Raw genomic sequence first — 141,218 nt, 5'->3', positions numbered from 1 at the left:
TGGGGCCACTGCAGGTCACCTGGGACCCTGGGGTTAGAGAGGTCAGAGTAGGGCTGAGGGTGGAGACGGGACCCAGGATATGTCCCCGTAGTCACCTGTACAACCTGGCTCCCTGTGGCCTCGGGCCTGCTTGGGGTTACCCAGGTGGGAGGATTTTACTGGGACAAAGGGTGGAGAGGAGGGAATCCACCTGGCCCCGAGTTACCTTCCAACTCATGGTGTGACCCTGGCTAAGCCCTTTCCCTCTCCTGGCCTCTGTTTCTCTCTGTGTGTCACACGAGGGTATGGAAAGTCCTGATGAATCCTCACACGCAGCCCTGGTAGGTGGGAGCTCTTGTGCCCCTATTCCACAGGTATGGAAAATCCCGATGAATCCTCACACGCAGCCCTGGTAGGTGGGAGCTCTTGTGCCCCTATTCCACAGAAGGGAAAGCAGGCTCCGCCAGGCTAACTGGGCCACTGCTATTCAGCAACAGGGGAGCAAGGCTGGATCTAAACTTGGGGTTGTCTGACTTCAGGGTCTGTGCTCTGAATGGGAGGATGGCTAAGGCTCCTCTTGGTGGTAATAGTCAACCACTCACGTGCGTCATACAGAAAGGGATTCTGGGCCCTGGCCGGTTGGCTCAGCGGTAGAGCGTCGGCCTGGCGTGCGGGGGACCTGGGTTTGATTCCTGGCCAGGGCACATAGGAGAAGCGCCCATTTGCTTCTCCACCCCCTCCCTCCTTCCTCTCTGTCTCTCTCTTCCCCTCCCACAGCCAAGGCTCCATTGGAGCAAGGATGGCCTGGGTGCTGGGGATGGCTCCTTGGCCTCTGCCCCAGGCGCTAGAGTGGCTCTGGTCGAGGCAGAGCGACCCCCCGGAGGGGCAGAGCATCGCCCCCTGGAGGGCAGAGCGTCGCCCCTGGTGGGCGTGCCGGGTGGATCCCGGTCGGGCGCATGCGGGAGTCTGTCTGACTGTCTTTCCCCGTTTCCAGCTTCAGAAAAGAAAAAGAAAAAAGAAAAAAAAAATAGAAGAAAAAAAAAAAAGAAAGGGATTCTGCGTAGCTGCTCCCTGGAAGACCAGGGAGGCCCCAGTGCCCAAGGACCAGCCCAGAGGACACTGTTCCATTAAAGCAATGGAGGCAGAGTTTCTAAGACATTCATCTCGGTGTCCCCAGCACCCCACAGAGGGCCTGGTGCAGACTCAGGGCTCAGGAAAGGGGAGTTGTGTAATCACTGACTAAATGAACCTCAGTAGTTGCATCTGTGCGATGGGCACAGCCTCCTAACTCCCGGGCACATTCTGAGGAGTAAACAAAACAATGGGTGAGAAATCCCTGACTTGCCACCTTTCCAGTGGCATTATCTTTCTGTTCACATGTCTCTTCTCCCCTTCAAGTGCCTGCCTGTGTCTCATTCCCAGGCCACTGTCTCCTGAGCTGACCAGTCCCTGCTCAGCTCAGCTGCGGGACCGAGATGAAAGTGGTTCTGCTCAGAGCCCGGGCTCCAGCTGCAGTGACCGTGGGAGAGGCTGCAGCGGGGGAGGGTGGGAATAGAGGGGGGCGGGTTGCTGGGAACAGCTCAGAAATGAGCCTCGCCTAAGCACTAACATCCTGTGTGCTCTTGAGCGAGCCCTGGAACCTCCCCCAGCCCATCCATCATTGTGGCATCCTTTCGGACCCTGGCCCTCTTCCTGAGGCCTGGGGGCGGGTCAAGGGGCTGAGGGCTGGCTGTCAGTGTGGCCGAGACACCGCAGCTGGCAGCTCTGCAGGCCTGCTCAGTGTCTGAGCGGGACAGTCGCGGGAGGAGGTGCCTGGAGCCCTCATAATCTGATTTGTTTAGACCCAGTCTCTGAGGCTCATCGCTCGCGAGAGAGAGTCAGGCGTGTGCGCTGTGCTGGGGTGCACGTTTGCACACACGAGCGAGGCGTGCAGAGGTAAACAGGTGTGCTGCATTATGTAAGCCAAGCCTGGGTCTTGTCACATGTCCCCAGAGTGTCAGCTGCTGGCCTTCTCCGCTCACCTCCAAGTCTTCCTCCACTTTTTCCATTCTTATGAGATCTGGTGCCAGAGTTCCCCCTCTGCAACTGGTTGTCCGTGCCATTGTGAGCGAGTTCCTTCCCCTCGCTGGGCCTCGGTTTCTCCACCTGTCAAATGGAGCCGGTACGTCGCCCTGCCCGCGCCGTGTGTGGGTACTAGAAACTGGCAAGCATGAGAAGAGCCAGGCGAACAGTAGAAACATTGCTTCAGTTTCTGGATGTTCACACGTGCCCAGCTCTGCGCCCCTGCACACACCTGACCTCCTGGACCCTGTCGAAGCCCCGTGTGCTGGTCCGTCACCACCAGGCTCCCTACCCCAGGTCCACCTGTTTCCAGAGTCCAACCCTGTTTACTCCTCTCCCGGGAAGACTGCGATCACTCTCCACGTCCCCCCGAGCCTGGGTCTCTCTGCCGCACGCCAACTTTGCATTGCCGGTTGGTAGGGAGCATGGAGCGGTGGCTATGGAGCCCCTGCCTGCTTCTTCCTCCTTCAGTCCTCCTTGTTTTCACCTACAACCCAGACCCAACAGCCCCAAGCTGCTTGTACATCAGCAATTAGCAGGGGCCTTTCGTCAACTCTTCCCATTCTGAGGTGTTTCTTGGTCATTCTGAGGGTTGGGATGGGGAGAGCATCCCACAGGTCCGGGGTCACCACAGGTGCTGCCATCAAGGTGGGGTGAACTGTGGCGTGGGGTGGGTGCTGGGGGAATGGAAGTGGGAAGCACTCACAGTTCTGTTTCCAGGGCCCCTGCTGTCTCTGGGGCACCCTCTCTGGGGTGCTTGCTCCTCCAACATCAGGGTTGTAGGGGTGGCTCCTGCCAGCCAGTGCCCTTTCCTGAAAGGAACAAAGATACCCTGTTAGAAGATTCTAGGTAGAGCATCGGCCCAGCATGTGGAAGTCCCGGGTTCAATTCCCGGCCAAGGCACATAGGAGAAGCGCCCATCTGCTTCTCCACCCCTCCCCCTCTCCTTCCTCTCTGTCTCTCTCTTCCCCTCCTGCAGCCAAGGCTCCATTGGAGCAAAGTTAGCCCAGGTGCTGAGGACACCTCCATGGCCTCTGCCTTAGGCGCTAGAATGGCTCCGGCCACTATGGAGCAACGCCCCAGATGGGCAGAGCATTGCCCCCTGGTGGGCATGCTGGGCAGATCCCAGTTGAGTGCATGCAGAAGTCTGTCTGACTGCCTCCCCACTTCTAACTTAGGAACAATACAAAAAAAAAAAGGGGGGGGACCCTGGGGCCTTTGCAGGCTGTGACCAGGCTGCCACTGCCCGAGGAGTTGAGGACGGATCTGGGTTGTTGCTGGGTCCTCGGAAGCCTCAGGTTGACCCTGCTGAGGTTTTCCAGACCTCCATGGGCCTGTATCTCAGGCCCTAAGCAGCCATTATTCCTGCTTTGCCTGCTTGGCTTTCAAAGGAGTTTTCTGAGCAGCTCCAAGCTCCATGAGATGAAGGGGTCTCCCAACTTCGAGTGCACTCAGGCCCATTAGTAAAAGAAAGGGTCTGGAAGGAAGTTCCCCACAGGCCTCTCGGACCTCCCTCCAGCCTCACACATTGGGAAAGAGCCATTTAGGGGTAGATCAAAACCTGAGGTTAACACAGTGGCCAAGACCGAAGGGACAGCCCTGAGGCCACCTGTGACCACTTCCAGTTGCACAAGGTTTCCCACTCATGACTCAAGAGACACTCACAACCACTACCGGAGGTAGGAATGCATTCCCGGCTTCCTGAGCTTCAAAGAGGCCCTGCTCCGTGCCCAGGGCCACCCGCTGGCAAGTGTCAGAGGCCAGCTTGAACCCAGCGCTGCTCATGCTCAGTCCAGCTGTCTCCTGAACTTAAGCGGCCGTCTAGATGACCACCAAGCAAAGCTTACGTCATTATGGTCATTACAAAAGCCCCTGTACCCTCTCTTGGCCTTGCTCATTTCCAGGAAACACGAGGGGCTGAGACTGGGCCACATCTGCCAGCCAGATGGCACCACAGTGGGAGAGAGCTGACGCTGAGGCTCCGCGCAGGCGCACGAGCCCACGCCCACACTGGTTCCTTCTGGAGGGGCTGCCTTGGCCCAGTGTCCCTTCCTGGGCTCCTGGGTGCGTGTGCATGTAGGACAGCTGGTGCTCTCCTTGGGCTCCAGAGGCCTAGAGCTTTCATCATGTTTGGAAAGAGTAGAGAAGACCCAGGCCTTGGAGCTGGGCAGACCCGCACTGGAATCTTGCTCTAATGCTTTCTAGCTGTGTGATCTAGAGCTGCTGGCTTCACCTCTCTGAACCTTGGCTTCCACCTTCAGAGTTGCTTGTGAAGGTGGAACGTCAAGTGCAAGCACGGCGGCTGGAACGTAGTAAGCCCACAGTGAATGGTTGTCAGTTTCGCTCTGAGCACGAGGGTGGGCCCATAGTGAGGGCCAGGCACGGGAGCAGGAGAAGCACGGACAGGGCAAAGGCCCAAAGTGGCTTCCGGAGAAAACATGGCAGCTCGGGTGGGAGCCACCGTGTAGGGCCCTTTCCACGTCCCCTCTGTGGGTGACTCTATGGATTTATGTCCCTGGAGTGCCCGCCTGTCCCGTGACACCCCAGCGAAGTTCACCAACCTCACACGCTCCCCACACCCTCCCCAGGGAAGGTCGCTGCCTGGGGACTTCACGGCAAGCCCTGGGAGCACAGTTTGAGGCGGAAACGAGAGAGAGAGAGAGAGAGAGAGAGAGAGAGAGAGAGAGAGAGAGACAGGGAAAAGGGAAGAGAGGGAAAGAAAGAAAGGGGCCCAGACCTGTCTGGCCTAGAATCCCAAAGCCTGCTTGGAGTAGAGGGGGTAGAGACCAGCATCCCCATGACCCTGACCTTCCAGTTAGAACCAAACTGACCGGAAAAACAGACAAGCGTAACAGCTATCCCCATTAGGCTTGCACTGGCACATGCTGGAATCAAGCAAGAGCTAGCAGATTGGGTGTTACAGCTAACCCACTGGGTGCTTTTAATGTGCTCCACACTTGCTAAGTTCTTTATTTTACATCGGTTTTCTCACCTGCTCCTTACAATCACTTATGAGTGAGGTGCCATGTTTATCCTCACTTTACAGATGAGTGAACTGAGGATCCCAGAGACGATAGCACTCCCTCACGGTCTCACAGCTAGTAAGTGTCAAGATCAGGACTGGCTCTGGGCAGCCCACCACGCATGTTCATGGCTCACCTGTTAGACCAGACAATCCATGACATTATTCTGACAGAGCGACAACCTGAATCAGTATCACATGGCATTTTGGCAGGTGTGGGTGAGTCTGTATGGAAAGGGGGTTGTGAACAGGGAAGGTGTTTCCATTATCAGTGGAGGCCATGCAGGCCCTGGTAAGGGTCACGTGTATCCAGAAGCAAAGGACCTTCTCATTATAATTGTTGTTATGCCTCTTTCCTGCAGTATTTCACCCTTGCATGTCGTTTGTTTGCTTAAAAAACAAAACAAAACAAAAAACACCATGATCAAGGAGTTAGCTCTCCTATCTGTCCTGTCCACTTTGCAGCAACTGGGAGCTCCAGGGTTCCAGTTTGCTGGGACCGAGTGATACCTTCTGGATAACACAAATGTTGGTTTCTTTTGGAATGTGTTGGATGGGAGAAGCAGCAGGTTAGGTGCCAGGTCTCCTGGAGATGTGCTGTGTGATTGCAAACAAGTGTCTTCCCCTCCCTGGGCCTCATCATGATAGTGGGGAGAGAACTGGACTCCACTGGGTCTGGAGTTGTCCCAGGGTCAGATAAGGGGGAGATAATTGGATTCCACCCCCCACCCCCGGTGTTAGTGTCAATGTGAAGGAAGGTGAATGGCCTACATAGAGCTGTATGGAGAGAGAAAGAGAGAGAGAGAGAGAGAGAGAGAGAGAGAGAGTCACGTGGTAACATGTGTTGAGCCTGGAGCTCCCCCAGCTGCTTCTTGCTCCCTTTGCCTCCATGCCACCCCTACATATTGCTCAGCCCAAAGCAGCCCCAGGGACCTGGACCAGGTGGATTTTTTTTAAGATTCTATTTATTGATTTTACAGAAAGAGAGAGAGAGAGAGAGAGATGGGACGCACGAAGCATCAACTCATAGTTGCTTCACTTTAGCTGTTCATTGATTGCTTGTCATATGTGCCTTGACTGGACTAGCCCAGGGTTTCGAACTGACGACCTCAGCATGCTCTCTATCCACTGCACCACCACAGGCCAGGTGACTTAGTGGATTTTCTATAGCAGGATTCAAAGTCTCAGTGCTGGTTTCATACCCATTGTTCAGATGAGGAGACTGAAGCATGGAAAGGAGAAGCAAGGAGCTCAAAGTGATGCAATCAGTTGAGCCCAGCTGGGACTGACCCCTTCCACCCACTGAGGGATCCTGATGGCTCAGATCCTAACAAAGGGGCCCTGCAGGAAGGAGGGAGAGAGGAAAGCCTTTAAGTTCTTTTGGCTTTGAACATGGAATAATCATGACTTCCTTTTCCAAATATCTTTTGGCCCTTCCTAGAACCAGATGGCGGATGTTTGGAATTTATGTTGTAAATAGTGTTTAAGAAGGGAGTGGGGGTGAAACTATGTTAGTTTCTCCAACCACCAAAAGCAAGGTCCAGGGGAGGGAGTCGGGGAGGGGAACTGACTCTGAGAAGATGTGGGAGAAAGGACTAGTGGGGGGGGGGAGAGAGGAGAGGAGAGGGAGAGAGATTGATGGAGTGAAGGTGAGCACAAGATGGAGAGGCTGAGAGAGCAAGAGAAAGGGAAGGAAGAGAGGGTGATGGGTGAAGAGGGAGGAAGAGAGAGAGAAGGTGGGCGAGGGAGATGGGGAGGGGGCTCCATCTTGAGTTTAGGAGCAAACCCTTGAGTTTTCTAAAAATAGCTCAGCCTTTCCCCCAGCAGGGCTGGCAGCAGGGGTGAGAGGCACGCTTGCCCATTTATGGTAAGAAAATTCCAGATCCTCAAGGGGATCTGGGCCTGAGACTGTAGTTCTGGATGAAGCCCAGTCCTGGGGGTCTGGGGTGGAACAGAACTGGGTGAAGGTTGTGAGTTGGTGGGATTTCCTGGCCGAGGTGGTTTCACCCTTTGTAAAGAGAGGGCTGGCCTGACCTGTGGTGGCGCAGTGGATAAAACGTTGACCTGGAATGCTGAGGTTGCCGGTTCAAAACCCTGGCCTTGCCCGGTCAAGGCACATATGGGAGTTGAAGCTTCCTGCTCCCCCCCTCCTCTCTCTCTCTCTCTCTCTCTCTCTCTCTCTTTCTCTCCCCCCTCTAAAATAAATAAATAAATAAATAAATAAATAAATAAATAAATAAATAAAAATAATAATAAAAAAAAGAAAGGGCTGAATTAGAAATGCTGGAGCCCCAGTGTTGGTGGTGGAAGGGCTCCTATGGACATCTGGTCTACCCTATCTTTCTGTTTGATGGGAGAAGAAACCGAGTCCTGGAGAGCAGAAAAGAGTGTAGGCTTCCCGTGTCGGGGTTTGAGGCACAAAGGTAAATCAATGCCTAGGGCCACACGAGGATGGCTTACGTGCCCATTAGTCTAGAGGGCAGTGTGGTCAGTGGCGAGAGCTTGGTCTGGGCTTCAGGAGACCCAAGGCTCAGCCCCGGTTTGCACATGGTTTGCTGTGTGAACTTGAGTAATATGCCAAACCTCTCTGGTCTCAAATTCTCTCACTGCGGTGATCTTAAGGGCCTTCCCAGCTTTTTGCCTCTCCAAGAGAATGGGGAATTCCAAGGCTGAAAAACAAAGCTTGGGCATAGAGGATGCTGCTTCCGGGCGGTGGGTGGGGGAAGGGCACCCTTAGGCTGCTGTTTTCTTTCAGCACCTGGCCGACTTCCTGTGCAGAGGGGAAAGCTAAGATGGATCAAGATAGGACACGGGGTAGATCATGGGTGGAATCTCCCGCTGTCCAAGCTGGTTGGGTCCAGCCCCTCAATGGACACACTGAAGTCAGAGAGGACCTTATGTTCAAGGTCATGCTCAAGATCATGTGGAGAGTTGGGGCAGAGTCAGGAATACAACCAAGGGCTTTCCATCCAGACTTGAGCTCTTTCCTCCACAGGAAGCCTCCCATCTGCAGTAGCTGGCAACTTCAGGGACCATCTCTGGCCAGAAATAGGGCCTGGGCAGAACAGCCAGGAGTCATGATACACCTTCATCTTCTGACTACCTCTTAAAGACAGTTATGCCTTGGTAGGTCACCCACCTCTCCTCTGTCCCCAACACTTGGCTGCAAGAATCATACCATGGTCTCAGCTCTGGCTAGAAGGCAGGAAAGAGGCAAAGAAGGACACCCAGGGCTGGGCAGCTACTCTGGCAGTGTGGTCTTGGGCAAGTCTGCCCCTGTTGTTGGCCTTGAGTTCTGCCTCTATAACACAAGGAGATGGCCTTGAAGATGCTCTTCTAGCTTTAACAGGATTGTGACACTATGAGTTTAGGGCTCGACATCAGGAAAGTTTATTAAGCATGTACCAGGTTCATCAGGATGAATGAGATGGATTTAGCTGTACTCTGTTGCTTTTATAGTCTGTGGAGACGAGGACCCAGTGGCCAGGGTTCCTGGTAGCCCCAATTCTGAGACCTTCTGTCAATGTGCTGGGAACCTGGGCTGACTCTCTGAATCCAGCTTGAACCCAGAGCACAGGCAGCTCTAGTCGTGAGTGTCCAGGGATGCCTGTTGGCCTGATCGATGGTCATGCCCACTCCCCAGGACCCTCAGGCCTGGCTGTCCCCTTGACTTTGCCCTTCCCTCCACCCTTCCCACATAGCTGCCTGGTCCCCGCCCCCATCTGCCCTGCACCGCCATTTCTCCACACTGAGTCTTTTCGTGATGCAGCCCAAAGATGAGGCTTGCTTTCCTCTTCTAGCCTCCTGTGACACCCCCACACACTGCTGGGGGAAAGGAGGGACAGGAAAGAAAAGAGGACAAAAATAAAGCGTCTTGTTCTAAACTTCCCTGTGACCCTCCTGGAATTTCCATGTAGACTCTCTGGGGCGTGTGAACAGGGCTCTCGGGGACCTTGGTCCCCTCTGTCTCATTCCTGCTGGGTGGAAGGCCATCAGTTCAATGTTCCCCTGGGACCCAGTCTCACAACCAGGCTCCGGGTCTCCCTAGTGTTCCCTGGGAAGGGCAGAGGCAGCAGTGGGGAGAGGAAGTGGGAGGGACGGGGTCCCTAGAGGCCTCGTGTGCAGTCAGGGCAGAATTGATGTCATGCCTAGCTGGGAATTGGACATCCAGGCAGCAGGGGGGCTCAGCCTCATAAGATTGTCCCAAGGCAGCTGGGGCTGCGATGTGAACTTCTAATCTGGTGGTGGGAAAAGCCTGAAGCCCAACCTCCTCTAATGTTTGACTTCTCTCTGCAGTCGTACTGCTAAGCTTGCATACCTCTGGTGATGGGGAGCTCACTGCTTCACAATCACCTATCTCTTTTTGGATAGACTATTGGAGCCTTTTTCCTAATGTCTTGCTGGCATCTGCCCCTCTGGGATGGCACGCCCTGTCCTTTGGGGGTACAAAGAACAAGTTCCTGTTGCCCAGAAAGCTCTTCAGATGGTGACTGCAGCCCTTGGGCTTCCTCCCCCTCTGATCCTACCCTAAGGCCTCCTGTTCCATTACTTGACATCTCAGAGTCACCAAAGCCCAAAGCCCTGGGTCTCGCTTCTACACTGGGGCTCTTGGCCTGATGGTGCTTTGGGGAAGGGGACAAACAGGCTAAAGAAAAGGACTCCCTCCCAGAGACAGATGATAAGAAGCATCTCTCCCCCCCTTCTGGGGCTTTGGTTTCCGGCTATTCAAGCCACTTCATGACCAGGCCTTCCTCAAACCTCACGGAGTTTCTAGACTGATCCTCGGTTCTCACCAAACGAGCGTGTTTGCTGTCTCCTGAAAATGTCTTTCCAGCCCAGCCTCCATCCCTCCGAACACTTGGAACGGAGCTCCATCCCAGGTGTGCCCCTGCTACTCTGAACACTGCTACCCCGGGCTTCTCCTCCCCGAGTCTGAGCATCCACCGTCATACAGTAGGTGACCTGAGCTGTCCCCTTTTTACTCCAAATCATGCAGCAGCATAGCCTGAGGAGCCAGCCCAGAAGGACGGAGAAACTTACCCGAGGGGTCGGCTGCAGAGCCAGGGACAGTCTTGGCCTGTTTCTTTCTCTTTCTCCCCATTTTGTCCAGCTAATCTCAGCATATGCCCTCAGACGCCGTGGGGTTGTGGGGTCACATGCCTGAGGTCTGGCAGGCTCCAGGCAGGCTGACCAGTGGCCTCTGAGCTTGGCAGTCCAGCCAGGGGTGGTGTCGCGGCCACAATGGGTGCCATCCGAGGTGGCAGCCTCCCTCTGGACACTCCCCACCCCTGTTTTCCTGAAGGAGGAGGGGGAGGAGGGCGGTCTGGGGCAGAAGCTAGTGGCAGCGGAGCAGTGTCTCTGTGATGCTTGGAGGAGCCGGTGCGCTTTCCAGTTTGGGGCTCTTCCGCCTCCTTCAGACCATGGCCTGGGTCAGAAGAGGGTCTCTGGGGAGGGGCCTAGGCTTGTGGCCGGCATGGGCTCTTAGGGAGGAGCCAGCGCGAGGCCATCTCTTCCAGCCTTGGACTAGCTGACCACCCCTTCCTCGAACACCCCATGGGCTGTGCGGGGCAAGGGGCAACCGTGGATGAGGCCCCAGGGTGCCCAGCCACACCAAGGCCTGCTCCTTGGCAAGAAGGATCGTTCTGCCAGGGTGCATTTTTGCCCCTGAGCAGGCATGGGGTGGGGGTAGGAGGCTCTGTCTATCCCTCTATCACAATAGTGCCTAACCCAGAAGGAAACAGCAGGCTTCAAGGGTCTCTCCCAGATGCCAAAGGTTGGTCTTACTCGGCAGGGTAGGACCAGAGCCAGCTCTTGCTCACACACTCATTTGGGTGGTGCTAGAGTGTAAGCACATGGTTTCTGGAGTCAGCCAGACCTGGGTTTGAGTCCCAGCTTGGCCTCTTACAAGCTGTGTGACTTTGAGCAAATGACTAACCCTCTCTGAGCCTCTGGGTCCCCCGAAGGTTAATGATTCTTACCTCAGAGAGTGTTAGGCAAAGGGCCGGGCATGTGGGCAGAGTTGATATGTGGCAGTTGTTACTTTTGAAGAACAGTTTATTCCCTCCCCAGGTGGAAAGAAGAATTGGAGCCCAGTACAGCCCTTGTCCCCCAACCTCCAGGAAGCTGCCTTTAGGATTCACATTTTTGCAATTACTTTTTATTAAGAACTTACTATGTGCCCATCACTGTTCTGAGGGCTGTATGAATTTTAACTCATTTAATCAGACAGCTCAATAACTTAATGGGACAACTATTCTTATCGTGTCCAAGGTCACACAGTTGCTACAAGGCAGATCAGCGATTCAAATCCAGGCAGCCTGACCTCCCCCTGGCACCTTTAACAGCCAGCCTGCCACACCTCGGCCTGACTCTAGCAGTCACCTCATGACCTGGGCACAGGGATTCTCCCCACATCTGAAGCCCCTTGGCTCTAGAGTCGGCCCCCATCTCCTCACCGGAACAAAAACAGGCCTGAATGAGCTGGTCTCCATGGGCCATGAGAGGGGGTGGTTCACACTGCCCATTAGGCTTGTTTTGAATTGGAGAAAAGGTTTCTGGTGGGGGAGATTGCCACCAACAAGCCTCTTTTGCAAGAGAGAAGGGGGCTGGCTCTCGAAACGTGTGGTGAAGCCCCGTGGGGCCTGTCTAGACAGGCCCTTAGGAGGTGGCAGCCACTGTGGGCTCTTTCCCCTGAATTCCTGCAGATCATCCCGCAGGCGACCTCTGATTGGACCATGGCCACTGCATACTGCTGGGCTGGGGGCGGGCCCACGGGCAGTGCCTAGTGCCACCCCAGGGTTTTCAGGGTACTCTGCAACTTGGTACAAATGTAGGACAATTTCTAGATACCCATGTGGATGGGAGCGTTGCATTTTGTTTCTTCCTTAAATTCTTTTGTGTGTGTGTGTGTGTGTGTGTGTGTGTGTGACAGAGACAGAGAGAGGGACAGATAGGGGCAAACAGACAGGAAGGGAGAGAGATGAGAAGCATCAATTCTTCATTGCGGAATCTTAGTTGTTCATTGATTGCTTTCTCCTATGTGCCTTGACCGGGGGGCTATAGCAGACCGAGTAACCCCTTGCTCAAGCCAGCGACCTTGGGTCCAAGCTGGTGAGCTTTGCTCAAACCAGATGAGCCCATGCTCAAGCTGGTGACCTCGGGGTTTTGAACTTGGGTCCTTTGCATCCCAGTCCACCGCTCTATCCACTGCGCTACCGCCTGGTCAGGATCTTCCTTCAATTTTTTATTACACAAATTTGATAGCTACAAAATAGTGTGCAACATACATTCTTCAAGAAATCTGATAATTTCAAGTGGCGTGCAACTTGGTTTAGCCACGTTGGGAAATAATATAGTGCTCCCCTGTAAAGTTGACAGGCATGCACCCCAGAACCCAGTAACCCCTCTCTAGGTGTAAACTCTGGGGAAACTCTGGCTCATGCACCCTAGGAGATACGAACAAAAATGGTCATAATAACAATAATTGGAAAAAACTTTATCACAGTTCTGTGCACAACTCCATGGCCCTGAACCCAGGGGAATGTTTAGTTGGAAAATTGCAGTTGAGGCGGCCCAGGCACAGCCCAGGATTGAAGAGCGAGGGGCCATCTCCCCGGCTCCTTGAGCCTCACAGTGAGGCGGCCCAGGCACAGCCCAGGGTTGAGGAGTGAGGGGCCATCTCCCCGGGCTCCTTGAGCCTCACAGTGAGGCGGTCCAGGCACAGCCCAGGGTTGGGGAGCGAGGGACCATCTCCCCGGGCTCCTTGAGCCTCACAGAGAGGTGGGCCCAGGCACAGCCCAGGGTTGGGGAGTGAGGGGCCATCTCCCCAGGCTCCTTGAGCCTCACAGTGAGGCGGTCCAGGCACAGCCCAGGGTTGGGGAGCGAGGGACCATCTCCCCGGGCTCCTTGAGCCTCACAGAGAGGCGGGCCCAGGCACAGCCCAGGGTTGGGGAGCGAGGGGCCATCTCCCTGGGCTCCTAGAGCCTCACAGAGAGGCGGGCCCAGGCACAGCCCAGGGTTGGGGAGCGAGGGGCCATCTCCCCGGGCTCCTAGAGCCTCACAGAGAGAGTCAGACATAGCCCTGGGGTTTGTGGTGACACTGGGCCTGGAACTTTCCACTCTTCAGGGCTCTGTGTGTCAGCTCTTCCCCAGAACTGACCAGGCTGGGAAAGGGCTGACTTTGCCCAAAGAACTACAGTGAAGCTTAGGGGCCAGTGACAAGCAGCCTCCCCAGGTCCTGGGGCAGCAGCAGGGCAGAGGGGCAGCCGTGTCTTTGAAACTAGAAGACTCGGGCTTAAGCTGCAGCGTGGCCACTCTCTGTGGGATTCCCCCTCACTGCAATCAGATGGGCCCTCAGGGGCCGGCTGAGACTGTGTGTTTTGAAGTTGCAGACTGGGTTCGAATTCCCTCTGCTATTTTCTAGTTGTGTGACCCGAGGTAAGCTCTGGGGAGTTCTTGTTCTATAAATTGGGGATGATGGAATGATGCTGACTCCCGCCTCGTGGTAATCCTGGGAGGATTGAATGGTAATGCAAGAGACTCAGCCCAGTACCTGGCCCCAGGAATATCTCCCATGCATGTTATGTTCATGAGGTGCATTGGGTTACCAGGATGTTCCAGGGTGGGATGGTCAAGGGGCAGAGCAGGAGGTGGGAGACCCCTGGGGAGAGAGCACTGGGGCAGCTGAAACACATAACTGTATGTGTACGAGTTGTGTAACCTTAGGCAAGTTGCTTAACTTCTCTGTGTCTCAGTTTCCTCATCTGTACAATAAGCATAAGGATACTAATTGTACCTACTGCACAGGGTTGTTGTGAGGATTAGAAGAATTAATTCATGTAAAGGCCTTAGGTAGGGCCTGGACTATCATAATTGCAATCTGCCTTTCCTATCTCTATCACCTTCGGGAGCCCCGGGTTGGGCAGGGAGACTGGTTCTGCTCCAGCTCTGCCATCAGCTCTCTGAGGGACTAGGGCAGGGTTCTCTTTCTGTGGATTCAGCTGCCTTGCTCTGTTTGTGCGGGTCCCAGGCTGCTTGACAACACAGTGTTCTCAAAACTCCATGTGCATGGGAATTCCCTAGGGGGCCCACAGTGCAGATTCCGGGCTCCTCCCAGAGTCCCTGTCAGTAGGTGAGTGTGCCATGGTTTAGACACTTGGTTTGAATCCCATTCTTTGGGACACATGGCCCATGCAGGGCCCTACTGATGCTCAGAGATGGTAAATGACTTGCCCAGGGTCAACTTGTCCAGTAAGTAAACATGCCAGAACTGGACCCAGGCAGTTGGATTCCAGAGTCTCCTTTTGGACCATGATGGCCTTGGGTCTTGTTAGACCGGAAGTGGGGAGCTGAGGGTGCTGGGCAGGCCAAGCTGGAGGACTGTGTCCGTTCTGTGCCCCAGATGTGGCCAGAGCTTGTTCAGAAGAGCAATGGGGCCCGCTCGTCTCCCAGTCCTGACGTCAGACCTCTGTGCCCTCCCAGCCCTGCCTCCCACGATGCCCATCTTGAGTCTCCTGTCTTCCTCTCTGTCCCCACACCCACTATTTTACTCCCCTGAAGTTCTCTGCTGTCTCTTCCTGCTGTCCCGTCCAGAGAGCAGCCCCTTGCCCATCAGAGGCTGCCTGGGGGCTAAGCTCATCCTGGGCCTCAGGGCTGAGGGCAGGCTCTCTCAACTCCTTTCTATCACTTGAGGCTCAACCTCCAAAATCTCCCCTAGGCTCCGGACAACTGCTTGGACTTTAAGCCGGTGGCCAGAGGGCAGACTCGCAGGTACTCCTGGGGAAATTCCCACACTGGCTGCCCTTTAGGTTTGAATGGGGCTCAGCAGCCACATCCTGTGTGGAGACTATGTTGTTCAACAGTTTCACCGTGCAGATAAGAAACTGCAGAACAGAAAGAATGGGGTGCCTGCCCGAGGCCACGGGGCCAACCAGTGAGAGGCAGGGCTGGGGCTGGAGCCCAGGCCCCTTCCCTCGGCCAGTAGGCCCAGCCAGTCGCCCAGCCGCCCCACCAGTCAGCCTTTCTGCCCAAGCCTGAGCTGACAGGGCTGCTTCTCCAGCTTTGCTTCTTGAAACCATTATTTGAAAGCAGTTTTCCTTGCCAGGAGCCCCAGGCTCTTGGAGCTGTGAACTCAAACCTCACAGAACACAGAAGGAAGCACTGTCTATGGAGAAGCCAGGGAGACGGGCCCAGACTTGGTCACGGCGGCGAAGCTCAGACCGGCCAGACATTGGCACTGTCCACTCCCTCTGTTCTCATCCCCCATTTAATTTCAGCCACGAGAAGTCCTCAAAGCCAACAGGACCACCGATTCTGCGCATCTGGTCAGGGCAGGGAGGGTGCTTAGAGATCATCAAGTCCAGCCCCTGGACGGATGGGGAAACCGAGGCCCAGGAAGGCAGAAAGCACAGAGCGAGTCAGCAGGAAAACAAGGACCAGACCCTCGACACAGTGCCCTCCTGGGGAGAATGCCACGAGGACCCCCCATTTGCACAACCCACACCTGCCATTGGCTCTTACCTCTCCTGTGTCTGGTCCAGGTGTGTCTCCTTGAGGCCCAGAGATGGGGGCCAGCCCATTTGGGGGGACCTCTGGGGATGTCATCACTTCTCAACTAACTTGACTGGGAGTCTGGCAGCCCTCCCTGCCACAGGGGCATTTTTAAACAGCTGGCACTGGGACCCCCTCCCCTCAGCCCCTTACTCACTGCTCCCTGGACACGGAGGCCCCTCTGCCTTTTACCTTATATGAGCTGAAGAGGCAAGCCCAATGTTGGGGTGAGGCGGGTGCTAAGTCCTCCCAGGGCCCCCCATTGGCCCAGGCGCCCACCACGTGACTGCCTCGCCTTGACCTGCCCCTGGTGCTGAATGTTGCTTTTACCCCCTAAGGAAGGAGTGGTTGACAATTTTCATATTTCTTCTAAATTTGGAGATTTCAGACAATGCTGGGAGGCTTGGCTCCAGCTGCCAGAGGCCCATGTGGAAGTCATTAAGCCCAAGAAGGGGGGCCGGGGGAGAGAGGGAGGCAGGGAAAGGAGGAGGAGGAGGAGGAGGAGGAGGAGGAAGGGGGTGGGGGACCAAGGGCTGAGGGTTGCCAGTTGTCAGCCTGGGAACATGAGCGAATCCCTGGGAGTAAGCTGTGTGTGAGAATTTCCTTCCTCTTCTCGGGCCCCGTGTCCCAGGACTGGAGTGGGAGCTCTGAGATTTCCTGGGAACCTTTAGTCGAGACGACACCAGAGTCTCGGCTCCTGGAGCTTAGGGGTGGGGATAATGGCAAGGGACAGGAGACCACGAGGGAGCAAATCTTCTCTCCAGAAAGTGGGGACCCTGGAGGACCAGTCCCACTGTTGTGCAAAGGAGGCCAGGGGACCCAGAAGGGACAGACCTGCCCGGGCGCAGAGGAAGCTGCCACAAGACAGGAGCTTGAGTCCAGAGACACCCCCTGGTACTTTGCCCTGCAGTCCTAGTGTAAGAGGTGCCCGTCTCTTGCCCAACTCCCCCTTGCTCATGCTTCAACCCCATTGGCCTCCTTCCTACAGATACCTTAGCATTTTTCATGCCTCAAGGCCTTTGCATGCGTAGTTCTTACTGCCAAAAGTGCCTTTTCCCCAGAACTTCTCGTACCTGGCTCCTCCTGCTTCTGGTCTCAGCTCAAAAGTCACCTCTGGGTGAGGCCAGGCCACTGTATTATTCCCTCCCACTGCCTGTGCTTGTTGCCCTGCAGGACCGCCACACGCTGTCTTATTTGACGTATCTACTGGTTTAGTTGCTCACTGTCTAGCTCTTTCAGGAAAGTGTGACTCTCCTGAACAGGGTCGGTGTCCCCAGGCCTCCCACCATGCTGATGGAGAATGGCCAGAAAGACGGTGTTTGTCCAGGGGCAGCCACCAGCCCTGGAGCAGCCGCGCTGAGGCTGGAGCAGGGCTCCTCCCTGTGGCCAGCTGTGCCCTGAGCCAGGGCTGCTGCCCTATCCCTGCCCTTGGCTGCTCAGAGCTCCCTTTCTGTGGCCAGGCTGGTTGGAACTTAGCTACCTACCTCCATTCACAGTCTAATTTGCAGTCCCCTGACTCCTGGCTGCCCCGTCCCACTCTTCCCCGGGCCAAGATTCCCTACGGCCTTGTGCCACCCTGTGTGGGGCCCGTGGCTGGCCCCGAGGGGTGTGGGATGCCCAACCAGACACAGTTCTTGACCTCACAAAGCTCCGCATTCAGCAGGAACCTCTTTACCTCCTCTTCGTTACCCCCGAGGAAATGACTCTCTTGACATGGGAGGCCTGTGCACTTGTTACTGCTCCTCCTGCTTCCCAGCTCTGAGGTCTGGCCCAGGTATTTAACTGTTGCTCTGAGCCTCATCTTCCTCTTCTGTGACATGGGCTAATAAGGTGTGCCTTGCCGTGTTGCCATGAAGGTCAAGGGGGGTGGCCCCTGCTGTCCTGGGGATGGGTCAGGCATGGGCTCTGCGACTGCCCACGGGGTGGAGGGGGCCTTGGGAAGGTTACCTACTGTCTGGGAACTTCACTTTCCCCTTCTGTAGAATGGGTTGAGAAATACCACCCACCTGCCAGGGTTGCCACGAAAAGGAAGTGAGCCCATGCTTACGAAGGGGCTAGCCCTGGGCCAGCTTCAGAGCAAGTGCTCGGTGAGTGTTGGATGTTATTAAGTGTTATGACGCCGAAGTTGACACACAGCAGACTCGCTGTGTGTGTCATCCCCTTCCTTCCTGAACCAAGAAGACAGATTTCGTTCATGACCCTCCTGGAACTGTAGGTAGCTAAGTTCCAACCAGCCTGGCCACAGAAAGGGAGCTCTGAGCAGCCAAGGGCAGAACGAGGATGTAGGATGATGGGCAGGGAAGACCTGTAATGCCCACTGCCCACCCGCGCTCAGGGTTCCAGGTTAATGCTCCGAGCACCACCAACAGATCCCAGGGTAGAGATAAAGCCAGCCCAAAAGAACCATCAAAATTATGGAACGTTCACTCATTCACTCTGGAGAATGTGAAACTTAATTTATGCTCCTGCTACATCTGCTACTGTATAAGCAACAGAGATTTTTCATCGAGACAGAAAAGAAAAACAGAAAACAACCAGTCTAAGTCGTGTTGAGAGCTACCATGCCAAGGCCCCAGACTCTGCCTAAGCACCAACAGGCTCAGTTATTGGAAAGTTCATTATCATAGGTCAGGACAGGCAACTAAAGCGACCCAGAGACAGTTCCTAGGACATCCTAGGAGAGGAGGGGTCCCCACACCAAAAAAAGCTCAAAAGGCTAACTAGATGGCAGCCCTTTGTGACTCAGTCTCCATAAATCTGTCTCAAACATTCTGAAGCCGTTTTTATTTCCTCCCATACCCTCTCTTGGGAGTTATGAGTGCTTTAGGCTTATTAATCACTGTGTGAAGTGGCTTTTCTTTTCAGACTATGGCAAACAGCCTTGAAATCCCTTCACTCCCAGAGGAAACAGGTCATTGATACTCTTGGTACGTGTGGGTGAGGCGTCTTGGGAGGCAAAGGGGCGGCTCTTATTAGGAGTTGGGTATGAGGGCACGTTTGGCGAATTCTCCGTCTTCAGAGGGTTTGCGCAGTTAGGGGCAAGGGGAACCCCAATCAGGAGGGTGAGGGGCCTGAGGAACAGGGGACTCATAGGGCCTGGGACAGATGCCCCACTTCTACAGGTGATCAAGGAAGAAGTTGAGCTGGAACAATTGAAACCTTTAAGAAAATGGAGTGCAGATCTACGTGAGAACTTGGAGGGTGGTGAGCACATGATGCGATACACCAGGGGTCGGGAACCTTCTTGGCTGAGAGAGCCACGAACACCACATATTTTAAAATGTAATTCCATGAGAGCCATACAACAACCCGTGTACGTTAAGCATTATCCAATAAAAATTTGGTGTTGTCCCAGAGGACAGCTGTGATTGGCTCCAGCCACCCGCAACCATGAACATGAGGAAACGAATGGATTGTAATACATGAGAATGTTTTATATTTTTAACGTTATTATTATTTTTTTAATTAAAGATTTGTCTGCGAGCCAGATGCAGCCATCAAAAGAGCCACATCTGGCTCGTGAGCCATAGGTTCCTGACCTCTGCGATATACTGATGCTATATTATAGAATTATACACCTGAAATTTATGTAATGTTATTAACCAGTTACCCCAATATATTTTATTGTTAAATTAAAAAAAAAATTTGCAGCTCTTAAAAATAAACGACTTTGGGCCCTGGCCGGTTGGCTCAGTGGTAGAGCATCGGCCTGGCGTGTGGAAGTCCCAGGTTCGATTCCCGACCAGGGCACACAGGAGAAGCGCCTATCTGCTTCTCCACCCCTCCCCCTCTCCTTCCTCTCTGTCGCTCTCTTCCCCTCCCGCAGCCAAGGCTCCATTGGAGCAAGGATGGCCCAGGCGCTGGGGATGGCTCCATGGCCTCTGCCTCAGGCACTAGAGTGGCTCTGGTTACAACAGAGCGATGCCCCGGATGGGCAGAGCATCGCCCCCTGGTGGGCGTGCCAGGTGGATCCGGGTCGGGCACATGCAGGAGTCTGACTGCCTCCCCATTTCCAGCTTCAGAAAAATAAATAAATAAAGGATTTTGTAAGTCAGTGGAGCTACTTAACGATGAAACTGGCTAAAGGGTTGTCTTTCTTTCTTTCTTTTTTTAAAAAATATTGATTTTTAGAAAGAGAATAAGGGGCCCTGGCCGGTTGGCTCAGTGGTAGAATGTCAGCCTGACATGCAGGAGTCCCGGGTTTGATTCCCGGTCAGGGCACACAGGAGAAGCGCCCATCTGCTTCTCCACCCCTCCCTCTCTCCTACCTTTCTGTCTCTCTCTTCCCCTTCTGCAGCCAAGACTCCACTGGGCGCTGAGGATGGCTCCATGGCCCCTGCCTCAGGCGCTAGAATGGCTCTGGTTGCAACAGAGCAATGCCCCAGATGGGCAGAGCATCACCCCCTGGTGGGCATGCCGGGTGGATCCCGGTCGGGCGCATGCGGGAGTCTGTCTGACTGCCTCTCCGTTTCCAACTTCAGAAAAATACAAATAATAATAATAATAATAATAATTAGAAAGAGAATAGGGAGAGAGAGAAAGAGACTGAAACATTGATCTGTTTCTATATGTGCCCTGACTGGGGATCAAACCGGCAACCTTCATGTATAGGGGAGATGCTCTAACCGACAGAGCTGTCCAGCCAGGGCTAATGGGCTGTCTTGATAAAGTTGTGAGCTCTCTGTTACTAGAAGAATGCAGACAGAGGCTGAATGACAACTGGCAAGTCCCTTCTAGTTCTGAGATCCTATGAACTTTATCTCACACCTCATGGGCTCACCCACAACCTCTCCCTAACCCCCAGCCCTCCTTTCACTTTGATTTGACCCAAAAGGTATAGCTCAGAGGTGAAGTATCTAGGATAGACAAAAACATAGGACAAAAAAGTAGAATGATGGTATCAGGAGCTGGGGGAGGGGTATGGGGAGTTATTCTTTAATGGGAATAAAGTTCCTATTTGGGATGATGAAAAAGTTCTGGAAATGGATAGTGATGATGGTTACGCAACACTGAATGTACTTAATACCACTTACTTGTACACTTAAAAATGGTTAAAATGGTCAATTTTGTGTTAGGTGTCTTTTATCATGATTTTAAGAACCTGATGTGTCTGTGTGTGGGGAAAGTGTGGATGTAGCCCGGTGCCCTGCTGGAAGTTGACTCTGACCCTCAGTCTACAGCACAAACAGACCAGGAGGGACGGCACCAGGAGGAGTATCTCTGGGAAAGGCAGGGAGGGCGGTGTCCATGGGACAAGAACAAAACAAACCCCTGCTGATCACTGGGGAAGACCGGCTGTTGGGGAGGTCACAGTGGTGTGCACAGACAGTCCAAACCTCTGATCCCCTTGCGTTCAACCGCTGATAGGGAGTGGGGCAGCTTGCCTTAAAGGGCCTTGGGTGGTTGCTTTGGAGCCCTTCCCTGGGCAAGGGAGACCCTTAGCTGCCATCTCTGTGGCTGCTCTGGGAATCGTGGACTTGACCCACAACTTAGGATATGACTCACCAAAACTAGCTTTTGCTCGGACACTCCTGTCCTCCCACAGTCAGCACATTGACACAACACCGGGGTGCTAGATAGGACTGGACCACAGTCAGCGCACTGACACGACACCGGGGTGCTAGATAGGACTGGACCACAGTCAGCACACTGACACAACACCGGGGTGCTAGATAGGACTGGACCACAGTCAGCGCACTGACACAACACAGGGGTGCTAGATAGGACTGGACCACAGTCAGCGCACTGACACGACACCGGGGTGCTAGATAGGACTGGACCACAGTCAGCGCACTGACACAACACCGGGGTGCTAGATAGGACTGGACCACAGTCAGCACACTGACACGACACCGGGGTGCTAGATAGGACTGGACCACAGTCAGCGCACTGACACGACACCGGGGTGCTAGATAGGACTGGACCACAGTCAGCACACTGACACGACACCGGGGTGCTAGATAGGACTGGATCACAGTCAGCGCACTGACACGACACCGGGGTGCTAGATAGGACTGGACCACAGTCAGCGCACTGACACAACACCGGGGTGCTAGATAGGACTGGACCACAGTCAGCACACTGACACAACACCGGGGTGCTAGATAGGACTGGACCACAGTCAGCACACTGACACAACACCGGGGTGCTAGATAGGACTGGACCACAGTCAGCACACTGACACAACACCGGGGTGCTAGATAGGACTGGACCACAGTCAGCGCACTGACACAACACCGGGGTGCTAGATAGGACTGGACCACAGTCAGCGCACTGACACGACACCGGGGTGCTAGATAGGACTGGACCACAGTCAGCGCACTGACACGACACCGGGGTGCTAGATAGGACTGGACCACAGTCAGCGCACTGACACAACACCGGGGTGCTAGATAGGACTGGACCACAGTCAGCACAGTGACACGACACCGGGGTGCTAGATAGGACTGGACCACAGTCAGCACACTGACACGACACCGGGGTGCTAGATAGGACTGGACCACAGTCAGCACACTGACACGACACCGGGGTGCTAGATAGGACTGGACCACAGTCAGCACACTGACACAACACCGGGGTGCTAGATAGGACTGGACCACAGTCAGCACACTGACACAACACCGGGGTGCTAGATAGGACTGGACCACAGTCAGCACACTGACACAACACCGGGGTGCTAGATAGGACTGGACCACAGTCAGCGCACTGACACAACACCGGGGTGCTAGATAGGACTGGACCACAGTCAGCGCACTGACACGACACCGGGGTGCTAGATAGGACTGGACCACAGTCAGCGCACTGACACGACACCGGGGTGCTAGATAGGACTGGACCACAGTCAGCGCACTGACACAACACCGGGGTGCTAGATAGGACTGGACCACAGTCAGCGCACTGACACGACACCGGGGTGCTAGATAGGACTGGACCACAGTCAGCGCACTGACACGACACCGGGGTGCTAGATAGGACTGGACCACAGTCAGCGCACTGACACAACACCGGGGTGCTAGATAGGACTGGACCACAGTCAGCACAGTGACACGACACCGGGGTGCTAGATAGGACTGGACCACAGTCAGCACAGTGACACGACACCGGGGTGCTAGATAGGACTGGACCACAGTCAGCACACTGACACGACACCGGGGTGCTAGATAGGACTGGACCACAGTCAGCACACTGACACGACACCGGGGTGCTAGATAGGACTGGATCACAGTCAGTGTATTGACACAGCAGGCACCAGATGGGAGTGGACACTGCCCCCACCCAAGACCCTGGCATGCGTGAGAAGGTGACCAGAGCCTTGGAGAAAGCGGCCACGCTGCCGTGTCTGACTTCCTGCTGTTACCAGAGTCTGGGTTTTGAACATCTGAACTCTTGGGACCAACTGGGCCACATTAATGGAACCCTGAACAGTGCAAAGAAACACCTGAGTAACAGGTGTGTGTGCGTGTGATGGCTCATGTGTGTGAAATGCAGTTAGATATTTGAAAGAAGGTGGGAATTTATGATTCTGGCTTACTTCATTACTGTTTTCTGCATTTGATATTTTCCTATTTCATATTTGAGCAGTTGTTGGTTTCACTATCAGAGAAGAAAAGATTATCACATTTAAAAAAGGTGTATGCCTGACCTGTGGTGGTGCAGTGGATAAAGCGTCAACCTGGAAACGCTGAGGTTGCTGGTTCAAAACCCTGGGCTTGCCTGGTCAAGGCACATATGGGAGTTGATGCTTCCTGCTCCTCCCCCCTTCTCTCTCTCTCTCTCTCTCTCTCTCTCTCTCTCTCTTCCCTCTCTATAATGAATAAATAAAATCTTTTTTTAAAAAAGGAGTATAACCGGCCTTTGACAATGACTTAACTTTGTGGTAGAACCTGTGTATACCAAGCATGCAAAACTGAAAATTTAATGCAGTGCTAAATAAATGTTTGACAAAGTGGGATTAGTCGAGGTTCAGTTCTAGGAAATCATTCTTGTTATTTTATGCAGAGAGGGATTTACGACAGGGAATCAGGTGCTTACACAATTGTTGGGAGGGCTGGAGACGCTCCAGGCAAGGCCTTGGATGTGACTGGGTTGACCACACCACTGAGTTGTCACTTTAGGGCTGTTGCCACCTTTGCTGCCCTCAGAAGTCCTGGAATCAGAAAGGGCTGCTTCATTGTTGACTTTGAGAACACACGCTGTGCTGAGCGCAGGGGTCAGGAGGCCACCCTCGCCTCTGCCACACTGCCCTTCGACACCCGCAAAGCCAGCGATGGCTCTATATTTGTTTCTTAGGGCTGCCGTGCCAAAGTACCACAGACTTCGTGACTTAAACAACAGCAATGTATTGTCTGCTGGCTCTGGAAGCTAGAAGTCCAAGATCAAGGTGTGGCAGGATTGGTTTCTTCTGAGGGCTAGAAGGGGGAACCTGTTTCAAGACTTTCTAGAAGATTCTGGGGGTGGGGGGTTTGCTGGCAGTCTTTGGCATTCCTTGGTTTGTAGACACGTCAGTTGGCTGCCTGCCTTTACTTTCACATGGCGTTCTCCCTGTGTGTGTGTCTGTCTCCAAATTTCCCCTTTTATAGGGACACCAGTCATATTGGATTAAGGTTCACCCTACCTTCAGTATGACTTCATCTTAACTAATCACAGCTGCCACAGCCCTATATCCAAATAAGGTCAAATTCTGACATGTTGGGGGTTATAACTGCAGCATATGAATTTGGGGGGATACAATTCATCCCCTACATGAGTAAGGAAACACGGCCATAAAGAAACCCACGCGGTGGTGTTTGATGTCAGCTACCATGAAAACGCAGAGGTAGGACCTTCAACCTGAACCCTAGGAATTCTGGGAAGTGTTCTAGCTCATTGGACTCTGCAGTAATACAGGCATTCTAAGAGTGGGTTGTGCTAATAGTGACTGCTATTGCAGGGGCCTCAATTTGACTGAGTACCCAAGAACAACGTGATTGCCGTTTCACCTGCTTGCCGTACAACAAATTCATAGTCACTGCTGATGAATGAAGGGTTGTGGTAACAGAGGGGAGTTCTCGGAGACAATTGGGAAAATGACTTTAACATCCCCTTTAGGCCTTGGCTTAAGTTCTGCTTGTCTGTCTTTCCCTCTGCTGCTGAGGCCCCCACTCTACCTCCTAGTCCCCACCCCACTCACGTCTTCCCATCTGACACTGTTCAGACAGCCCTTCGGACAGCAGGCTGACTCCAAGCCTTCATAAACCACCCAGGACTGTTAAACAAATCCTATAATTAGAAGCCAGGTTTCCTAAACGAAGTGAAAAATGTAACGCTAGCCTCTGTTTGTTCACTGGATGCTCAACGCATGTCCCGTGACCCAGAGGAGCTGTGACTTTGGGTTTCCAAGAAGCCTTAATATGGAAATGTTTATAAAGTTCTTAATTTTACAACTCCGCTGGAATACACCCTGTGAAACAAGGACAGGCCATACTTCCAAAGAGAGACCCCTAGCCCGTCCCTGCCCCACCCTGTGCCAATGGTGAAGAATGTTGTCCCCTTGGCCCTCGCCAGTTAGCTCAGTAGGTTAGAGCGTCATCCCAAAACGCCAAAGTTGCAGGTTCGATCCCCAGTCAATGCACATATAGGAGGCCACCCATGAGTGCACAACTAAGTGGAACAACATATAAATGCTTCTCTCTCTTCCTCTCTCTGTCTCTCTAAAAGTCAATCAAAAAAAAAAAAAAAAAAAAGAAGGAAAGAAATCTTGTCCCCTTATGGGGAGTGTGGAAAGCCCCATGACTGGGATGAAAAGAAGTAATTTCTAACCCCAAATCTGACTCTGAATCACTGTGGGACATTGTATCAGTCTCTTTCCCTCTCTGGACTTTCTTTTTACAATTCTGTAAAGTCCTATTCCAGTTTTCCTGCCTGGAAAAGAGAAGCGATGATGAGACTTGCTTGTTCTAAAAGTCCCTTCAAACTCTGACGTCCTGCAGTGAGTCTGAGTCTCCCTGCCTTTGGGTTTGTCTGTAGCAAGGATCTTTCTCCAAATTTGATCTCCTAAAACAGGGCTTGGTAATGAAACTCGAACTGGGTCAATCTAGTTTGGGGTTGGCAAAACATGCAGATATACCTTTTCCTCCCTTGGCTTTGAACTCCTAAGGGCCTCTGTCATGAGATAAAATGCATAAGAAATAAAAATGACTTGGGAGGAGGGGAACAAACCCTTTCATTCTTCAAAGGAATTCAAACTGTTCGACATGAGGAACAAGGAAAAGAACCAGGGTTGTGCTGTCTGGAGATGGTAGCCACTGTTAAGTTAACTTCGTATTTTAACATTATGTTAACATCATAATCGCTGACATTTATGGAGTTCTTTCTATGAACCAGACTCCATGGAAGGCTCACATTTGTCCCCTCAGTTAACCTCCTAATAAATCTGGGAGGTAAGTATCTTCTCATCATCTGCACTATACAGATAAGAAAATGACAGTTAAAAGAGAGGAAAGAACTTGCCCAAAGGAAATGAGTGATTGGAACAGAGACTCTGGAACTCATTCTTGATGTCTATAAATCTGTTGCCGGCAAACCTTTGATCTACTTTGTGACAGTGAATGTCATAATGAAGCTCCCATCACTCTGTGTCCCTGAGTGATTCTGATGAACAAAGCATGTCCTGGTAGCCAGCTTGTGAGAATGACACCTTCCCTGTGCTAAGCCTCCAAGATCTGGGGGCTGTTTGTTACTGCAGCACCATATGGCCCCTCCTGACTGATAAACCTTATCATAGATCAGAGGGAACAGCTTTGTTCTGTGTATTCTCAAAGAGAAAATTTGTCATCAGCAGATGGAAGAAGCAAGGAAGTAGACCTTTTAAAATAAGTAGAGACTAATAAAGGTCTCAGGAACATTGAGTAGGAATATCATTGAGAAGCCAGCCAAATGACCGGTAAGCTCTCACTGAGCCTGAAACTCTAAGACATGGCGTTAAAAATGAGAAGATTTGGAAGTGATTCTGGAAGGAGGAGGTCAGAGCTAGCTCTGTAATTGAGATAATGGGATAGAATGCAAGGGAATCTCGATGTGGAAGACAAAAATTATAGACATGACTATGTGATCACCAGATTGAAGAGCCAAACCACCCCAGCTTTTCCAAGCACACACAACTGGAGAGGGGGACATGGGGTCATCCCGACTCTTGCATTCTCTCTGGAGCTGACTCAGAAAACAGTCTCCCCCACCCCACCCCACCCTGGCCCCGGCACCAAGCCCTCTTGCCAGACACATTTCCCTTCAATGTAGATTTGTCCTTAGAACATAGCTAGGCCATGTCGGAAATTGTCTGAATGACCTTTGGCACTTTGTGTACTCTGCCTAGTGACAGGCAGAGATGCCCACCTGTAGTCACTACCTAGCTCCAATGCTCACTTCCTAAGCTGGGGCGAAGGTTAGGGTGGGTGGTGGTCAGGCGTGGCCTCAGGAGCCCAGGCTTTAATCCTAAGCTCTGACCCTTTTTTTGTGCTATATGACCATGGACAGTTTATTTCCTTCCCTGGGCCTCAATGTCCTCTTTTGTAAAAATCTTTATATTCACATGGTGTTGATACAAGGGGCAAAGTCACAGATATGAAAGTGCTTTGTAGACTGCACAGTGCTATCCACACGCCAAAGGTATCACTGTTGCCACCAGGGCAGTGATTGGCAGCATCAGCCTGAGTCTTCGGGTTGGACCAGCTCTGTCTCCCAGGGCCAGAAACCTTGAAACTCTACTCTAATATTAGAACAGTTATGGAGGCTTCTTTCCTGGGAACCAGACTTTGGAAATGGTCAGATTCCACTTGAGCCATTTCTTCCGCTTTCCTCACAAATACAATATTTATGAGAACCGACCTTCCAATGGGAATTTGGCAAGATTTCACATTCTGGAGACATTGTACCTTCCTCCACATGCCCTGAGGGCGGAGGTCATGGGCTTCCCAGGAGATCCGGCAGTTCTCAGGGATGCAGGAGGTATAGGAGACTGAGAGGAGAAGGCCCCAGCAAGAGCCCCTATACCGTAGGCTGGTCCTAAAGTATCAATATTGTGATATCTGCCATTCTCTATAGGAGCACCAGCTCAGGGACTGTTTTAGCTGTTCCCTGCTATATGCCCACAGTAGATGCTCAATATATATCTGTCAGATGAAGTGAACGAACCCTGCCTCAAGAACTTTCAATGGTCCTCATTGGCCACACCTTGAAATTTACAGTTTCCTAGGCAACATACTTAAATCACCACCTAAGACAGCTTCTTAAGATCATCTCTCAGTAGGTTCAAGCACAGGTTCTGGGATGCACTGTAGCTCTAAGAGCCTGTACGTTTGTGAGGCTATTTTCTGGGGGGCATGAGGCAGGATGGGGATGGAGGCCTTGCCAATGGCCATCAAGGCTCCTTGCTGAAGTGTGATGTGATGTATCTGGAATCGCTGCCTGTCCCCGAAGTGGTGGTTAGTGAGTAGTTCTCAGAGTTTCCCTGGTCCCTCAGGAAATCCTGCCCTGGTCACTGGTCCCCGAGGTTGCCTGCAGGACTCTTCAAAACCATAACAAAACGAAGCACACACAGACGAGACCCCGTCCACAAATTTGCACTCACACAGATACGCACCGAGACAAGTGCAATAAAAGCAGCTGGATCCGAGGCCGTGGCAGAGACCAATATGCGAGGCAGACTTTGATAAGTACCGTCCATTTTTAGCTTTGTTCTGGAGAACAGGCCTTTGAACCCAAGCTGCAGAGGAAGTCCCCTCTTCCCCTCCCAGGACTCCTCTCCTATAAACAGCCAGAAGACATCACCCCCTTCTCCTCCTATCCCCCACGGCCCAGGCTTCTTCCTCCACCAGGGTCTACACTCTGGGGGGCTGAAGGGAACTTTTCTCATGCTGTACCCAATTCCTGCTTCCGCTGGAGAGCGGAGCCTCCCACCTAAAATAGACACAGACCTACCCTGAAAGAGGAGGGGCTGACAGTTCTGGGGGGAAAGCCAGAACTCTGGATCTTGTAAGTCCAGACGTCCTATAAACTCCGACCAGAGTATAAACATCCCCTGGGACCAAGGGGAGGATGTGCCGGTGGGCAGGGGGCCTGGCGCCTCTGTCTGCCCTGGGGACAGGCTGTCTGTTCCCTGTCCCTCATGGGCCCCCTTGGACTCCTTGCCGCAGGTCTGGGCAAGTCAAGGCAGGTAGGACAGCCCTCTATGGGGTGTCTGAAGTCTTGGACATAGGACTTTAACCTCTCAGGGCTGGAAGGGAACTATTTATTAAAGCTCAACAGGCCCAACCCTTTCCTCTTCTTGAAGTTCTCTCACAGCATCCCCAGCTGGTGTCCTCTGCTGCAGCACCTGGGCTGATGGGAGCTCACTCTTCCCGGAACAATGCATTCTATTATTGGGAGTTGGCAGTTACAAAGTTCTAGGAAAGTGCCAATTAGAATTGTTCTGTGCAACCTGAATGAGCAGAGGTAAAAACAATGAAATAACAGCACGGCCGTTCAGTGAGCAACTCTCTGGGACAGGCACTCGTCTCGTAAACTCCTCCTTCCTTTTGAGGAGTACACATGGGCTCAGAGAGGTTTGGTTGCTTTCCCAGGGTAACCCAGCTTCAAAATTTGTGCTTTAAATCTTAACTCATACTGGGTCTCCGCAATCAGAAAAAAAACTAGCACACACCCGCAAAACACCATACGATAAACAGGCATACACAAAACCAACCAAGTTACGATAAAAACAGCCCAAACTTGCCAAATACTAAATACCAGCTGCGTGCCGGACAAATGATAATTTTTATAGTAATTTCATTTTAACAAGCCTATGAGGAAACTGAGGCTGGCCGAGGTTAGAAAAAGTGGACATGGTCGCATAAGAAGGGGCAGAACAGTGTCTAGCCACCGTTTCTGAAGTCTGCAGTCTCCCACTGCACCAGGTTGCATCACGGGACAGGGAAGAAAGGCAGTGAGCTTTAGCATCACGGGGAAAACTTATATAATTATAATGATCATCTTCAACAACGAGAGCTTTAAAACGTGGGGTGTGCGTCCTCCAAGAGAAATGACCTCTTTATACTGGACGTGCGGCAAAGGTGCTTTAGAAAGGGTTCCCACTCTGGTTCCTATGCTGGGCAGAAGCGAGGCCTGGGCTGCCCAGTCCCGGAGCACAAGCCCACTGCACAGAATCCTACCCCCAACTCACACTTCCTTGGTTTCCCCGGTGGGGGAGGAGGCATTGGCCCCGGGCCTGGGCAGAGGGGTACGGGGATGTGGCGGCCCCTCTGCCCATCCCAGGGGCCGCCCATTCACCAAAGCCTTTCCCTTTTTTGAGAACTGGGAGCTTGCTGGCTGGGTCTGTTCCCACCAACAGTGTTCCCGTCCAGGGAGCTTAAAATAGTGCCTCTTGGCTGGGGCTCTGGAGTGAGCAGTGAGGCAGGCATTTGTGCAAATATGGGCCTGGGAGAAAGACTCCTACCCGGGAGGGTGGAGGGTGGGGTGGGCAGCATTGCAGGAGAGCCAAGACCTCCTGCGGAGGATGTGCCCTCCTGGCCACAGTCCCCCTCCATCTTGCAGCAGAGGCGCCGGCCAGTCTCTTCCTGCCTCCCCAGCCTTACTGGGGCCACTTGGATGGGTCTTTAGACTGAATCCCACAGGTCCTCCCGACCTGGCCGAGGTTCCATGGTGGGCTCACTGGGAAGAGGGGCCTCTACATTCTTCTGCTGGTTCTAGCCTCGTCCCCACCTAACAGTGCCCTTCCTACCTAGGAACACTCCAGAAATATTGTTGAAGGCCCAACTCAAAACTTGTTTTAACAATCACAGTGACAGGCCTGACCTGTGGTGGCGGAGTGGATAAAGCATTGACCTGGAAATGCTGAGGTCGCCGGTTCGAAACCCTGGGCTTGCCTGGTCAAGGCACGTATGGGAGTTGATGCTTCCTGCTCCTCCACCCTTCTCTCTCTCTCTCTCTCCTCTCTCTCTTCTTTCTAAAATGAATAAAAAAAAAACAAAAAACCAAAAAACAAAACAAAACAATCACAGTGACAATTGCAACACGCAGTATTCCAATTGATGCTCACATCAACCCATCGAGAGCCAAGTTATTATCATCTCCACTGTGCAGAGGAAACTAAGGCTCAGAGAAGTCAAGTATCTTCCTCAAGGTCACACAGTTGTAAACTGGTAGAGGCTCCGGGGTCTGAACCTGTAGCCCTTGGGCTGCACCTCTTCCCCCCCAGGGTCCCTGCAGCTCTGGCCTCCCATTCTCCACCCCGGCATTGTCATCCTGGTATGATAGCCTGCCGGTTTGATTTGATGTGTGAAATCATGAATGGCTACAATGTGTCAGGAACATTGCTGTGTGCCATGCCTACATCCCAGGAGTTCTCAGATCGCCTTAAGGACTCTTGTTTGGGCGTGAGCCCAGGGTCGTCCTCAGCATTCAAGGTGCAGTTTGTTTGAGAATCTCAGGGTAAGGCTGAGACAAGCATAGACTCTCCCTCGATGGCTAGGTGATCAGCCGAACATTCTCACTCCTGTCCTGGTTGCAATGTTCCTCTCCTTGTTCCACTGCAGGGAACAGCACGTGCATGAACCAGGCGAACGTGCTTTGAATCCTCTTTGACATTGGCTCCCTGAGCCTCAGTTACCCCATTCTATTGTGGGATAAAATTAGGACCTAACCGCGGGGGGGGGGGGGGCACAGTGAAACATTGCTCATGGAGGACTCAGTGCAATGTCTGCCAGTCAGTAAGTAGATATTAAGCAACAGCTATTATTGTTATTACTTGTTATTTTCTGGAAATTATGGTGTCCAAGTGTCCAATGCTGAGGTCCTAGCATAGAGAAAGTGCGCCAAGTGAAGGGAATCGATCACACAGCGGAGGCCCCCCCCCCCCATGCCTGATCCACTGTGTACCATTCCCACTCTGATAAGGAAGGTGTCTCGGGCACTGGTCCTTGTTAACAATAGGGTCATTCAGGCAGTTAGGGGCGGGCACGGGGCCTGGACTCCTCATTTTCAGCCCCAGGGCCCATTCCAGAGGAAAAAAGTGGCCACTGTGGAAGTTCATCAGGGTTTGCCTGACTCTTCAGGGATGTCGGGGTGGCGCCACCTGGTGGTGAGAGCAGCCCTGCTCCTGGTCAGGCCTGAGAACAGGGTTCTGGTGGCTCAAAGAACCGTCACCCTCTGCTCCTGGCTCTCCAGTCCATCCACGCCTTCCCTCATTCACATGTCCCAACCACCTCTTGTGCATAAAAACTTAAGGACCCCAACTTTGCTGTGGGACAGAAACCCCTGAAGTCCAAGTCACTATGCCTCCCTTCCAAGCCTGGTTCTGACCTGTGCGGTTGGGTGCCATGTGGTCCGCCAGAATTCACACTCAGCATATTCTTAAGGCAGATAGTGGTTTCTAGAAACCAAGACTAGAGAAGGTGCCTCCTTCCTGGCCTCAGCCAAGGATCGGAGACCCAATGGTGGTCACTGGGCCCACCCTTGACTCTCTGCAGCACCTGCCTGGGTACCCTACAGATCCCTCTCTCCATTGGGAGAGGTCTGCGGACCCCAAAAGAACTGGCCAAGCTTCTGAGCTCCCTCCTGACCAGCACAGAGGCCCCACTGGGCCCAGAGCTGTATGAAATTTTGGGGAGAGTAGTTAAGAATTAGGGGACTGAGATGTGCCCCACGCAGCCTCACTCAGCCTGGCACTAACACGCTGTGTGAGCTTGGGTGAGGCCTGACCCGCCCTGGGCCTTGGCCTCCTTGTGGTAAAGTGGGGTGGGGGAGGAGCAAGAGGATGGGTGACAACCCCTGTGGCTCCCATAGTTGTGCGCTCATTGGTTGTTTCTCGTATGTGCCCTGATCAGAGATTGAACCTGCGACCTCGGTGCATGGGGATGACGCTTTATCCACTAAGCCACCAGCCAGGGCCCAGACTTGCTATTGTTAAAGTGCAGATTCCAGGGCCTGCTGCATCAGAACTGCGGGGCCAGGGCTGTGCATCTATGTTGATACGCACTGAGGCTGGAAGCTGAGGGAGCTGACCATTGCTGTCTGGGAGACAGAAATGATGAGAAGAGTGTGGTGGTTTCAGGGGTCCTGAGAAGCCAAGGAAACCATTGCAATCTAGTCTTTCTTTAGTTTCCCCATCTTTCTGTGGAGGTAGGGACAGGTCACCCAGCTGCTTGTCTCTCGGACCCCAGTGCCGCAACAGCAGAGGGGGGCTGCACCAAACACAGCTAGGCTGCCCCCATCCTCCGCCTATCACTCTGGCCATTTCACTGGTTCCGAGGACAGTAGCAGTGGAGCTGGGACAGCATGGGTGGGAGAGGGGGCCCTTGTTGCCTGAGGAGGTATTTTCAGAGTCCCCCTCCCTCTGGAGTTTCCAGCGATAGAATGGAGCCCTGTCTAGTATTTGACCAAATATGGTGGTATCTCTCGATGAGCTCAAGCCTCAGCCAACTTCTCAGTTATGCTGTGGAAGCCTGCCCCGGACAGATTAATCTTGTGACATTCAGGAGCGCCTCGCACCCTGCGTGCTTGCCCTCGACCATTCCTGTAAATGGCCAAGAGTGGCCCCTCAGCAAGATGCTGCAACCCTGGACGTCTGTTCGCAGAGCCCTCCCCCTTGCCCGCCTCGCAGTCCCTTCTGCCACCACCCTTGCCTCCCCGGGTGGACACGCTCGCTCACAATTGGCTGGGCTGTTCATTGAATGAGACACCTCGACCAGTGACCAGTGGGGCTGGTTAGTTCAGCGTGTGAATCCAGGACACGTAAACCCTGGGGTCACCTCAGCTCACAAAATTGTCGCCAGAGCCCATGAAACCCAGAGCTCTCTCAGCCAGGAGGGTGGGCCCAAGGTGACAAAGGAGGCCTGGCTGAGTGATGGGAACTGTGTTAGCTCAGTGTGGCTAATTAGAACAGCTGATGTTTACAAAAACAATTATAAAATTATTTTATAATACTTTTCATAATAAATAGTTAAGTGTTTATTGAGCAGTTACTACATGCCAGGCACTGTGCCAGCTGTTTAACATGGGCTATTTCTTTTACTCCTTATAACAGCCCCAAAAGGTGGATACTGTAATGGTCTCCATTCTAGAGATGTGGGAACTGGGCCTCAGAAAGATTTCAGGGAAAAATGGGCCAGACCGCTGTTGATTCCTGGGCACAACACCCACTTTATAGAGAAGGAAACTGAGGCTGAGAAAGAACCACAGTCACAGACAGTCAGATGGGGCCAGGTCCCTGGATCAGAGACCTTCTCTATGCAAGGGGGCATTCTACAGCAGGAAGGCCAGAACTTGCCAGGAAGCCCTCATGAATCTGAGACTTGGCCAGTGTGAGAACAGAGATCCAGAAACACGTTCCCAGCAGGCCGGAATTGCACAGAAAATATCCCAAGAAAAACATCCTGGGCTGGTGGATAGAGGCCCGCACAGGACCAGGTCTGAGCCCCAGCTCTGTCGTCTGTAACGCACTGTATAATCCTGGACAAGTCCCTCCTTGCTCCAGCCTCAGTTTCCCTGCCTGTAAACTAAGGAGTTGGAACTCTGGTCATCAAGGGCTGCTGGGCTCACCTGACACTGGATGAGGCCAGAGTGCCCGAGTCTGCTCCCCTGGGAGATGGGGCCTGTGTCCTGCTCCTGGCCAGCACACTCTGGGAACATTTGCTCTCCTGACCAACGGACAGCCTGTCCCTCCTCTGCCCTCAGCCCCTTGCCATCCCCAAAGCAAACGAAGCTGATTGTCTTAGCTGGCCCTGTGGGTGCTGGCCGGCCGGCCGGCCGCAGGCCACAGGCGGAGGTGCCACCCGCCAGAGCCCCGCCAGACACACAGGGCATTGTCCCTCAGTCAACAGCCCCTGGGCACCTCGGCCGGTTCCTGGCCTGCCCCCACGCCCCTCACCGCCTGCCCCTGCGCCAGGTCCAACCAGCTGGGGGCCCAAGGCTCCCAGCCGATGACGAGCCCACCCACCCCCAGCAGCCCCCTGATGAGCTATAATTGCTTCGCTCCATCCTGTTGCTGCCATTCTCTTGGTGGAGGCATCTGGGGTTCCGGGCGGGCGGCAGCTGCAGGCCGACCTCCTGGCTCGTCGGGATGGACTGGCTGTACAACCTGGTACGTGGCGCTTCCCCACCCTGCCCTCACCCCTTCTTAGGGCCTTGGCTGTTTCGGTACTTCTTTCCTATTGATTAATGTCTGCCTCTGTTTGGCTTGGACTCTGCAGAGTCCTCTCCCCCAGGACTAGAGAGGAACAGACTGGTCTCACAGCCTGCAGCCATGGCCAGTGGCTCAGGCTCCTGAACTGGGCCCTGCCCATCCACACTGAAGCTGAGAGAGAACCTTTCAGGTCAAAGGCATCTGGGGAGATCCTGGCAAACTCAGTTATCAGGGTTTTTTCCCTTAGAGTCCTGGATCCTGAGAGCCAGGCTGTGTGACCTTGGACGAGTCGTTCTGTCTCTGTTTCCCATCTGCAACGTGAGGGACGGGGGACTTCTATTCTATTCTGGGTCTCTCCAAATGAAGAACCAGAGTTTCAGTACACCAAGTGAGAGGCTCAGATGAGATGAGACAGCCTATTGTTAGGGAGACATTTTTCTGCACCGGAATCTAGGACTAAACAGGAAGAATTTAGTGGCTCGAATCTCTGTCAGGGATTTTGCTCCAGGAAATGACTCTGCCAACAGGGACCATGCTGAAACTTGTTTCCAAAGGTCAAGACTTGCTGGGTAGCCTGGAGAAGTCAGGCACGGGCCATGCAGACCGTGGGGTGAGGGACACAGGCAGGTAGGAGCCTGCGTAGGTTCAGTGAGAGGAAACTCCCCCTGGAGGCCCCTCCCACCTGGCCAGCCCTGGCCCTTCTCTCCCAGCTCTCTGAGAGGTCTGGGTTCCGCTGGCCACCTGGGGCCTCTCCTACGTGAGCCGGAGGCTTTGCCGACCCTCCTGGTTCTGAGGGCAGAAGTGGTGGCAGTGGGTGAGGGTGGACACGAGTGGGGGTGGGGAGAGGACGGGGGGTGGGGCAGTGGAGGGTTAGGGGGTGGACAAGGGGAGCACAGGTGTCATGGGGTCCAAGAGAGATCCTTGACCTCCACCTGCCCGTCACCCCAACTTCCTCTCACGCCCCTCTCCCCACAAACTCTACCTTCGCCTCCCTGTTTGACCAACTCAAACCTCCTCTCACAGTTTCGCAGCTGCCTCCCTCTGATCCTTCAAACATCATCTGCCATGCCTACACCCCAGAAAGGCTTTTCAGGACCCCTAAGTTCACATGGGTGGCCCTGCATAGTCCCACCATCATGCTTGTCTCTGGTGCGATGTAGGTGTTTGTTTTCCTGTTCACCATCTGTTCTGTCTCTCAGACTGAGAGCTACCAAAGGCAGGGGTGGAGACAGCCATTGATTCACTCAGACACGGGGGACAAGGCCACGTGTGGAAACTAACACAATGCCTGCCCTCACGGAGTCTGTGCTTAGTGGGGGACGGACATAGAAAAGAATCACACATCAGACTGTAAGACTGTAGTCGTACAAGAGGCCTGTGGTGTTGAGAGCCCAAGGTCCATCCCTAAGGAAGTGACTTTATTTACAAGGAATAGCATTTAGAAAAGATCCCTCTGTGGCCCCGAAACACCTTTCCATCAATCCAAACGGGTGGGGAGACTTTAAAAAGGTGCAACAGACAGGACTTAGGGATGAGTGTGGTACATAAAAGCATCGGCACACACGTGTGGTGGGCTGGCCGGACCAGGACAGGGCATGGCGGGTAAGAGTCACCCCCACAAGACCTTTCCTCTTCTCCCTCTCCTCTCTGGGGCCTTTTGGTCCAGAGATAGTCCTGGCTCTTTCACCTTTGACCTGTGGCTTTCCTCTTTAGCTGTTTCTTCTCTCCATCTCCATCTTCCTGGGGCTGGGCCAGCCCAGGAACGCCAAAAGCAAGAGGAAGGGGCAAGGGCGGCCTGGGACCATGATCCCTGGGCCTCATCAGGTGCCGCTGGACCTGGTGTCACGGGTGAAGCCATACGCTCGCATGGAGGAATATGAGAGAAACCTCGGGGAGATGGTGGCCCAGCTGAGGAACAGCTCCGAGCCAGTGAGGAGGAAGTGTGAGGTCAACCTGCAGCTGTGGCTGTCCAACAAAAGAAGCCTGTCGCCATGGGGCTACAGGTAGGCCAGGCTGGGCAGCTGTGGGCAAGCTGCACTGCGTGTTGAGGGTGCCAGGGGGAAGAGGGGAGACCTTGCCCACTGTCCCTGTCCTTGTAACAGTTAAGACCTTAGATGCAGAAACCTGAATGCCGGGGATGGGATCCTGGCTCTGCTTCTTACTTGCGGTTTGGCTTTGGGTAAGTTGCTTAGCCTCTCTGAGCCTCAGTTTCCTCAAGTGTAAATGGAGGCGATAGTAGTACCCACTTCATAGATTTATTATTAAATGAGATATCCATGCAGAGTACTGCCATTATTGTTCTCCAAGTCCCTGCTGAAGTGCCTGTAAGACCTTCCCTGCATGTCATTTCCTCTAGTTCCGGTGTCTTGTATACACCTCTCAGTTACAGCGTTTCCAGGTGGTCTTGAGTCAACTGTCCATATCTGTCTCACGCTAGACTAGGACCTTCCCAACGCCTGTGCGAGAATCACCTATGGATTCTCCTGCTCCATCCAAACAGAACTTCCAGGGCCGAGGCCCAGAAAGTGGGATTTTACACATCTGCACAGAATTAGGATGCACAGCTGGTTTGGGAATCACGACCAGCTGCCTCAGATGACAGGGGTGGTGTCTCACCTCAGTTGTAACTCCACTTCTTAGCACAGCACCTGGTACACAGAAGGGGTCTCATGTATATGTGTTGAATGAATAATGAATAAATAGACAAACCCTGAAGGGTCCTCACTTACAAACACAGGCCACACAACTGATGTCCTGAGACTCCAGAACCTCATGTCCAATAGAACTTCCTGTGATGATGTAAAATAAAGGCCAGCTACCTTCATGCGGCTGTTGAGTACCTGAAGCGTGGCTAGTGTGACTGGGGAGCTAACTTTGATTAAATAGCCACATGTGGCTAGTGGCTACCACATCTGGAATATGACAATTGGAAGGGTCCATAAAGATCTTCCAGAGTGGGCTTCTCACTTTACTGTGCCCTTCACTTTCTTGGGGATCTTATAGAAATGCAGGTTCTGATTCAAGAAGTCAGGGGGCAGGGAGGATGAGATTCCACATTTCTTTTACTTTAAAAAGATACATATATATTTAATTTTTTCCGTTGATTTTCAAGAAAGAGAGAGAGGAAGAGAGACAGAAAAAGAGAGAAAGAAGCATCACTCGTTGCTCCACTTAGTTGTTCCATTTAGTTGTGCACTAATCGATTGCTTTTCATATGTGCCCTGACCAGGGATCAACCCACAACCTCAGTGGACTGGGACAATGCTTTAACCACTGAGCGACCCAGCCAGGGCAAGAGATTCTGCATTTCTAACAAGTTGCTAGGTACAGGTCAAGTTCATGCTCCACAGTTAGCAGATGAGGAAACTGAGGCAAGGTTACAAATCAAGTTCCTATACCCTCAGCTGCAGGAGATAACTCCTTTGTGTTTTCCAACAGTGAACACCTAATGTCCAGGACAGGCTCACTCACGTTGTGGTGTGTGAGAAATATTTGTTGCATGAACAGAAACTAAGTCTGAGTAGACTTCAGGCTGCCTGACTCCTCTTCCAGTGAGAATAAGGAATAAATGTTCTCATGGATTACTTTCCGTGGATTGAGTTTCTCAAGACTATAAACAATGGGGAGGGGTGGGGGAGACAGAGGGTCCTTAGCCTCTTTGCGACCCCACAGCACCATATATATAGTATTAGGATAGGGATCTTGCTGGATGATAGAAGAAAAGTGGGTGACTGACTGGTGACCTTGAACCTGGATAACTTTGAGGCACCTGACTTAACTTCCAAGATTTCTTTTCCCACCTGGAACACTGAGTTGATGACTCCTTTTCCCATGGCATAGCACAGTCTTGCTGTGGGAATGAAAACCTGAGGTTAGGAAAAGCAGGGGCTGATTTGCTCCCAGCCCCGGACTCCTAACACCACCAGCAGCAGCCATGCGTTCTCTCCTGCCTTCCTGCAGCATCAACCACGACCCCAGCCGCATCCCTGCAGACCTGCCAGAGGCGCGGTGCCTGTGTCTGGGCTGTGTGAACCCCTTCACCATGCAGGAGGACCGCAGCATGGTGAGTGTGCCCGTGTTCAGCCAGGTGCCCGTGCGCCGCCGCCTCTGCCCGCTGCCGCCACGAACCGGACCCTGCCGCCAGCGCGCGGTCATGGAGACCATCGCTGTGGGCTGCACCTGCATCTTCTGAACCGCCCGGCCCAGAGCCCGCAGGCCGCCGGAGACCACCTTCCCTGCACTACTATGCCTGGCAAGGCCGATGAAAAGTAAAGGCTGTCTTTCTAGAGTAAGACGTTGGGTTTGCTCCTTTTGGCTCAGAAGCCAAAACCGCGGTGGGGGTAGGAGATTCCTGGGAAATAAATTTCAGATCAACATAAAGAAGGATTTTCCATCACTCAGAGTTCTACAACACTGAAAGAAGTTATTTTTTTTTTATTTATTCATTTTTAGAGAGGAGAGAGAGACAGAGAGGGAGAGAGAGTAGAGAGAGACAGAGAGAGAAGGGGGGAGGAGCAGGAAGCATCAACTCCCATATGTGCCTTGACCAGGCAAGCCCAGGGTTTCGAACCGGCGACCTCAGCATTTCCAGGTCGACGCTTTATCCACTGCGCCACCACAGGTCAGGCTATTTTTTTTTTAAATGCTGCATTTATTTCTACCATTTAGGACAGTCACAAACTTCCTTTAATTTGGGTTCATAACCCTTATTTCAGCCTTGTTATTGGAGCTTGGTTGGCATAAATTTGTGAAGGAGTGACAAGGCGTTAACTCTCCTCAATTAAATCCAGGACCATTGCAAACAATTTCTTTGGGAGTAGTGAGCTCATTGTCTCAGGAAGGGTCCAGCTAAGGCTGAGCCTCTCGAGAATATTGTGGAGCAGATTCCTGCTCTGGGTGGAATAAGGTCTCTTTCAACTCAGATTCTCTGCAGGTTAGCCTTCGGCCCAGAGAAGAGCCTCCAGTTGCCAAAGAGCAGGGTTGTTTTTTTTTAACCTGGGCCAGTGAGCCCCTGAAATTTTCACGTGGGAATGCAATTTTTTCAGGGATGGGGATATCTGGCTTTGAACAAACACTCAAGAGTTGAGAAGCATCAACATAGCTCATTCTTCATCCACAACATAGCTCATTCTTCATCCGGCCTTATCCACAAGGGGATCTGGTTAGACGGATTGCTGATATCAGTGGTTCTCAGACTTTAGCTAGCAGCAGAATCCAACCCCCTCCCTCCGAGAGCTTGTTAAAACACAGATTGCTGGTTCTGATTCAGTAGGTTCGAGGTAGGGGCTGAGACTCCCATTGCTAACGCAGTATTTCCTGCTGCTGCTGGTCTGGGGACCACACTGGCTTGTATCAAGACAGTTTGCTGAGCAAAAACGCAGTGTGAACTGACTTGTCTGAAAGCTCCTGCTGACTTCTGCCCCCTAAGATGCTAATCCCCCCCCCATCAGCCCCTTGCAATTCAATCCTCCTCTTGCCCTCCTAGCCCCTGCAACAAATCCTAAATCAGCTGCTCTTAGGTCTAAAAATACCTTCCCTTCCCCAGGACAGCTGAGGGGCTCAGGCTGTTTTCTGAGGGTAAGAATAGCTGGCACTCTAGAGTTAACTTCAATGAGGGGACCATCCGCCAGTATAGAAATACTTGGCTGCTCTCACCTCAGTGCTTAAAGCGGCTTTAGCTCTGAACGTATAAAGGCTCTATAATTCATGAGAGGGCACTGGTTAGGTATGTGTCTGTCTGGGGTGGTAAGTAACTTACCTTTTTTGGTATTGTTCTAGAGTGGATACTGGTTAAAATTACCACAGGACACTCGGCCTTGGCTCCAGACACATGGAAAATAGATTTTTTTGTGCCAGCCCAAGCTAGTGCCTTCAGCAGCCGCGCCTCCTCCCTGGGGGGTTGCTTGTCTCTGAGGCCCCCACAGCTTGCTTTTCAGGCCTTAAGACTCACAGCTGTACACAAGGGACCCATGACCTCCAAGGCTGTTTTGTGGGGTGAGGACTTGGGAAGATTGAAATAGCAGGAAGGTTGCTCTAACCTGGGAGGAGCCCTCGGGTGCCCTGGGGCAGAGGGACTGGGTGGGGGAACTCCTCACTCGGTGGTACTTCTATCAGAGCATCAGACACACAGAGATCCTTAACAAACACTCGTCAATTAGTTTTATATGGCTGTTGCCTTTTCCTCTTTCCGGGCTTCAGTTTTCTCACCTGTGAAATAAGCAGATGGGAGATTTAGGGCTCTCCGGGGTCACTTGCAGTTTTGTCATTCTAGGACTCAGGGGTTTGGTCTCCTGAGCCCTGGCTGGCAGCTGGCCCTTCCAAACCCTGGTTTAAAGGCAGCGGCAGGGGGCTCAGGACCTTTGAAGAATTGGGTCTGTCCTGTGCTCCTAATCTCCTTTGGTCTGAGTTGAAATGTTTCATGCTTTCCCCTCTCTGCTCTGTGAGGACAGGGGCCTCACCCGCCAGCCTCAGTGCAGCTTCCCCAGCACCAGGGCTTGGTGAACGAATGAGGACAGGCATTCACGCGCAGAGGCCTCAAGGGGAGCCCAAGGTCTGCCCCTAGCTCCCTCTGTTGCTCCTTCAAAGGTGGGTCAGGAGCAAGACTTTTCTCCCTCCCCACTCCCGACCCTGCCTTCCACAGCTCCCCCTCCCTCCAGGGAGCTGAAATCTTGCTTGAGTCACCTGCTCTAGGGGTGTAGTTCCTTAGAGGAGTTCTAAATGTGTACTACACTGCCCTCAGGACTACTGAGCATGTGTGGCCTCTTGGCTGTTTTGTTTGGCAGATGACAGGGCTCTCTGTCTTTGCAAATGCTCTCTCTCTCCCATAGGGCTATGGGTCCTTGGGGTCTTCTGTCCTGGCTTGAAGGCTAGGGTGGGCCTGGGGACAAAGCCTTCCTGCTGGTTCTCATGCTCCCTTCCACTGCCCTCAGGAATCTTGCCCTTCCCTTGTAGATGGGAGATGATGAGATCCAGCTCTTAGGTCTGGGCTTGGGGCAGCAGGAAGCGTGGGCATTTTGGCCCGGTTTGGTTCTGAACTGTTCAGGCCTGCTTACCCAGACAAAAGAAGTTTCTGAAGCAGCCAGCTCCAGGGCAGTCAGGCTGGGGCATGGAGCCAAAGTGACAGCTTCAGGGATTGAATTATAACTGCCCTGGTTTGCCTCTTCTGTGCCCATTCTTAGGGATGCAAGAGTGAGGTGGTTATAAGGGACAAGTTTGGTGTTGGTCTTGATCCTCCGGCCCAATATCAATGAACACCAGTTACACCACGATGGTCCAGGGCATCTTTTTTTTCCCCCCAGAAAGATGAGAAGCATCAATCATTAGTTTTTCATTGCACATTGTGACACCTTAGTTGTTCACTGATTGCTTTCTCATATGTGCCTTAACCACGGGCCTTCAGCAGACTGAGTAACACCTTGCTCGAGCCAGTGACCTTGGGTCCAAGCTGGTGAGCTTTTGCTCAAACCAGATGAGCCCGCGCTCAAGCTGGCGACCTCGGGGTCTCGAACCTGGGTCCTCCGCATCCCAGTCTGATGCTCTATCCACTGCGCCACCGCCTGGTCAGGCCAGGGCATCTTTATTTTAAATACAAACTATGAAAAGATGTCATTACACATTAATTTCACCAGACTTGCAAGGAGGAGAGGGCACAGCCCCATCCTACCTGCGGTTGACACCCTCTCTACTCCTTGTAGTTTGGATGAGACCACCTCAGGTCCAAGGGTGGGGCCTGACTCTTCTAAGCCAATTAGCATGTGACATTCACTTGGCCACCGGAATTGATTCAGCAGGGGCCCAACTGGCCCAGAGCCTAGACTTTGGCTCAGGGGTTGTGGGAGAACCCCTTGCCCTGGGAATCGTTGGCAGCCATCCTTGGCCATGAGAAGTGATGCGCTGGCACTGCACAGCGCCCTGAGCCTGGACTGCTAGGATAACCAATGAAACTCTTTTATGGCTTGAGCTAGTCTGAGTGTGGTTTTCTACTGAGTCACCAAAAGCATTCTTACCAATGTGTCCACTTCCTAATTCCCATAATAACCAAGGACATGTTTCTCACACTTTATTTTTAATTTGCTTAAAAAAATTTTTTTTTATTGATCTTGGGGAGAGGAGAAAGGGGCAGGGGAAGGAACGGGAAGCATTAACCCATAGCAGTTGCTTCTTATATGTGCCTTGACTGGGCAAGCCCGGGGTTTTGAACCAGCGACCCTGGTGTTCCAGGTTGATGCTGTATCTACTGCGTCACCACAGGTCAGGCTTTTTTTTTTTTTTTTTAACTTTTTCTTTCTTTACTCTGTTGCGGTCCATGTTTGGGTGTCCAGTATGACTGCCCTCCACCATCTGGGGACCTGTCTCCTTGTAAGACAGATCATTGTTACACTCAATCAACATAATGGCAGAACAGTCAGTTCCTCTAGGTGCCAAGGGAGCTTTCCTCTCCAATGACCTGGTGTGTCTCCTGTTTTCCATTGGCTGCCAGGAAGCTCAGAGCTATACTGACAGCCCGTCTCGGGTAACCATGCTTTCCTTGGGTCCCACCATTGTCATCTCCCCCAACATGGGGTGTTGCTGAGAGGTTTGGATGGTGTCTAATAAGTTCTTACATATCTCCCATATAACAAGCCCTCAGTAAAAAGGAACTATTATCATGTCTTCTGTTTTCTGATTTCCCCTTCTACTTTATTTGTAACCATCTGGTTACCTGTTTCATTGTTGGTGTCGCCACAGGAACGTTTTGGGAATAGTCAGTGGAAAAGAATAAAGAAACCAGACTCAGCTTCCTCTGTCTCTGACTCCCTTCCACCGTCATCCCTGTCTCCTAGCTAGAAAACCAAGTCAGAAGCAGCTGGAGAAGATGGATTTTAATTTCTTCTATTAAAAAAATAAATAAAATACACTGGTTTGAACTTCCCTCCCTTCTCCTACTCTCTCCCTGAAAAAGGAACAACCACTCCGAGAATCCCTAAGATAGAGAGGCAGAGAGCAGGCCACCGGGGCCCGCACTGGAGAGAGGACACTCGGGTGAAAACAGGTTTGGCGGGTGGGCATGCGCAGCCTTGGCCGCTGTGGGGGCGGTCCACCTTCGGCAGGGGATGGGTGTTCCCAGGCTCCCCCTGGAGCCCTCACAGTTCAGTCTTCACCTTGTGCATCAAGTCCTTCTGGTCAATTTTGTCCAGGTCCTGGTACCAGCGGTTATAAGCCAGCAGGGCCACGTTCTTGGCTGCGACAGCCATGACCTCCACGGAGCTGGCCGCCCACTCCAGGGCATTGAGGTGGAAGAGCTGGTCGTGGAGTGCAAACCGAGGGAGGGTGGCGTGGGAGCTGTGGACGGGGTGGGCCTGCCACTCGGCTGTCTGCACTGAGTAATAGGAGCGGAAGAGGGTCTTCAGTTGGGACCGATGGAGGGGCTTGGGCGACTGGACTCGCCAAACAGCTGCCTCCTGAGGCTGTTTCCGCCGGAAGCTGGTTGAAATGTTGACGGGACAGATATTGTCCAGGGCACAGAAGAAGGTGGGGAAATCGGTGGTCAGGATGTTGGCGAAGGGGAAAAGCTTCGGGTCAGGGAAACCGAAGTAGGAAGAATTGAGGTAGCCGTGGACCAGGGAGACAACGGTGGGCTGGAAAGAGTCCTGGATGACATCGATGGGTGGGTCGAAGCCTTCAAAGGCGATGGTGCTGCTGTTGTCCTGGTGCAGGGGGGTGGCAATAACCACTATGTCGTAGAAGTCAAAGCCAGTGCCCACCTCGTTCTCATACTCTACCAGGTACAAGGGTTTCCCTTCTGGAAGGAGAGAGAAGAGAGCACACAAGGTCAATTTATTTCTTGGCTTCTGTCCACTGATCTCTCATCCGGGCAGGGCCCAGCATGGAGGGCACGTGACCCAGGGTGCAGAGGTGGGTCCTTGTGTTTCTATGCCAGCATGGCTGCAGGGTGAGCACTGGACTGGGAGTCAGGAGACGCACGCTCTGGCTCTGCTTCTGTTGCGGACTGTGGCTCAAAGTACTTGGTGGTCAAATGAACAGAGCTAGATTAAAGCAAATCTGCTTTCTGGCTGACATTTGGATTGGGGCAACAGTGCCCTCTGGTGTCACTTGGCAGTGCTAGGGCTTCCCACTGGTTTTCTGGACTCCTCCCAGGCACATCACAGACTGGGGTTTGGGGACAGAGAGGTGTAAGTGTCCACTGTCTAGGAACAGAGTAGCCACACCCTCTGCTCTGTCCACTCACCTGTATGCTGCAGGGTCACAGAGGTCACTCTGGCATGGATCACATTGGCCTTGGTGAGTTTCAGCAGCCCAGAACAAACCAGCTTGTTGCCTCCCTCCACGGACCACAGGATGCCCTGGGCCCCGGCAAGCGCCATGGCTCCTGGGCAAAGGGGAAACGTGGTCTGTGGGTTCTCAGGCTCAGTGGGCAGTGGGGCTGAAGAATCCACCACCATCCTACCTGGGCCTCCCTCCCAGGCCAAGTTTCCTCCCAGCCATGGGCAAAAAGAGACAAGACACATTTAAATAAATACAACAGATTTACAAGGCTATGGAGTAAAAATACTATGTTCAATGCAAGAGCCGGCAACAAAAGAACACAGATTGCATGATTCTATTATACAGAATATCCAGAACAGGCAAATTCACAGAAACATGGAGCAGACTCGTGGTTGCCCAGGGCTGGAGAGCTGGGGGTACAAGGGAGGTGATGGCAAAGCTACAGCTCTGAGGTTTCTCTGGGGGCAATGGAAATGCTCTAAATTGTGGTGATGAATGCACAACTGTGAACATACTTGAAATCACTCAACTGCACACTTTAAATGGGTAAATTGTGGGTATGTGAATTATATCTTGAAGGATACACACAAAACACTAAGGCGTGAACAAGGAAGCCCCAAGAGTGGACACTTGGCAGCTGGGACGGAACCAGCCGGTTCTAATAGTCAGAGGAACAGTATCCTGGGCACATGGGAGGTGCTTGTTAATTATAAACCTTCGCATTCATTTGTACAACAAAAAGTGGACTGAGTGCCCACTATGGTCCAGGCACTGTTCTAAGTGTTAGGGATACATCAGTAAATAGGGAGACAGAAACTCCTGCCCTCAGAAAGCATCAATTCTAGCGGGTGATAAAATAAGTAAATTTAATAGTCCGCTAGAAGATGATGCCTGCAGGGTAGGGGAACTGGGACTGCCGAGAGCAAGAGCGGGGGCAGGGTGTAACTTAAAACTTAGAGGTAGGGGAGCTTCAGCGAAAAGGGACCACCTTCACAAAGACATGATGGGGAGAAAGAGTTTATCATGACTGTGTGTCAGGAAAGAATGTTCCAGGCAGAGGGAAGGTCACACAAAAGCCCTAAGGTAGGGACACACTTGGAATACTGGAGGTGGTGGAGCCTCGACCATGCAGGACCACTGAAAGTACTGGGTCTCACTTATGGAGTTTCAAATGCAGCCTGACCTGATCTGCCTTTTGTTTTAAAAGGATCATCCAGCAGATGTGCTGAGACAGCCTGCAGGGGCAGGGAGGGGCTGCAGCGGACCTGGTGGGAGACGCAGTGGTCCCGGTGAGGGGGGCCAGTGGCTTAGACCAGGGAGGCAGCAGTGGTGGGAAACTGTCGGACTGTGGATATATGTGGACGTAAAGCAGGTGAGATTTCTTGACATGCCATGTGAGGAAATGAGAGAAAGCAATGAGTCAAGGTTTTGGCCAGAGCAACTGTCGAGTTACTACCAACCAAGTAGGGAGGGGCAGGCTCGCGGGGACAGGTCAGCTCGGGTTTGGACGTGCTGAGTTCCAGGCGCCCATCCGGCCTCCCAGTGGAGACAGAGGGGTGGCAGCTGCCCCATGAGACTGCAGTACTGGAGACAGGTCTGGGCTGGAGGGCATGTTTAGGAGATAGGTGGGTGGATTTTAACACCTTGGGACAAGCTGAGCTCACCATGGGAGCCTGAGAAGAGGACTAAGGGGCCCAGGCCCTTCTGTGTTCTGGGGCTGGGAGGAGAAGCCAGCGAGGGCCCTTGCACTTCCTTGACCTTAATTGCCTCTATCTTCCCATCGCCCCAGCAAAATCCTGCCATTTTTCCAAGGCCCAGAATGGTCACTCAATGGATCTCCCAGGCAGATTTAGTTGTGACCCCTCTTGTGGCTTATGCTGGAGGACAGTAGGTTGTACACATGGCCACTGGCCCCGGTCATGAGCTGGGAAGATTAGGTGGGTCACCAGATGAATACCCTGGGCCCTGAGGCCCCCCAAGGGGCAGTTCTTGAAACTAACCTAGTCAGGAATAGTAGAAACACACTGGGCCTGAGATCTGAGCCTCACTCTTGCCATCTGTGCAGTGGGGTAAATACCATCTCCTGCCAGCTCGGAGGACTGAAGTCAGAATCAAACAGGGTCGGGGCAACGGAGTGCTCAGCAACTGTGCTGAGACAGGTCGAGGTGAGGTTATCAGGGGGAGCCCAGCCCACGCTGGGCACTGTGGGACCGGGAAGGGCAGGCGGGCAGGCTGAGGGCCACAGGCTCACCAGCAAAGGCAGGCATCGCTGCTGACTGGCCGTAGCTGGCCCGCAGGACGGCAGAGACGATGTCGTCGATAAAGCGCTGGGTGACGCCCACCTGGAGCAAGGACTCGGCCACAGAGCGCTGGGTCATGTTGATGAAGCTGGACTCCCCCAGCGAGTAGAGCAACTCCTCCACGCCCGAGAAGGCATAACCGTGGGCCTGGTACTTATAGATCCTGGGAGACAGGCCGAGCTGCAGCCCTTGTGCAGAAAGGCCTTTGGGCTGACCACCCGCCACCGGGTCACTGCACCTGGGAGGCCCAGCAGGGACCCGCTCTCCTCTCCACAAACGGGTCAAGAGGGGAGGCTGGCTACATTCCCCTTAGCCTGTTCACTGGCTGTGGTGGGCCTGTCCCATCTAGAGGGACAGTGCAGACAGAAGGCAAATACCCCAGAATCCTACGTGACCTGGCTTCATGTTGTGACTCTGCTGAATGACAGTTGCAAAAGCTCTCTGAGCCATCCCCAGCCTGCGGGCACAGTCCTCTTCTCACCCCACTAGGAGTGCCAGGCAGGAGGCTACAGCCTCACCAACACCTGTGCCCTAGCAGCTTCCAGGACCACACGAGGCCCAATGGCAGCTGCCCCATGCCAATGTTGTCACCCTCTCTGCCAGCCCAGCCTGTCCTCTGCTCTAGCTCGATTTAACAGGGCTCCCACCTACTCCCCGAGCTCACGTCTCATCCCTCCCTCCACCACTCCCCCAATCACAGGTAGCACGTGCTGATGGATTCCAGATGGGCCGGCCTTTGAAATGTTGCCTCTGCCTGGGCCTCTGTGCATACATGTTGAGTCTAGTAATCAACGGGACACCCAGATGGAGGTGTCCAGAAAGCAGTGAGAAACGTGGGTCTGGCACTTCAGGGAAAACGGGCTGACAGACGCATCTCCCATAAAAGGGAGAACTCAGCATTGTACGCGTGGATACAACTGACAAGGGAGAGAAAGAACGGGGTAAGGACGGAACCTGGAGAATATATGGAGGAAGGGCCACAAAAGCGCAGCCGTGGAAGTGGAAAGAGTGTGGACATGCCAGCGACCGGGAAGGGGGCGTGGGGCCGTGCCTGAGTGCCTGACACAGAGCCTCTGCCTCTGGGCCAGGAAGCAGGGAGAACCTGCAGGGGCTCTAAAGGAGAGCTGGAGCACCCGCTTGCCAAGCGAGTGCATCGTGAGAAGTGGACAGTGACCACCTGTCCTCGTTATCTGGGAGTGATGGCGACGGGGCTGGGACCCAAGGGGGAGAGAGGCAGAGAAAGGTGTTTGTTCTAGATGGGAAAACTGGGGGACAGCAGGGTGTGTCAGGGGTCAGCCCACAGGCTGCATACGGCCGACAGATGCATTGCATTTGGCTAGTAAGATGAATGGGTGGCATACACGGAAGAACTGGGAGATTTCACATGTCGCTCGAGATTTCCAGCTCCTTCTGAAGAAAGTGGAAGATCCAGCCACGTGAGGCTGGCATTCCCACACAGCCACAGTTGGCTCTGGCAGGGCGCTGGCTGCCCCTTCTGATGGGGCCTTGCTCTTTAGGGCTCCCCACTCCCTACCCTTTCTCCCACCGGCCGCGGCGTATCCCAGGTCAGCCGTTTCAGGTGCCCGAGGCTACACCCCAGGCTTAGTTTAGCAGAGACGCTACCACGACAGTACCACTGACCATGTCTGTACCAGCTCAGTCCGTTCCTCATGCTGGGGGCTTGCCCAGGACCCGGACTGATGGGTGCTGGGTTCTCACACCCAGCAAGCCCCTTCTTCTTTTTGACAATCTGCAGTCCGGCCAGCCCCACCCCTGGCCCCTGTTCCTCTCTCCCACTGGAAGCTCCGCAGCCCCGCCCAGCCCTACCTCATGAACTTCTCCATGACCTCCTCCACCCACATCTGCAGCCGCAGGAAGCTGATGCCGTAGTGCCACCAGAGGCGGAAGAGGTTCAGCAGGTACCAGTCAGTTTCCTCCAGCACGAAGCTCTCCCCGCCAAAGATAGCGCTCCTGCCCGCCACCTCTCGCCGGTGCTTCAGCCCTGAGGAGACAAGCAGGAGCCCCTCAGGTCCCCTTCAGAGCTCCCCCCATCCCCCAGGAGAGCCAGCAGTGCCTGATGCTGAAATCTGGGGCCCTACTGAGGGCTGCAAATGGACCGGCTCCTTTCAAGGGAATACAAACATTGCGGCTGGCTCGTCTGTGCAGCTTGTTTAGAACAGCAAACGAGCAAATGCACCGGGGGAGTGTTGGTCCCGGCTAGTCAATAAAGAGATGGAAATTAAAATAATGTACCATTTTACTTTTTTTTTTTTTCTTCTCTCAAAAGGGATCCACTCAGACAGGAGTGAAATTCAGATGTCATCCCAGAATGTCAGGGGCGGACAGCTCTGGGATGGTGAGCCTGGGCATCAAGACTACATAGGAAGAATCACAGCTCCTTGTGACCACCCACACCTACAGCTTACAGAGCACAAGGGCTTGTGTAGCCACTCCGTCCTCTCATGGGCTTGGAGGAGGCAGGACAGGTGTCAAAGATATGGAAACTGAGGCTTAGAGGTATAGGACCTGCTCCAAGCCACAGGTGTTTCTTTCCTTCCCGTTCCTGTCCGAGTCACCAGGACATGTATGCAACTACTCATACATGTACCTCCGAGTTATCCTCCTCCCATACTATCAGTGTTCTGCACTTTACTGACAGGCTGTGTCTTGGAGACTGTTCTATATATATATATATATATTTTTTTTTTTTTTTTGTATTTTTGTATTTTTCTGAAGCTGGAAACGGGGACAGTCAGACAGACTCCCGCATGCGCCTGACCGGGATCCACCTGGCATGCCCACCAGGGGCGACGCTCTGCCCACCAGGGGGCGATGCTCTGCCCCTCCGGGGCATCGCTGTGCCGCGACCAGAGCCACTCCAGCGCCTGGGGCAGAGGCCAAGGAGCCATCCCCAGCGCCCGGGCCATCCTTGCTCCAATGGAGCCTCGGCTGCGGGAGGGGAATAGAGAGACAGAGAGGAAGGGGGGGGGGGCGGGGGTGGAGAAGCAAATAGGAGCTTCTCCTATGTGCCCTGGCCGGGAATCGAACCCGGGTCCCCCGCACGCCAGGCCGACGCTCTACCGCTGAGCCAACCGGCCAGGGCCTGTTCTATATATCTTGATGTAGGGATATCATCTGGCTGACCAGTCAGTGAGTGTACTTAAACAACAATTTATTTACTTTCAGATCCCAGTGGGTGGGCAGGTAGGATATTTTCAACCCTTTGAGATTATAAACAATGCTAGGATGAATGACCTTGTGTGTATGCCTCTTAGCACATGTGCAAGTATCATTCTTGAGAAGTGGAATTTCTGTGTCAAACAGTATACGTATGTATATTTTGTTTGTTTGTTTGTTTTTTCGTATATGTGGTTTTGATAGATGCTGCTGGGGTCAAATCCCAACTCCTTCACTTATTAGCTGCATGGCCTTCGCTAAAATGTATACCTTTTCTGAGCCTCAATTTCCTCAGGAGGGGCTATAACCCCATCTTGAGGGCTGGTAGGGAGGATTAGAGGTAACGTCGACATACCACTTACAAGGATGCCAGGTACCTGGCAAGCACACAGCATGTGCAAGTCACCACAATTACAATTATGAAGAGGCAGCAAATTGCAAGGGAAAGAAACTGGCCTGGGGATCAAACCTGAGTTCTAATCCCGGCTCTGCAACTAACTCACTGTGTAACCTCAGGCAACTTCCTTCCCCTCTCTGGTCTCAGCTGCTCCATCTGTAAAATGAGGAGATTGGGCTCCATGACCTTCTGGCCTTGACCATCGGGGCTATCTGGGAAGGGCCTGACGGCTGCTGCCAGCCCAGGGGGCTGGACAATGGAGTCCCAGGAAGGTGCACTCACCCAGGAGCTTGACGAAGTCCTGCATGTGCAGGCTCAGGGAGTGGAAGGAGGCGGCCCCGCTCTCATAGTGCTGCTTGTTGACCGAGATGGTGGCCAAGCGGCCACCCACCGTCCCCTTCTCGAACACGTCGATCTGCACCCGGGGGCCGAAATGCTGCTGAAGGAAGTGGGTCACGGCAGAGCCCCCGATTCCAGCCCCAACCACAGCTGTCGGCGGGCAAGGAGAGAGAGTATGGGCATGAGATTGCAGGTCACACCTTCACTGCCTCCTGGGCCAGTGATTCCCAGGCGCTTGCCCAGGCTTATAACATTTCACAAAGGCAATCTGAAGACTAGTTTTTAATAAAGCTATTAATAAAGACCAAAGGACAGTCTGAAAACTGCCATCTACTGGAACTCTCACTTTGTAAAGAAAAAGACACATTCGCAGCAAAAAAGCAGGAACCTCAAAATTCAGGAGGATCAGCTTGACCAGGCAGTGGTACAGTGGATAGAGCGTTGGACTGGGACTAGGAGGACCCAGGTTCCAAACCCTGAGGTCACTGCTTAAGCGCGGGCTCATCTGGCTTAAGTGCGAGCTCACCAACTTGAACTCAAGGTTGCTGGCTTGAGCAAGGGTTCAGTCACTCAGTCTGCTGTAGTCCCCCCCCCCGCCCCCGGGTCAAGGCACATATGAGAAAGCAATCAATGAACAAGGTGCCACAACAAAGAATTGATGCTTCTCATCTCCCTCTCTCGGTCTCTGACACACACACACACACACACACACACACACAAATTCAGGAGGATCATTTAAAGAGAATAAATTTAGTTGGATACAAAATTTGTTACATTGTTCTTATTTTTATTTCACATGAAAACCTGGTCACTGATAGGGTCTGTAAGGTAGATCAGTGTTTAGAAACCACTCCTTAATTCAAGGGTTGGCAAACTACAACTTGAGGGCCAAATCCATGCAGATGCCTGTTTTTGCAAACATAGGCTCATTGGAACACAGCCAAACCTTTCTTTAGCTCATTGTGGCTGCTTGCATGTGAGACAGAGTTGAGTGATTGCGACAGATACTATAGGGCCTGCAAAGTATTTACTCTCCAATCTTCTACTGAAGAAGTCAGACAAGCTAGTCCAACCTATTACCTGACATTTAAATCATGTCAATATCTGTGTTTGCCAAGACTGGAGAAGACCCTGTGACAGGTTTCTCATTACCATATGGGGCACTTTATTTCAATTTGGACTCTTTGTTACAAAGTTTCAGCTCTTTGAGGTCTCCTAATCCAGTCTTTTGTATTTGCCTTGCTGTCATTTGCAAACTTGCTTCATATGCCATTTGTATTCTTATCCAAGTCACTGACAAAAACTGAACAAGGAAGGGAGGTGCTACTTGGGAACCACTGTCCAGATGGACACTAATCTAGATACTAAGACTAAATAGGACTGTGCAGGACAGCAAAGCAGCTATGAAGCTACTGAACTGGCCTGACACCCTGCCCACCATGTATCTGATCCTCTCATCTAACAGTCTAGTAGCCCTATCCAAAAACAAAATGAGATAAATCTGGTATGATCTGTTCTCTGTAGGCTGACGTTGGACCCTAAGACCGCCAGCTCCTGTTCAGCAGGCAAAAATACAAGGTTCTTTTTCATCTGGTCTCCATTTACTTATTCCATTCTCTGTCCTGCCTGTGCAATACTCCTACTTCCCCTTGATTTTTTTTTTTGCTGTGGAGCATGTGACTTTGCTCTCACGCCTGTGCCTTTGACTAAGTTGCCCCCTTTATCAGAAATGAACTGTCACCCACTGCCTCGCTGACTTCTATGGCCCCATGTCATTGCTTGGCTTGCCTGGCCCACCTAAGACAAGTCAGGCATCCCTCCAGCATATTTCTGCATCACACTCTCCTCCCCCTTGGCCTGGTCCCCGGCACACTCTGCTCAAATGTTTTAAGGACTGAGAGCAGGTTGTTCTGCCCCCAGATCCTGGCAGGCAGCAGAGTTCACTATTTGTTGTACCTTGAAAAACAAACCACTTCCTCCTTCTCAGTTGACAAAACCACTCTCAAGAATGCCAGTAAGCTTGTTTAAACGTGTGCTCCCCTCCATTTGCAACAGAGCCCCAAAGTCCCCACCTTCCCAGAGAAACCACTGTCACAAAGCTCGGAAGCTGCCGAAGGGCGAGAGGGAAGCAGACCATGCTCACTCGACACCCATGAACAGACACCCACTCCCTGGTCTACGGTAAGATGTGTGCAATCAAACAGGGCCTCTGTCCTCCTGAGCCCAGGGGGGTGGGCAGAAACTCATGCACAATCAGCAATGACAAGGTGTGATTAAGTGGGACAACACAGTCCCAGCAAATCCGGAGGAGAGAGCAATGAGCTCTGCCCGAGGGTGGGGAAACACAGGTTTCACAAGGGAAGGGATACTTGGTTGAGCAGAAACATATTCTCCACGGAGAGAACAGCATAAGCAGGACAGTGTGTGGAACTACGGGGGATTTAAAGGGTCTGATGCCACACCGAGGTGTTCAGATTTGATCCTGCAGCGGTGTGAGGGTTATGCCATGCTAACAGGTAGCTCTTCATTCTCATTGTGGGTACAGTCCAAACCGCTGAGGGCAGACAGAAGCTCCAGTCAGAGGGTGGAAGACAATCAGGAAGCTACAGGGCAGCTTGGCAGTGCCAGGTGTCCTGCTCTAGATGACCCCTGGGGGAGGTAGGCAGGGCCAGCTGGAATGAGGCAGGCAGCAAGCGTGGCATTGTCAGAAACAGTAGTGCTGGGAGGAGGCCTTGACCTCCCCCAGGGGTCAGTGGGAAATGCCCTGCTCTGTGGTCCATTCTCAAGAGATGGAGGAGTGAGTGCTCAGCACCTCCAGATACTGCCTGCCTCTTCCCCATCCTTCCAAGCCTGGCTCAGAATCCACCTTCTCCACGAGGTCTCTGACCACTCTGGCCCTCAGGATTCCCTTTTTTTCTGAAAACCCTAAACTCTCAGTCCCAAACCCATTCCTGCCATGCTTCAGTGTGTCTTAACCCTTTGTGGCCTGAGCTGTGCTTTTGTGCCCTTAGCACTTCACTGACCCTAATTACTTTGTGGTGCTCCCATGGGACACCCCTCCCTGCCAGTGGGGTAGAGGGCAGACGAGGGGAATAGGAACTCATACTCCCCACATCAGAAGCGCAGCCTACCAATGTAAATTTTATACGAGGGACATGACAATGAGTCGTGCTGAGTTAAAATGACAATTGTTAAGAGGAAAAAAACTAAACAAATATGGAATGCTAGTCAACGATATGCACAATGAAGTACTTGGCAAAGTGTCCTGACATCTGCATTTTAAAACCCATTAAAATGTAAGATGGATTAATGGATGTGTGACAGGTAGGTGGTAAGGCAAGTACAGTAGCAGTCTGTGAATGGCAGAAACCAAGTGGTAGGTGTATAGATGATCACTGCATAATTGTTTCAACTTTGGTGTACATTTGAAAAATTTCAAAATAAAATAATGGGGGGGGAAACAGCAAAAAAAATAAAATAAAACAAAAAACTCCACAAATAAGATGACTGCTGTTAAAAAGTTCCCCACTCTGTCACTCAACAAATCTATCTCCAGCAGATCTACCATGGGTTCTGTCTCCACTAAAGCTGTTCCCTACTCTCCCTGAGGTTCTGGCTTATACATGACTTCCAGGAAACCCCCACCCCCACCCCAGAGCCCTCTCAGAGCCATCAAAAGTGGGGTGAAGTGCCCCTCCTCCATATCAGGGTACTTACAGTCTTAGCACTAACTTCCCTGTATTGTGCAGGCTTCTCCTGCAGGAACTAGGGGCATCGTGCCCGCTACCCAGCCCTTCAATAAACCTTTGTGAATGACAATCTCCCAGACCCTGTCCTCTCTGTCATCGGAGCACCTGGCAAAGAGTCAGGTCCATGGCAGATGCTCACTGTTTCTGTATCTTTCGGCGAGATCAGCGGCCAGTGCTGCCCGAAGCCGCTTTTCAGCCCCAGATGGCCCTCGACACATGCCCATGCCACCCTCCGCATAAGCCCCACGCCTAGTGCGGTCCCCTTCCTCGCCCAGTCGCAGTCCCTCGCCTCTTCTCCACCCAGCTCCTCTCCCGAGGACCCCTCCGTCGCCCCGCTGCCTCCCCCTCCCCCACCCAGCTGCTGCCGGCGGAGAAGCCTTTTCCCGCGCAGCCCTCCCCAGCTCAGCACCCCATCGCGCCCTTCCCGCACCGATTTTACTGGGCCGGGCGTCTCCGCCTGTAGCGGCGGCGGCGAGGAGCGCGGCCAGCACGGCGAGGAGCCGGGCAGCGCGGGCCATGGCGGGCGGCGACGGGGGCAGCACGCCGCGGACCCGGCGCTCGCGCGTTGGTGCTGGGCTCACCGCCCCGCCCCGGAGCGCCGCTGGCCGTCCCGCCTTCAGCCGCGCGGCCCACAGCCTCTCATTGGGCGAGTGGCTGTCCCTCCCCAGCACGAGGCCCTCATTAGCTAGCTGCATCTCTCTCCGGGCAGGCTCTGTCACTGGCAGCTTCCCCGTCCCGCCTCCTGGATGCGGGCTCCTCATTGGCTGGCTCGGCCTGCTCGGACGCAGGTGTGCCCTCTCCGGGTGCTCAGCATCAGGACCAGGGTCCTGCTGCGGGGAGAGCAGTGAAAGAGAAAAAACTGAAGCTTTGACAGCCGCGGTTCAAGTCCAACCTCTGAGAGTTACTAGCTCCTTAACGTGCCTTCTCTGTGTCTCATTCGGTTTCCCTGCTGTACCTTTCTAGGTGGTTGTGACATTCACGTGAATGAAGGAATGTGAAAACGCTTGGCAGTGTCTGCCAGTGCTGGAAACTGCTGACCAAGCATGCGGCCAGAGTTCCCCTATGCATAGCTGAAACAAGGCCAGACGCTTCTGATACTGCCTTTACGTTTATCTGCATACAGTTAACACCTCTGCCTGCCACTTAAAAGAACCAAAGGGAAGAATTTCATCCACTGCTTACTCACAGGTAAGGAAAGGTAAGAAAGATGAGATAAACACCCATTTTCATCGTCTAAGAAAATGAGAGTAGTGTGGCTAGTTTTCCACACTGAAAGACAGATTTCCTCCGGCAACAAAGAAAGGTAGGGTTGAGTTTCAGAATAAAGAAGTAAACTCGTATTTGTTGGATTATGGCTAAGGGAAGAAACGAAAGAGATTCAGAGAATAGTAGAAGAGCATATAACTAGGGTCCTAAATAAGTTTTGTGAGTCTTAATTTAACAGGGCCAAACTGGATTAATGGTTAAGTGGTAGATGAGTGAACAGGCATTCCTCATAATCTTAAAAATCAAACAAACAAAAATATTTTTGGCAATGTTTGTGTCAAAATGCAAAATTCACTCTTGAAGACTCAAAATATTATTAAAATTTTTTTCTGAACAAAGCATTCACTGATAACTTTGTGGGAAGTTCTTTTATGTGCAGACTTAATCTAACCCTGTATGTCTTTTGTATGGTAAATCATATTAACTTTAAAACACATAATTCCACTCTACTTTGTGGTGTTTTCTCTTAGGAAGTTTTTCTTTTCTTTTTTTGTGTGGCAGAGACATAGAGAGTGTCTGAGAGAGGGACAGATAGGGACAGACAGACAGGGAGAGATGAGAAACATCAATTCTTCGTTGCAGCTCCTTAGTTGTTCATTGATTGCTCATATGTGCCCTGACCAGGGGGCTACAGCAGACTGAGTGACCCCTTGCTCGAGCCAGTGACCTTAGGCTCAAGCTGGTGAGCCTGCATTCAAGCTGGCAACCTCAGGGTCTCAAATCTGGGTCCTCCACATCCTAGTCTGATGCTCTATCCACTGTGCCACTGCCTGGTCAGGCCTGTTAAGAAGTTTTTCGAATTCTACCAACATACCGGCAGCATGAGTGCAGCCAAGTCATAGGACAAGTTCAAAAAAGCTGTAAGAAAGCGAAGAGGCCTAATTCTAGTGGCCGAGGTGTGAAACAGCGGGTGGGCCTGGGACAAGGTTGGGTGACTATCAGTTATCTATTGCTGCATAACAAACTATGCAAAAACTTAGTGGCTAGAAGTAACAATTATTTATTTGCTCTCAAATCTGCACTTTGAGCAGGGCTGTGAAATCAGGTTCTCTCTGCTCCATGTGTTATCAGAGAGGGCTGAAGGGTCCACTTTCCGGATGGCTTACTGGGATGGCTGGCAAGGTGGTGCTGGCTGCCCACTGAAAGTTTAGCGAGGGCCCTCAGTTCCACCCCACCAGCTGCTTTAGCTTGCTCTTGGTTTAGTGGCTGGGTTCCAAGAGTGAGCATCCAGAGACAGGAAGGTTTGTCTGGAAGCTGGCAGTGTCACTCATACTATAGTATATTGGTCAATCTCAAAGTTTGCATTCAAGGAAATTAGGATCCATGTTTTAAAACCACCACTGTGAAATTAAGAACATGGACAGTCTGAGTGCATACAAACAGGAATTTACTTCCCAACTAACAATGGGATTATGGAAAACAATGGATTGTGGAGCCAGGGTGTGCAGACAAAATTGGGAAAATGAAAATTCAAGGTCAAACTGTAAGAAAGGCTGGCTCAGGAGGCTGGGTATGCAGAAGCTGGTTGAGCAGAATTAAAGACAAGGCCAGGTGGAGGTTGGGAAGGACATGTCACAACAAGGTCACGTGCTAGTCATCTGGTTTAGATGGTTAGCAGTCCAGCAGTTCAAGTGAGTGGTTAAATCAGATAGGATGATGAGAACCAAGAATCAAGCACAAGAAAATAAGGGAATCCCAGAGCAGAAGGCAGAAACAAGAGTCCAGATCTAAAAAATAGATAGCTATCAGAAAGAAGCAAGTCAGGGAGGATAAAGCAGACACGACTTCAGCACTGGGAGAGGTATGGAATGCCTACACTGCATCCATTTGGCTGGGCTGCTGTGAAATCTTGTTACCTCCACTGAGTAACTAACAAGGTGGGTCAGCAGTCACTGAAGTGACCACAGCATGTCAATACACAATAGGAATTAGGCAAAGAAAGACACGTAGCAAGTGAATTGCAGTTATTTCAAATCGGGTTTTATTAAAGTTATTTCTGCATATCATGTATCATCCTTAGTTTTCTCTATTTGATTTTTTTCTTAGTGTTTAACAGCCTTTCTTCACTTATCAAATCCTTTGCCATGAAAGCACCAAAGAAGTTACATCAGTATCAGATTGACTGATTCCTTTATGGCAGTGAGGAATATCGGTCAGAGTCGTAGAATCCAAGTTCTAGAACACCAAGATCCCCTCTTCAAGTGAGCCAAAGCTTCCTTACATATCAGCTGTAAGCCACCGTCTTTCACTTTACCATCAGGATGAAAATAATGCAGAGCACCGACGCAATCTTCTTGTTCCTTCAGGCTGAGCGTGTGAATTTCTTGCATTATGATAAAACAAAAACAAAAAACAAAACTCAAACCCTAAAACAACCAGAAGCTAGAAGGAAAATAAGTCACTCTGATTAGCCTGTAAATTTTAATTGTTAAGCAGCCCTTAACCAGTATTCCTTTTCCTAGACTTTAGGCAGCTAGAAAAATGTACTTAAACAATTTTGTATCATAAAAAAACAGTAAAAATAAATATTTGAGGGCCTACTATAATAGGCAATTTACACATTTCATTTAATCCTCACAACATTGTGAGAAAATCATAACCAGTTTACAAATAAGGAAGCAGGCTCAGAGGGTGAAATGAACGGGGCCCAGGGCTGCACTGACGACAGTGGGCTCTGTGTTCGAGCCTACAGCTACCAAGCCTATGTTTGATCATGCTGCCCTGGCTCCCAAAGACCTTCAACTTTTTGAGATTCTCACTGTTATATTTCCATTTTCTAAATGTATACTTTTAAGTCTGCAAAACTACTGAATAATAAAAGAATCTAAAATTATTCTCAATCTACTTGCTAAAACAGGTTACAAGGAATATTAAAAAAACAACTCTTCAAGTACTCAGAACATTCCATACCTAAAATTACAGTTATTTTAATTCACTGGTAATGACAGCAATCCAAGAACACATGAATAATTATAATTGGCTCATTTTCTTGTTGCCACCATCTGTCAATCTCAAAGGAATGCAGGCAAAAAAAAAAGTGACAAATTCCTATTGTGAAATCTGACTGCTCATTAAACTGACACTATGCACTTGGTGGAATGCCACGGCGTTTTGGTTTTAAAATCTAACCACCTGTTTGTTTGCATTGTATTTATTTATTTGGTGAATCCCACAATCTCACAGTCTGTGAAGGAACAGTTTTGCAAAACTTTCAGAGAATGGTCAGCAGAGAGAGGACTTTCAACCATCTAGCTACTGTTATCCCCGGAGAGAGCTTGCTGAGGTCGAGCTCTGCGGGGCCTGCCTTGGAACGGGCTGCAGGAAGAGAAGCTGCACTCACCGGCAGTGGGAAGGCGGCACCAGGTGGTAACCCCGGGTCAGCAACTTCAGTTCTTGAGTTCTGGCTAAGAGAAAAATTCAGAGCCAAGACTCAAGGTATAAGAGAAAGCTTATTTACAAAGTCACAGAGGTAGATGTGAGCCGGAGAAAGGCCCTGTAGCTGGGGAGGGGGGAGATACATGCCTTTAGAGACAAGAAAGGGAGGAGAGGTTTGGGGCATGCGCGGGGGTGGGGGGAAGGCAGAGAGAGGAAGTGTGCTCTAGATATAGAGCCACTCTGTTTGCATTTTAAAATCATGTATTGTGTGTGTGAGTGTCTAAATCTGGAAGAGATGATAGGGCCCACTGGGGGATGGCTTCATCGATACAAGTAGTGTCCTAGAATCATGTATGATGTCTAAGAGGATAACTGACCACTCCACTGAAAGGGGTCACAGACTTCCAGTAGAAATGGACTTTTTTATGGGTAACTAACTTAAACCTAAACCTATGCAATTAGAATAACGAAGAAAAAAACCCAACACTCCTAAACCTATGCAATCTGGTCAGCTAGCAGTTGTCTGCTGGGGACATCTCTGCATGTTCATTAAAGAACTTCTGAGTCTTAAATGATTGAAGAGAATATCTAGTTGTTCCTTATTCAAGTTCTCACTGCAACTTAATTCACTGGTTTTAGATATTTTTCTTCTATCAGTCCAATTCTAAAAACACTATTTTCATACTTAAGAAGCAGCGGAAAGGATGAAATGAGATCATTAAGGCCTCTTCCAAGTGTTAAAAACAGCTGTTAAGTGGCCGCCTTTCTAAAGTCTGATGTAGCATCCGTTCACTAACTCATATAGTGAGCAAAGCTTTCACAGAACACCAGCTATAAGCAGCAAGATTGAAAACAACAACAACAACATAAGCTTATTAACTCTAACACATTAAAGGAAAGTGATATGTTTATATACATGTGACATAAAGGGAACCGGGTATCTGCCCTCCCCTCCCAGTCTTGCCTGGGTCTTTAGCCCTTGTCAGCGGAAATCGGAAAAAGACAATGAGTGCAAACATGAAGTCTACCTGGCAGTACTATAAGGACAAAAAAATGGCTAAAAGGAAAAAAAAAAAAAAAGTAAGGTCCTGAAAATCTATGTGTATAAAAATCAACCCAAATGATCTAAATTCACACAACTACAAAGCTTAATCATCTAAGTACCCAAATGTTGAACTAATCCCTTTCCCCAAGAAATGCAACACAAGATCCTACACAATTCTTGTTACAGGGACTATTAGAGAAAGGAACGTTCAGTTGAAAATACATAAACATATACTCATTCCCACCTTTGAAAAAGATTTTGGATTGAAAGTCATCAGAGTACTAATTTAAAAATAATATTCTTAAACATATTTTGATAAAGGCCATAGGGACACTTGTCACATTGTTCAAATGTGTCAAGACTTCTGATGAGACCAAACAGGTCACAGTAAATCAAGTGTCTTAGAAATAAAGCCAATATGACTAAATCCCAAACAGATCACATGAAGTAGCTCATGTACAATACAAACCTAGTTTAATAAATAAAGGAAACACAGGTGACTGTATTCTGAAGGACACTCGGTCCCCACGGCCCGTTCACAGTCTTCTCTGAGACTCCACCGCCACCTCCACCTGGGCAAGTCTAATGGTGCGGCCATGCAGCTTGTAGCCATCTTGCCTTACTAATGCCACTGTGCCAGGCTGCACCCCAACACCAGCCGGCACGTGACAGACGAGTTCATGCTCATGCGGGTCGTATTTGTCACCGATGGGTGTCATCTTCTCCAGGCCGTGCTTGGCAAACACACTTTTCAGCTTTGCTTCCAGAAGTGCCAGGCCGCGGAAGATCTTCTCCAGAGTGAGCCTCTGGTCCTTGGGCTCTGCCTCCTCAGAGATGCACTCTGCCGTCTTCTCCAGAATGTCTGCCACCTCGACCAAGTCCTTACAGAAACTCTGAATCCCTGCGGAGAAACCACACGTTCACTGTGTGTGAGGAAATCACTCTGCCTTTGGGGGTGGAGTCTGGGAAGGCCCAGCCAGGTGGCTGGTACACTGGGCACACGAGGGAGTGGGACGATTGCCACACAGGGCTCAGGGATCATCATCAATGACAACCACTCCCACCCAACTGACAAGCCAGTTTCTCTTGGAAGGCATATGGCTAGGAAGCCTACTAGGAAACGCGGAAGATGGTAGGACCCGAGAACTAGGTAAGACTGTCTAAAACAGGCTCAGGAGCTGGTCCTTTAAAACCATTTTTATGCTGCTTGTACATTTGTTGCTATTCATTTTTGGCACAGAATTATGTAATTCTGAAAATTCCTGCCTGTCTCAGTTATGTTGAGCCATGCATTCTCAATAGGGACAGTATATTAGCATTTCATGGCATGCAATAACAAAAACTTAGTTGACAAGACCATGCTAAGGGGGAGTCAACAAAAATCGTTTACTTTAAGGACTGGCTACAGAGGAATAGAAAAGTAAGACACAGTCGCAAATGAGTCTCCAATGGCCTATTAAGTTACACACACTTGCTAGAAATGAGCCAAAACTTGTTTTATCTTTTTAGAGTCACATGAATTGTTATAAGATAAAAGCAAACTCGGCTGAAGAATCTCATTACTCCCAATGTTGCGTCTTTATTTTTCAGAAAAATGATGACAAGGAATGTCACCTTTACAGATATCTGTTATAACACCAAATCCCTGGTAGGAGTTGAAGGGGGCAAAGGACTTTGTTGATCTGGCTTTAATCCAGGGAGGTTTAAAGCCCTGTGCCAAAACAGGAAGCCCCCTTAACTGTACTCAGAGGTGAATAGAAGGTCCGACAGAGGGAGGAATCCTACTGTTTAACTCTAGGGTTATACGAGATCTGTTATTGCTACTTGAGGCAAACAAATGGAAGGGGATTCGAACTAGTCTAATAACATACATAATGGATTTGGGGATGCTGGTGGCATGATAGATGGGCAGGAAGGGAAGCTTTCAGAAGAACTAGGGGAGCCAGTTGAAGTAATCTTATTATATGGTCTGAAGGAGAGGAGGCAATGGAGAGCAAAAAGTGAAACTAGGAGGCATCTCCAGGGGCCCGGACTTGGTATGATCGAAGTTGTGGAAGATGCCTCCCTGACCCCCATTAGGGACAGTGGCCAGAAAAAGTTAATGGTTCTTAATGAGATCAGCTGTGAAAGTAGAAGACCTTGGCCAAAGCCTTGAAAAGTATGCCTATAAAATGAGTATTTCACCCAAGAGAAGACAATGTCTAATAAAGATCAGTCAGGAACAGGCATCCACTGGTTATTCAAAAACAGAGAGACATGAATAAAATTTAGAAAGCTACAAGCTCCGGGCTGACTTGTGTGCTGCCACGGTACAAAGAGCCCTGGCTTCTAGTCAGTCAAGTTGTGCAAATTTGGGTAAAAAGAAGCCTAGGTTCTTTTGTCCATATAGTGAGGGGTTCAGGCTTTGTGTTACTTCAAAAGCAGTTGCTCTGTTATCATTTCTGGGGGGAGAAGGAAGATCCTTTGTAAACTGTAAAAGAATGTGGGTTACTAAGACAACACCGTCCCTGGACGGAGAACAGACCTCATGTATGTCCTTTTTTTTTTTCATTTTTCCGAAGCTGGAAATGGGGAGGCAGTCAGACAGACTCCCGCATGCGCCCGACCAGGATCCACCCAGCATGCCCACCAGGGGGCGATGCTTTGCCTGTCTGGGGTGTCGCTCTGTTGCGTCTAGAGCTATTTTAGCGCCTGAGGCAGAGGCCACAGAGCCATCCCCAGCGCCCGGGCCATCCTTGATCCAATGGAGCCTCACTGCGGGAGGGGAAGAGAGAGACAGAGAGGAAGGAGAGGGGGAGGGGTGGAGAAGCAAATGGATGCCTCTCCTGTGTGCCCTGGCCGGGAATCAAACCCGGGACTCCTGCACGCCGGGCCGACGCTCTACCGCTGAGCCAACCGGCCAGGGCCCTCATGTATGTCCTTTAAAAGCATTCTACTTCCACGCTCACTGAGCAATCTCAATTTTCTAAGTACTCCTGGTCACAAGGCAGAAATGACCTAAGGAAATGACTTATCTAGCATGTTTCACTAGACACACCTTGCTCTGAAAACACATTAAATTACCTATTAAATTCTTTTGAGTTTAGTTAATATGTACTTGTTTGTGGGGACCTCGTTAATTCTTGAGGAAACTGGTATGAGCCGGCTCCTAACTCAAAGCTTGACTTCCGGTAAGCCGACTCACCCTGCTCCCCTCCAGCAGCCAGAAGTCTCAAAATTGGTTTATTTGCTACAGAAATTCCCTATAGCTCAAAGGTCAGCCCAATTTTCCTGTTAAGGGCCATAGAGTAATTATTTTATGCTTTATGGGACAAGAGGCAAAATCAAGGATTTTATGTAGGTGGTTATATGACAAAAAAGAAAGTAAGTTTCTATGAATTTTTACTGATGAAATTCAGAGCTTTATTTATGGACTAAGCAGTGGATTGTAAGCTGAAGTCTGTCAGGCCCTGAGAGTTGGAAATAGACTAAAATTTGCATGAAATATCAGGAATATCAGGGGCCAGTACTTAACTGATAACTGAAACCCTGGAACATGGTGTCTACAGCACTGAAAGAAAAGCAGAAGGCGATGCCAAAGTCGTGGGGCTGGGCAGGACAGGAGTGAAGGGAACCTGTATACACAGAGACACAATCCCGGGGAAAGGAAGCAGTGTGACACAGGGCACAGAGGAAGAGGTCAAGGGTCAGGAGACAACAAACTCATGTCTACAGCTATCACATAGTCACTTTTGTCATCTTACCTGTAAAAGAAGACTGGACTAGATAGAATCCAAGGGCCCCTCAAGCACTTTCCTTCTATGTGTAGTGAAAGTATAACGTTACACATTAAATTGTGATACAGCAAGTAATCACAGATTTGCCCTTTACCCTTGAAGCCCTGTTACTCAACTAACACTTTCATGATCACATTTGCAACAACATATGGTGCAGTAGAGAAAAATTTCTGAAAGATGGTGAATGGACAAAAAAGATTATTCAGTGCCATTAATAAAAATTAATGTGGGTCAACTGCTTCCATGTAGTCCAGGCTTTTGCCTCTGAGCTATTTTATAACTTAGCAAGCTGAATACTGGGAATAATGCAAATAATTCTTATCCATAATCATAAAAATTGTCTGATAGAGAAAAAACCTGATCATTGCACTATAGATACAGACCAATTTTGCTACTAGAAAGGACATTTCAGCAGTCCCGATTGCCAATGTGTCTGGTTTTTATCAGAACATCTTAATGATTCATTTGTTTTGTTAATGAGTTAAACACAGTTGTTTGCTATGAGAACTAGTATGTTAAATGGACATGCTTGAAAAAGAAAAGAAAGGTTTGGTTAGCTAAAGACAAGCATTATTTTAGTAAATGGTTCACTTGACAACATTCATGATAAGTAGCACAGAAAGCCTAGGGGCGTAATGAAGGGTAGGGTAGGGGTCAGCTAAGAACTCAGATGCGTTTTCACTGTGTTCAGTTTGCAGAACTGTTAGTAAAAGGCCTTAGAGTAAAAGTATTTTTTATTGTGAGTAAATCTCTCACCAAATATCTTGGCGTCTTCTACACATCTCTGGGTTCGCCTTCTTATGTTTTCGCCATCAGCTACGGCTCTCTGGTATCTCACCTGACCATCAAAAGCAAAGTCAATATGATGAGAAAACAAATGCTTTTCGGGAGAAAAGAATGTTTTTGCTTACATTATAAATTTTACTGTGACAGGGTTTTAATAAAAAAAAAGTTGTAGAAATATTAGATCAGTTACTCCAAATGCCCGAAGCAGGAACCTACTCGTTATAGACACCCTGAAAGGCTGTCGTTTAGCCTGCTGTCAAACACTAAACAGTTTTCAAGCTCATCTTGAGAAAAAGCTTTCTTTTTCACATTCAGCCAATGCTGCAACCATCCAACTTTTGTTCACTGATTCAACCCTAAGACAACCAAGAGTACGTTTAAAAAATGTGTCATCTGTTCGAAGGCTGTTATTTTAGTCTCTTTAGTCTTTTTTCCCTTTCATTCTTATAATCCCTGGTTCCTTTAAGTGTTCTCATAAAACATGCTTTCCAACCTCCTCACCATTCTGGCTGGTCTTGCTTTGTAACTACTCTAATATCTACCTTCCTCAAAGTGCGTTTGTCAACTCAGTACTTGGCACAGTATGCCAAAAGTAGTCTGATCATCAGAGTATAATGATAAATGAACTCATTCATTCAACAAATATTTGTCAACTACATGCCAGGCACTGTACCTCCTTTGAAGCTACCAAAATATCAGATATCTAAGTACTGTAACACATCAGAGAGTTGAAAAAGATGAGTATCCTTAGTCAGTGATATAAAAACCTTTACTTGGCCTAGGCTAGTTGGCTCAGTGGTAGAGCAATGGCCTGGCATGTGTATGTCAGGGCACACCATCTGCTTCTCCACCCCTCCTCTCATGCTTCTCTCTCCCCGCCCCCTCCCCTCCTGCAGCTATGGATGGATTTGAGCAAGTTGGCCCTAGGTGCTAGGCCCTCTCACATACTAAGAATAGCTTGGTTGCTAAGCAATGGAGCAACACTCCAGATGGGGAAGACATCACAAGGCAGGGTAGGGGGCTTGCCAGATGAATCCTGGTTAGGGTGCTAGTGAGAGTCTGTCTCTGCCTCCCCTCCTCTCACTTAATAATAATAATAAAAAAAACCTTTACTTGGATATTTAAAGCAGAAAGAGAATGTGAAGCACAGATAATATAAAATCTACTCACGGTTAAATCCTGGACTTCCTTCTCTAGCTTAACAGCTTTTAGCTTTAAGGCCCTTTCTGCAAGAGAAGGCCCAAGCTCATCAGGAGGCTCCTCAGAACTGCAGTCCTCACCAGCAGTTCTCTGGGTGGCAGTGCTGAAAGGATGCAGACAGCCCCTGAAGTGGGAGGGAGGCAGCACACGATGAGGAAATGCCATCATAAACACCAAAGTTACAACGGAGTTCACAGGCCGGGAAGCTTCTAGATTGAACTCGAGGGAAAGTGTTTTCAGTCACAATAACAATATGAACAATTACAAAGTACTTACTAAGTACCAAACCTATATTCAGGATTTTACTTAAATCATCTTTTCATTTCATAACAATGTGCAGATAAGGACTATTATCATCCCTACATTCCAGATGAGAAAAATGAGACTCAGAGAGGTTTAAGACGTTCAGGATCACATATTCGATGAAGCCAGGATACTGAGCACTAGGCTGTAGAAATAGCCATTAATGGAGACACAGAAATTAGCAAGAAAAAAACCAAGTTCTGATACTCAGAACCAGCGGGACATTTATCAATGGAGGAAATTCAAAACACAAAGCCATACAGTTCTGCTTCGAGCCTTCATTTTATAGCTGGGGAAAATAAAGCCCAGTAAACAGACTTTATCACACCGAAGTTAGGCCTAGAATTCAAGTCTGAAAAAGAGGGGGGCTGTGGCCTATCCCTTCAATTCCAGCTGCTTCAGAACTGGGGGTGGGTTAAATTTCATCAGAAGGAGCCATTTTTCTTCTTGTCACTACCCTACATCACAAACTGCCACAAAGACTTAAAAAATGTAATCATGACTAAAAAAAATAAAAGGCCCCAAACCAGAATTCAACCTCTCACCCAGGGGGGGTTAGGGCGGGGTGCTAGGTCAGGGGTATTAAGATAAAAAGGTGACAAATAGTTAAGCATGCGGTAATTGTCAAGAGTCTCCGTGGATTAATCTACATTTCAGAGTCCATCCAACCTATCCACCCCCCTACTCAGCCTTTTAATTCCTTCCCAGGAAGAAGTCGTCAACCAGGAACTGTCCCTGAGCATAATTTATTTACACTGCTTACTAATTACAAGCAACGATTCTGGGGCCCTGACTGGATTCTAGTCTGGGTTCCACCATTTCCCGAATATTATCCCGAGAAGTTGACTCAACTTTTCCAAACCTCAGTTTCCTCAATTAAACCGGGGCTAATAAAAAGAATTAACGCAGAGTTCTGCTATCGGCAAAAATGATCCATCAAAACTGCCGCAGCCCACAGCTAAAAACTGCATCTGGACCTTCCCAGACTCCCGAAGACAGGTAGGTGAAAGGGCCGTTTGGGGCGACACCGAATCCAACGCCCTCCTTTTCCCGTCAGGTCAAGTGATCCCCGGAGAACGGCGAAGGGGCCGGCCTAACGTCACACAGGAGTCAGGGGAGAGCATCCCACTTTACCTGCAGGCACCACAGCTATGAAGAGGGGCCGGGAGAGGTACCTGCCCAATTCAATCTACGCTCGGGGCTGAAGCCATTTCCCACCTCCGAGGACGTGACCTCGGATCTTCCCACCTTCTCCGTCTGGCAAGGAAGCACGGTTGTGGGCCTCAGTTTGCCCCTCTGCGATATGGGGCGGTGAGCGCCTGATGGGATCGGCCGAGCCGCTTGATGGGTCCTCTCGCCCACAACTACCCCTCCGACTCGCTCGTCCCGCGTTGTCTTCACGTCCCGGACCCAGGGCTCGCCTCGCTTGCTCACCTGCCATCCGACGCGGCACTCGAGGCCAGAAAGTGCTGCAACCGCCGCCGGACCGCCCACAAGCACCGCGCTGCCATGTTCCTGACCTAGGCCGACGGAGGCAGCGCACGCGCACTAGCTCCAAGTGACGAGCTAAGTTCACTCAAAAAAACCACGCTTCCCGGCAGCCTTTGCGGGCGATTCCCTCTCAGGGGCACCAGACGCGAACGTTCATTTCCGGTGAGCCGTGCTGTTAACAGAGCCCGGGCGCAACACCTCCGGCCTCCTGTTCGTTCCGCGTGTAGTGTCTCTGTCGCAAAGATGTAGGCTCCTTACTAGTGCTGGAATCCGCGGCAAACAAAGGGGATTCCAGCTGTGCTGTCTTGAAGCTTATGTGAAATTGTAAACAGCAAACAAATGCAAACGCGATGTAAAGTCAACATAGGACCGAAGTGTAAAGGTGAGGGGCACAGTGCTGCGGAAGCCTAGAATACAATATGGCCGAGTGTGGAGTTTTCCTAAAGGAAGTAATATTTGAACTGAAAATTGAAGGAGTAGATGAAAGAGCGGGAAAATAGTTCAGGTAGAAGTAAGCAGCTTCTGCAAAGACCCAGTAAAAATGGAGAGTATTGCGGGTAAGGGACAGAAATACTGGAGTAAGGGGAGGGACAACGTAAGACATATGGTTAGGTATGGCCAAGTCGCCTGGGGGATTTAAGAAATAGCCCTGATACCCCTCCTTCCTCCATCACTGTTCCGTTTTTTTTTCCCTCCAGTTTTCTCATTTCCTGTCATTACGATGAGTGCCATTAGTATAGCGATTTTTGTTGTTCAGTGCCCTGATATAGTTAAAAGAATTTTTTTAAATGAACTTGTGTCTTCTGATTGCAATGGGAACATGTTACAAAGCCTTTATGTGTTTTTTTTTTTCTTTCTTTCTTTCTTTTTGTATTTTTCTGAAGCTGGAAACGGGGAGAGACAGTCAGACTCCCGCATGTGCCCGACCGGGATCCACCCGGCGCGCCCACCAGGGGCGATGCACTGCCCACCAGGGGGCGATGCTCTGCCCCTCCGGGGCGTCGCTCTGCCGCGACCAGAGCCACTCCAGCGCCCGCCCGGGGCAGAGGCCAAGGCGCCATCCCCAGCTCCCGGGCCATCCCCGCTCCAATGGAGGCTCGGCTGCGGGAGGGGAAGAGAGAGACAGAGAGGAAGGAGGGGATGGGGGGTGGAGAAGCAAATGGGCGCTTCTCCCATGTGCCCTGGCCGGGAATCTAACCCGGGTCCCCCGCACGCCAGGCCGACGCTCTACCGCTGAGCCAACCGGCCAGGGCCAAGCCTTTATGTGTTTTAAGGAGTCACTTTGCTGTAGGGAGGAGATTGCAGGATGTGAGGAAATAGCGAGGGAGACAAGCTGTAGTCCATGCAAGGGTCCTGGGGTCACCTCAACAGAGACCTTTATAACCACCTTATCTAAAGTAGCTACTATTTTAGCAGTGTCCAGCACAGTTTTGTTCCACATTTGTATTTTTTTTTTGCTTTGTTTTCTTTTTGCTTGTTCTCCCAACTAAAGTGTGAGCTTCATGGAAGGTGTCTGTCTTGTTCACAGCTATGATTTCTGAGATCTGATTAGTGCAGTGGTGCTAAGTATTTGTTGAGTGAATTAATGAAGTTGGAAGGAATGAGTGGAGATAAGAAGTGGATGTGATTTAGAGAGATTTAGTATGGAAGGCTGACAGGATGTGAGGATGGGCTAGTGATTGGGATTGAGGGCATTTGGAGCTGTAGAGTAGTTACCAAATAGTCCTTAAGGTAAAAAAAAAAACATTTTTTAAGGGCTGGAAAGTGTGCCTTCATCACTGTGTGTATTGCCATACATGACTTGCTTATAGCTATTTGGGCCAGATTTTCTCTCTGCTTTTCTGTGAGATCCATTAAGAACATGCATGTTTATATTCTATCCAAGGTCCAGCTCAGATGTGCTGAAACCAACACCTTATGTTGCCTTTTGGCCCTAGGAGCAAAGCAACCTGACTTAAGGAGGGATTATGATCCCCTTTTCCATATAAGAAAATTGAGGCTCAGAGAGGTTGGTGAACCTGCTTAAGGTCCCCCACTGAGGATCAGTGACACTAGAAATCTGATAGTGCAAACACCTGGTAGTGTTGGAAAGGGTGGATCTTCAAGTCCACATCAGATCCATGAGCCCATACTTTGAAAAAATCAACCGAACAAAGCATTTAACAAGCAAGACCTGGCATCTGTGCTTTAGCCATTTTCTTTACACTTCTCTGAGCTTCCCATCTTACACCAAATGTGCTGCATATATGTACCCATTCATTCATCTATTTATTAAATGTCAATGTGCTTCTGAATGCTGCAGTGTAAGGGGAGAGGGAGAAAAGGATGAAATAGAGCCTTGGAACTAAGAGAAAGGCCTCTACAGTCAGACTTTGCATTCATGTGCTGGCTCCACTACTTCCTGTGTGGGCTTTGGACGGTTACCTAACCTCTCAGGGTTTCTATTTCCTGAACTGTGAAAACTCCTATCTCACAGGATTTTAGTGAAGACTAAAGGGATAATGCCTAGAAAAGTGATTAGCACCAGGACTGCCTACATAATTTCAAGGGCAAAAGAATATGTGGAACCCTTTGTCCTAAACTTATTAAGGGGGCAACAGCAGAGCAGTGAGCCAAGCCCAGAGGCCTTCTAAGTGTGACTGCACAGGTTGCATGCTTGTGAAGCCAGCTTTGGCGAACGGAGTGCCTGATGCATGGTGAGTGTTTGCTAAATGCTAGTTATTAATTTCCTAGGGTCCCACCTCTTACCTATTGGTGGAAAAGGACACTTAGCCTTAAAATAAGTGCATGGGAAATGGTGACACAATTGAGTTGTCAGGTGACATTCCAGATCCATATTTTAAAAAGCAAACTGACAATCCATATTATGTACGTGCCTTTGTCATTGAAGATACTCAAGTGGCATCTGGATGAAAACTCAGTTACAGATTGGTTGCCTTACAGCTTTTGATGGTTGTAATTACCATGTACAAGTAATTACTTCTTCAGTAGAAAGGACACAGGATTTGAGTCAGACATTTCTTATCTAGTTAACAATAAGAACCACTGTGACTGGGCATTTACTATTTCTCAGACACTGTGCAAGATGCTTCCCATATATTCTTATCTTACTGAGTCCCCCCAACAGTCTTGGGAGGAAAGTACAATTGTTAACCTGGTTTTGATAGGTAAGGAAAACAAGAACAGAAGAGGTCAAGTGACTTTCCCAAAGTCACAGCTGTTAAGTGGCAGAGGCAGGGCTCAAACCCAGCCCTGTCTGGATCCAGGCTGCATGAGCCCTAAGCCTTATGTTGTGCCACTGACCAGCGGGGTGCTTTGGATCACGTATTTTTCTTGCTGTGGTCTCCAGCTACCTCAGAGAGTGGAAAAGTTTGGATGTGGCTTAGGTATGTAAAGCCTGAGGCAGGGTAAAATATGTGAAGCCTCTAGCAAAGTATTCAGAGGTTATTACAGGATTTCCCTTCTCTCCCCTTGAGCTAGTCTCTGAGCTCATTCAGCTAAATGGTTTTCTCTTCATGAAAGGGAAGTGTGGCAGACTTGTAAAGTGCCTACACTGTTGAGAAAGCAGAGAGTGGCCTAATAAAGAGACTGCTCAGGACTTGAGGTCCTTGCTCCTCTACAAGAACCAAGTATTTGTAAAAGGCACTCATGTGGCAGAAATGAGTCACTGTCCTCTTGGTTCTCCCTGATAAGTTTTGTTTCTTTCCTTTTTATTTCTGTCACTGATAGTTTTACTTGGTAGCAGACAGGTGAGCCTCTGAGTGCAAGGTAAATGTGAATATGTAAAGAGTGTCCCCTATATTTCCAACAATAACTCCTGGGGCCTGAGTGTCATATAATATAGGTAAAGCACTTAGTTGACAGCAAATGACCCCACCCTACAAAGTTTGCAACGTCTTGTGGCCATGAGAAATCCATGTTCCTGTCACTGAGTGTCACTCCGAGCTTAAAATGTGTCAGCCACTGTAACCTCTCCTTACCTGTTGCTTACTCAGATCTCTGATTTGAAAACAACTCAAATCTTGGGTGTGTGGTTGCATCTGCCCAAAGCCTATGAGAACTGATTATAGAATTTGCATGTTCTCCATAGTTTTGGTTCGCTTTCATGAAGGCAGGGATAGTTCCATTGATTTTTTCAGCCTGTTGATCTTGCCCAGGGGCTGTCGGTAAAGCCCAACACAAACCCAGTTGGCGCATGTGTGATTGGGTGATCAAGTCTCCTTTCCGTATTGCACCTCTGATGCTGCCTTCCTTTGCCCTGAGGACTGGAATGGGATGCTGAGAATGGGATGGAATGGCTTATTCACACGTGCTTTCATTTCTTCAGAAGGAAAGGCAAAGACACTTAAAACCTTTACAACTGTGCGGATTTCTGTCTCTCACCACCCCCATTTTCCGTCCTTTGTAAAGTTACACAGGGATGTCCTTCATTTCCCTCTCCTACTTCTTCCCTCCCAATACCCCCTATAATCGTGCAGACAATACAGGCTGGTTTTTTGGGTGCCCCGGAGAATGGGGGCTACTTTCAGTCTTCTGGTATCTCCTTGTGAGAAGAGCATTTCCACTTTGGATGGCCAAGCTGCTATTTCCTTTGGATAAAATTCTCATTCTTTTCCTAGGTCTTCTTCATTTCCCATTCCTGAAGAATAGAAAGACAAGACAAATCAGTTTGTTGAATAGTCTAGTGTGACTTGTAGGATAAAAAACATACTGCACCTAATTCTATAAAGATCTCCACTGGCCATATTAGAGAGAGCCAAAGGCCCTAGTCCTATTCTCTTTCTTTGGCTGTGGGTAAGTCATTTCTCCACACTGGGTCTCATTTCTAAGGGGGGCTCAAATATCACAAAGTGTCCTCCTCAGACAAGAAAACAGGCCCAGGATGAAGAGAGGAGTAGGGACTGCATCTGGCTCCAGTGCTGCCCCAGGGGCCCTGGGCTGGGTAGGAGGCTGATGGAAGGGAAACCAAAGCAGTTTGGTAAGGAAGGGTGAGGGTAGGCAGCCCACGGGGCTCTATTCCTCTTCCCAGGGCTGTCTAGGACTTCATCTGGGAGGGATATTGAAATTGTGGTCAACAGTGGATTTGCTGTTTACTTATGAACAATGCAGGGGGTTTCTAGCCAGCCCTGGAGATGATGGTGTGAACCAGGGTAGAACGTGGTAGTTAGGAAATTCTTGGTGGAGGATTCTCCAATCCCAACCTGCTCCTCTCCCAGTCTTTGCCACCTAAACCACAGTTGAGGGCAATGACCTAGCAGTCATCCGTGATTCCTTTCCTTTCCTCACCCTCCACATCAGCATCAGTACTCTCTTTGGCTCTACCTCCAAAGCCAGCAACTTCATATCACCTCCACTAAACCTTTCTCATCCATTTCTAACTGGTTTCTCTTATCCCCTCATCCATTCTCAACATCATAGCCAGAATGGTCCTTTAAATATGTAATTCATATCCCAAAATTCCTTGCTCACAACACAACTTGCCGATGACTTTCCATTATGTTAGAACAAAATCCAAAGTTCTTCCAAATGGCCTACAAGGATCAAGGATTATGTTTGATTGCTTCTTGTATGTGCCCAACCCAAGATCGAACCCACACCTTGGTGTATCCAACAAGGATCATGTTTGTACAAAAATATGTAGTGGTCCAGGTTTATATGACCTGTCAGCTAAGAATTGTTTTCACATTATTCGGTGTTAAGAGAAATTATTTTTTCACGATGTGAAAATTATATGAAATTTAGATCTCAGTGTCCGTAAATAAGGTTTTGTTGGGACACAGTCATGCTCATCATTCGTTCACATATTATCTACAGCTACTTTCCTGCTACAATAGCAGTTATGTGACTGTGAAAGAGACAATATGGTCCACAAAGCCTCAAATATTTTCTGTCTGACCCTTCACAGAAAAAGACTACTGATGTCTGGTCTAGGTGATCTGGCTTGTGGCTGGTTACTTCTTTAATGCTCAGGTGTTTGTTTTTAGGTCTATACCTTCTTACCTGCAATTCTGAAATCCAGAAAGCTCTGAGAGCAAAATTTTTCTCAAGCAGTTTGGCACAAACCCATTTGGTGGCAAAAATGGACCTGAACTGAAATAAAGTTATTTGTAATCTATTTATTCCACATAGTATGAATATTCTTGGGTCTTGCTATAGAATTATTAATATGTTGCTGCCAGGGTACCCCCTGAGAACTTTTTTGGGGCTTTTCATCATAAGTAGTATATGCACCATGTAACCTTTCTAAAATCCATCAGGTTCTGAAACACAGCTGACCCCAAGAGTTTCAGCGACAGGACTGTGGGCCAGGATCATGGAGTGAGCCCCAGATTTGGAATCGGAGGAGGCGGTTTTACGAGGCAGCTCTCACAGTGGTGCCCTGCATAGCGTGGCCGAGTCCCTTTACTTCCTGATCTTCAGTTTTCTTACTTATGAAACAGGCCTTTCCTGTCTCAAAACCCAGTGTGGGCTCAGAAACCGACCTTGTTAGAACTGTGTGTTAAAAAGGAGTTAAGTACGCTCTGGCTGGGTTGCTCAGTGGATAGAGCATTGTCCCGAAGCACTGAGGTGGTGGTTTCAGGCCCTGGTCTGGGCACGTATGAGAAGCAATCACTAAGTGCACAACTAAATAGAACTAAGTGGAACAATGAGTTGATGCTTCTTCCTCACTCTCCCTACCCTCCCTTCCTCCCCTTCTTTCTCAGATCAACGGAAAAAAAATTTTTAATTAAAAAAAGGTAAATAGGTTTTGAATGAGATTTGAGAGTCTTCTCATTGGAACAAAGTTCGTGAGTTTTATTGCACTGATACATTAGCAATTCTTTGCCTTTCTCACTAGCTAATTTATTATTATTATTCGGTTCTTGGTGAGCCACCATAGAAAGGGGCTACCGAATCTTGAGCCGTACCTTGGCTTTTTGCAGCACCCTTCCTTGGTTGGAGGTTACGATGGATGGACTCCTCTTCCTCAGCTCAGAAACGCAGTTGACCGGGAGGGGTTGCTCTGGAGCATTGTTCTGGGGTTTATTTGCAGTTTCCTGGTGATGACAAGAAATAATTACATAGGTGAAATCCAGCGCTGGCTACCTATACCCAGCCTGCCCTCAAAGAATGCAAATCAAAGGCACTATGCAAACATACCAGCATCAAACAGGGTGAGGGGAGGAAGACACCTGAGGATCTTGTGTAAAGCCAGTAGCCACGGCCACCATCACAGCCATCTGGCCCATGCAGGTTCGCATTTGATTCGGATAGACAGTAATGAAACAACGGAGCCAAGAACTGGTGGGCCATCATTTTTATCCTAGTTTGCCCCCGGCGGGCAAGAAATACACACAGTGGGAAAACACTTCTCTTTCCATTCAGGGCTCCCAAAGCCACTGACTTATCTGAATTTCCTAGAATTAAAGATTCCTACCTCACCAGCCTTATTCATCTGTTCCCCATCTCCTTCTCTCTGCACAAACTCTGCACAAACTGGCTTCTCCTTCAGTACTCCGCCATCTTGGCTGCTTCTCCTCCCTCCACGTGGCCTTTCTCTGCTCTCCTTTCTAATGCTATTCTCAGGAACCGGGGGAGAGCTAGCTCCCTGTCTGCCCCATTTTATAGTGTAGAAATCAAAACCTTTAGTGCAATATACAAACAAGGAAGTCTCTGATACAAAGTCACTTAGGGTGGGAAAGGCTTAGTCTTAACTAAGCCTTAGAGTATAATGACCCTGCCTGCTTACAGCCTATCGCCACACCCAATGCAAACTATAAGCGAGCAAACCTATATATCATATTTACAAACTTATTTGACCAACATCTTGGAATAAAGCTAATGACAGCTAAGATTACCAAACCCTCACAGTGTACCAGGCATTGTACAGGTTAACTTATTTAGTCTTTTCAAGCCTATGAAGTAGATACTTACTGTACAGATAAAAAAAATGGGAAGGTCAAGTCCCAGCTCAAGGTCACATGGCTGGTGAGTGGGAGAGCTGGGAACCCTACCCCACTGCCCTTCCTATCTCTTCCCCTCTCTCCTGGTTTCCTTCTCGTTTTCTGTGCTGCCCTCACCCCTTAAAATTCCCAGATGATTAATTAGTAGCTTACTGAATGTAGTTCCTTAAATGGGACACATTGCAGGGGTCCCCAAACTTTTTACACAGAGGGCCAGTTCACTGTCTCTCAGACCGTTGGAGGGCCGCCACATACAGTGCTCCTCTCACTGACCACCAATGAAAGAGGTGGCCCTTCCGGAAGTGGTGGGGGGCCGGATAAATGGCCTCAGGGGGCTGCATGCGGCCCGACGCGGGTCGTAGTTTGGGGACGCCTGCGTTAGCCTCCAGGGAATTTAGAGAAGACTTTTCTTTATGTCCAAAGGCCATGGAAAGATCAAAAGTGGGGAGGGGTCTTCTAGAATGTGAACGTCAGGGCATACCGTGGGAGGAAGCAGCTCGGACTTACGAACCACTTCCAGCTTGTCCCCCAGCTCTCTGTGATTCTGTGAAGTTGTTTGGGCCCTGGCCTTTAAGCTCTTCATTTTTAAATAAGGTTAGAAATGCCCCATGGAGAGGAAGTATAGGGTGGAAGTATACTTCCCTGTTATAAGGTGTGGTCTGACCAGGCAGCTATGACCTTGGACAACAATAAGATTAAAGTTCTCAGTGACAGCGCACACTTATCAGACAAATTATTTCATTTCTCTGAGTCTTAATTTCCTTGTTTGAAAGCAAGTACGACATGTATTCATGTGACAAATACTTACTGCACTCCTACTATTTTTCAGACTATGTGAAAGGCCAGAGTTATAACGATAAAAAACAACCATATTTAGTCCAATTCTTTTTTGGATTTTGAGAGTACATTTATCAAATCTGGGGACAGTGAAACAAGAAAGGGCTTAGGATAGAAGCAACAGGAGAGAGTCTGGGTGGGGCTGCCTTGGCTCCCTGAGAAGTCAGAGGAAAGGGGGCCTTGGAGACAGGCTCAGGGTTAGTCCAGGACAAGCTGCCGCTGCTCACGGCTCCCCTGGCTGCAGGTCTCGTGGGATGCTTAGGGTTTAGGAGATGCACAACTGGGAAAGAAGAAAGGCATGGGTGTGCTCTGGGAGGGAGAACACGCCAGTCCAAGTCTCAATAAAAATACCATCTAGTTGAAGAGCTAGATATTAGACAAGTAAGGATAGAAATACATACATACACACATGTATATGTATGTATGTGGATATATGTATACATGTATATATGGATACACACACAAACTGTGGTTAAGCGCTATGAGGAAGAATAGAAGATGGGACAGGACTGTTAGTGATTTAGACCAGTGGTTCTGAAATGGGGGGCAATCTGGCCTTCCCAAGGATGTTTGGCAATATTTGGAGACTTCTGGTTGTCATAACTGGGGGCATGGCTACTGGCTAGGAATGCTGCTAAACACCCTACAATGCACCCTACTGTCCCTATAAAAAAGAATTCCTAAATGTCAGTAGGGCTGCAGTTGAGAAATTCTGATATAAACTTAGTCAAGTCCTCCCTGAGGAAGTCTCATTCAAGGTGAGGGTATGTGCCTTGCATGGTTGCTGGGGAAGTTAGAGATAAGGGTTACAAACCCTGAGGACAGGGCCTGGTACATTGGGATCCCAGGAGAGGGCACGAGCAAGGCGGCTAGGCAGGGCCCTGGCGTCAGACTTCCTGGGTTTGGAGTCCTGTCTCCCACTCAGCTGAGTGACCTTGAAAAAGTCCTTCAACATCTCTGAACCTCAGTTTCCTTGTCTGTCAAACGGGGTGAATACTACCTCGTAGGACTGCTGTGAAGACTATGTGAGGTAGTACAGGTTCAGGCGCTGTACTGGCCTGTGGTAATTTATCGACACAAGTTTGTTATTCTTATTCAGCACATGGTGGTTATTATCATCAGTAACCTTAAGGTCACTTCCAAGACCCTACATATTCAGGATGCAAAGTCAAATGGCAGTGTGTCAGTGGCGAGGACACAGGCCAGAGCACTTGCTGCAAGAGTCTCTTTCCTAGCTGTGCCACCACTGGTGTGTCCCTTAGGGCTTGTTTTGTTATTTGTAAATGAGCATAACTCCTCATTCCCAAAGAATGGTCAAGATTTATAGCATGTGAGGGCATTAGGGGGCTGCTGCCCCTGGTGCTGCATGAAGTAGCCTCACCTCACTCTTGTTCTTGCTGCTCACGGAGAGTCCCAGGGCCGGGCCCCCAGCCAGAGACTGCTGTAAGCGCTCCTTCACGGCCACCAGCCTCAGTTCCAGGTCGATCCGGAGCTCCTCCTTTGCCCGGCACTCACCTTCCAGGGTGGCCATGGACTCCTCCAGAGCCTTTAACTTTGCTCCTGTGTCCAGAGACATGGGTGAGAATGAGCTGAGCCTGGCCTGAAGCGTCGAGCAGGCTGGCAGGTTCTCAGGCCCTAGTCTGCCCCTCCTGGAAGGGCTTTTCCTGTCTTCAGTCCTGGTTAAGATATGGACTTCGGGACTGGGGTTCCAGCTCCATGCTGGGTAGTGTGGGTTTTACCCTCCCAGTACCCATTTCCCCATCTTCTGGATACAGAACCCTGAATTTCCACTGGGAAACCACCTCTCCCCTCTCATTCTTTATAACTGGGATAGAGCTGACTTCACTCTTAGTTCAAGGGGCTGTCACATAACTTAGTCCTGGCCCATAATCATATCTCATTTTCTGGTCACCGTGATTGGCTTAGGGATCTATGTTGGTCAGAGTGAATCCTGAAGTGTTTGTGGGGGCCAATAGGAAGAGACATGTACTCTCTGCTGGTGTGGCTGGGAGGATTAGGTGAGGGCTGGAGCTGCACAGCCATTTGTCACCATGAGAAGAAAAGAATGACACCAATGTAGAGGAAGGCAGAAGCAAGAGTAAGAGAAATATGCTTCCTGGTAAAATCACTTAAGTCCCTGCATCTTGCTATACCTGATTATTCAGTTCTTGTAACCAAGAGTAATAATATAGGGCTTTACATTGACCAGGGGTTCCTACCAGGACTTTGCTGTTTATTCAGTTTAACCTAGCAAATCTTTTTAGAACCTTCTTCATGCCAAGAGCTATGCTGGGCCTTACTAGGTTTAAAAATTAATTCCATTGTTTTCCCTGAGGGGGCTGCACTGGCGGGTTTTCTAGTAATGGTGGGTTCCTTTCACACCTTCAGTTGTTCATTCAGTAAATACTTATATTGCATGCTTGCCATGTACCAGGCACTGTCCATATCCCCAGTGCCTGGACCAATAGGAAAAGCCACACCTACTGAAACTGTGCTGAATGATAGCTATAGAGAGAATTAAAAAGAAACAGCAGAAAATGGGACTCAGAGGAGCCCAGAGCCAGCAGGGCCTATGGAGGTCACGGCCCTGGATTTCAGAAGAAGATCCTAGCAAAGGGTCACTGTCTGTAATTCCCAGCCGCTGGACCAGTGCCTCACACAGTCAGGTGCTCAGCACCTATCTGTGAATGGAGTTAATGTGAGGTTCAAAATGATCTTCTATTTCTTTCATTCTAAGGCACATTCTTTCACATTTTAACATTTCTAAAATCACACTGCATCTTAACCACATTAAGTGTACACATTTTTGTGGTGCTTTTTCATCCCTTTACCCCCAAAGCAGTTATTAAATAGATGAACTTCTGTTAGTCAGGAGGGACAACGATGACGACTATGACAATGTGATGGTGGTGATGGTGGTGACGAGGAGGAGGAGGAGGAAGGAAGGAGCTCACCCCTCCTGGGTTAGGGACTCGGTGATCTGTGCTAGGGGAAGTGTCAAGGATGAGCCCCCCAGGAGTGCTCAGGACCACACCCACGTGGGTACCTGGGCTGTTCCGTATGGCTTCCCTCAGCTCCCTCTTTTCCTGTCGCAGTGCCATCAGCTCTGTCCGGATCGTCTCCTTCTCCTTCTCCAGCTTCTCTTTCTCCACCAGGTACCTCCGGGCATCCTCCTCAGCTCGGTTCTTACCGTACTTGTATTGATTGGCGCCTGCAGAGATGGGAAGCAGGAAAAAGTCCTCAGTTCTGACCTCTGATCAGGGGACTTGGGTGGTATGAGCTTTAATCTCCGCCTCAACTTCTCCATCTACAAAATGGGAATAGTTAGGTCTATACCCGTAGTTATATTTAGCATGGCTCTTCTAAGGAAACAAGGAGCAAAGGGGAGGTAGTAGAGCACAGCGATGAGGAGGAAGGGCTTTGGAACCAGACAGACCAAGGTTTAGGTCCCCTTTTGCCATTTACTGGCTGTGTGACATCAGGCCAAAGTGAATGGTGGCGTTTTTGTGCCTTCCCCCATCGGTTTCCTTATTTATAAATGTGGATATTGATCAAATTGCCTCTTAGCATTGTGGTAGGTTTTAAATGAGATAATTCATGAAAAGTACTTAGTGTAGTACCTGGCAAATAGTAAGTGCTCAGTAAAGATTAGATAATAATAATAATGTAAAGCAAATTTTGTGATGTATAACACATTTTGGTTTTAAAGGGAATGTTTTATACTCAACTCTCAGGTATACATAAGACAAGAAGGTAGATAGATATAACTCAGATCTGTAGAGAATTGTGACCTTGAGCTAAAGTCAAGCATTGCCCATTTAGTTACTGGGAAGAATGAGGGGGGGGGGGGGTTAGAGAGGGCTCTAGTAGTCTATTGTGGGCTCTACACCATGATGATGGACAAAAACAACAAATAATTATAGCAAAATTTTATCAAGTATTTATTGTATTCTTGGCCATTTATATGCATTTCCACTTAATTTTTATAAAAACTCACTATTACCAGCCTATTTTGTTGTTGAGGAAACAGGCACGGAAAGGTTAGCTCTTACTGCTAATGATGACAGAGCTTAGGTTTGAACCTATGTCCTCCTAACTGCAGGGTCCATGCCACGCCATACGGCTCTGGCTGGGGCAAGGCCATAGTCCAGTCTCTAAGGGCAAGTTTGGTTTGTTGCGATTTGTTGCTAAAGACAGACACACAGTCCTTTGTAAGTGGGTGGGGTGTGGAGTGATCCACAGGATTTTCTGATAATTGTGTGGGTCTTGTCTCTCCAGTTCTTGTAGAGATTGCAGTGGTTACTCAGTGACCTATGCAAAAATTAGCATCTGCCACAACTTCCTTGCAGCTCAAGCCTGATCATAACTAAAGCACAGAGGGCAGAGAACAAGGTACGTGTTCCTACAACTTCCCAGATGTACAATGGTGTATCAGGGGAGTTGGCTCCCAGACTTTTGAATTTTAGAGACTGGTAAAGTAAAAAAAAAAAGGGTAGACCAACAAACAGGGGTCAACATATTAGATAAGACCCTTAAAAACCAACTACTGTCAATTATTCCCAATATTTTATAAATATAAACGATATTTTAATATTCCCAGAGTTTGGAAGGACACAAATGCAGAGAATAAAGCAGGCATTGACATTGAATAGATTTAGCTTCATGAAGAACTTCAGGCACAGTGCTTATTTTTATCATTTCAGTGCACCTTCCTTACAGACTGACTGAACCAGCGAGTGGGACTCACTTTTGGGAACCACTGCCCTGGTTTGCCTTAATATGTTAGCACCACAGAGAGTGTCTTATCTCACACCCTAATGCGAAATACCTTCACTACTCAAATGGTGGTGAAGAAGCAAACTAGATTTTTTTTAAACGGTAAAGTTTGTTTAGAAGGTCCCTTGGAGCTGAGAGAAAGGGCGGGAGATGTGCATGCCTTGAGGGATGAAGGAAGGGGCAGAGGCACTGTGTGCTCTGGGAGAGAGCAGCCACTGGGTTGTTGTAAGGAGCTGTAATTCTGTGGGCCTCACAGGATGAGTGATCAAGTATTTGCTTCAGAACTGTCCAAGTACCTTCCAGGAAAATCCTAGCTTCCGTAGTGGAGGGGAAAACAGGAGTGTTTAGCATCTCCTCGCCTAGGTCACTAATGTAACCAATGCACTGAGGTAGAATATATCAGTACTTCATCCCTTTGTAACTGAGTAACATTCCAGGTGATCTTCAGAGGGAAGCCTCTGCTATTTCTGATGTCAGCTGTTCATCTTACTGGGGAGTCTTTATTTATTTTATTTATTTTTTATTTTTTAAATTCATCTTTAGAGAGGAGAGAGATAGAGAGAGAGAAGGGGGGAGGAGCTGGAAGCATTAACTCCCATATGTGCCTTGACCAGGCAAGCCCAGGGTTTTGAACCGGCGACCTCAGCATTTCCAGGTCAACGCTTAATCCACTGCGCCACCACAGGTCAGGCCTGGAGAGTCTTGTAAGTCAGTGGTCCCCAACCTTTTTTGGGCCACGAACCGGTTTAATGTCAGAAAATATTTTCACAGACCAGCCTTTAGGGTGGGACGGATAAATGTATCACGTGACTGAGACAAGCGTCAAGAGTGAGTCTTAGACGGATGTAACAGAGGGAATCTGGTCATTTTTAAAAAATAAAACATCATTCAGACTTAATTATAAATAAAACGGAAATAATGTAAGTTATTTATTCTTTCTCTGCAGACCGGTACCAAATGGCCCACGGACCAGTACCGATCCGCGGCCTGGGGGTTGGGGACCACTGTTGTAAGAGACAGATGGATTTTCTCTGCTGCTTTCAACGTTTCTTCCTTGACCTTGGCTCTAGCATTTTGACCATGATGTGTCTTTTGTGGATCTCTTTGTTTCTGTTCTACTTGAGCTTCACTGATATCCTGGTATGTAAGTAATGTTTGTCAACACATTTGGCAAGTACGCAGCCATTATTTCTTCTAACACTTTTTTTTTTGCACTTCCTGTCTCCTTTCTTTCTGGTACTTCCTTTATGCATATGTTAGTGCACTAACAGTGCCCGACATTTCTCTGAGGCTCTGTTCATTTTCCTTTGTCTTCCCCTTCCCTCCCCCCCATAGGTCACACTTTCATGTTTCTTTGTATGTTTCATATGTTTTGTTTGAAAATTACAGTTTGTTCGGTGACATAGCTGGCTTGTTCGGTGAAGTCCGCGTCCCCTGTAGTGCGAAGCCTCTGAGGTTGCCGCTCAGAGCGTGCATCCTTGGTCATGTGTACAGTCACCCCGTGAGGACAGTGGACTCGACAGGGCTCTGTTCTCTTCCTGATCTCTCTGTTGGGCTGTCTGCCTGTTGGTAGCAAACGAGCTGCTAGGCCCCTCTAATTGTCAGTAGATTGCTCTGTTGTTGTTGACAATTCCCTGGGGTATCAATTACTCCATGGTCGGATCTAATTAAATTATGCCCCTTTGCAGGGTAGTTTTTGAGAGCAGTCTTTTGAGGTCAGTCTTGTTTTGACCCCAGGAGGGTTTTTTTTTTTTAAATTAAATAATTTTTTTTTTAATTTTGAGAGTATATTTATTAAAGGTGGGACGGTGAGACAACAAAGGGCCTAGGATAGAAGCAGCAAGGGGAGAGCCTAGGTGGGGCTGCTCTGGCTCCCTGGGAAGTCCGAGACAAGGGGCCTCGGAGGAGGTTCAGGGGCTTCGCCCTGATGAGCTGCCGCTGCCCACGGCTCCCCTGGTTGCAAGTCTCGTGGGGAGCCTTGGATTTCAGGAGAAAGAAAATTCAGTGGAAAAGGAGATTTGAGTGGGCATGCCCCCTGACGGCTCTTCTTAGCACTCTTTCCCTGGTTCTCTCTGACTGGCTGATTCGTTCTTGTTCTCATGGGGCCACTCTCACTGTCTTGCTGAAATTTAGTGCGTGTCCTAGAATAAGCCTTTCTTTGCTGTGTGCCCTGGAAATGTCTGTGTTAGGAATGTGCGCCAGTGCTGGTAGTTCTGCCGCGGAGTGGGGTGTGGAGCTTCTCACGCTTCCATGTTTCTCAACCGTGCACTGGGCCCCCCGGGATTTCTTCTTTCTGCTGTTCATGTTTGTTTGCATCTCCTCCCACACTAGACAGGGCTGACCTGTGTAACCATTCGGATGTGGCAGAAATGACAGAGTGTGACTTCCACAGCTAGATTATAGAAACATTGCAGCTTCTTCTGTGTGACTTCCTCCTGGGTCGCTTGCTCTGGGGGAAGCCAGCTGTCTCGTTGTGAGGACAAGCAGCTTAATAGAGCGGTCCCCGAGGCAAGGAACTAAGGCCTCTTTCCAACAACCAGCACATACTTGTCAGGCATGTGAGGGAGCCCCCTTGGGAGCAGGCCCTCCAGACTGCCAAGCCTCCAGATGACATCAGATGGCTACCTCAGTAGAGACCCCAAGCCAGAACTACCTAACTGAGCTGCTCCAGGATGGCTGACCCACAGAAACTGGGGCATAATACAGGCTAATTTGTTGAGCCATTAAATTTTGGGTAATTTGTTATGTAGCAGTAGTAATTACTACATGATCTTGGGCAAAACCCTTCTCTTTTATGTTCTTCAGTTTCTTCATCTGAAAAACGTGCTTGGACCAGATCTGTGGTTTACAGCTGTCCTGCAAGGAGCCCTGTGATTTCTCAGGACGGCCAATAGGCTACCGTGTGGGGCAAAGGGTAGGCCCAGCGGGCCTCCCAATGCAACCAGAGCAGCTGCGCTTTTGAGTCTCACATAACTGGGCTTCAGAATAAGATTTGATTTGAGGGAGTCTTTTGTTGTTAGGTTGTTTAAAAATTCACTTTGTGATTTTTTAAAATCTTACAGGCTTTTTTCAGTTTAGTCTTCCATTTTAAAATGGGCATTCCATAAGGCCCTATATTTCCAGTGCCCTTGAGAGTAAGTAGCATGTCAGGAATGTTACACAATAACCCCCTGGAACACTCAGATCCAGAAATGGAATACAGGTCTCCCACCCCTAGAAAAGATTATCCATGCTAATAGAAGTGGAGCTATAATAAAGAAAGGTATTTTTAAAAAGAAATCTTCAAAAAGCAAAGAATAGAATTTGACTTCAAAAAGCAGGACGAAGAAATATAAAGCAACCAAATGAAAGACTCTTGGAATGTGTTGTCCTACAGGAAGTTGGCTTGCTCTTAAAGCTAAAGCACGTAAGAGCAGAGATTAGCATTGGAAGTCAGAACTGACCATAGAGCTGTCTGGCACACTTAGTCACTACTGTGCAGTACGGCAGGCAGCCAGGCAACTACCTGGACCCCGATGGGGTGCCAGGCACAGCTCAGGGTGGGACACAGGAGGTGAGCCATACCTTTAGTGGCGGCTGCCTCAAGGATATTTGGAGGAGTTCAGTTCTCCACTTATTACCCCAGATCAGAAATTATAAATTGTTAGCCTCTGTAATAGACACAGTTGAGGATGAACCTTATAAGTATGAAAATATGTGTGTACGTATGTCTATTTGGCTTTATTTGATGTTAACATTTATAAACGTTCGTTGCTAATGTTAAAAGATAAGCAGATTTCATAGCAAGTCTAGATTTCTGGTCTCTCTTGGATAAATGGCACTGCTGAGCACTCTTTCCTACAGCCTCCACCCCTTCCTGATGTTTCTCCTCCAGGGCCACATGCTAGCTGCCTTAGTCTCTGCTGGCCACGGTCTTTTCCTTATGGCAGAGTATTTCTGACACCTCGCTTCACTCATTCATGTACTGGCCTGATCGCTGGAGGAGTATGATTTGAGACCCTCTCCACTCCTCCACTCATGGTCTGTTTCCCTCCCTCCTTTCCTCCCACACAGAACTCACTAGAGGCATGGCGTTTGACTTTGACCTGCGGATCCACTCTGTGTGACTTCTCGCTGCAGGAGGAGGCGTGGCGCTTCACCTGGGCCCCCGCGGGGCGGTCCGGCTCCTCGTCCTGGGCGGGAGGCGGAGGAAGAAGATGAAGTGCCGGTTGGCTCAGCGTCCGCAGCACAGGTGCATTCTGGTCCGTGCTCGGTGGGTGGACGCTGCGGGACCTGAGATCTTGGCCTTACATTTTTAAACGTGTGCAACACTCAACAGTTTCTAAAACCACTTTCAGTGATACCCAGTGATAGCAGTATATCATTGGATCCTCGTACCATTCGGTTGTGGCGGGGGAGGCAGCAGCAGATCCTCCTAAATGGGAGTATCTGCTGAGAGGAAAATGAAAAAGTCTGCAAAGATTATGGGTGACCATATTTGATTTATCACAGATATTTGCCCTCACCTCATTTCAAAGTATCCCTAAAATTTTCTGAAATATTGGGGGGAAAAAAAGACATGGATGAGATCAGCCAATGGTAAAAGTTACATAATTTAGACTGACTATACATTTGTGCATGAAGAGCTGTATTAAGAACACTCAAAATACTGTCAAGGCCCAGGAACCTGAGCAGGATATGATGATAATATAATATAATAATGATGTTAGTAGCAGCAGTGTGAATTACTGTTCTGTGTAAGACCTTCCTGTCCGGGCTCTGTGCTAGGTTTTTCCCTGAAACGATTTCGTTTAGTTCTTGCAGTAGACACTCAGGTAGGTTTTTATCATATCCATTTGAAGCCCCAGAAGTGAAGGCCAGAGAAGTGAAGCCCAAGGTAACTTGGACTGAGCCCAAGTCCTTAAGTGCTAAGCTGTCTTGATACTGAACTCTGCAACTGAGAACGATCTCAAGCCGAGTCCACTGGTCCTTCTGTGCCTGAAGAAAGGCCATGGAAAAGGGGTTCTGAGGTGTGAGCTCGGAGTATCATGAGTATCATCTAGCTCTCTCCAAGTCAGGGGTCCTGACATGTCTGCTTTCCTCTGCAGCTTGATTCTGTCCCCCTCCCTCCCCTACCTGTGAGGTCTGACCCACCTGGGCTGATCAGAATGCAGCTTTCTGGCTCCCCTGTGAGAGAAGGCATGGAACAAGCTGCCAGGAGCAGTCTGGGGTGTGTGATGGCTAACGAGACCTCACTGTGAATTAATGAGCTGCCATCTCCTTGGTACAGCGAGCAAGACAGGGAGACTTTGTCCTCGGAGCCGAAGACCAGATTGTGGATGCCACCAGGTGAAGGCGTATAGGTGTGGCTACCCAGTTATCACCTCCTCCTCCAGATACCACTGAAGCAGCAGCTTTAGTTCACAGTGTTAGACGGGTGGCGAGCCCAACACCTTGCTCAGACTGGAGAGGTACTTTCTGATGTCCAGAGCCCTTCCTCTTCTTGATCTGGGAGCTTTTCACTGGACCACCCAGCCTCCTGTGCCAGGGAGTCCTCATCCTGAGCCATGATCTGTGATAAGTAGGCTTCTCAAAAAAACCCCATTCATATTCTAACAGTTACAGGGGGGACAAATTCATTTAATCAGCTGCTAGTTAAATGAAAACAATCTCTCTGAGGCAAAGGAAAAAAGGAATACAGTTATGCTACATAATGATATTTTTATCAGGACATATACAACAGTGGTCCCATGAGATTATAATGGAGCTAAAAACTTCCTCTTGTCTATTGACATTGAAGCCATCTTAACATTGTGGTACAACACACTGCTCACGTGTCTGAGGTGAAGCTGGTCCAAACAAACCTACTGCGCTGCAGGTCTTATAAAACAGTGGTCCTCAACCCCCAGGCTGCGACCGGTACTGGTCCGTGGGCCATTTGGTACCGGTCCGTAGAGAAAGAATAAATAACTTACATTATTTCCGTTTTATTTATATTTAAGTCTGAACGATGTTTTATTTTTAAAAAATGACCAGATTCCCTCTGTTACATCCGTCTAAGACTCAGTCTTGACGCTTGTCTTGGTCACGTGATACATTTATCCATTCCACCCTAAAGGCCAGTCCATGAAAATATTTTCTGACATTAAACCGGTCCGTGGCCCAAAAAAGGTTGGGGACCACTGTTATAAAAGGATAGCTCGTGCAATCGTGTGCAGCACATATTTGACAACAACAAATGACTATGTTACAGCTTTACATATCTAACTATACTTTTAATTGTTATTTTTGAGTATACTCTTCCTACTTATAAAAAAAGTGTGCTGTAACAGTAGATACCGTGTGAGACCTGCAGCCTCCTATCTGGTGTCTGCAGGGCTCTTGCTTGCATCATTTTCTCTTGTGCTTCGTTTAATTCGTTTTGTTTTGTACAGTAACATGCTACACAGGCTTGCAGCCCTAGCCCAGGTGTGCAGCAGCTTTACCAGCGAGGTTTGTGCGAGTGCACACTATGATGTTGGCACAAGGTGGAAATCACCTAGTGATGCATGTGTCAGACATGAAGCGGCACATGACTACAGTGAGGGAAAGAGAGAGGGAGAGCTAGGAAGTGGCCTTTGCCATGTTCCTGGGCAGCCCCAACGGATCGTACCTGCATCTTTTCATAAGGGACATCATCATAGACACGGGGCTCAGGCCATTGATCCTGGCAGGATCTTGCATATCTAAAAAATACAAGGTGTGAAAAAAAAAAGAAAATATAAGGTGTGATGACAATGGCACTTTGCAGCCTACAGTGCTTTCCTGTCCATTTGCTCATGTGATGCTGGCGGCAGCTCAGGAGGGATATCTGAAGGTTAGTAATAGCAACCGTTCCGGGCAGCCCTGGGCCGCAGCTGTGTTATGGGCTTTGTAGGCAGGGACCTGGTGGTTGTCACCACCACGCGGGAAAAGAGGTAATGCCTCACCTCCATTATATAAGTGTGAACACAGAGGACCCAAGCTGGCAGCAGCCAGCCAAGCTGTTGGTTGTGATAGAGCTGTGACTCGGACCTAGCTCTTCTAGCACCACACTCCACACACCAGCCCCGTGCCTGCCGGCCTGGTGCCCGAGGGAGTGAGGGCCTGAGGCTCCGCGGCAGGAGAGCGGCACCCGTGCCTCTACAGCAGGGGTCGGGAACCTATGGCTTGCGAGCCAGATGTGGCTCTTTTGATGGCTGCATCTGGCTCACAGACAAATCTTTAATAAAAAAATAATAACGTTAAAATATAAAACATTCTCATGTATTACAATCCATTTCCTACTGCTCATGTTCATGGTTGTGGGTGGCTGGAGCCAATCACAGCTGTCCTCGGGGACAACACCAAATTTTTATTGGATGATGCATAATGTACACGGGTCATTGTATGGCTCTCATGGAATTACATTTTAAAATATGTGGCGTTCATGGCTCTCTCAGCCTAAAAGGTTCCCGACCCCTGCTCTATAGAAAGGGCTTCTCCACTTTTGCTCATTCCATCCTCAGCTGTCCCCAACCCTGCACTACCTCCTTTAGCCAGCTCACTCTTTCCTCCTGGAAGAGGAACACACCCACTCTGACTCCCCAGGGGAGCAGAGTCCTGCGCAGCCTCCCTCCCAGAGCCCAGGGCTGGATCAGAGCCCCTGCGAGGGAGCCCAGACAGGGCAGCCTGGGGCCGCGGGGGCTACAGGAGGCAGCTCTTACAGGAAGGAGTTGCGCCCTGCACTGACGATGCTGGTCAAGGTCTCCACGTCCACGTAGTCGTAGTGCAGCGCCTCGGGGGTGACCCTGGAGCCCATCTCCACCAGCAGCAGCCCCAGCCAGCGGCCCATGTCCTCCGAGCAGCTTGCCTGAGGGAGAGGAGGCACAAGCTGAGCTCACGCTGGTGCTGTCAGGGCCTCCGGCCACCTGCTCCCTTCAGCCAAACCTATATAGTACCTGTGTGTGCCCAGTGCTTAGGGATCCAAGAGGAACAAGATTGGGACACACGCCTAGAAATCCAAGTGGTTCCCACCTTCCCTCTGCTCAGGTCTCTGCTCACTGTCCTCAGAGCCTTCCTGACCATTTAGGTGTGAAAACAACATTTGGGGTTCCCTGAATACTCTGAAAAAATACTTACTTTTTAAAAATTATTCATTTATTTCTTCATTTTAGAGAGGAGAGAGAGAGACAGAAAGGGAGAGAAAGAGGGGGAGAGCAGGAAGCATAAACTCCCATATGTGCCTTGACCGGGTAAGCCCCGGGGCGGTTCAAACCGGTGACTCAGCATTCCAGGTCGACGCTTTATCTACTGCGCCACCACAGGTCAGACAAAATACTTACTTTTTATTAGAGGACACTATTTCTCACACAGCCCGATCACATTATTTTTTGTATTATAATTGCCAGTTGTTTACAGGGAGACCTCCAAGAAATTGGTGGTCAACTAAGTGCTCACTTATGTTCGTTCTCATTTAAAGAGTATTGTTATAAAATCAACTTAGTCCACAAATGCTAATCTGGAATAAACACAGTACATTTTTTGCCAGAGAGCTTTATGTATAATTTAAGAGAAATAAGAGACTCATCTCAAACTATCAAAAATAAGTGAGTTGCTGAGGTGTAATATTTCTTGAAATTTAAGAACCGAGAGAGGTAGTGGGAACTGAGCAAAGAAAAGACCAGGAAGCTGGGTTTTAGTTCTAGGATGTGACCAACAGGCCACTGACCCTTTGTGTACTTGGCAGCCCTGGCCTCAGTTTCCTTATCTGTAATGTGAGGGGGTGGTTATTTACATTTTCTTCCAGTGATAACATTTAGGAATCCAAACAGGCAGAAGATTGACATATAGAACAGTGGTCCCCAACCCCCGGGCCGCAGACCGGTACCGGTCCGCAGAGAAAGAATAAATAACTTACATTATTTCCATTTTATTTATATTTAAGTCTGAATGATGTTTTATTTTTTAAAAAATGACCAGATTCCCTCTGTTACATCCATCTAAGACTCAGTCTTGACGCTTGTCTCGGTCACGTGATACATTTATCTGTCCCACCCTAAAGGCCGGTCCGTGAAAATATTTTCTGACATTAAACTGGTCTGTGGCCCAAAAGAGTTTGGGGACCACTAATGTAGAAGAGAGACTGAGCTATTATTCTGCCTGACCCCAGAGAGGAGGGCTGGTGCCATAGGGCGGGGCTGACAATGCATGGGTGAAATGAAATCAGTTTCATTCGGCCATTTGTTCAACACATGTTCGTTGAGCCCTCAGTCTGGGCTGGAAATCATGCTGGGTTCTGGAAAAACAGAAGTATGCAGAACAGGCGTGGTCACTGCCTTGTGCAGCTTAACGATTTCAACTCAGTACAGAGAAAGTCTTTCCGAAAATTTGAGTAGTTCGACGGGAGGGGCAGGCTACCTGAAGGACAGTGGACAAACACTGGTGCAAAGGCTTCAGAAGAGATTTCAGAATCAGCTCTGGGTTAGATCAGACTAGAGATACCTTTTAGACGAGATTTTAAGATAAGGGAGCAACAAGCAACCTTGGTTCTAGGGTGGCCAGAGGTAGCAAATAAAAAGTAGAATGCTGTGTCAAATTAGAATTTCAGATAAACAGCAAAAATTGTTTTAGCCTATAGCCCAGACATGTCCCAAATGTTGCATAGTATATACTTGTATTAAAACATCTGTCGTGCCTGACTGGTGATGGCGCAGTGGATTGAGCATTGGCCTGGGATGCCAAAGACCCTGGTTAGAACCTTGAGGTCGCCAGCTAGAGCCCTGGCTTGACGGCTTGAGTGCACGGCTGCCAGCTTGAGCACGGGACTGTCGACATGATCCCCCGGTTGCTGGCTAGAGCCCAAAGGTCACTGGCTCAGTCTGAGCCCCCTGGTCAAGGAACATAGGAGAAGCAATCATTGAACAACTAAAAATGAAGCAACTATAAGTTGTTGCTTCTCATCTCTCTCATTTTCTCTCTCAAAAATAAATAAGAAGATTAAAACAAAACATCTGTTGTTTATCTGAAATTCAAATTTAAGTGGGTGTTCTGTATTTTAACTGGCAATCCTTTTGATCACTGGGCAGCAGTTGGATTACCTTCCCTTCTTCCTCAATCCCTGTATTGTCTGTAGCAAGGCCCCCAAGACCATGGCCAACACCCAGGCCAGTGCCCACCACCAAGGGCCACTGGATTCTCTCCTCTCACCTCCAAGATGGCGACCTCCTGCCGGTTGCGCAGGATCCTGAAGGCAAATGGGTGTCTGGGCCCAAAGCCCGGGGCCACCTCACAGCCGTGGAGGGCGATGGCATTCACGTGGGTCCGGAGGTCCGTGCGGTCCTTGTGGAAATACAGCGTGTTGCGCTTCAGGCGGCACCAGCGCTCCTTCCAGCCGTGGTTCACCAGCACGTTCAGATAGCCTGGGACGGGAGACCAGCTGTGACCTCCCGACAGCCCCGCCTGGAGGAGCCCCAGGGCGGGGGATGCACGGGTCCACGGCCCAGGGACCCAGCGCCTGGACAGCCCTCCTGCGCCAGCTAGAAGGAGGCTCTAGATCCGCTTTCTCCTGGCCTGTGATCTCAGGCACGCTCTTCCCTGAGTTTCAGTTTCCTATCTGTGAAATGGGGACTGATCATCACATTTGCCCATCTCCAGACAGCCTGTGGATCATGCCAAGCTGGATGAAAAAGGCAGGGTCTGCTACATGCTATGAATAAAAGACACAACTCTCCCTCTTGCTTTTCCTCTCCCTAAAATATCAAAATTATTACTGAAGACAGAAAATAGTGGACGGTGCTGACACCTGGTGGCAGCTTGTGGGAATAAAAACATCTAACCAAGGTAAAGAATTAGAAAACGGGGAGGAGGTACAGTCCAATGACCGATAGGAACCTTAGACTTAACTTAATTTTTTACCATAACATGACCTTATCCACTGCTTACAGAATATTCCTATATAGCCATGTGCCCTTAAAATAGTCTTTAGGGTTAGAATATTATTGTATATCTAAAATATATGATTTTCTATTGAATTCTTGCACGTGGGACACTGCATTTAAATGAAGAGAATACTATGTTTTCCCTGTCAAACCATTTTTAACTCACATTGAATTATTTATAATGAAAAGTACTTAAATATTTTTATCTAAAATATTTCTTTATAAGACTGGGTGGTGACTTGCACCCCTGGCATGTTATGTGTTGGGAAATAAGATACTTTTCTCTTGTCAGAGTGGAGGAAACTGAGACCCAGAGACAGGTAGTGACTGGAATTGAGTTCATGGGGAGCAGGGAAGTATAGGAGTCAGCTGCTTTTCCTGCGGCTGGATGTCAGGGCCTCGTGGGAGAGAAGTGGGAGAAGGACACGGATTGTTGATGGGGGGTGGGGGTTCGCTGTCCAGGGGCAGGGTCTCTCCTGTCCTGGGGCAAGGTGGGTGAGGTCTGGAGGTCTCCTGGCCTGCCTGGCCCCTGGGGCCAGTGCCAACAGGGTCTGAATTCCCCGTGGCATGCCTAGCACGCACCACAGCACGGGACCTCCTCTTCGTTGGAGGATGTCTGTAGGTCGTCAGCCAGCGCCTTCCTCTTGGAGAAGTTGATGATGCGGGTGATCTTGCGGCCCGCAGCCCTGCTCATTGACCCCTTCAGCTCCGCCAGGCTGCTCTTCTTCCCTTTACCTGCCGCTGCAGAGACGGGTCAGGGAGGGGAGGGAGCCCCAAGCTCCAGGTCTGCCCGCCCCGAGCCATCCCAGAAGCCCTGTCTACCTAGACACAGGGCCTGGCCTGCAGCTGCAGATGTGGACGGGCAGGCTGCCACACCCAGGTCTGCAGCGTGGTCAGGACCTGCTCTGCCCTGCGTGCCTGTGGCAAGGCCCCACCCAGCTGGCACCCTCCGCCTGACCCCCTGCAGGCTCCTACCGTGTTCGCAGGTCTCTCGGCGGCCAAGGGTGGAACAGTTGTCGCTCATGCCTAGGCTGTCGGAGTCTGAGGCCTGCTTCTCTTGGGATAACCTCTGCGGCGGGACATAGATAGCCCACATCAAGGTCCCCCTTGTTGATCCAGTCTCCCCCCAGCCCCCGGCCCATGAGGATTAGCTAACAAATATTGGTGGGAAAGAAGGAGAGATGAGAAGCATCACCTCATAGTTGTGGCACCTTAGTCATTCAGTGATTGCTTCTTATATGTGCCTTGACTGGGGGACCCCATGACCCCTTGCTCAAGCCAGTGACCAAGGGATCATGTTGAAGATCCCACACTCAAGCCAGCAACCTCAGGGTTTTGAACCTGGGATCTCAGTGTCCCAGGTGAACGCTCTATCCATTGTGCCACCACTGATGAGGCAAAATCTTGACCGTTCTTTAAGGTTCAACATAGGTCCATCTTCCCTAACCCCCCTCGCCCCTCCAGCTAGCATGAGCGCCCACGCCCGCACTGCAGCTTCCCGGGACCTCTCTGACCAGCTCCTCCATCTCTCCAAGCCCAGCCGCACTGACCTTTCTGTTCCAAACTTCCTCCTGCTCCAGGGCCTGTTCCCTCCACTTGCAATGCCTTTGCTTCCCCTTCCTCACCAATGTTCACCCTCATCAGAAATGTGCTACGTCAGAGCCAAGAGCAGGCCCCTGGCATACACTCCAGGGTGCCTTCCTAGTGCTTACTCAGCGTGGCATTTCTAAAACGGGGCGATGATCTGATTCGTGTTTGACTTCCCTCTGGAAGGCAGCGGTTCAATCTGTTCTGTTAGGATTGCACCCCAGTACCACTCATAGTGCCTGGCACACTAACTACTTGCCAAGCTGGGAATGCCCCCCTCGAGAGGTGAGGTGGCACAGTCATCCCCTGTGCCTGCTGTAACTTCCTAGCTCTGTTTCTTATTCACTATGTGATTTTAGGTAAATCTTGCTGTGCCTCAGCTTCCCCATTTGAACGTGTAACTCATCAGAGAGTTGTGGAAATTAAATTTGGTAATACATGCAAAGCACTTAGAACAATGCTGGCCCTTCAGTCATATTCTATAATTGCTAGCCTTTGCTATATCATGTCAGTCCTGTGTACGGGGGGTCTTAAACTTTCCCCTAGGGTTTGGGGCTGAGTTTTCTCTCCCACGGTGCCTGGCAAAGCATAGATACTAGCACACATTTGCCAGTGGCCTGACCAACTACGAAGTGGGTGCTTCCCTCACATCGCGATGGGGCACACTTCTCGATTGACATGTATTTCTGTCATGGTTCCATTCAAATGTAACCACTCCTGTCCTGGCAAGTCAGTCATTCCCCACTCTGGCTTGTACCTACCTTGGACACAGGCATTCATTCCTTCACTAGAAATTTATCAAGTGCTCACTCGTGCCAGCTCTGTGCTGAGTACTCACAGCTTGTATCATATACCACTGTGGGTGCCCACTTCGCCACCAGCCCAAAAGTACCCCCATCGAAGAGCCTGTGCTGAGTCCCCACTGCCTGGCCCAGAGGAGACCTGTTGGAGATAGACGTACCTTGTCTAGGTCTAGTCTGCACAGGAGGACTGGGGATCTGGGCGCGTCTGCCCCCTCGGCCCCTGCCATGGACTTGCTCACCTCTCGAATTACCTGTGGAGAGGAGACACAGCTGTGAGCAGGTGGGCAGGGATGCTGTGGAAGCAAGGAAGAATGGAGTCTGTGTGTCAGGGCCATTGAGCAGGGGGGTTGGGACCACTGGATAGAAGAGATGGGTTGACATGGGCTCCTGTCACATGTGTGGGGCACATCAGGGTTTAAAGAGGCTTTCTCCTGCATCTGTCCCTTGAGTTGAAAAGATACTGGGATTGGGAACCAAGAGGCCTGGCTTCTAGACCTTGCTCCATTGCTATTAGTTGTGTGGCCTCGAGGAAAGCCACTTGCCTGCTTTGGGCCTGAGTTCCCCCTGTAACATGGGTAATGACTTCACTGGGTTGTCTGAGGACCAGTGAGATGATGGGTGTGAAGGGCCGTGTGGACCGGCACGCTCTGCACAGGGTGAGGGACTTGCCTCTGCTGACTTTGTTGGACATCTACACCAGCGTGTGAGGCACCCCGGGTTATCGCTTCATTGAAGATGTAGAAACCAAGACTGCGGGCATTTGCTCACTCACCCAAGGCCACATAGCATAGGCATCCAATAGGGTTCACCTGTCAGGTGACTTTGTATGGAATATCCCATTGTCTCCCACAACAGCCTGTGGGGCAGGGATGACTGGGGTCCCTACATTACTGATTAGGATGATGAGGCTCCAAGAGGAAGAGCCGGGGTTGCCTGCCTGCCCTTTCCCTCTGGGCAGACGGCCTCCCGGAACCCATGTCGAGACAGGCCTCTTAGCTCTGGGTCTGGGGCTTCTTTCTCTGGCTCACCTCTGTCCCTCAGGGCAGAGGCGGCGTGAGCAGTCAGGTTCTTTCCCCTCCTTCCCTTCCCCAGACAAAGGCAATGAAGAGAAACACTAAACATCCCAGCGGGAGAGCTGGTTATCACAGGAAGGAAGGCAGGATGGCGAGGGAGGGGCTGGGTTTCCTTGTTCCAGCAGGAAGACCAGAGCTGGAGAGAGGAAGGTGTCAGAGTGGAACGGAGGCGGCACAGGATTGGAGGGCCCCTTGTAAGGGGCCGGTGTGTGGCCTTCACCATTGCTGCACAGTGATCACTGACGGTTACCAAGCACTTAGTGCTTGGCAGACGCTATGTCAAATGTCCCCTAGAATTCTTTTTAAAAAAAAAATTTTTTTTAATATAATTTATTCATTCTTTTAGAGAGAGAGAGAGAGAAAACAAGAAGTGGGGAGGAGCAGGAAGCATCAACTCCCATATGTGCCTTGACTTGGCAAGCCTGGGGTTTCGAACCAGCGGCCTCAACATTCCAGGTTAATGCTTTATCCCCTGCGCCACCACAGGTCAGGCTTGTCCCCTAGAATTCTTTTTTTTTTTTTAATTTTTAATTTTTTTTTATTTTTCCGAAGCTGGAAACGGGGAGGCAGTCAGACAGACTCCCGCATGCACCCGTCTGGGATCCACCCGGCATGCCCACCAGGGGGCGATGCTCTGCTCCTCTGGGGCGTCGCTCTGTTGCATCCAGAGCCATTCTAGTGCTTGAGGCAGAGGACACAGAGCCATCCCCAGCGCCCGGGCCATCTTTGCTCCAATGGAGCCTCGCTGTGGGAGGGGAAGAGAGAGACAGAGAGGAAGGAGAGGGGGAGGGGTGGAGAAGCAAATGGGTGCCTCTCCTGTGTGCCCTGGCCGGGAATCGAACTCGGGACTCCTGCACGCCGGGCCGACACTCTACCGCTGAGCCAACTGGCCAGGGTCCCCTAGAATTCTTACAAGAATCGTTAACTAGAGGAGGAGACAGAGGTGGAGGCATTTGCAGAAGATCACACAGCCACTTGGGCCTGGGACTTGAACTCCAGTTGGTGTGCCACCCCGGTCTTCCCTCATCCTCACTGTGCCACCCTGCCTATAGCCTTTGGTGTGGATGTCCTTGCTCCAGTCACTTGGTTGTGTGGCCTTTGGCAAGTCACATAAGTTCCCTGTGCCTCAGTTTCCTCATCTGTAAAATGGAAACAGTCATAGTTCCAACATGAAGAGTAAATGAGGTCATGTATGTAAAGCTCTTAGAACAACGCACGGCTCAAAGTGAGAGCCCGAGATATAATAACTCTCCTCTTCTGTGTCGCTGCGACGTGCAGACGCTGGGCCACAGTGGATGTTACAGGGATGCCCATTTCACAGAGGACAAGGAAGGATTTTTCCTTTTTTATTTTATTTTTTATTTTTTATTTTTTTTTCTTCTTTTTTTTTTTTTTTTCTTTTTCTTTTTTTTTTTTTAGACTTAACTTCTTTTTTTTCTTTTTAAAATTATTTTTATTTATTTATTCATTTTTTAGAGAAGAGAGACAGAGAGAAAGAGAGACAAAGAGAGAGAGAAGGGGGAGGAGCAGGAAGCATCAACTCCCATACGTGCCTTGACCAGCCAAGCCCAGGGTTTTGAACCGTTGACCTCAGCATTCCAGGTCAACGCTTTATCCACTGCGCCACCACAGGTCAGGCAAGATTTTTCCTTTTTTAAAAGAAATAAAAAAGTTCTGGCCGGGTAGCTCAGTTGGCTAGAGCATCATCACAATACATCAAGGTTGTAGTTTTGATCCCTGGTCAGAGCACATACAAGAATCAACCAATGAATGCATAAAGTAAGTAAAAGAACAAATTGATGTTTCTTTCTGTCTCAAAAAAATCAATCAGTAAATAAAAAGAAAATTAAGGAAAAATAAAGATTAGCTCATCTAACGATAAAATCAGCTTCCTTTGTAGATATTAAGCTCCCCATTGCAGGAGGTGTGTAAGTGCAGGCTGGACAAGCCCACAGTAGGGATGTTAGGAAGGGGATTCACATAATGAGAAGAAACACAGGCCTCCAGCCTGAGGTCAATCTTTTGGAGATGTCTGAGGCCCATTTCCACACATAAACCCTAGCCATTAACAGACCTTGACCCCCTCCCTTGAGCAAGTCTGATCTTCCAGGGGACTGTGACTGTGGGCTGGTCCTGGGGAAGACAGGGAGGAGGAGAGGGCAGGTGGGAGAAGGGCACAGGTCCTCGTACCTTCAGCCACTCCTCGGCCTGCTCCCGGCTCTGCAGCGCCAGCACCAAGACCTCCGCAGCCCCCTGGGAGAAGCGCAGCTCGTGCCTCTTGTGCCGGCTGTCCTTGGGCACGTAGATGACATTGCAGGCATCCAGCGCCAGCCTCAGATGTGGCTGCTGGTCCTTGGAACTTTTATAACACTGGACAGGAAGAGAAGAGGTCAGCGCCTCCAGGAGTGGAGGGCAGAGGAGGGAGACACCTTGCACAAAGGCTCAGGGGGAACTCTGCCTACCCCCTAAAGACCTCCCCCCTCCCCAGCCCAACTGTGGGACTGTGGCTGTTGGCCCCAGAGAAGAGAGGGCTCATCTTTGGGCAATCTTCAGATCTCAAGGGCTACCGAGGGGCCCTGGGGGACACAACTACCGATTAGGAAGTGATAAATTTTAGCACAATACTAGGAAGACCATTCTAATCTAAAGAACTACTCTAAAGAGAAGGAACAGGCTGGCTTGGGAGGAAGTCAGCTCCCTGCCACTAATGGACTGCATGTTAGGAATGTGGGAGAGAGAATTCTAGCAGAGGTAGAGCTTATCAGTAATAATTCTTACTTCCCAATTCTTATTATGAGGCCAGCATTACCTTGATACTACAACCTGACAAAGACATTACAAAAAAGGAAGTTAATGGGCTAATCCCCCTCCTGACAGTTGCAAAATATCAGCAAGGAGAGTCCAGACACATATAGAAAGCATCCTGCTTCAAGACCAAGCAGGGTTTACTCTAGGAATGTGAGATTGGTTGACATTCAAACACCAACCATATCATTCATCATATTAACAGAAAATTAAAAAAAGGAGATAAGCCACTATCTCAATAGAAGCAGAAAAAGTATTTGACCCGATCCTGCACCTTTATATATATATATACTCTTAGCAAATTAGAAGTAGAAGGGAACTTCCTTAATGTGATGATAAGGAACGTCTACAGACAGCCCACCGTAAATATGGTCTGGATGGTAAATTGCTGAAACTTTTCCTTGGAGATCTGGACTGAGACAAAGACACCCGCTCTCACCACCTTTATTTACATCGTGCTAGAAGTCCTCGCCAATGCAATAAGTCAAGAAAAACAGAGGGCACGCGGAGTGGATGGAAAGAGTAAGTCATGACCCTGATTGATTATGGACTGGGATTACCGTTCCACCACTCCAGGATGACAAAGGGTCATGTTTCACGTGGGTGTTTGTTAGGTAAGGCTTGTTAACAGACTTTTGGGTGAAGAGCCATTATTTTTTTTCTGAGGTCATGTCCATTCTACTTTGGAATCAAGGGTACATTTTCTTTTATGAAATAGGAGTGATGAGAGATGGCAAACTGAAAATATAAGTTAAGAAAGCAGGTGCTTCATAGGCTCAGTTTTGGAAGAGAGATATATGAAGATGAGGGTGGAAGTATGTCTATTAAAACTTAACAGGTGCTCCCTCCTTGGGGCACACCACTCAAATCTCCTTTTCGAGTAAATTTTCTTTGTCCTAAACTTTAAGGGTCCCCAGGAGACTTGCAACCAGGGGAGCCGTGGGCAGTGGCCGCTTGTCCTGGGCTAAGCCTGAACCTGTCCCCAAGGCCCCCTGTGTCTGCCTCTCCAGTGAGCTGACAGCAGCCCCGCCTGTCTCTCTCCTGTTCCCTCTCCTATCTTAGGCCCTTCCTGTTTCACCATTCCTGCTTTAATGGCTGACCTGTCAAACAAACAAACAGACTTAACAGTGGTCAGCTCTTGGTCAGTGGGATTATAGGTGGTGTGTTTTTTTGTTTTGTTTTGTTTTTCATTTTTCTGAAGCTGGAAACGGGGAGGCAGTCAGACAGACTCCTGCAGGCGCCTGACCGGGATCCACCCGGCATGCCCACCAGGGAGCTATGTTCTGCCCATCTGGGGCGTCGCTCTGTTGCATCCAGAGCCACTCTAGCGCCTGAGGCAGAGGCCACAGAGCCATCCCCAGTGCCTGGGCCAACTTTGCTCCGATGGAGCCTTGGCTGCGGGAGGGGAAGAGAGAGACAGAGAGGAAGGAGAGGGGGAGGGGTGGAGAAGCAGATGGGCGCTTCTCCTGTGTGCCCTGGCCGGGAATCGAACCCGGGACTCCTGCACGCCAGGCCGACGCTCTACCGCTGAGCCAACCGGCCAGGGCTAGGTGGTGTTTTTAAAAATCATTTTTTCATTTTGTTTTGCTCTAGTTTTATAAGCATTCTACTTGCATAATGAAAAGCAATAAACATTGTTTTAAAGTGATAAAAAATTAGTGGCAAAACAAACTCTTGGTAAACTCTATGTCAGGTCTCCAAGTTGTTTTTTTTGTTTTTTAAATTCTCCAGTGTTAGAGCACCGATCTTCAAAGCACCAGGCTTTGAGCCTCTGTGCACAAAGCAAACCCAGAGTAACTGAGGCAGGCATGCCCCCCATACATACGCACACACAAGTCCATGGGAGGCTGAGAGGAGACGTCGGCGCCCACTCACCAGGAGCTGGTCCTCCTTGATGACAGTCAGCTGCTTGGCCCACTGCCCGAAGCGCTTTTTCCGCAGTAGGAAGGCGCAGATCCTGCAGTCCCTCACCAGGTGCATGGAGGCCTCCTCGGAGGGCCACTGGTGCGTGGGCTGCAACCCCTTCCCTTCCTCCTCCTCGTCGTCGTAGGACTCGTAGGAGCTGCTCATTGCGTCAGAGTCATTGTCTGCAGGCGCCATGGGAAAGGACCCGCCACTGTGCCATCCCAGGGAGGCACCTCGTCCTCCTCCGCGGGCATCCCTGCTCTGGGGTTCTGGGCCCATGACGGGCTGGGTGTGAGGTGTGACCACGGTGATGACTGAACACCCAGACAGGCAGCACGCTTTACATTTACCACGAGCTTTGTGACCTTGGTGGCTTTACTTTCCAGAGCTTCAGTTTCCTCATCAATAAAATGGTCATAATGAACAGCAGTATCATAGTGTTTACAAACTGGGCTGTTGTGGGAGGCAGTGAATGTGGAGTGTTTAGCTGAGTGCCGACACTCAGCGAGTAAACATCAGGGATCGTCACTACCCCATCACCTTCACACCCTGCCTCAGGCCATGCTTATGGCCCTACAGCAAATCCCCAGTTTATACTAAGGAAACTTGAGGTGCAAAGAATAAATGACTCGTCTAAGGTCAGTCAGCAAGGGCTCCATCGGGGACTCCTCACTCCTGTGCCAGTAACTTCTCCTCTGAGACCGAGGTTTCTGAGGACAGGGGCTCTGGGGCCTCCATGGTGACCCTCGCAGGGGCAGGGGTGGTGGGCACATGCATGCGAAGGGCCAGCTCAAGCGGACAGAACCCTACCGAAGGCCGGCCCGGCACTTACAGGAGTTCTTCAGCTCCCCGTTCATCCTGGTCGAGGGGTAGCTGCTGTCTGCGTCCTCATAGTAGCCATCCATGATGGACTGGGCTGGGCTGCAGCCATCTGGGGGGTTGGCAGAAAGAGCCGCTTTTATGCGCTTTGGAGAAACGCAGGCAGATTCCAGGGGCCAGGCTGGGAAGACACTGAATACCATTCCCCGCACTCCACCCCCTACCTCAGGGAGGAGAGGGTGGCACTCCCTGCAACTCTCCCAGCAGGGTGTGGCCTCCAAGGAGTGGGGATTTAAAAAATTAAAAAACAAAGTTATTTTGATGTAGACAGCCTGTGGAGGCCACCCTGAAGTTCACTGGGGTAAGAGCATGTGCTTTGGGATTGATCAGAACTTGAGTTTATATCTACCATTTATTGAGCGGGAAGAAATGTTTCTGTGAGTTTCAGATTCTTCATTTTAAAGTGACATGAATAGTTCCTACCTTGGATTAGTGATATAATACACAGTGCAAGACATACAGGATGTGCTAGAAAAACACCGACTGTCATTATTTTCATTGTCTCCTCCAGTTTCCACAATGCAGGAATGTAGGTATCAGCCCCGTTTTACAGATGAGGAGACTGAGCTATACACAATTTGCTAGTGACAGCCTGGATGATAACTGAAGTTGACAGCTTGGAAAGCCTTCACCAGTGCAGCCGGCTCTGACACCATTCAGAGCACTGCAGTGGGCTCCCACACCCCGGTGCCCATCTGTTTCCGGAGGGTGGCAATGCTCACTTCTCAGCGACGGGGGACAGCCAGTTCTGTCTCCCGAGTGAGGCTCAGAGCCTGCCTTTCCCAGCAGGCACCCCGAGGCCTCACAGGCAGGCAACATGCCCCGAGGGGTGGACTGGAGCACCAGGACCAGAGGCGTGGGTGTGGGGAGGAGGAGGGGTGATGGAGATGAGAGGGGGCTCCCTGGCCAAAGTGCGCAGACAGCTGGCGGGGCTGCGCAGTGTGTGTGAGAGGAAGGATGCTCCCTGACGGCCTTGGCGCCCTCTCCCTGGACAGGGTCCCTGGCCCTTCCTGAGGTCCTCCCTTCCCTGCTGCCCCAGGACCCCAGCTGCTTCCAGAGGCGGCTCCTCTGTCCCAGCCAAGAGGGGAGTGAACTCTCTGGGGAGGGGAGGAGCCTCATCCAGCAGATAAAATAAAGTCAACTGCTCCCCATACAAACAGCTGCTGACAGTGACATTAAACCCCAAGACTCTGAGGGCTGAAGAGAGCCACTGATTACCTGGTCCAACCTCACCATCCCACTGTTTTAACTAGTTTAGTAATCATAAAAATAACATCCCATAGTTCCCCAAAGGTGGAAACAACCCGAATATCCATCAACCAATGCATGGATAAACAAAATGTGGAATATTACTTGGCCATAAAAAGGAAAGAAGTACTGATATATGCAGTGACATGGATGGACCTTGAAAACATTATGCTAAGTGAAATAAGGCAGAATAAAAAGGCCACATATTGCATGATTCTATTATATGTAATATTTAGAAAGGCAAATCCATAGAGACAGAAAGCAGATGGGTGACAGGCAGCGGCCTGGGGTGCGCTTCTGGAGTGATGAGAATGCCTGGAACTCGACAGTGGTGATGGCCGCACAGCCCTGAGGATGTACTAATGCCACTGATTGGACACTTTAAACTGGTTGAAATGGTCAATTATATGTTACGTGTATTTCACTATAAGAAAAAAACAACATGCCTGTGGTGGAAAGCACAGTCAGCACAGAAGAATCTGAATGGGAGTACATGTTCGCTTTACCCAGATTTCTATTCATTTCCCACAGGAAAGTGCTGTTAAGAGTTCCTTGCATGTCCTAGAAAAATGGTTAGAATGAACGTACGTGCGTGTGTGTATCCTGTTAAAAAAAAGTAAGTGGAGTCCTGTTATGTGCAGTGTTCTGTGTTTGATTTTCTTTTCAATCAATGTATCTTGGAATTCATTTCTGATCAGCACAGGAGACTTATTTTGTTGACTTTTCTCCTGGTTGGAAAATATTCTGCTGTGCTGATGAATGATAGGACGGCTGCCCACCAATGTTATCGTATGCAAGTTCAGCTCCCACGCTGGGTCATTCAAACACCATCATGTACTTTCTTGTATGGAATGTTAAGTCCCTATACCCAAGCCAGTGACTTATCTGATCTTCAGAGAGACAGCCACCTGTTGCAACACTGGAGACAAGTCAAAACCACACACTCTGTGGCCAATCTAAGAGATTTTTTCAAAGGTAATTGAAACCAGTGCCCTCTAAATTATTGTATTATGCTCACCTCTCAGTAAAAATATAATCAGGAGATACACTTATGTTTACTCATGTATAAATTACATGTGTATATGTAATTACTTCCTATGTCTATGTTATATATTCACAATATATATCAATGAATTACAAGCCTCATGCTATCATTAGGTTATAAATACTATAAAACCTTTACATATACATTTAAAAAAGATGTGTTGATCTAAATATAAATAAAGTTTCCAATACTTCTGCCCACATCAGCTCATAAATCCCCTGCGGTGCCTGCGCTCTAAAGCCCTGTGACTTGACGTGTACTTCTTGATTGTATGCCTTGGCTTTACAACCAAGTCCACCTGCACGGCATGATTCTGCTGAAACTCATTATTTCATCGGTCCACTGAAGGGGTGCACTGCGGCTGGCACCGGCTTTAGGGCCAGAAGGGGGTTGTAGTGGTCATCTGTGCATCTCCATCCTAGCAAATTTACATGTGTGTGTCTAGCCTCTCTTTCTTATTTTAAAGGTAGGGGAATAGGGGTCCAGAGAGGGGAAGGGGGCTGCCCAAGGCCACACAGAACTTGGACTACAGCCCAGACTCCTGACCCACTGAAGTACCCAGGAGGTCACTGAATGGGCCGTGTGCTCAGGCAGTTACTCCTCAGGAGGTGGGCATGGCTGGGTGGGTGCCAGGCTTGGAGCTTCAGGAGAGGAGCCTCTTACCCCTTGCCCTCGACTCCCAGGGTGAACAGAACTTACTGTGAGAGCTGATGTACTCAGGGGACTTGCCTGGCCCCAGGGGAAGTGCCTCCTCATAGTAGTCCTCAGGTGGTGGCCTGTTTGGGAGCGGTGGAGGCAGGTCTGCTGCCTGCAGGGAGAAGAAGGAGGTGTGTGAGACTAAGAAGGTCAGGAGAGCAGAGCAGAGCAGCAGAGTGACAGGCAGGAGGCTGGGAGAGGGAGGCAGGAGCTCCCAGAAGGCAGGATCTGACTGTGTAGCCATAAGATCCAATAGGTTTGCAGAAGGGCAGAGCTGGGAAACCTTAAGTGTTCATCTGAGTGGTCCTGTGTTTCTTATCCATTATTTGAGCATCAGGGATCCTCTGTAACTTCTCGATGTTTTGTGGACTGCCACGTAGAAGTAGTTATACACTTGAGTGAGCACATACAGAATTATCAAAGGCTACTATGAGTTCTGCAATACCCTACTACCAGCTCTACAGACATATGAGGCACAATAGGGCACGTAATGTGAGACAGGTTATTTAGTGAGGCAGTTTCGCCTCATGGCCAAGAGCTTAGGCCCTGCGGCGGGGGAACCCTGGCTTTACAGCTACACTCTATTACTTTCTAGTTGTGGGACAGACATGTCACTTACTCTCTCTGAGCCTGTTTCCTTACCTGTAAAATGAGCACACTGATAATGCCAACCTCACTCAATGCTGTGAACATGTAAAGGCCATAACAGGTGGGCACCACTGGCACCACTGATACTGAGGATAGTGAATTATGCAGTGGACAGAAAGTGTTTGATGTGATTATGGCTCCCTGTAACTAATTCTATGGCCCCGAGGCTGGGAAGCCCAGATATGATCCTGAAAAAACTCAGGCTCAGAGAGGGCAAGTGATTTGCCTAAGGCCACACGGCAGGAGGGAAGAGGACAGAGGCCACCCAACTTCTGGCCCAGAGTTTTCCCTGTCACACGGCCTTTATTACTGCAAGCACAAGATCGGGTGGGGACGTCCTCTGGGCCTGAAGGGACAGGTCAGTTCACCACGTTATCCCTGCTCAGCAGGAGCACAGTGAGCATGAGTCATCGGAACGTTCTCACGGTGCAGTTTCTGCCCTTAACTACCTTAGGGGAGAGAGGACAGGTCCTGTGCCCCCAGGAGGATCCCACCACCAGTGGGGGGGGGCTTCCCTTGCCCTTTCCAGAGGAACAAAGGGCCTGAGGGTGTGGGAAGCCAGCCCGTGACTCACATGTTTCAGGGACGGACTTTTGGCTGGCTCAGGGCTGGCTCCTTTGCTGGGCTCCCCATCGTCCTCCGGCATGTCCCGAAGGTCACTCAGGTCACAGTCTATGAAGCGTCACACCATTGGGCAGAGAAAGCCGAGGAAGAGCATGGCAGAGCAGGAAGAGGGCTGGATTTAGGGTCAGAAGGCTTTCACCACCCACTCCATTAGGGACCCTAATGAGCAAATGACTTCATCCCTCTGAGACTTGGTCTTCTCATCTGTAAACGGGCCTTGTCCGTCTCTCAGGGTTATGGAGAGGATCAAATGAGGTGACTTTTGGTACATGCTCTGGAAAGTCGTAAGGGTTACGTCACGAAAGCACAGTGTCTTCCCTAAGTCTGCCAGCCCCTAGCGCTCTCACCTGACCTGTGCTGATTAGTGCTCTCCTCCTCGAGACAGACAGGCATTGCGCATTCCCTGCACACAGCCCAGCTCGGCTGCGCCCACGCCTGTGGCGCCGCTGGACGGCTCAACCCAGGGTCCCAGGCGGCCACTTGGTGGGTGCCAAGCAGCAGGCAAGACAAGGACCTATGAGCTAAACCTTCCTCGGCCTGCATGTTCACCCCTTCCTTCCTCAAAGTTTGGGGGTGATTTCCCAGAAAGGTCCAGAGTCTGCTAGACTTTCAGACCTGGTGGGGCACAGCGAGCCCCCGGCCTTGCCTGAAGTGATCACTGCTGTAATACGCGGAGTGGGCCAGGTGCAGGTATCTGCCCGCCCAGCTGAGGCCCTTCCGCACACTGAGGTTGGGTGAGGGTCTCTTACCAAATTCTTCGAAGAGGGACTCCACGAAGCTGGGCCCGGAGTGGAGGTCAGCTGTGTTCACATACAGGTAGGAGACTTCCTTTGCTGTGAGGATGGAGAACGGGCTCACAGTGAGGAGGGCAGGGCCCGCGCCTGCTGACTCTGAGGAGGGCCCAGGTCTCCCCCCGATAAGCCCACGCGGACTTCTGTCCCATGCAGGACAGCGCACTCAGTCTGCCAAGCACGGGCACAGCCAAAATGAGTTCCTTGGTTTTCACATGTTGTTTCCATGTTTACATTGTTACTGAGGCTCTCCTTCTCCAAGTGAAAGGGTGCCCAGAGCCCCGTATGGAAAACAGAACACAGGGCTGCGCTGGAGCTTGGCACACCGTGGCCCCTCCCCTCCCCTGGACTGGGAGGGCAGCCAGGGACATCGACCGCTTCTGACCCTGGGAAGTGAGCCTCAGGGTCACTCAGCAGTGACTTCCCACCATGTCCCTCAGACCCTTTGCTAGTGTGGGACACGGCTGCAGCTCACTTGAGTTCACTGAGCTCCAGGTTTACACGTGTTATCGCGTGGGCTGACTCGGGGCACAGATCGGGGTGCAGAGAGGCTGCAGAAGAGGAGGCCTGGCCGCTGGGGAGACAGCGAGGCGGGGAGGCTGCAGGGGGGACCGACGATGGGGGCCAGTATGTGACGCACAAAGATGAGTGTGTGTGCGAGTGCGTCTGTGTAGAGGAGTGTGTGATGTGTGTATGCTGTGTGTATCTGTGTGTGTTGTGTGTGAGAGCATGTGGGATGTGGGACGTGTGGTGAGCCACGTGTGTTCTGTGAGTGCATGCCGTTGGTGTGCGCAGTGTCACGTGGAGTGTATATTATAGATGTGCTGTGCATGCGAGGGGTATGTGCGAGTGTGGTATGTATGTGAGCGTGAGTGGCACGTGCCTTGGTGTATGACTGAGGTGGCAGAGGACGGAGAAGCATGCAGAGCCCAGGGTTGTGGTGGAGAAGGCCAAGGGGGCAAGGACACTGGCCGGACCCGCAGTGTTGAACGTTGGGCTCGGAGGCTTCAGCTTCCTCTTGCCCACAGGCCCTGGGGAGTCCCTGAAGGTCCCTGAGGGTCTCTGGGCAGAGTGCTGGGGTCTGACCTGGAAGAGGCTGCAGGCTCTGCAGGATGGAGGCCACGGCCATCTTCTTCTCCAGGGCGGGGTCGCTGAGGTACTCGTGGTCCAGGAGGCTGAGCAGCCCCGTGAGCTCAGGCAGCAGCTGCTCCAGCACTGAGGAGAAAGCACGGTCACAGCTCTGCCCGGGACGCCGGCTCTGCCCGGGACGCCGGCCCTGCTCCCACCCCCTGGAGGCCAGGGGAGCAGGGGGCACAGGCAGGGCGGTTTCACGGCTGGTGCACTGGACGTGCGCTCTGGGCCCCGGCTTCTGAAGGGCCCCGCAGAACCCCAATTTGACACTTTTTTCTAATAACACCAAGTTTGGTTTCCTATGTGCAATTTTAACATTAATAGTACATAATATTTTTTATTTATTTAAAAATATGGTTAACATGGAGTTTTATTTTTCCTGTCTTTCTTTTTTTTAAGGTGCTCAATATTTTCTTCTGCGCCTGGGGCCTTGACTGACCTTACTCCGCCTCTGGACACGGGGCAGGCTGGGTGCAAGACTAAGAGCCTTGCTCAGTTAGCTGACGTTCCTCTGGGCTCCCACTCTGCCTCTGACCTCACATGGCCTTGCCCTGAGGACCGAATCTCCCAGGCTCATCCCGGCACCTCTGAGCCCATGTGGCCCAGGAAGAGGCACTCCCGTCTCCGCATGTCCCAGCATGCCCTTTGCTAGGTAGGCCCAGGAGTCCTTCCTCACTCAGTGCAGGTCCCAGGCTGCCGAGCCTGGCCATCCAGGACACAGGCAGGAAGGGAGCCTTCCTGTCCCAACAGTTCATACACTTCAATCTCTGGAACCTTCTGTTTCCGGTGCCTTGGCAGGAGCCAAACTAAACATTAACCCTTCCCATCCCAGGCTCAAAACTATCATTATCATTCTTTCTTTCCATGCTACACCAGCGTTTTTCAAACCTGAGTATCTACAGGAATTAGCAGGGATCTTGTCAAAATGCAGATTCTGACTCAGGAGGTCTGGGGCGGGGCCCGAGAGTCTGCATTTCTGACAAGCTCCCAGCTGCTGCTGCTGCTGGTTGAGGCCACATGGAGTTGCAAAATCCCGGAGCACAGAATCCTATAAAGGCTAGAGCATGCCAAGACCATGATGTCACTGATGCCTCCCTGTCCCAAACAGTAACAGAAACTTGGTTTGCTTTAGAGCTGAAGACCAGCCTCATTACAGTAGTAGTATTGTCCTGCTTTGCAACTCGCCAATCCCTTGTGCATAATAATAAAAACTAACCCGTGCTGAGCTGTGCTAAGCCTTTTCATACTTACAGTCTCATTGAGAACTCATATCAAGCATTTTGTTATGGCCATTATATGGACGATGAAACTAAGGCTCAGAGTGGTTAAATAACTTCACCAGGGTCATCCAGCCAGTACGTAGGCAGGACCTAGTCCCCTCACCCAATTCCTTTACCCCTTGCACCATATTGCCTTGCAGTATTTTATACAATCCAGGATTTTAATTTTTCTTTTTTTTATTAATTTTTTAGAGAGGAAAGAGAGAGAGAGAAGGAGGAGGGAGGAGCAGGAAGCATCAACTCCCATATGTGCCCTGACCAGGCAAGCCCAGGGTTTTGAACTGGCGACCTCAGCGTTCCAGGTCGACGCTTTATCCACTGCGCCACCACAGGTCAGGCTACAATCCAGGATTTTAAACAAGTTTTGAGATAGGTCCCATGACCACCCTTTTTATTTTTTGACAGAGACAAAGCGAGAGTCAGAGAGAGGGACAGATAGGGACAGACAGGAAGGAAAAGAGTTGAGAAGCATCAGTTCTTCATTGTGGCTCCTTAGTTGTTCACTGATTGCTTTCTCGTGACTGACCCCTTGCTCAAGCCAGCGACCTTGGACTTTAAGCCAGTGACCTTTAGGCTCAAGCCAGCGACCATGGGGTCATATCTATGATCCCACATTCAACCCAGGGACCCCGTGCTCAAGCTGGTGAGCCCATGCTCAAGCCAGGAACCTCGGGGTTTCAAACCTGGGTGCTCTGCGTCCCAGTCCGACCCTCTATCCCCTGTGCCACTCCCTGGTCAGGCCACTCTAACTTTTTAGATGAAGAAATTCAGTCTCAGGGAAGAAAAGTAACTTGCTTGAATTACATAGATGCAAGCAGAAGAGCCAGGACTTCAACCTAGTCTCTGGACTCTCAACTCCATGCGCTTCTTCCCACCATGGGCGCCCCTGAGGAAGCGGTGAGACTCTGACTTGTGGGTACAGGGTCTGGATGGTTAAGAGGGACTATCACATCCTGCATAAGACAGCCGGCCTGGAGCCAGACCACCTGGTTCAAGTTCACACTCCATCATTCATTGGCTGTCGGATCTTTGGCCAGTTACTTAGCCCAGTGGTCTCCAACCTCCAGGCCTCAGACTGGTACCGGTCTGTGGGCCATTTGGTACCAGTCCGCAGAGAAAGAATAAATAACTTATATTATTTCCATTTTATTTATATTTAAGTCTGAACGATGTTTTATTTTTAAATTTTATTTATTTATTCATTTTAGAGAGGAGAGAGTTAGAGTGAGATAGAGAGAGAGAGAGAGAGAAAGGGGGGAGGAGCAGGAAGCATCAACTCCCATATATGTCTTGACCAGGCAGGCCCAGGGTTTTGAACTGGTAACCTCAGCATTTCCAGGTCAACGCTTTATCCACTGCGCCACCACAGGTCAGGCAATGATATTTTATTTTAAAAAAATGACCAGATTCCCTCTGTTCCATCCATCTAAGACTCACTCTTGAAGCTTGTCTCGGTCACGTGATACATTTATCCGTCCCACCCTAAAGGCCAGTCCGTGAAAATATTTTCTGACATTAAACCGGTCCGTGGCCCAAAAAAGGTTGGGGACCACTGACTTAGCCTATAACTCAGTTTCCTCCTCTGTTAAGGGGGGTAATAACAGCACCTGCCCCTTAAGGTCCCTGTGAAGATGAACTATGCCAGGCATGAAAAGTGCCTTGCCCACACATAGTGAATGTGCACCCCAAATCAGCTATTATTACTTTCATGACAGCGTCTGCAGCGCTGATCTGGGCTGTGCAGGTCTCTGTGAGCATCTGTCTCCCTCAGCAGGCTGTGGGGCTCTAGAAAGTATAGACTGTCCCATGAATCTCAGCCTCTTGAGCATCTAGTCCGGGGCCTGCTCTGGGGGTGCACTATATGGGTTTGATGCGAGAGGGAACCAACAGATGACCTCACAAGGACTTTTTAAAATTTTTTTTTATTTTTCTGAAGCTGAAAACGGGGAGAGACAGTCAGACAGACTCCTGCATGCGCCCGGCCGGGATCCACCCGGCACGCCCACCAGGGGCGATGCTCTGCCCACCAGGGGGCGATGCTCTGCCCCTCCGGGGAGTCACTCTGCTGCGACCAGAGCCACTCTAGCGCCTGGGGCAGAGGCCAAGGAGCCATCCCCAGCGCCCGGGCCATCTTTGCTCCAATGGAGCCTTGGCTGCGGGAGGGGAAGAGAGAGACAGAGAGGAAGGGAGGGGGGAGAGGAGAAGCAAATGGGCGCTTCTCCTATGTGCCCTGGCCAGGAATCGAACCCGGGTCCCCCCGCACGCCAGGCCGACGCTCTACCGCTGAGCCAACCGGCCAGGGCCCACAAGGACTTTTTTTTTTTTTTGCATTTTTCTGAAGCTGGAAACAGGGAGAGACAGTCAGACAGACTCCCGCATGCGCCCGACCGGGATCCACCCGGCACGCCCACCAGGGGCGACGCTCTGCCCACCAGGGGGCGATGCTCTGCCCATCCTGGGCGTCGCCATGTTGCGACCAGAGCCACTCTAGCGCCTGAGGCAGAGGCCACAGAGCCATGCCCAGCGCCCGGGCCATCTTTGCTCCAATGGAGCCTTGGCTGCAGGAGGGGAAGAGAGAGACAGAGAGGAAGGAGGGGGGGGGTGGGGGGTGGAGAAGCAAATGGGCGCTTCTCCTGTGTGCCCTGGCCGGGAATCGAACCCGGGTCCTCCGCACGCTAGGCCGACGCTCTACCGCTGAGCCAACCGGCCAGGGCCACAAGGACTTTTTTAAAAATAGACATCTTAGGGATAGAGAGTGGTACTTGTTGGGAAAACGGGATGTTGCAGTCTGCCTGTAGCATTCCATCATCCCCTCAGAGCTTTCGGATGGGAGCTGAAGGCCTACACTGACATACCCCCCTCGTGAGCTCTCTCTGCCTCGGAGCCTTGAGCTGAGGTTTCCGCGTGGTGTTGCGTCTTACCCCATGTCTGGGCGTAGGTCCTATTGGGAGGTCGATGTTCCAGAAGATAGAGAAGCTGTGGGATGGTTGCCTAGCTTGAAAGAGGGGAGCCAGGCTGATCTCAAGTTGGTGTGGGTCCTGGAGCTACCGAGTCACACAAGCACAAGGGACAGCCCTCACCTCCGGCCCCAAGTGCAAGGTGCCTGAGCCCCCTGGGGGCGGGGGGTGTCCCTCTTTGACGTAGGAAATCATTTTAGCCAAATTTTAGCTGTTGTAAAGGACGTATTTTCAAGTGGAATCACACACTTCTCTGGCACCCTCGACAGACATACCACAAGTCCATCAACTCGGGTCCAGAATGCTAAGCACTAATTATGTGCCATCTGCGGGAATTAGGAAGTGAACAAAGGACTGTTCCAGCGGCATTCTCTGGACGCCCGCCCCAAACACACTGACTGCTCACAGGGAGGCCGTGGCAATGCTACGGGAGGGCACTGCGGGGTACCACGGGGCTCGTATTTGAACGTCCGTGGCCCTGCTCTGCTTTCCTGCAGGAATGTCAGGCTGTGGGTGCAGCGGCCGCTGGCCTCTCCACCAGGGTTCTGAAATGTTTTGACCTCAGCACTCCTGAAACTTTAAAAAATTATCAAGGACTCCAAAGAGCTTTTGTTTTCTGTGGGTTATATCTGTCAGCATTGACTTCATTGAGAATTAAGACAGAGCCTGACCAGGCAGTGGCGCAGCGGATAGAGCGTCAGACAGATGTGGAGGACCCAGGTTTGAGACCCTGAGCTCACCAACTTGAGCATGAGTTCATCTGGTTTGAGCAAGGCTCACCAGCTTGAGCCCAAGGTCATTGGCTTGAGCAAGGGTTACTTGGTCTGCTGTAGCCCCACGGTCAAGGCACATATGAGAAAGCAATCAATGAACAACTAAGGTGTTGCAACGAAAAATTAATGCTTCTCATCTCTTTCCCTTCCTGTCTGTCCCTATCTATTGCTCTCTCTCTGTCTCTGTAAAAAAAAGAAAATAAAAAAGAATTAAGACAGGAAACTTTAAAACACAGGAATTACAGGCACCTGTCCCATTACCCGCAGAGCTCCTCTGTCAGCACGTGTCACGTGCCTCTGGAAAAACCCCAATGTGTTACCCGTGAGATGTCGAGAGCAAGAAGGTCATATAAGGTCTTAGGATTACATAATAGTAGTTTTAACTTTATAGACCCTCTGAAAGCATCTTGAGGACCTCCTAGGCACTCCCATTCCCAGCCACACCTTCCTGAGAATGACTGTCCTTCAAAGAATGACCTCAAACTCTTCAGATTTTTATTTTATTTTATTTTTTTTTATTAGTTTCTTTTTTTTTTTGTATAACTTTTTTTTTTTTATTCATTTTAGAGAGGAGAGGGAAAGACAGAGAGAGAGAGAGAGAGAGAGAGAGAGAGAGAGGAGAGACAGAGAGAGAGAAGGGGGAGGAGCTGGAAGCATCAACTCCCATATGTGCCTTGACCAGGCAAGCCCAGGGTTTCGAACCGGCGACCTCAGCATTTCCAGGTCGACGCTTTATCCACTGCGCCACCACAGGTCAGGCTCAGATTTTTTTTTGACAGTGTGCATTCATTGGTTCTCATTATATCCACAGTGTTGTGAGACCATCCCCCTGGTCAATTTCAGAATGATTTCAGTACTCCCAACTCTGCAGTCCATCTCTAGCCCCAACAGCCACTATTCTATTTACTGTCTGTACAGATCTGTCTATTCTGACCATTCCATATAAGTTAAATAATAATAAAAAATAGTACGTGGCCTTCTGTGACTGGTTTCTTTCAGGTAGCATAACATTTCCATGGTTCATCTATATTGCAGTGTGGATCACTATTTTATTCCTTTTAATCGGTAAGTACTATTCCTATCAGTGGTTTCCTCTGTCCCTCCCTTTACCCCTTCCCCTCCCTTCTTTTCCGGCCTCTCTTGCTCTGCTGTGAGTTTCCAGAGATTTCTTCCTGCTGCTATCAGCAAGTGCCAATGTGTGGCAGCATTCCTGCTTCTAAAAATCCCCTGCTTCTAATTTAAGGTCTCTTATAATTGTTCCTAAAGTAATAACAGTTAGGTTGTGAGTGAGCGCTCTGCATTTAAAAACACAAGCTACAAGCCTGATCCATGGTGGCACAGTGGATAAAGCATCAACCTAAAAACACAAGCTACAGTACTCAAGCTTTGTAACACTTTATTTTGTTTTGTTTTGTTTTGTTTTGTGGTCCTTGATGAGGTTCCTAACACAGGATCTTGACTTCTAAGTGTTTTTTCATTTAACTGAGATGTGACTGTAAAAATCCAAATAGTTCAAAGGAGAAGGAGGGGGCTGAGCAAAGCTGGGAGAAGTGTAGGGGGCGTGAGGGGCTGCCCGGTGCGGCCTGAAGGAACCGGCGGGCAGCAGGTGGCAGAGGGGGTGGGAGCCGCAGGGAAGGCGCAGCTTGAAGGCAGTGACCGGGCGAAATCCTTCTCTAGAACTGAACCGTTATCATGTGCTGGGCAGTTAGCATGCGTCATCTCATTTAATCCTCATAAACTGCACAAGATGTATGTTTTATTGCTGTCTGTGCCCTACAAGGCAGGAAACAGAGGCTTGGAGAAATGAGGTCACCTAGCCAGTAAACAGTGAGGCCGGGCCTTGCGCCCAGGTCTGTCTGACTTCAAAGCTTGCCCCCTGTTTCTGAATCCTCCATCAGAAGACTTTGGCTCAGAGCTGCAGAGGCCTGGCTGGGATAGGGAGCAGGCGGGCAGCCCCTCAAAGATCCCCCGCTGAGGGCTCTGGGCTATGACTTCACTGGGCCTCTGATCTGGGGGTCCCTTCACTGAGTGGGTGAGAGGCCCTTATCAAGGGTCTGAAATTCCTGCTCAGTGAGCCTCCCCTCACTGGCCCCTTTGAACTTCAGGCCCCTAACGATGCCTGTCTCAGAAGAAAAACAAGTAACTCAGAGCACACACCTGACTTAACAGTAGTGTCTCGTACTGGAGAGAACTGTACACATCACACAGAAAAGCTTTCAGCCGGTGCATGGGTTTTGAAGGACAATAAAGAACTTCCCCCAACAGCTAACTCCCAGGTGCAGTGAATACAGAGGTACCTTTGATGGCAGCTTTGTCCTTAAAGCCCGATAATTCAAGCCACAGGGATTTAAACCAACAGGGAATTTAATTTATAGAAAAGTCCTATAATGCTTATGACAAATAGATCTGCCAGGGCTCATACCTACCCCCAGGACAGCTGGCTCAGAGGGTTTGTTGAACATGCGGACTCCCAGACCTCCTATCAGGAGCATCTGAGTCAGCAGACCCTGAACTGGGGCCCAGGAATCTGCATTTTATTAAGTACTCCAGGTGATTCTGATGTGGGCAGCCCAAGGTTCAATCTTTGAGGTCAGATCTGTGTGAATCAGAATTCCTGTGCTGCCCTTTCCAAGCTGTGCAAAATGGGCATGTTAGAGATTTCAGAACCTGGGTTTTCTGTAAAATGAGAATAACAGGATCCTGACCTCCTAGGCCAGGCAAACTAGGCCAGCTCATGCCTGCAAAGCCCTTAGTGTGGTGCTGTGCCCGAAGCCAGCACTCACTCTGTAAGGGCGATCGAATTGACGCTGTTAATCTTTTATTTCTTTCTCTCTTTTTTTTTTTTTTGTATTTTTCTGAACTAAGAAGCTGGAAGGCAGACGGACAGACTCCCACATGCGCCTGACTGGGATACACCTGGCATGCCCACCAGAGTGTGATGCTCTGCCCATCTGGGGCATTGCTCCACTGCGACAGGAGCCATCCTCAGTGCCCAGGCCAACTTTGCTCCAGTGGAGCCTTGGTTGCAGGAGGGGAAGAGAGAGATAGAGAGAGAGGAGAGAGGGAAGGGTGGAGAAGCAGATGGGCGCTTCTCCTATGTGCCCTGACCAGGACTTGAACCTGGGACAGCCACATGCTGGGCCGACGCTTTACCACTGAGCCAACCAGCCAGGGCTGTCGCTGTTATTCTTAATACTCCCCAGAACTATGCAGACTCCAGAGCACTGATCAGATGGTACTTAGTGACAGATTTGCTACAGTTGTAACAAGTTCCATGAGGACAGGGACTATAACAATCATAGAAGATGCCCAGAGAGCATTCCTTCAGTGAACACGGTTTTAACTCTCTCAATTCAATTCAAAAATGTGGAAAGTGAGGGTCAAGGAGTTTCTCTGACTGAGCTATGGTCACACAACCAATTGAAAATAAAAGTACCTCACACCTGTTCGATTAGCTATTATTAGCAAGACAGGTAATAGCAAATGTTGGAGAGGCTGTGGAGAAAAAGGAACCCTCATACACTGTTGGTGGGAATGTAAAGTAATACAACCATTATGGAAGAAAGTATGGTGGTTCCTCAAAAAACTGAAAATAGAACTACCTTATGACCCAGCAATCCCTCTACTGGGTATATATCCCAAAAACTCAGAAACATTGATACGTAAAGACACATGCAGCCCCATGTTTATTGCAGCATTGTTCACAGTGGCCAGGACATGGAAACAACCAAAAATCCCATCAATAGATGACTGGATAAAGAAGATGTGGCACATATACACTATGGAATACTACTCAGCCATAAGAAATGATGACATCGGAACATTTACAGCAAAATGGTGGGATCTTGATAACATGATACGAAGCGAAATAAGTAAATCAGAAAAAACCAGGAACTGCACTATTCCATATGTAGGTGGGACATAAAAGTGAAACTAAGAGACATTGATAAGAGTGTGGTGGTTACAGGGGGGAGGGGGGAAAGGGAGAGGGAAAGGGGGTGGGGAGGGGCACAAAGAAAACAAGATAGAAGGTGACAGGACAATCTGACTTTGGGTGGTGGGTATGCAACATAATTGAACGACAAGATAACCTGGACTTGTTATCTTTGAATATATGTATTCTGATTTATTGATGTCACCCCATTAAAAAAATAAAATTATTAAAAAAAAAAAAAAGAAAATAAAAGTACCTTGTGTTCTATTTACATGAAGCTGGGCACTGGTCAGTTTGCTCAGTGGTAGAGTGTTGGCCCAGCATGTGGATGTCCCAGGTTCAATTACTGGTCAGGGCACACAAGGGAAGTGACCATCTGCTTCTCCCCCCTTCCCCTCCTGCAGCCAGTGGCTCTACTGGTTCGAGTGCATCAGCCTGGGTGCTGAGGATGGTTCTGTGGAGCCTTTGCCTCAGGCACTAAAAATAGCTCAGTTGCTAGCATGGCCATGGGTAAAGCATCGGCCCTAGATTGGGTTACTGGGTGGATCCTGGTTGGGGCGTATGCGGGAGTCTATTTCCCCTCCTTTCACTTGGAAAAGAAGAAAAAAAGCTGAAAAAAATATTCACATGAAGCTTGATGCTTAGATCAGTCACAGAGGAGCACAGGCTGTGCCCCTCTGCCAATCCCAGCCGCGGGCTCTGGGGATATGTCTTAACTGTACTAAGCTGCCAGTTCTTTATCTGTGGACGGTTTGGGCAGTAGCAGTGGCTGCTTCACATGGTCCTGGTGCAGGCGGAAAGAAATGATGCATGGTGTGCTCAGGGCATTCTACAGGCTCTCTGCGCATTCCCATGATTCCCGGCAGTTTCGGGTGCAGTGGGAGGGGGCACCCGGGGGCAGGAAGACATCATGGGACCCTGCAAGCCTTTCCATGTGGACTGTTCATGGCTCCGGGCTGGACACTGAGCTTGGGGTTCTATGGTGGCGGAGGGCAGTGGGTCTACTTCCCTCAGGGTGCTCACATTCTAAGGAACCCCTCCATGTCAGGTGAGGGGACAGTGTCTTCCACTGGACGGGCAGTAATGCAACCCAGAAATCCTGTCCCTGCCGTCCCGTCAGGAAAGACCTCCTTCACCAGTTCCTACCCCGCCCCTCCCGCCTGCCATCCTGCTCTACATCAACATCAGCCCTGCTCTCTGAGGACAGACTGGGGCATCGAGGACAGGACTGGCTTTTATGTCTAGAGTTTATTTAGGACCACGAATATATTTCATTGACCTTGTTTGCTTTAGTTAAGCCTTAGGGAGGCACAGTGAATTCCAATGAGGAAAAAACACAGGAAGAAATGGTTTAATCATTGTTTATAAGTCTTCCATCTTTCACTATGTGGGACAGGCAGGCACAGAAACCCACAATGGGCAATAATTGTTCCCCGGGATGCAAAAAAAAAAAAAAAAAATTGCCAAATAAAATTAGAAACCTATTTAAAAATATATCTAAGATTAGAGCACTAAATGCTATTGTTCCTGGTGAATACCCAATTTTTTTCTCTGCTTCTCCACCCTCCCCACATACTGTACTTGAATCAAAGTTATGGAGCAAGAGTTAGGTGATAGCATACAGCACTGTTAGTGCTCCTAGGACCGCAGCCCCAGTCCACACCCCAGCTACAGCCCAAGTGAAACCTTCAAGCAAAAGGTATTTAACTCTGCCAGTGCGGTTCTAGTGCAGGGAAGGTCAGGTTATTTAAAGATCCCAAAGGCAGTGAGTCTAATTTCCATGACAATAGAGAAGTGAATTATTTAAACTTCAGCAAACCACGGGACTAACTTTTGTTTTGACTCTTACCAGGAGGGCTCAGTGGGGCACTTGGACTTCTGATCTCACTCCTAGTCATTTTTTAGATTCCGGAACTCACAAAAATGCTTGGAAACAGTTTACAAGTTAGAATTTCAGCACCTGCAAGGCAGTAGGAGGAAACGGGTCCTCCTTTCCCCACCTCGCTATTTGACAAGCATCTTTAGGACCGAGATAACTCATCCTTTGTTTTCCAAGTCAGAGGAAATGCAGCCAGCATGACTTAGAGATGGAGAGGAAGAGTTGTCAGAATGGGCTTCTATGAAGGGCCTACAATTTTTCTTTTGGTTTACTCAAATTTCCTTTCTCATTTCCAAACAGCAAAATACGTAAGAAAGGCTGCTGGCCGAGAGAAAGAACCAGTGCATTACTTTAAAATGTTCTGATCATGATTTCAGAGGCGACTCTCAGTTGTGTTTTAACAAGCTAGTACATTGATGAGGTACAACCCACGACAGCAGTGGGGAGGCACGTCACCCGGGAAGGGCAAGCAGCGCACTTAAGTGTGACCTCAGTGTTTGGGGGGGGGGGCGGAGGAAAGGAAGAGAAACCTTTCTTGGTGGCCTTCCAATCCTGAGGTCCCTTCCACAAAGACCTCCCTCTAGGCTGTCTTCATGCTTGGTTCCTCAGCCTCTTAACCTGGGGCTTTTGCATATGCTTTTCCCTCTGCCTTCTCCTGAAACCAGCACCTCCAACCCTCTTTCAGCTCCCAGTTCACTCATAGCTTCTTCTTTTTTTTTTTTTAATAGAGACAGAGAGAGTCAGAGAGAGGGATAGATAGGGACAGACAGACAGGAACGAACGGAGAGATGAGAAACATCAATCATTAGTTTTTCGTTGCGCATTGCGACACCTTAATTGTTCATTGATTGCTTTCTCATATGTGCCTTGACCGCGGGCCTTCAGCAGACCGAGTAACCCCTTGCTCGAGCCAGCGACCTTGGGCCCAAGCTGGTGAGCTTTGCTCAAACCAGATGAGCCTGCCCTCAAGCTGGCGACCTCGGGGTCTCGAACCTGGGTCTTCTGCATCCCAGTCCGATGCTCTACCCACTGCGCCACCACCCAATCAGGCCACTCATGGCTTCTTTTTTTTTTTTTTTCTTTTTTCTGTATTTTTCTGAAGCTGGAAACGGGGAGAGACAGTCAGACAGACTCCCGCATGCGCCCGACCGGGACCCACCTGGCACACACACCAGGGGCAATGCTCTGCCCACCAGGGGGCGATGCTCTGCCCCTCTGGGGCGTCGCTCTGCTGAGACCAGAGCCACTCCAGCGCCTGGGGCAGCGGCCAAGGAGCCATCCCCAGCGCCCGGGCCATCCCTGCTCCAATAGAGCCCTGGCTGCGGGAGGGAAAGAGAGAGACAGAGAGGAAGGAGGGCGGGGGTGGAGAAGCAAATGGGCGCCTCTCCTATGTGCCCTGGCCGGGAATCGAACCCGGGTCCCCCTCACGCCAGGCCGACGCTCCACCGCTGAGCCAACCGGCCAGGGCCCACTCATGGCTTCTTAAGAGAAACCTTCCCTGTCCTCTGGACCACAAGTACTCCCCCTGTTTATGCTATCAGAGCATCAGTCTCCCTTTGGTACTTTTCATGGTGAAATGTTCTATTTACTTATGTATTTCTTTGATGAATGTCCGTCCCCTCCCACGAGCCTGACTCCCGGGGGGGGGGGGCAGGAATAGTGCCAGCCTTTGGTAGTGCCTGACACAGGTCAGTGCTTAGGTATTTGTGGAATGAATGAATTCTTGAAGCAAACTTTTCTTTGGAGTTGAGAAAGTGTAATGGCTAGTTAATGTGATGTTAAAACCATGTCTGTCCTCATTGTGGCTCAGGATAGTAAAAAGATGCTTAAAAAAAAGAAAAATAGAGGAAACAAAAAGCTTTGGGAAACAAAAGGAACCAGAAGCCCAATTGGCTAAGCTCCCCAAACCCTGTTTGGTTGAATTTGTATCCCTCATGTGAATATGGCTGCCCATTTACTCATGCCCACTTTGTAACTGGTAGACTTTAATCTTAGCATCTAAATTCGGAAATGAAAACCAACATATATTGAGCAACCCACACTACTTGAGTTCAAGTCCTGTTTTCTCGTTTGTGCACCTTTGGGACAAGTACATAACCTCCCGTTCCTCATGTACACCATCGGTGACTATGAGTATGTGCCCTCGTTGGGAGGAGTGGGCCCTCACACGAGAATGTGCCTAGAACTGAGTCTGGCACATAGTAAGTACTCAAAAAGCTATGTACATTACTCTTCCATTACTATTTATGTAAGTCATACTGTGATTTAAGAGATTTACCGGTATCATTTACACAATTTCACTCTGATGACAAGGTGTGCCAGCCCCATTTCGCAGGTGTGTGAACTGAGGGTTGCAGAATGGGAAGAATACCCAGGAGCGATGCCTTCCCCATTGCTCTTTTGGGAGGCTACTTTTGTCTATGTCCAGCTCTGGGTTACTCAGCAGAGCAGCCTCCAGCCACACAGGTGAGGCCAGCAGGATTGCCCCTTCACTTCAGGGGTGCAGACATCTGTCTTCCTCCTGCCCATGGTCGCGTCTGAGTTGCTGCAAACCTATCCATCTGGGGCCATGGGACGTCCCGCTTCCTTCCTCTGAATTTACAAGCACTTCTCTAAGTCCGAGTGAAGGCCACACAGTGGGCCGAAGATTGGAGGGGACTGCCCTGGTTGGACTAGCATTGTTGATCACTAAAACAAACACTTCCTGTTGTCCGAGTGTACAGGGAAGACCATGCTTCAGGCAAGCTGGAGAAGAATGAAAAAAAAAAGAGGAGCAAAGAAATCCCAGCTGCCAGGCCAGTGCCTTAGTACGACTGCTTTCCAGGAGTTAAATATAGTGCGGCTACAAGGGAGGGCAAGGGGGCGAGGTCACCTTGGAAGACTTTTGTGTGTGTTAATTAAAGCTCTGGTAGGAAACTGAATATCCTTGATGCAGAAGAAAATAGGACAAGTTTGACTCCATGGGACAGAAACACAAGATCCCAAGGGAGGGAGGTGGTAAAGAAAAGTTGGAAGATTTGGGATTTGGCTTAAGAGGGTCTGCCTTGAGTTCTAACGCCTTCCCACTTACTAGTGTAGCACTTGGGGTAAGTCAGTTAACTGCCCTGAGGGTCATTTTCCTCTTCTTCTGTAACGAGAGGGTTAGAGTCCCCACAGGTAAACTTGTGTCGGGGGGCAATGGGGAATGCCTGGAAAAGGGTCTGCAAACCTTGGGGATTATTATTAGGGATAGTAGAATAGTACAGTTCTCTGACTGACTGTTATTTCAGGAAGACAGGGAGGCCAGAAGTCATGGAGGTCACAAGCCAGTGGGGAAGCAGGTGGTGGGGCTATATCTGGGTGTTCTCTTCCCAGGAGTCAGGCCAGGGTGACAGGGTCAGTGGAAGCCCCTCATCAATGGCCTTTCTAGCTCTGCCTAGGTCCTGTCACCCACGAACCAAGCCCTCGTTCCAGGCACCTTGTTTCTCAGCCCTGGACTACCACGGAAGCCACAGCTCCTGTTCAACAGCCATTTCCAGACAGCAGGAGGTGAGGCAAGCCACCTACTTCTAAGGAAATAACTCGAGCTGTGGGACTGGGCTCTCTCAGAATTGTTCCTTTGTCTGTGGATTCCTCCCTGTTTAGCTCACAAAGAAAATGGTTCCAGGAGGAAGTGGAAAACTGTGACATGCACATCACCCCCCGCCCCCACACACACACACACAAGATGGCAGCTGTTTCCGCTTTCAGCGGTCTGCACCACCTCCTTCACCCAAAGCTCGGGAAACACAAGCAGTCCCGGGGGGTGGCCGGGGATACCCAGTGATAAAGCAGGTAGTATTTTTGAGCCTTGAGTGATGTTCCAGATGTTGTGCTAAGCATTTTGCGTTGATTACCTCACTGAATCCTCATAATGACCTTGTGATGTAGATACTGTTTTTACCTTGTTTTTCATATGAACCAAGTGAGGCTCATGAAGCACAGTTGTTTGTCCAAAGCTAACAGAACCAAGATTCAAACTAAGACCTAATTCTATAGCCTAAGCTCCCTATGGCTGCATTCTAATACCTTGTGGCCTTCTTTTATTTTATTTATTTATTTATTTATTCATTTTTAGAGAGGAGAGAGAGACAAAGAGGGAGAGAGAGGAGAGAGAGACAGAGAGAGAGAAGGGGGGAGGAGCTGGAAGCATCAACTCCCATATGTGCCTTGACCAGGCAAGCCCAGGGTTTCGAACCGGCGACCTCAGCATTTCCAGGTCGACACTTTATCCACTGCGCCACCACAGGTCAGGCCAATTGTGGCCTTCTTTTAAAAAGGATTCCCAACCCCAACACTTGCCAGAACTCATGACCACTCCCCACTAGTCCATTCAGAGCATGGGCACCTGTCCTGAGGTCTAGAGGGGGCTGGACTTTGTGCTTCTGAGAAATGGGAGTCTGAGGACCCATCTTACGAATAGCCCATGATGGACATCAAGAAGAGCTGGCTAGCCTGACCTGTGGTGGCGCAGTGGATAAAGCGTCAACCTGGAAATGCTGAGGTTGCCGGTTCGAAAACCTGGGCTTGCCTGGTCAAGGCACATATGGGAGTTGATGCTTCCTGCTCCTCCCCCTTTCTCTCTCTCTCTGTCTCTTTCTCTTCTCTCTCCAAAATGAATAAATAAAATCTAAAAAACTATATATTCTAAAAAAAAAAAAAAAAAAAGAATAGCTGGCTAGAGGTGTGCAGTTAATGCAGATAATAATAAAGATATCCAAGAATGACAGAGAATATTCAGTGAACACTCCCTGCAGGCTGGGCACTGTGCTTAACACTTCTACTATTTCAGGACTTCAAGTAGAAATTGGGTTAACTAATTGCTTTAGGAGACACTTCATCATTGGTCCATGCATACTCCACTTTTGTATAGTTATTTATTTACATAACCAGTTATTTTTTCTAACATGGGAAGCACCCACGAATCTACCATTCAGAGCAACAGCCAGGATCTGGACGGTATCAAACATCCCACCCTGACCCCACGCGGCTCCCTTTCCCCAACCTGCCTTCTAGGTGCTGTATTCCTCACACTCTTGCCTTCTCTCGTACACAGTGTCATTGCAACTAGATGTGCCCAGAGACGTGGAAACATCTTTAGTTGTTTTTAACTTTATTAAAAGGGTATCATGATTTAGGTAATAATCTTTTGTGACTTTTTTCTTTACTATTATACTAAGATTTATCCAGTTGTTGCCCGTCATTGTGTGTTGGTCACTGTTTTGTGCGAGTCCATTGTGGGAATCTTCTCTGTGCCTAATACCCTGTGCTTACTATTTCATTTAATCTTTGCAGCAACGCTATGTGGTAGGAGCTCTTCTTATCCTGGTTTTGCTGACAAGACAGTGAGGCTCAAAGAGGCTAGGGAGCCTGACCTGTGGTGGCACAGTGGATAAAGCGTCGACCTAGAAATGCTGAGGTCACTGGTTCGAAACCCTGGGCTTGCCTGGTCAAGGCACATATGGGAGTTGATGCTTCCTGCTCCTCCCCCTTCTCTCTCTCTCCCTCTCTGTCTTCTCTCTAAAAATGAATAAAATAAAATTAAAAAAAAAAAAAGAGGCTAGGGAACTTTCTGAGGCCACAGGTGCCAGGTTTGAGTCTTTCTGGCCTCTCACTGCACACTATGTTTTGGTGCAGAGGCGAAAACACAGGAGTTAGAGTCAAAAGCCGGAGCCTCAAGCCCCAGCTCTACACTTTCTGGTGTGTGGCCTCGGGCAACTCGCTTCGTGTCTCTGTGTCTCCATTTCCTCAGCACTAAAGTAGGGTGCTGATAGCCACCTCCCTCCCTGTCAGGCTGCTGTGAGACTCAGCTCTCACGGGGTCTGTGAATAGTGAGAGCACGCGCTACGTACCCTGTAGTTTCGTAAATCCGTACGTTGTGATGAACAGTGTATGTGCCACGTGTTCCCCCTCTCCCCAAACAACAGAACCTGTGTAGGAGTCAGGAGATGAGAATGAACAGAACCCCTGTTCTGAAAGGAAAAGGTTGGGTTGAGAAATCAGCCCATAGAAACCTCAGTGTGATAAAAGAACCAGAAACTCATCAGTAGATGCTTCAGGCTGCACTAGACAGGTGAGGTCATCCTGTTATTACTCCCTTCACAGCAGATGACTTTGTTCAATGTTCTTCTCTATTAAACTGTGCACCCACGGGGGCAGAGAGGATGCCTGATTTATTATCTGCCACTGTTACCCAGTGCCCAGCACAGTAATGGGTACATGGCAGGGGGCCGGGGAGGGATTATCCGACAACCAAGAACTCAGAGGGACCACAGACCAGGGAGGGGGCTGTAAATCCTGCCCGTGACAACTGTCTCCAAGGGCACAAGGGCACATGTGGGTGAGGGGAGAGGAAGGGGGAGCACTGGGCCGGCGGGGGCCTGGAGGGCAGGAATCCGAACTAAGAAGAAGCAGATGTCCCTCCCAAGAGTTTGATCAGTGCAGCGGGTAGCTGAGACACTGGGTGACTGGGGCAGAAACACCCAGAATCAAACCTGGGATTTGCCCTCCCTAGCCCAGTGGCCACAGGCAGGTGAGCATGAGAGCACTCACCTCAGAAGGTTGTGGTGAGCAGAAAGGGAGATAATGTATGCATGCAGGGTCTGGCGTTGAGCCAAGCACACAGGAGTCCTTCTGTCAAGTTTGGCTCTTACTGCTGATGTCGGCAGTCTCAAGGGAGTCAAGCATCACCCAGGGGTTAGCCTAAACATTCCAGGTGGGAGGCTAAAGGTCAGGCCCAAATGGCCACGCTGACTGCTGCCCAGGTAGGAAGCCCTTCCTCCCTTCCTCCCTTCCTCCCTTCCCCTCACCTGCAAAAGCCTCCCAGTGCTTGCCCTGGATTTGGTCTGGGCCATGCAGGCAGGAATCCAGTTCCCAGGGAGCCCAGCCGATTAGGTGCGGGGGATCAAGAAAATGATGGTTGAAGGTCCCGAGAATGAATGTCTTGAGCCTTGAAAAGCCCCCAGACAAATGTCTCCTCTGCTCTTCCATTAGACCAACAATTCTACACAATTAACGCTATTACAAATGGACAGAGTTTGAAGTTTTCCCTCTCCTTGTTCTTAACTGAAACAGGAAGGTGAGTGGATCTGACACAGTCTGCCGCTCACCTGCAATATCTGTTGCAGCCCCTAAAGGGTCCCCTCCTTCCAACATCTACCTTTCTGCTCTCGCCCGAGCTCACTGCTGGCTTTAATCATTTCCCCGAACGGCAACACTTAGCATAACCCCCTCCTGCTCACACCTCATCAAGAGCTCCCCAGGGCAGGACACCCGTTTCCTTTGTGACACAGACGATGAAAGCTCCACAGGCTGCACGCACTCCCTGTGGCTTATCCCCCATTCCTTTGTAATTCTATCCTCGGGGTGGGCAGGCGAGAGAGAAGCCGGGGAGAGTGGTACCGAGGGAACTCGGATCCCATGCTAATTCATTAAGAAAGGCGATCATTTACAAACCGTATTTTAAGCATTCGCTTTTTTTTTTTTAATCGAATGCTTCCTAGCACCGAGCTCTTTCCTTGCATGAATCCAATTATCCCCCACGGGCAGGCAGGAGATCGTTGTCTCCATTATGAGTTGAGGAAACTCAGACTCAAGGGATTAAGTGGAAGGAGTGGAGTTGTGCTTCAAACCCCTGCCACCTGACACCAGAGCCATGCACTCAGCTCCCACATTATGCTGCCTCTATTATTAGTTACAAATCGAGCCACACAGAGACTCTCAGGGACTGAGACACACCCAGGGAAGGACCTGGAGGATAAGGTCCCTCTCTTGGGAAGGACCTGAAAGGTTCCATCTAACCCAGTGGTAGTCAACCTCGTCTCTACCGCCACTAGTGGGCGTTCCAGCTTTCATGGTGGGCGGTAGCGGAGCAACCAAAGTATAAATAAAAAGATAGATTTAACTATAGTAAGTTGTTTTATAAAGATTTATTCGGCCAAACTTAGCAAAAATCCGACATAAAGTACTTGGTAAGTCATTATTATTATATGCTTTAACTTGCTGTAACTCTGCTTTATAAATTTTATAAAGTAAAGTTACTTCCCTACTTTATAAATCACCATTACTGTGGAACCAGTGGGCGGTTAGAAAATTTTACCACTAACAGAGATACAGAAGTGGGCGGTAGGTATAAAAAGGATGACTACCCCTGAGCTAACCTCTACCTGCTTTTCCCGATTTGCACCCTCGGCACATTTCTGTGCCTTTACCTACTCTGCCATTTTCTCCACCTGGAATGCCGTACCCAGTGCTTCTGAAGTTCCTGGCTAGAAAGTGTCCCTTGAGCCCTCTGGTCTTTTATACACTGTCTTTGATGGACAGTGACCAGGCATGACCTCCTGTCACAGGCACTGCTGATCACGTCTTATTTTCTGTGCCTCGCTCGGAGATTCTGGGGTCCAGGGGCTCCGAGCTTCTTTGTAACCCCTCGTGGCTGCACCTGCTCACTCACTAGAGGCGAGGAAACAGGACCCTGTCTCTGGTTTCCCAGCACACTCCTAGATCAGCTTTCTTCTTGGTTCGAGTGGAGCTAAAAAAAAAAATTTCCCCTTGGTTTCATATCAGCAGGATCTGCTCTGAGCAAACCCTTCAACAAGAATGGGCAGGAAGAGTAAATATTTATTCTACAAATGAATAAATCTGATTCCATCTTCAAAAGAAAGCTTTAGTATAAATTATCATAATTTCTCCAGTCTAAGATGCCCATGCTCGATTTGAAGATGTTTTAGCTATTAAAAAAACAGCTTTTTGGAAAAAAAGAAAAAGGAAAAGGAAAAAACATATCAATAATAAGATATGTTCTGATTTTCTTTTCAAATTGTAAGTGAAAGTTTATTTAGAAAGTTAAAGGTAGTAGGAGTCAGCCTGGGCTGTGCAGGCTCAGGAAACAAGTTACAGAAGCAGAAGGGCCTGGGAGCTTAGGAGAGAGAGAGGCAGAGATGACGCCCGGGGGTGGGGGGGGGTGGACATGCTCTAGCACCACACATATTCTGACTTTTAAAGATATGTCTTGGTACTAATGAAATTTAAAAAGTATGGTCCAATTCAATTGTTGTTTTCTTCTTTTAGCTCTGTTGGTCTCAAATAAAAAGCTCCCAGGCCTTGACCAAACCACTGTCGAGCATGGGCAGGTATCAGCTCTGTACCCTGGCCGAATCCCAGTTCTGCATCCCTGTGGGCTGCTGGGTCAGGGAGGGCATGTCATGGCCTCCCACGCACCAGTGGCCCCAAAGCCAGGGGACAGCAGAGGTAAGTCTGTGCTCTGCTGATTGCTTTATGACAGGGGTCCCCAAACTTTTTACACAGGGGGCCAGTTCACTGTCCCTCAGACTGTTGGAGGGCCGGACTATAAAAAATACTATGAACAAATCCCTATGCACACTGCACATATCTTATTTTAAAGTAAAAAAACAAAAGGGGAACAAATACAATATTTAAAATAAAGAACAAGTAAATTTAAATCAACAAACTGACCAGTATTTCAATGGGAACTATGGGCCTGCTTTTGGCTAATGAGATGGTCAATGTCCGGTTCCATATTTGTCACTGCTAGCTGTAACAAGTGATATGACGTGCTTCCAGGGCCATGACGTGTGCATCCTGCGTCACCGGAAGTAGTACTGTACGTGAGCGATGATGCACTTTGCGACGTCTCACTGACCACCAATGAAAGAAGTGCCCCTCCGGAAGTGTGGCGGGGGCCGGATAAATGGCTTCGGAGGGCTGCATGCGGCCCGCGGGCCGTAGTTTTGGGACCCCTGCTTTATGACCCCATTAGTGGTTCCGTGGAAAGCCAACTGAGAATTGATCATGTGACGTCAGGCAAGGTGATGCGCATCGGTTCTTCCAGTTGTAAAATGAGGGGCCAAGGGTCAGAGAGGTGGCTTTCAAGTGCTGTTCTGACCGAGCCTGGGATCTGCGTGGCTTCATTCGGGGCTGCCTTGGAAGCAGGAGAGGTGGAGTGGGCCGTGCTCAGTGTTCTCATTGACTTTACCCGAAGCAGCTCTATTGCTTAAAATTTTGTTTGCGAAAGGATTCTGGGGCTAACGGTAGTTTGAAAAACACTCGTAAATGGCATTCTTCCAACGCTACTCTTGAACACATACTTTTGTATGGTCTGAGGACAGTGTTTCATTCCTTCCAGGACACACCCTCAGAATCCTGCTCACCACTGTGCTCCAGGCTGACACTCCCAACTCTCCATGTTCAAATCCAGCCGTTGGCAAACTCTTGTCTTTAGAGGACTAGATAGTATGTATTTTAGGCTCTGCAGGCCATATGCGACCTCAGTTGCAACGAATCCAACTCTGCCCTTGTAGGGAGAAAGCAGCCACAGACAATGCATAATGAACGGGCATAGCTGTGCTCCAATAAAATCTGATTTACAAAGAGCGGTGGCAGGCTGGATTTGATCCACAGGCTGAGGTGTGCAGATCCCTGCACTATAATACTCTGACCTGACAGCTGAGGAAACTGAAACCCAAGAGGGGATTCAAGGAGTTGGGTTTGGTTGGGATCCCTGCCTCCCAGACAGGAGTGCAGTTTCACCCCCTGCCCCCCACCCCCCGCCTGACTCCACAGTTGAGGGAACAGAGCCTGGAAAAGACACGTGCCCACGTCTCCCTCTCAGGAGATCAGTTTTCCCCCAGGTTCTTAGAGGGCTATAAAAAGCCGAGCTTGCCTCCCGCAGGACTGGCTGTCAGTAAATTCCCCAGAGCTGGAATGACCGCAATGTGTTGCCACATTCTGCCCCCGCTGCAGCCTGACAACTGTGTCAGGGAGAAGAATCCTGCCTGGCTGGCTCTTCACCTCCACCCCGGCCTGGGTGTGGCGGGATTCCCAAATGGAATTTTCGATGGACGACAAACCCTGCCTGGGCCCTCTGGGGGCAGCCTCTGTTAATTCCAGGAGAATCAGAGCTTCTTGAATTCTAAACACCAGAACTCCTGGGGCCACTATAGTAGTATAAAGGGTAAGAAACTCAACCACACTGGCAGCTGCCCAGCCCTGTTGTTCAGATCCCTTTTCCCTCCCCTTTTGCTTGGAGTCCTCCCTGCCCCCACCCCGAAGTCTTCACCTGGTAAGTCCTTGTGGCTTATCTAACAAGTCCTTCCTAGTACTGACCTGGGGATGACTGACGCTCCAACACTCACGGAGAAGCAGTGCAAAGAAATGGTAAAGAACTTAGGTTTGGAGGTTGGCAGGGTGGGTAAATAAACCTTTCTAACCCTCACTTTCTTCATCTGTAAAATGGGGAAATTTAAATATTTAAAATTACATTATATAACAAATCTGTAACTATGTAATGAAAGTAACTAGCAGGAAATAAGTTTAAAATTCAACAGGGGACAGTCAGGATAAACATTCCCATTGGATTCCCTTGGTGGGGGGTGAGGTTGTAGTGTTGAAGGGAGATACAGATCACAAATACATCCGAACCCTCACACAGCCTGAGCCTTCTCACCCCAATGGGAGCCCCAACGAGGCCTTCACAGGGGCTGTGCTCGTCCGCCTGCCACAAAACCAGACGTTGCCCCAAACTACAAAACTTTTAATAATACAAAATTGCATTTTGATATTTACAGTTCAGAGACAGGCCCTGTGATCTTAGAAAATAGAAGCTACACACTGCACAGACACTCTGAACTCATAGCTGCAGGCAACATTTTTGGATGGGATTTCTCCCTTAATAAAATCAATGGCATATTTTATGGATGTAAGGGCTAACCTGCCTCAACTTCTGTGCTTGTTGAGAGGATTAAGTGGCCCGACATACACATGTAAACTGCCCGAGTCACGGTGAGCACTCATTGGCTATTATTATTAAACATCTGCTATGGGTTAGACACTGGAAATGAGATGAAAAGACAGCTTCAAACTGTAGGACTCATCCCTACACAGAGGAGGTATACAAGTTAGTGCAGTGTAGTCTCCTAAAAGAAGGTGGAGGTAACTGAAGTCAGAGAGGAGGTTGAAGGGTTGGCAGGGAGTTTTCATGGGATGTGATGCTGAGTGGTCTCTTTCAGGGAGGGGAACAACAGAATCATCTTTTTGAATGTCACTTTTTTTTTTACACATCTGTCCAGCGGGAAGAATGTCTCAGCTGTCCACTTCGTGGGGCTTTTGTCAGAGTTGAAAGAAGCCACAGGAGAGAAGCACAGGGCTGGGAGGGCCCCTAGAGAAAGGGTTGTAGTGGTCAGTTCTCCGAATACTGCTCCTGTTACCCAGGTTCCTTCCTGCCCAGAGCAACCCCCCAGTGCATGACTGCTGAGCAAGATTATATGTGATGACCAGAGGCAGCCAGGGTCTGAGCAAAGCATGCCGTGATGCTCAGCACCCCTGACACAAAGCCGAAATGGACAGACAGAACCAGCCAATATGAAAATGCTTATAGATGTTAGAAGCTTATATGTTCCCATACTGCAGAAGAGCGTGGGTGAGCCAGGGCTGGGGGGTGGGATTTCTGCTTCCACGCCCAGATCCACTTCTGGCCCTGTGTGCTGGGACATTTATTGGGGGGTTTATCTTCCCAGGCTAGTGTCTGTGTAACCTTATGGCAGAGTCCGTGGCAGAGGGCAGGGCGGGGTAGGGAAGGAGAAGCCTCCCAGTAAACACAGAGCATCTTGGGATATTTGGGGCAGCAGTGTATACAGATATATTGTGAACTATAATAGGAAATCTGCTTGGCTTTTTAAAGATAAAATGAGACATTTCAGAAGGCTATTTTGGTCCCACTTGGTAGAAAAGTGTGAAAGACAGGGAATCCTGGAAGGTGTCTGAGCAGGGTCGAGGGTCATGGTAAAAGCTGTGCATTAGAACAATCAGACTCAGACTCACTTGGGAGCTTTGCAATAATTACACAACTCTCTACCTCAGCCCAGACCCCCTGATCAGACCCATCACGGACTATATTTTCAGTAGGCTCGCTAGGACATGATTCCGAGCCCGCTGGATTCCAGGACCACTGCTGCAGACACAGTAGGAGTGGTCCTGCAGGCAAGCTGGAGAGGCGAGAGCAGGAAGAGCGAGCCCTGCAGGAGATGATGGCCTATAGAAGACGCTGTCCAAGACACATTCTTCAGTGAAAGTCAGTAGGATTTGGAGCCTTACTGCATAAGGGATGAAGGCAAAGGAAGTGATGAACAATGATGATGTCTACGTTTCTGTCCCTAAAATGAGGATCATTGAAATGGAGACTCCTGGAGTTGGAAGTGGCCACATCCAGTTTCCATTCTGTGCATGTTTTTCTTTCATTTATTCATTGTCTCAACAGACATTTTTTTGAGCACCTACTGTGTGCCAAGCATTAAACTGGGTGCTGGAGAAAGAGCTGTGGGCAGTGAGAAGCCCTGACGTCACAGAGCTCACAGTAAAGCTAATTCAATGCTACAATTAATTAGAATTGTGTAAATGGCAACAAATGAGAAATATAGGGTGCTAGGAGCACCTTAAAAGGGAGCTATAGTTTGGGAGACTAGGAAAGATGGCCTTCAAGAAGTAATGTCTGAGCAGACTGCTAAGGATGAGTAGCAGTTAACCAGGTAAAGGTACAAAAGCCAGTGTGAGGAGAGCCCACAGTAAGAGATGGACAGGGGCCCCAAGTAAGTTTGTAACAGATAGGGCAGGACCTTGAGGGCCACCACAGGATCGTGTCTATTTCTTTCTTTTTTTTTTCTTTTAAAGTGAGAGGCGGGGAGGCAGAGAGACAGATTCTCTCATGTGCCCCAACTGGGATCCACCTGGCAAGCCCCTTACCAGGGGATGCTCTGCCCATCAGGGCTGCTGCTCTGTTGCTCAGCAATTGAGCTATTTTAGCACCTGAGGCAAGGCCCTGGAGCCATCCTCAGCACATGGGGCCAACTTGCTCCAACCATTCAAGCCGTGGCTGTGAGAAAGGAAGAGAGAGAGAGAGAGAGAAAGAAAGAGAAAGACAGAGAAGGGGAAGGGGTGGGGGAGGGGTGGAGAAGCAGATGGGTGCTTCTCCTGTGTGCCCTGGCCAGGAATCAAACCCAGGAATCAAACCCAGGACTTCCAGTTGCCGGCTGACACTCTACTGCTGAGCCAACTGGCCAGGGCCTTTTTCTTTTCTTCTCTATAAATTTTTCCATTGATTTTGAGAGACGGGGGGGGGGGGGGGGGGGGGGGGGCATCAATTTGTTGCTTCACTTACTTGTTTCATTTAGTTGTGTACTTATTGATTGCTCCTCATATTTGCCTTGACCGGGGGTCAAACCAGTGACCTCTGGTGTGCCGGTCGTTGCTTTGTCCACTAAACCACCCAGCTGGGGCTTGAAGTTTATTTCTTAAGAACATTGGGAAACTACTGAAAGGTTTAAGCATGATCAGATCTATAGTTATTTTTTTCTTGAGAGAAACAGAGAGAGAGAGAGAGAGAGAAGAAGCATCAGTTTGTGTACCAGTTCACTTTAGTTTTCTCATACGTGCCTTGACCGGCGTGCTCAAGCTGAGCCAGTGACCCCTTGCTCAAGCCAGTGACCTTGGGCTCAAATCAGTGACCTTGGGCTTTAAGCCAGCGACTTTTGGGCTCAAGCCAGCGATCCCAGGATTACGCTGATGATCCCAAGCTCAAGCTGGCAACCTCGGGGTTTCAAAGGGCCCTCAGCATCCCAGGTAGATGCTCTATCCACTGTGCCACCATTGGTCAGGCCAAATCTATAGTTTAAAATAACTGTCTTTAATTGCATTAGGCCCTCTTCCCAAATTCCATCCACAAGCAGAGATAATTCATAAGTCAATTCAAATCTATTATGTTATATATATTTAAATAAAAGATGAATGCTTTAGGTTGAAGTATACATTCCTAGAAGCCCTATTCTCTATAACTTGCAAAAGGGACCTGCCTATGGAAAAACTGTGAATATTAAGTGACAGTTGTTCTTAACCTATATAACTACTGTGGTCCTCACAGAGGCCATTCTATGGCTTCTCCGACTTGTGGCTAATCAACCTCTGCTCCATGGTGTCCCTGGGCAACTCCAATTCTGTTATCAAATACCTCTTTTCATCTGAATGCTTCTCCTAGATTGAGCCCAAATAAGCCTCTGTTTAACTTTTGCATAGCTTCCTGGAGAGTCTATCACTTCTACAGGGTTGATCCCATGTGCCCCCTTCAAATTCAGTCTTGTTCACAAACAGCCCCATTTCCTTCAATAGCTCCTCACATGGTTGTGTTGCTAACAGAAAAAGAGAAACAGGAAGGGTCATTAGATTTGGTGATGGACAAAATGAGTTCAAAATTGGGTCGCTTGGAGGTTGAATTGACCTCCGAATGGAAATGTACCACAGGCTGAAGGTAAGGCAGGAGTAACTCACGGCCGAAGGTAGACACTGCGAGCCCCCTCCTAGAGGGGCTTGTTCTCTACAAGAGTGAGTGTCGTCGTGGGGAGATAGGGGAGAGAGAGAGGAGCAAGAACCATGGAGGATGACAGCCAGTGAGCCAGAGGGAAATACAGGACACAGCAATTAGTAAGCACCCGTCACGGGCCAGGCACTCGCAGTCAGGTACTGCGTGACGGCCTGCCCATGTGAGCACATTTCAGTCTCTCAGCGCGGGGTGTCCTTGCTGCTTTATAGACTGAGGGAACAAGACTGAGTTGGGTCACTTGCCTTAGGGCAGGAGAAGCTGAGGCTATGAGCACGTAGGACAGAGGGACTGGGGGATGGGAGAGGCAGCGCAGGCTTCCTGGAAAGATGGAGTGGTGGCTATTCAACCTAGATCTATTCAACTTGATTCCAAAAGCCACGCTGTCCCATCTCTGCAAAGTTGGAGAATACATTTAGAAATAAATGGAGGGTCAACAGAGCTATAAAGAAGTCCAAGAGATAGGACTTGGAATAGGTGAAGATTAGACAAAATGGAAACCATTAGTAACCCTTAAGAGTGGGCTTTCAGCAGAAGGTGTGCTTGGAGGTGACGCTGCAGTCAATGCACGAGAGTGTGGGAAGGAACAGGAAGCTGTGATTGCTGACCATTTATTTGAGAAATTTGGCCAGGAAAGGAAGGAGGAAAATGTGTAGGGGAGGTGGGGGCATGTGTATGCGTGGGATTAATTTTTTTTTTTTTTTGTCCAGTTGCAAGCTTTTCTTTTTTAAAAGGGTAAGAAGGGTATGAGAAGCTGATGGTATCCCAAAACAGGATTGTTTTTCCAAACCAAAGATCAGACTGGAATAATGATATGCTTTTGGCAGAGGCTGGGGAGGGAGGAACTTGTTTGGCAGGGCGCTCACCCACATGAGAAGGGGGGCTTGAAACTGATATTTGAGGGAGAGGCAGAAAAGAAAAGGACTAAAATGGAGAAGCCAAACACTAGGGAGGCTGAGGGGGACAGGGCCGTGGAAGTGGGGCCCAGAGACCAAAGAAGCCCCCACGAGCAAGAGAGTGGTGTTAAATACCATGGCTCCATATGGCTACAGATGCCCACTGCAGAGTTTGGCTACAATTCAAGTAATTATATTTGATAAATGTAACATCATCATTTATCATTTATTGAATACTTCCTAAGTGCTAGCTTTTCCCATGACATGCCCAGTGAAATGAAAGTAAAGGTCAGAGAAATGAAGCAATTTACCTGATTCATACAAGATTGTACAGCCAGAAAGTTACAGTTAGACTCAAGCCCCAGCTTGTCCATTCCCTGAATCACTCAGTTCTACCAAGTCACCAGGCTGTTGAAGGTGACATGTTTGGATGGAAAAAGATGAGTATGGATGAATATTCCTTCAGAAGGATAGTAACTGATAGAAACAGTGGGGAGAATGAACTTGGATGTCAGGGAAGAGGTATGGGAATTCACAGCCACAGGGACAGGCTCATCAGAAGAGTAGCTACAGGCAGCTTGGTCAGTGGAAGCTATGGATGGGGGAAATGTGGCTTTCCGAATAATCTCAAAGCTGGCCCATCAGAGGGCAAGACACAGTTAGATTGGGTTCTTCTAGCATCTCTTGAATGGTAAAAATTTCATTAAATGAAGAGCAGAGGCCCTGGCCGGTTGGCTCAGTGGTGGAGCGTCGGCCTGGCGTGCAGAAGTCCCGGGTTTGATTCCCGGCCAGGGCACACAGGAGAAGCACCCATCTGCTTCTCCACCCCTCACCCTCTCCTTCCTCTCTGTCTCTCTCTTCCCCTCCCGCAGCGAGGCTCCATTGAAGCAAAGATGGCCTGGGCGTTGGGGATGGCTCCTTGGCCTCTGCCCCAGGCGCTAGAGTGGCTCTGGTCGCAACAGAGCAACGCCCCGGAGGGGCAGAGCATCGCCCCCTGGTGGGTGTGCCGGGTGGATCCCGGTCGGGCACATGCGGGAGTCTGTCTGACTGTCTCTCCCCATTTCCAGCTTCAGAAAAATACAAAAAAAACCACACACACAAAAACAACAACAACAAAAAAAACAAAGTAGGGGCTCAAAAAAGTATAATTAGAGTAAGCCCAGTATGTGGAGGGACCAAGCAGAGCTCTATAAAGTGATGCCATTATGTTCCATATGGTTTTAAATGATTTTAATTATTACAACAGCCAGCATTTATTGAGTGGACCCCACGGGCTAAGCATTGTTTGAAGTATTTTTCATGCAGTTAATACTTACACCAACCCCAAGGAATAGGTATTCTCAGTATCCATATTTTATTCTCATATAAGGATAAGTTAATTACTTGTCCTGTAGAACTGGTATATTAGTTTATAGCGAAGGTGTTACCTTCACCAATGGCTGCTTCTCTGCGTATGAGATTCATGAATTGGGAAATCCTGCTAGAACGAATTTCATGATAATAGAAGTAGTTTCGAAGTCTGTTACTACATCATATGAATCCTGCTTTACTCATGCGAAGACACATATGCTGTTAGAACACCTACGTCCATTCTCCAGTCAGTTGACTTCGATGATGTAATTGCTACTGAAGATCTGAACAGTGCAGCCACAGCGCAATGGGAGGCGCTGGGGCTTGTAGCAGGAATGTCTGCGCTAGGGCTTGGGCAGGGTAGCTGCCATCGTGCAGGCAGTCAGAAGCAAGGTTAAGATCAGGACATTAGTTCTAACTCAGCTCTGTTTCTCTCATGGTGCTTGACTATTCAAGTTAATGTCAGTGGCCCTGCTGTTTAAGGACTGAATTGTATCGCCTCCCACCCCCATTCATATGTTAAAGCCTTAACCCCCAATGTGACTGTATTTGGAGGTGGAACCTTTAGGGGGATATTTAAGATTAAATGAAGTCATGAGGATGGGGCCCTAATCCCCTAAAACTGGTGTCCTTTTAAGAAGAAGAAGAGACACCAGAGCTCTTTCTTCCTCTGTGTATGTAGAGAAGAGGCCGTGTGAGGGCACAGTGAGAAGGTGATTGTCTACAAGCTTGGAAAAACGGTCTCACCAGCAGCCAACCCAATTGGCACCTTGATCTTGGACTTCCGGCCTCCTGGACTGTGAGAAAATAGATTTTTGCCATTGAAGCCATCCAGCCTATGGTATTTTGTTATGGCAGCCCTAGCTGTCTAACCTACCTGCCAAGCCTGCTTTTATGACGTGGGGATTAGAGACAGTACCTGATCATAGCCCCTAGCCCATCTCTTGTTCCAAGAGAAGCTGAGTGTAGTGCCTGGTGCGTGGTAAGAACTTGGTGATTTCAGTTGTTACTAATACTGAAGTGTGCTTTCCTCCACAGCACCTGGGCACGACAACCCCTTTCTCCACACGGTAGCACTCCCCACGTGGCAGGTGCAAGGTTGAAATGAGACCCACACTTCGGAAACCTTCCTTGACAACAGAAGAGTGTGCACACCCCCACCTGGGGACAATGGTACAATGAGAAAGTTCTGCTGGAATGATTTTTCAAGTCTCACATTTTATCTTAAAAAGACACACAGATTTGGAATTCTAATTAATATGTAGCCACCTCTGCCTTTATTCATAAAGTGTTCCCAATAATCTATCATGGGCGGACTACTACAGCCGAGGATCTAGACAGATAGCCTGGCCCGAGTGCCCGTCCACTTTCCTTGCATTTTGAGAAGGCCTTTACAAGTCACGAAAAACTGTTCTGATGTGAAGACTTAGTAATATATACATATATTTTAAATCAGCATGACAACTAAGCCTGAAGTGCACTATATAGTATGTTTTATATATTAATTAACTAATGGAACCACTATTAGTGAGCGCCTGTGTGCCAGGCATTGTGTCAGCAGAGTGACCACCTGGATCCACCCCAGCCTTCTAGAAGCACACAGTAGGGCAGGAGAGGTAGATACTAACTCACTAACAGGTAGTGGGAGAACCAAGGCTTAGCCGTGCCACATGGTGCTGAGAACTGTGGGAGAAGGGAAGGAGCTTCAGAGAACCCACCTTTGGGGAGAGGGTCAGAGCCCAGGAACAGTCAGAGTCCCAGCAGCTTCCTGGGAAGCCCAGCTCCCTAGGAAGCATGCTGTGGAGGCGGCCTTCTGAAGTGAAGCAGTGGTTATTTAAAACTAAGTGAATTATTGTCCCCGTTGGTGTGCCTGAGGGGGACAGAGTCTTCTTTCCATAATTCTGGGTAGGCTAGTTATGGAATTTTGTACTGGGGACCAGACAGGGTGGAATTTGACAATTTGTGTGTATGTGGGGGGAGTGTCGGCGGGTAGGGGTGGCACTCTGGTTGACATGTATGATGTGAGAGGACGGGACAGAGGACTGAGGGACATTAGAGGTGCCTCTTCTCTCTTTTTCTTTTTCTCCCTGGCAAGTATGTATATTCTTTGCAGACTGGTCTAGGAGTCAGTTAACAGTGAGAACTGCTTTATAAAGCTTGAGCTGGGAGACAGGGATCCCTAAAGCTCTCTGAACTCTGCCCTTTTTTTAGGGGAGGGTACCCAGACACCTGTTCACACACATGTCCTTGCCCTGTGTCCTCCTAATTGCTTCCACATCCCTTGTCACTCCTCTTCCCCCGTGGTGGCCTCAGCACAGTAAACAGGCAGATGGAGGAAAGGTGTAAGATTATTGTAGGGAGGGGGGAGAATTTTCCAATAATAACAACAAGAATAATAATGCTTTTGTTGTTGGCTCCACATTCACCAGTTAAACAGGTGTATTCAAACCTGTGATCTCTTTGGATCTCAGAGGTCAGGCGTTAGGACCCTGGTGTCCCAGCCTTAGACACAGTTCCCAGGTCCAAACATGCTACTTCTTTACACACTCCTGCCCTTTGAGCTGTCTAAACCTTTTCTTAAGCACAGCCCCCTGTGAACACGGCTCTCTTTTCCATGTCAGCTCCGATTTCTGCAAGCCCCCACCACTTGTGTGAATTTCTATCAAATACACTCATCTCCTGAGAGTTTAAGCAGGAGGAGGCCTTGGAGACTATCTAGTCCAAAGTTGTCACTAGCCCAGAGAGTAGAAGGGACTGGGCTAAGGTCACAGAGCTTGTCAGGAACAGAGCCAGGGCTCAGACACCCACGCGTGCCTGCTCTTCCTCCTCCCAGGGCCCGCAGCAGCTGCAGGCTTCCGTCTGCTAGGGCTCTTCCCCAAGCTCACCGTGGTGTCTTCACATGTCCGGTGTTTCTGGGCTGTAACCTGTTACCTTTATTATACCCTTTCTGCGGGGAGTCGGGAGGGAAAGCCCGCCGGGCACAGGAATCCTGGGAGGATTCTTTTATGAAGTTAGGACTATGAGTGTATGAAACTTGGGTTTTACACACAGGAGGCCACTCAGCCCCAGGACTAACAGACACCGGGCTGCCTGGGGCAGCGGGAGGCACCCGCACACACAGCACCAGGCCTTCCTCTCACCCCACCCCCGCACCACTGTCCCTCTGTCCCTCCTCCTCTCTGGCCTCCAGATCGCCCGGTTCTCCCTTCCCTACCCCGCGCAGCAACAAGTGCGGCTGCTGCGGCTCCTCTTACCCCGGCTTCGGTCCATGGCGCTGGCCAATCCCTGGGGCGCGCGGCGCGGGTTACGGTGGCTCCGGCGGGGCTGGCGGCGGCGGGCGCGCTGCGCTCTCCAGTCCGCCCCGCGGGAGCGCCCTCCGTGCGTCCCCTCCCCCAGACAGGATGCTCGCTAGGCACCCCCGCCCGCCCCTCCACGCCTCTCCCGGAATAGACCCGGAGCACGCCTCGCCCCCTGGGCCGCGGGCCGGTGTCCCTTGTCCCGCACACGCCCGTGCCACGCCCTGCCTTCCGCACGCCCTCCACGCCCCTCCCGCTGAGGCTCAGAGGACTCACTTTCCGGTTACCGCGCTTTCGTTGCCTCGCCGCGCGTCCCACTCCAGCCCTGATCAAGGCGGTGTTATGATCTGCTTGCTCTCCGCACGTGACGGGGGGCTCACTATCGTATCTCTCAGCCTTGCCTCTAGACCAGCGATTCTCAACCTGTGGGTCGCGACCCCGGCGGGGGTCGAACGACCAAAACACAGGGGACACCCCCGTGTCACCTTCCCCTGTGTTTTGGTTGTTCGACCCCCGCCGGGGTCGCGACCCACAGGTTGAGAACCGCTGCTCTAGACCATTAAGACGTGTATTTTTCTTTTCCCGATGGAATCAAAACCTCTCTCCCTGAATCTGCCACCCGTTTCCTGGCTTTGGGTTTATTGTCTCCAGTCTCCAGTCTTTCCTGAGGACCTTCTAGTGCCAGACAGTGGACTGGGCGCTATTACAGGGTCAATAATGACATGGAGGAGTAGTGAAGTAATAATAACAAAACAACAATACTTGTGCAAAGGCAGAGAGGGCCTGGGATAGAGCACCCTCAACTTTCCTGCTCTGGGAATTTTTTCTGCGCGGCTTTTATGGGCAGTTTGAAATTAACGCTGGCTTTGTGACATTGCATGGATAGTTTGTTTAGTGTGTCTGTGTGTGAGCACTCAGGAAATGTGGTGTGGTGAAAATGTGGGATGTGAGTCTGAAACCTGTGTTTGAGCTCTTGCTCTGTTGCTTTCTAAACATGTAATTTTCAGCCCATGAGGCTCGCTTGCTCGTCTGTGCTGGGGGGATCTCGTAATGACCTCACAAGGCTGTTTGCAGGGCAAATGAAATGATGACATAAACCCACTTTATAAACCATAAATAGCTATAAAAATGTGAGCCATTATTATTTCTCAAGTTCCTCTTTGTTGCTGCCCACTTTTCCAATTTGAAAAGGTCAGTTTAAATTCTAAAGCAGACAACCAACAATTTACAAGTGGATACAGTTGCAAAAGTTCCCTGTTTGAACTCTGAAACACTTGGCATTAAGGCTATAAATTGTAGTTAAGTTCCCAGGTTAGCAAGTTAATACTTTAAAAAATATAATATTTCATTTGTAATAATTTTAAAAATAAAGGACATAACTACCGCAGCAGATGGAGGCTTGGGTAGATGAACTTTCAGAATCTTTGGAGGTCTATCAGAGAATTGGAAAAGTCAAAGGGCTAAGAAAGATTTATATGTATCTGTAGAAGAATCTGTGGATTGGATGAACTGA

The 141,218-nt window shown here is 49.8% G+C and overlaps 4 protein-coding genes across 6 annotated transcripts; 1 reads left to right on the top strand and 3 right to left on the bottom strand.

The window, feature by feature from the left end:
* The first annotated feature begins 34,700 nt into the window (after positions 1 to 34,700).
* Positions 34,701 to 39,025, top strand: IL17B (interleukin 17B). Its single transcript, XM_066277366.1, has 3 exons — positions 34,701 to 34,721; positions 36,477 to 36,766; positions 38,724 to 39,025. The coding sequence occupies exons 1-3, from the start codon at positions 34,701 to 34,703 to the stop codon at positions 38,953 to 38,955; spliced, it is 543 nt and encodes a 180-aa protein (XP_066133463.1). The 3' UTR covers positions 38,956 to 39,025.
* Positions 39,026 to 43,609: 4,584 nt separating this feature from the next.
* On the bottom strand, positions 43,610 to 55,561 carry PCYOX1L (prenylcysteine oxidase 1 like). The gene is made up of 6 exons (XM_066272958.1): positions 55,422 to 55,561; positions 51,186 to 51,392; positions 49,157 to 49,331; positions 47,281 to 47,492; positions 44,992 to 45,132; positions 43,610 to 44,544 (listed from the first exon to the last, which is right to left on the bottom strand). Exons 1-6 carry the CDS (start codon positions 55,507 to 55,509, stop codon positions 43,886 to 43,888), a joined length of 1,482 nt encoding a protein of 493 aa, XP_066129055.1. The 5' UTR covers positions 55,510 to 55,561; the 3' UTR covers positions 43,610 to 43,885.
* Positions 55,562 to 58,222: 2,661 nt separating this feature from the next.
* On the bottom strand, positions 58,223 to 68,307 carry GRPEL2 (GrpE like 2, mitochondrial). Of its 2 annotated transcripts, XR_010731060.1 has the most exons (5): positions 68,177 to 68,307; positions 66,410 to 66,563; positions 65,210 to 65,291; positions 61,147 to 61,578; positions 58,223 to 58,580 (listed from the first exon to the last, which is right to left on the bottom strand). XR_010731060.1 is itself a non-coding variant. In XM_066272957.1 (4 exons), exons 1-4 carry the CDS (start codon positions 68,251 to 68,253, stop codon positions 61,214 to 61,216), a joined length of 678 nt encoding a protein of 225 aa, XP_066129054.1. In that variant the 5' UTR covers positions 68,254 to 68,307; the 3' UTR covers positions 59,882 to 61,213. The 2 variants fall into 2 exon arrangements, 1 of the variants encoding a protein (XP_066129054.1); XM_066272957.1 differs by lacking the exon at positions 58,223 to 58,580 and having other exon boundaries at positions 59,882 to 61,578.
* Positions 68,308 to 72,523: 4,216 nt separating this feature from the next.
* Positions 72,524 to 139,876, bottom strand: AFAP1L1 (actin filament associated protein 1 like 1). Of its 2 annotated transcripts, none has more exons than XM_066272951.1 (19): positions 139,664 to 139,876; positions 107,896 to 108,024; positions 106,768 to 106,851; positions 105,969 to 106,066; positions 104,750 to 104,858; positions 101,711 to 101,809; positions 100,849 to 101,060; positions 98,359 to 98,538; positions 95,254 to 95,346; positions 93,681 to 93,774; positions 93,288 to 93,446; positions 91,975 to 92,186; positions 89,493 to 89,638; positions 88,421 to 88,493; positions 85,850 to 85,961; positions 80,060 to 80,224; positions 78,395 to 78,573; positions 75,142 to 75,270; positions 72,524 to 72,872 (listed from the first exon to the last, which is right to left on the bottom strand). In XM_066272951.1, the coding sequence occupies exons 1-19, from the start codon at positions 139,677 to 139,679 to the stop codon at positions 72,849 to 72,851; spliced, it is 2,313 nt and encodes a 770-aa protein (XP_066129048.1). In that variant the 5' UTR covers positions 139,680 to 139,876; the 3' UTR covers positions 72,524 to 72,848. The 2 variants fall into 2 exon arrangements, with proteins under 2 accessions (XP_066129048.1, XP_066129050.1); XM_066272953.1 differs by lacking the exon at positions 139,664 to 139,876 and adding an exon at positions 108,380 to 109,156.
* Positions 139,877 to 141,218: the final 1,342 nt, after the last annotated feature.

Source organism: Saccopteryx bilineata, chromosome 4, assembly GCF_036850765.1.
Source record: "Saccopteryx bilineata isolate mSacBil1 chromosome 4, mSacBil1_pri_phased_curated, whole genome shotgun sequence".
In the NCBI taxonomy this organism is placed as follows: Eukaryota; Metazoa; Chordata; class Mammalia; order Chiroptera; family Emballonuridae; genus Saccopteryx; species Saccopteryx bilineata.
Note: the sequence above shows the minus strand (reverse complement) of the source record. Positions and strands in the feature narration are given on the sequence as shown.

Bases quoted from the DNA above. Each gene is read 5' to 3' on its own strand.
- IL17B (XM_066277366.1), top strand. From the start codon at position 34,701: ATGGACTGGCTGTACAACCTG. The intron at 34,722-36,476 runs GTACGTGGCGCT...TTTCCTCTTTAG, and splicing joins TGGACTGGCTGTACAACCTG to CTGTTTCTTCTCTCCATCTC. The intron at 36,767-38,723 runs GTAGGCCAGGCT...GCCTTCCTGCAG, and splicing joins CTGTCGCCATGGGGCTACAG to CATCAACCACGACCCCAGCC.
- GRPEL2 (XM_066272957.1), bottom strand. From the start codon at position 68,253: ATGGCAGCGCGGTGCTTGTGGGCGGTCCGGCGGCGGTTGCAGCACTTT. The intron at 66,564-68,176 runs GTGAGCAAGCGA...CTCCCACTTCAG, and splicing joins AGTGCCGCGTCGGATGGCAG to GGGCTGTCTGCATCCTTTCA. The intron at 61,579-65,209 runs GTGAGAGATTTA...GTTTCTCCGCAG, and splicing joins AGAAGACGCCAAGATATTTG to GGATTCAGAGTTTCTGTAAG.
- AFAP1L1 (XM_066272951.1), bottom strand. The intron at 106,852-107,895 runs GTCAGACCCCAG...CCATCCTCACAG, and splicing joins GAGCCTGCAGCCTCTTCCAG to CAAAGGAAGTCTCCTACCTG. The intron at 75,271-78,394 runs GTGAGGCTACTT...TGTCATCACCAG, and splicing joins GCAGCAAGAACAAGAGTGAG to GAAACTGCAAATAAACCCCA.
- PCYOX1L (XM_066272958.1), bottom strand. From the start codon at position 55,509: ATGGCCCGCGCTGCCCGGCTCCTCGCCGTGCTGGCCGCGCTCCTCGCC. The intron at 45,133-47,280 runs GTGAGCCTGTGG...CCCTTTGCCCAG, and splicing joins AGCGATGCCTGCCTTTGCTG to GAGCCATGGCGCTTGCCGGG. The intron at 44,545-44,991 runs GTGAGTGGACAG...CTCTCCTTCCAG, and splicing joins TGTGACCCTGCAGCATACAG to AAGGGAAACCCTTGTACCTG.